The following is a 144,179-nucleotide window of genomic DNA, read 5'->3' as shown; positions in this document are numbered from 1 at the left end:
GCCCTGACTATGTCCAGTAACTTGGAATCCTCCAAGTCCCTAGTAGCCGCAGGCACCACAATAGGTTGGTTCACGTGAAAAGCTGATACCACCTTCGGGAGAAACTGAGGACGAGTCCTCAATTCTGCCCTATCCATATGGAAAATCAGATAAGGGCTTTTACACGACAAAGCCGCCAACTCTGATACACGCCTTAGATAAAGGTAATTTCCTGTGCACCACACCCAGCGCGACAAAGAAACAATAGAGGGCAGCCCTGAGATTGATTAGACCAGTATAGATGCCTCTCCCCAGACACCAAAGTACAATTGAAAATGGATAAATAGGAATAAAATATCACAGGGCGCCACAAATAAGCAGTCTGAAATATATTATACAATACGTCCCTTATGTAGCTCGATTCGATAGCCAGACTTGTCTCCTCATTCACGGAGAAATTCACATGTAAAATATGAAATAGAAAATACCATCATGTGTAGATAGTAAAAGATTTAATAAACATCATGCAAGATGTTAACATATGACAGGTTTTAAAAACAAAACAAAATGACAGCTCCAGTGGAACCACAGAATAGTTACCAGATGGTCTGAGAACCCCAAAAAAGTTCTCAGACAAGCTTTTATGCCTTGAAAAAGACTCCAGGAAGGAGTTGAAACGCGTTGGCTACCCTGCACTACCAGCAGCCAGTTTCCACCACCTAATAAGGACCAGATCCCTGTTCCCAGCTTCCTGATCCGGATGGTCGTTGGTGTTTAAAAGCTTGTCTGAGAACTTTTTTGGGGTTCTCAGACCATCTGGTAACTATTCTGTGGTTCCACTGGAGCTGTCATTTTGTTTTGTTTTTAAAACCTGTCATATGTTAACATCTTGCATGATGTTTATTAAATCTTTTACTATCTACACATGATGGTATTTTCTATTTCATATTTTACATGTGAATTTCTCCGTGAATGAGGAGACAAGTCTGGCTATCGAATCGAGCTACATAAGGGACGTATTGTATAATATATTTCAGACTGCTTATTTGTGGCGCCCTGTGATATTTTATTCCTATTTACCCATTTTCTGATACACGCCTGGCCGAAGCCAGGGCCAACAACATGACCACCTTCCACGTGAGATATTTTAAATCCACGGTTTTAAGTGGCTCAAACCAGTGTGACTTCAGGAATCCCAAAACCACATTGAGATCCCAAGGTGCCACTGAAGGTACGTAGGGAGGCTGAATATGCAGAACTCCCTTGACAAATGTCTGAACTTCAGGCAGTGAAGCCAGTTCTTTCTGGAAGAAAATCGACAGAGCCGAAATCTGGACCTTAATGGACCCCAATTTGAGGCCCATCGTTACTCCTGCTTGCAGGAATCGACCCAGTTGAAATTCCTCCGTTGGGGCCTTCCTGGCCTCACACCAAGCCACATATTTTCGCCAAATGCGGTGATAGTGGTTTGCAGTGACATCCTTCCTGGCCTTGATCAAGGTAAGGATGACTTCCTCCGGAATACCTTTTTCCTTCAGGATCCGGCGTTTACCGCCATGCCATCAAACGCAGCCGCGGTAAGTCTTGGAACAGGCAGGGCCCCTGCTGCAGCAGGTCCCTTCGTAGCGGTAGAGGCCATGGGTCCTCTGAGAGCATCTCTTGAAGTTCCGGGTACCAAGTTCTTCTTGGCCAATCCGGAACCACAAGTATAGTTCTCACTCCTCCTCTTCGTATTATTCTCAGCACCTTGGGAATAAGGGGCAGAGGGGGAAACACGTAAACCGACTGGTACACCCACAATGTCACTAGAGCATCCACAGCTATCGCCTTGAGGGTCCCTTGACCTGGCGCAATATCTTTTTAGCTTTTTGTTGAGGCGGGACGCCATCATATCCACCTGTGGTCTTTCCCACCGGTTTACAATCAATTGGAAGACTTCTGGATGAAGTCCCCACTCTCCCGGGTGAAGGTCGTGTCTGCTGAGGAAGTCTACTTCCCAGTTGTCCACACCCGGAATGAACACTGCTGACAGTGCTAGCACGTGATTTTCCGCCCATCGGAGAATCCTTGTGGCTTCTGCCATTGCCCTCCTGCTTCTTGTACCGCCCTGTCTGTTTACATGGACGACCGCCGTGATGTTGTCTGATTGGATCAGTACCGGTTTGTTTTGAAGCAGGGATCTTGCTTGGCTTAGGGCATTGTAAATGGCTCTTAGCTCCAGGATATTTATGTGTAGTGAAATCTCCTGAGGAGACCACAGCTCTTGGAAATTTCTTCCCTGTGTGACTGCTCCCCAGCCCCGAAGGCTGGCATCCATGGTCACCAGGACCCAGTCCTGTATACCGAATCTGCGGCCCTCTAGAAGATGACGCCTCTGCAGCCACCACAGTAGAGACACCCTGGTCCTTGCTGATAGGGTTATCCGTTGCTGCATCTGGAGATGCGACCCGGACCACTTGTCCAACAGGTCCCACTGGAAAATCCTTGCGTGGAACCTTCCGAACGGGATTGCTTCGTACGAAGCTACCATTTTTCCCAGGACTTGCGTGCATTGATGTACCGACACCTGTCCTGGTTTTAGGAGGTTTCTGACTAGAGATGACAACTCCTCTGCTTTTTCCACTGGAAGAAACACTTTTTTCTGTTCTGTGTCCAGAATCATTCCCAGGAACAGAAGACGTGTCGTCGGGACCAGCTGTGACTTTGGGATATTGAGAATCCAGCCGTGCTGTTGCAGCACTTCCCGAGAAAGTGCTACCCCCACCAACAACTGCTCCTTGGATCTCGCCTTTATCAGGAGATCGTCCAAGTACGGGATAATTAAAACCCCTTCTTCCGAAGGAGTATCATCATTTCGGCCATTACCTTGGTAAAGACCCTCGGTGCCGTGGATAACCCAAACGGCAGCGTCTGGAACTGATAGTGACAGTCCTGTACCACAAACCTGAGGTACTCCTGGTGAGGAGGGTAAATGGGGACATGCAGGTAAGCATCCTTGATGTCCAGGGAGACCATGTAATCCCCCTCGTCCAGGGTCGCAATAACCGCCCTGAGCGATTCCATCTTGAACTTGAATCTGTTGATATATGTGTTCAAGGATTTTAAATTTAAGATGGGTCTCACAGAACCATCCGGTTTCGGCACCACAAACATTGTGGAATAGTAACCCTGTCCTTGTTGAAGGAGGGGTACCTTGATAATCACTTGCTGTGCATACAGCTTTTGGATAGCCACCAACACTGCCTCCCTGGCAGAGGGAGTTGCTGGTAAGGCCGATTTTAGGAAACGGCGGGGGGGAGACGTCTCGAATTCCAGCCTGTACCCCTGAGATCCTACTTGAAGGATCCAGGGATCCACCTGTGAGAAAGCCCACTGTGCGCTGAAATTTCTGAGACGGGCCCCCACCGTACCCGGGTCCACCTGTGAAGCCCCAGCGTCATGCTATGGACTTACCGGACGCGGGGGAGGACTTCTGCTCTTGGGAACTAGCTGTATGCTGCAGCTTTTTCCCTCTACCTTTGCCTCTCGGCAGAAAGGATGCGCCTCTAGCCCTCTTGTTTTTATGGGGCCGAAAGGACTGTACCTGATAATACGGTGCTTTCTTTTGCTGTGGGGTAGCCTGTGGCAAAATGTCGATTTCCCAGCCGTAGCTGTGGAAACAAGGTCTGAAAGACCATCCCCAAACAGTTCCACCCCCTTATAAGGCAAAACTTCCATGTGCCTTTTTGAATCGGCATCGCCTGACCACTGCCGAGTCCATAACCCCCTCCTGGCGGTAATGGACATTGCGCTTATTTTTGATGCCAGCCGGCAAATATCCCTCTGTGCATCACGCATTTATAACACTGCGTCTTTTATATGCTCTATTGTCAGCAAAATATTGTCCCTATCCAGAGTATCAATATTATCCGACAGGGAATCTGACCACGCAGCTGCAGCACTGCACATCCATGCCGATGCAATATGCAATAGCTGGTCGCAGTATAATGCCCGTGTGCGTGTATATAGCTTTAAGGGTAGCCTCCTGCTTTCTATCAGCAGGGTCCTTTAGGGCGGCCGTATCCGGAGACGGTAGTGCTACCTTTTTTGATAAACGTGTAAGCGCTTTATCTACCCTAGGAGGTGTTTCCCAACGTGACCTATCCTCTGGCGGTATAGGGTACACTGCCAATAACCATTTAGAAATTATCAATTTCTTATTGGGGGAAGTCCACGCTTCCTCACACACCTCATTTAATTCCTCAGATGCAGGAAAAACTACTGGTAGTTTTTTCTCACCAACATAATACCCTTTTTTGTGGTACCTGGGGTACTATCCGAAATGTGTAAAACATTTTTCATTGCCTCAATCATGTAACGGGTGGCCCTATTTGTAGGTACACTAGTCTCATCGTCGTCGACACTGGAGTCGGTATCCGTGTCAACATCTGTGTCTGTCACCTGAGGTAGCGGGCGTTTTAAAGCCCCTGATGACATTTGAGACGCTTGGACAGGCACAAGCTGAGTAGCCGGCTGTCCTATGTCGTCAAACCTTTTGTGTAAGGAGTTGACACTGTCACGTAATTCCTTCCATAAGTCCATCCACACAGGTGTCGACCCCGCAGGGGGTGACATCACATTCACAGGCATTTGCTCCGCCTCCACATCATTATCCTCATCATACATGTCGACACAGCAGTACCGACACACAGCACACACACAGGGAATGCTCTGACAGAGGACAGTACCCCACAAAGCCCTTTGGGGAGACAGAGGGAGAGTATGCCAGCACACACCAGAGCGCTATATACCACAGGGATATCACCTATAGAGAGTGTTTTCCCTTATAGCTGCTTATAATAATATACTGCGCCTAAATTTATTGCCCCCCTCTCTTTTTTACCCTTTCTGTAGTGCAGGACTGCAGGGGAGAGCCAGGGAGCGATCCTTTTAGCGGAGCTGTGAGGGAAAATGGCGGCAGTGTGCTGAGGGAGATGGCTCCGCCCCTTTTTTGGTGGGCTTTCTCCCGCTGTTTGTGTAACTCTGGCAGGGGTAATTTACACCTATATAGCCCCTGGGGCTATATATGGTGTCAGTTTGGCCAGCCAGGGTGTAAATATTGCTGCTCAGGGCGCCCCCCCCCCCCCCCCCCCCCCCCAGCGCCCTGCACCCATCAGTGACCGGAGTGTGTGGTGTGCATGAGGAGCAATGGCGCACAGTTGCAGTGCTGTGCGCTACTTGGAGAAGACAGAAGTCTTCAGCCGCCGATTTTCCGGACCTTCTTGCTTCTGGCTCTGTAAGGGGGACGGCGGCGCGGCTCCGGGAATGGACGACGAGGTCGCGTCCTGTGTGCGATCCCTCTGGAGCTAATGGTGTCCAGTAGCCTAAGAAGCCCAAGCTACCACCAGTCAGGTAGGTTCGCTTCTTCTCCCCTTAGTCCCTCGCTGCAGTGAGTCTGTTGCCAGCAGGTCTCACTGTAAAATAAAAAACCTAAACTAAACTTTCTTTCTAGGAGCTCAGGAGAGCCCCTAGTGTGCATCCAGCTCGGCCGGGCACAGAAATCTAACTGAGGTCTGGAGGAGGGTCATAGGGGGAGGAGCCAGTGCACACCAGATAGTCCTGAATCTTTCTTTAGAGTGCCCAGTCTCCTGCGGAGCCAGTCTAGTCCCCAGCATCCACTAGGACGTCAGAGAAATTGTCCCCAAACAGCACATGATGCAAAGAAAAAAAGAGGCACACCAAGGTCGCTGTGTGACTAAGCTAAGTGACACAAGTGGCTGACACAAACACCTGGCCCATCTAGGAGTGGCACTGCAGTGTCAGACAGGATGGCACTTCAAAAAAAATTGTCCCCAAACAGCACCTGATGCAAAGAAAAAAAGAGGCGCACCAAGGTCGCTGTGTGTGTATGTGTGTGTGTGTGTATATATATATATATATATATATATACTGATGGTCACTGTCAGCAAACTGCAAAATTAAAATGCACCACAGGTATAGAATGTAGGTGGATAGTATACTTAATGACGACACAGAGGTAGGCACAGCAAGTGGCCTTCCGTATCGTACTGCTATATATAGTATACTGGTGGTCACTGTGTCAGCAAACTGCAAAACTAAAATGCACCACAGGTATAGAATCTAGATGGATAGTATACTTAATGATGACACAGAGGTAGGTACAGCAGTGGCCTTCCGTATCGTACTGCTATATATAGTATACTGGTGGTCACTGTGTCAGCAAACTGCAAAACTAAAATGCACCACAGGTATAGAATGTAGATGGATAGTATACTTAATAATGACACAGAGGTAGGCACAGCAGTGGCCTTTCGTATCGTACTGCTATATATAGTATACTGGTGGACACTGTGTCGGAAAACTGCAAAATTAAAATGCACCACAGGTATAGAATGTAGATGGATAGTATACTTAATGACGACACAGAGGTAGGCACAGCAAGTGGCCTTCCGTATCGTACTGCTATATATAGTATACTGGTGGTCACTGTGTCGGCAAACTGCAAAACTAAAATGCACCACAGGTATAGAATCTAGATGGATAGTATACTTAATGACGACACAGAGGTAGGCACAGCAGTGGCCTTCTGTATCGTACTGCTATATATAGTATACTGGTGGACACTGTGTCGGCAAACTGCAAAATTAAAATGCACCACAGGTATAGAATGTAGATGGATAGTATACTTAATGACGACACAGAGGTAGGCACAGCAGTGGCCTTCTGTACCGTACTGCTATATATAGTATACTGGTGGTCACTGTGTCAGCAAACTGCAAAACTAAAATGCACCACAGGTATAGAATGTAGATGGATAGTATACTTAATAATGACACAGAGGTAGGTACAGCAGTGGCCTTCCGTATCGTACTGCTATATATAGTATACTGGTGGTCACTGTGTCAGCAAACTGCAAAACTAAAATGCACCACAGGTATAGAATGTAGATGGATAGTATACTTAATGATGACACAGAGGTAGGCACAGCAGTGGCCTTCCGTATCGTACTGCTATATATAGTATACTGGTGGTCACTGTGTCAGCAAACTGCAAAACGTCTAAAATGCACCACAGGTATAGAATGTAGATGGATAGTATACTTAATGATGACACAGAGGTAGGCACAGCAGTGGCCTTCCGTATCGTACTGCTACGGTATATATAGTATACTGGTGGTCACTCTGCACTGTACTCCTATATAATATTAATTATACTGGTGGTCCCCAGTCCCCACAATAAAGCAGCACACTGAGCACAGATATGGAGTGTTTTTCAGGCAGACAACGTATACTGGTGGTCACTGTCAGCAAAACTCTGCACTGTACTCCTGCTATATAATACAGCTGCTCCCCAGTCCCCACAATTAAGCAGTGTGAGCACAGATATATTATGCAGCACACTGAGCACAGATATAGAGCGTTTTTTTCAGGCAGAGAACGGACTGGTGGTCACCGATCAGCAAAACTCTGCACTGTACTCCTCCTATATTATACAGCTGCTCCCAGTCCACAATTAAGCAATCAAGTTCAACAATAAAGTGAATAAACGGAGAGGACGCCAGCCACGTCCTCTCCCTATCATCTCCAATGCAGGAGTGAAAATGGCGGCGACGCGCGGCTGCTTATATAGAATCCGAATCTCGCGAGAATCCGACAGCGGGATGATGATGTTCGGGCGCGCTCGGGTTAGCCGAGCAAGGCGGGAAGGTTCGAACCTGCCTCGTACCCGTGTAAAATGGGTGAAGTTCGGGGGGGGGGGGGGGGGGTCGGTTTCCGAGACCGAACCCGCTCATCACTTATAATAACCAGACAGCTAAAATAGCTCAGTGAGTAAGTGACTGAGCTACAGTGAGAGATGACATCGGTTCAAATCCAACCTAGACTCAATTACTTTATATAGAATTCTATATTGTTCATATGTTTTAATGTTTACTGCCATTTAGAACAGTTGAAGGACACCCCAATAGTTGTTATTGGGGAATACATTTATATTATAGGTTTAATCTATTAGGTATGTATATTGAGAAGAGGCAACAAATAAATCACAAGTTGTGGCAAGATTAAGGTGGAGGAAATACCTACAGCTGTATAAAGTATTTATAACCCACCCAAAGCATATCGGACCAAACCACTGTATTCAAATAGTAGGAGAGAAAATATTCAAATAAATGTTCCTAAGATATACAGATAATAATAATTAAACAGAAAAATCTTTTCTGAATCATCAGTCGTTGTGACAGAGACCATCTGAGTTAGCCATGTGCATCGTCATATTCAGTGTAAAATGGTGAATATATATATATGGATCCCCTTGAAGAAGTCCACACCTTGAAGGACGAAACGCGTTGGGACCGTTTGCTGCTGAAACTCCTATTGATGGACAGATAAGCATTTGAACTACCTTTATCCTGTACGCATAAACTTTGGCTATCCTGTGTCCATGGAACAATTGGTTACTGATTCCCTTGCACATAGAACGGACAGATAAGCTTTTAAGATTTTAGAATCTTGTACGTGTGTTGTCTAGCCGTGTTTTGTATTGTTCATTAAAATCTGTATTTTATGTCGTGAAGCTACAGATTATAATTTTATTGGGAATAGCAAAAATTCCCTAAAATATTGGTACCTTTTTATAGCAAAATTGCTTTATTTTTATCTGTGAACGATACACACTATGTTTTATTGGGAATAGCAAAAATTCCCTAAAATATTGGTACCTTTTTATAGCAAAATTGCTCTATTTTTATTTGTGAACGATACACACTATGTTTGCTGTTTCTTCTTTTACATGATTTCCAAAATTATGAACACCGGATTGAAGTTTTGTTTTTATCAGATAAGTGCCTAAGGCCATTTTTAATAATCTCGTGATCCACCTAATTAATTCCATTTTAACCATCACTATACTCATTAGCGCTTGTACTCTCCACTACCTAATTTTATATATATATATGAGTCTATTGTTGCTCATATCACACTAGACAAAGAATAATCCAGAGATAGATACAAAGTACCATGTGTATAATATACTCCGTAGATATCGCAGAGGATATATATGTATGTATAGACTAAGTTTCTTAACAGAAGGATAAGAAAACAGCCAGGGGGAAAAAGGGGGAGGGAAGAAGAAAAAAATGGAGCTATAGGATAAAATAGAATAGCATACAGATATAGATTCATATATTATTCAGCTCAATGTTTTCGTTGAGACCTAGAGGGAACAAAGTATCTATCATACAAATCCAGTATGCTTCCCTCTTACAGAGGAGGTTATATCTATCCCCACCTCGGAATGTCTGTTTTATATGTTCAACTCCCTGTATGGACAGAACCCCACAATCACCTCCATGGAGTGATGGAAACATGTCTAGGTACACTGTGTTTAGTTGACTTTTTAAGAATGAATCTTCTATGTTCTAAAAACCTAGAGAGCGTATTGTTCTACTGACATATTGGCAACCGCAAATGCAGGAGATTACATAAACCACAAATGTTGTCTGGCAGTTTATATTGCCCACTATATCGAAGTATTCTTTAGTTATATATGATAAGAATTATGATCGTCAGTGAGGTGGATGGGGCATCCCATTCCCAGCCGGAACAGCACACTATATGTAAGAGCCGGAGCGGTGCAGGGCTACTGGCTGACAGCCTAGCATCTCGGTGCAGCAGCAGAAGTCTGTAAATGATGGGAAATAACATCTGGCCCATGGCTACTGTGAGGAAATGAGAGGTCTGTGACAATATAGCTATGCCTCATTTCTCATGTCAGATATGTACTTTTTATCCCCATATCCCTATACATTCATCTGTTTCCTCATTCTCCATAACATGTCCATTACTGCTCACCCAATATTGTGTTTAAATCAACCTTAATATTGTTAATATATCCAATTGTGTTACGTTATCTGCTACCCTTTACATAATGTATTCATGTTAGACCTAGTTTTCTATTGTTTACTACCACCACAGTGGACACTCAAAGGGTGAGTCATATAAGGTACCATTGTCCCTTTTTGTTTACTCCCTATTGTCCAACAGTGAGCTGACCAGACATGGTTGCTCTCTGGCTGATGTAATCACCTTGATTAGAATATGTATTGTATTCCAATGCTGTAAGATCCTTAGACAAAGAAGTCACACACACCCCTGTAATATGAAGCTTCTGAGGAATATAAGTAGAGCTAACCAGAGAGCTGAAAGAGATTCTATGCACCTTGACTAAGAAGTGATGTTCTGGCAGGAGTTTGTGGTGGGAATTGTCATGTGGAATTGGATTACAGAGGTGTGCTGAGCTGTTTATAACCCATTCTGTTCAATAAACCACTGTTGGATTTTCATCTACCACTGTGCCTGATTGATTTGAAAACCTAGTATCTTCACAGCTACTATCGATGGTGGGTAACTACCTGGCTCTCTTCCTTTGATGGTAAAACTAGTTATCATCAGGTATAGACCATCAATGATTCCAGATCATCAATGGTTGATAGCCAATCCTAGACCAGACCCTGAGAGACCACAGCCACCACCAGATCCACAATGTGTACCTAGAAGCTGCCACATCTGGCACTTTGTTACCCGCCATCAGATCTACCTTCCCCTAGACAGCCACTTTTCCACATCTAAGCTGGAACTCTGCAGGTTTCCTTCACCACCAGCTTTGAACTCCTTTGCATCAGCATCCCGGCCAGCCACACACAGGTCCATGGAATCAGCATTGATATAACTTTTGACTCTTTATTTGCTGCAGCTGCTGTATAGTTCCTGTGATTTCATCCAGCTCATTAACCAGCTGCACCAGCTCCTCATTTCATGTAACTCTCCCAGCTGCTGCAACAGTTTTTTCTCCTGCAGGGTCCACAGGTTATCCACAGGATAACATTGGGATATGATGACGCGACAGCAGATTTGCACCAAACGGTCAAAGCTTTTGGCCTCCCAGCATGCAGTGGGCCCGTCCATGTATCCCCACCTCCTGGCTCAGGCAAATCAGTTTTTAGTTTGGTGTGACAGGAGTCAGGCCGTGGTCAAGAGGGCTTCTGGTTTTTAGCAGCCATAAGCTTTCTTATTTTATTTTCTATTTTTCTCGAGTGATCTTTCTAAAAAGTGTCTTAAACGCACCTTAGAAAGAGTCGCTCCAACAATTCCCCGCCGAGTCGTTTACAGCGCTGTTTCGGCGGGCGTCTGTGTTGGATATACTGGCAAGTCCAGGAGAAGAAAGAAAGAAGGCTCTTGTTTGGGCGCACTCAAGCAAAATAAATGATTTATAGTCGTAAACAGATAAAACTCAAATTTTTTATCATTAAATGTTAAAAATATATATTTTTATGTGTGTCATCCACCGATGGAATAATTAAAAGAATGTTCTGGTCATTTGCACCATGCAAAGTAGGATTGGATATAGATGTGACCACTCACAGTGCCACATCCAATCCCCTTAGACCAGTATAGTAAATCTGTATTAATCAGACCTGTTAGTTTGGTCAGAGAAAGTAATGACTAATAAGTGAGAGTAAAATAAACAAGACGGCAACCTTGTCACAAAATAGGTGTTTCTGTGAAAATGTGTAAGAAAGCAATCCTCAAATAATCCTGCTGATATAATATTAGGCACAAATTACCTAATTAAATATTATGTCACACAAATAGCATTGAGAAGCTAATGAAGATTCTTACGTTACACAATGTTGATTATGCGGCATTACAAATCAGTATACCATATATGGGCAGCAAAAAACCGCACTGTAACATAATGTAAGGGGGTAGATACAGAGGTACCTGCCACACCTTTAAATCCACAGGTGTCCGGATCCTTGTTTATAAAACGCGTTTCACCCGTACTCAGGCTTGTTCACTTCCTGAAGGTGTCCTAACTAGTTTCCCTCTGCAGGGTTAAAATACCCGGTGTGATGAGCATGAACCACTCAGTGTTGATACAGAGGTACCTGCCACAGCAATAAATCCACAGGTGTCCGGATCCTTGTTTAGAAAATGCATTTCACCCGTACTCAGGCTTGTTCACTTCCTGAAGGTGTCCTAACTAGTTTCCCTCTGCAGGGTTAAAATACCCTGTGTGATGAGCATGAACCACTCAGTGTTGATACAGAGGTACCTGCCACAGCAATAAATCCACAGGTGTCTGGATCCTTGTTTAGAAAACGCGTTTCACCCGTACTCAGGCTTGTTCACTTCCTGAAGGTGTCCTAACTAATTTCCCTCTGCAGGGTTAAAATACCCTGTGTGATGAGCATGAACCACTCAGTGTTACTGAGGGGTCGGAGGGGGTTCCCGGAAGTGGGAACTTATGGGTGGAAGTAATCATATATCACAGTGTCCGTCCGTTCACTGTGGAGGTGGAAGTAATCATTATTATGGCAGCTAGTGAGGGCAGAAGTGGAAAGGGCCGCTTCATGGGGCCAATACCAGCATAAGTATTAGATAATAAAGGTACTTAATCAAAGTGGAGGTATCACAGGTGGAGACTTGGGGACGTCAATGATGAAACATCCCTGTGTCCAATTGTTAAGTGTATGGGCGGAAGTGGTCATTAAACAGACATCCAGTAAGGGCGGAAATCACTCGGCCACTTCACATCCGTCTATCACAGCGTGCATACTGACCAATAATCTCACAGGGATAATCCCGAGTGCACGCCCACCGAACTATTCAAAGACTGTATAGTCATATAGGGGTGGAGACATGTAAAATCCCCAAGACATTACCCGGCAACGATGTTGACAAGGGAAATAGCATCAATTTACAGGTGATTAGAATAGAAACTTATATTGCAATGCGATGCTTAAAATAAAAAATGCAGTTATGAGCAATAAAGCTGTCACAAAGAATAAGTGCTTATTTATTAATTAAAGATTAAATAAGGTGATGAAGGGATCTGTGATTACATGAAGCTATGATAAATAAAAGTGATGGAATAATAATAAGAGTGCTTGAATCAAAAATAAACTATAATTTGTTAAGTGACACAGGAAAGTGAGAATTGAGTCAGTACTGTGAAGGGTAACCTCATAGGAAGACTCAGTGCTGTAGTGGGCTGAGTCAGTACTGAGAAGGGTAACCTTATAGGATGACTCAGTGCTGTAGTGGGCTGAGTCAGTACTGTGAAGGGTAACCTCATAGGAAGACTCAGTGCTGTAGTGGGCTGAGTCAGTACTGTGAATGGCAACCTCATAAGAAGACTCAGTGCTGTAGTGGGCTGAGTCAGTACTGTGAAGGGTAACCTCATAGGAAGACTCAGTGCTGTAGTGGGCTGAGTCAGTACTGTGAAGGGCAACCTCATAGGAACACTCAGTGCTGTAGTGGGCTGAGTCAGTAATGTAAAGGGCAGCCTCATAGGAACACTCAGTGCTGTAGTGGGCTGAGTCAGTACTGTGAAGGGCAGCCTCATAGGAAGACTCAGTGCTGTAGTGGGCTGAGTCAGTACTGTGAAGGGCAACCTCATAGGAACACTCAGTGCTGTAGTGGGCTGAGTCAGTACTGTGAAGGGCAACCTCATAGGAAGACTCAGTGCTGTAGTGGGCTGAGTCAGTACTGTGAATGGCAACCTCATAGGAAGACTCAGTGCTGTAGTGGGCTGAGTCAGTACTGTGAAGGATAACCTCATAGGAAGACTAAGTGCTGTAGTGGGCTGAGTCAGTAATGTGAAGGGCAGCCTCATAGCAAGACTCAGTGCTGTAGTGGGCTGAGTCAGTACTGTGAATGGCAACCTCATAGGAAGACTCAGTGCTGTAGTGGGCTGAGTCAGTACTGTGAATGGCAACCTCATAGGAAGACTCAGTGCTGTAGTGGGCTGAGTCCGTACTGTGAAAGGCCGCCTCATAGGAAGACTCAGTGCTGTAGTGGGTTGAGTCAGTAATGTGAAGGGCAACCTCATAGGAAGACTCAGTGCTGTAGTGGGCTAAGTCAGTACTATGAATGGCAACCTCATAGGAAGACTCAGTGCGGTAGTGGGCTGAGTCAGTAATGTGAAGGGCAGCCTCATAGGAACACTCAGTGCTGTAGTGGGCTGAGTCAGTACTGTGAATGGCAACCTCATAGGAAGACTGAGTGCTGTAGTGGGCTGAGTCAGTACTGTGAATGGCAACCTCATAGGAAGACTCAGTGCTGTAGTGGGCTGATTCAGTACTGTGAAGGATAACCTCATAGGAAGACTCAGTGCTGTAGTGGGCTGAGTCAGTACTGTGAATGGCAACCTCATAGGAAGACTCAGTGCTGTAGTGGGCTGAGTCAGTACTGTAAAGGGTAACCTCATAGGAAGACTCAGTGCTGTAGTGGGCTGAGTCAGTACTGTGAATGGCAACCTCATAGGAAGACTCAGTGCTGTAGTGGGCTGAGTCAATACTGTGAAGGGCAACCTCATAGGAAGACTCAGTGCTGTAGTGGGCTGAGTCAGTACTGTGAATGGCAACCTCATAGGAAGACTCAGTGCTGTAGTGGGCTGAGTCAGTACTGTGAATGGCAACCTCATAGGAAGACTCAGTGCTGTAGTGGGCTGAGTCAGTACTGTGAAGGGCAACCTCAAATGAAGACTCAGTGCTGTAGTGGGATGAGTCCGTACTGTGAAAGGCAGCCTCATAGGAAGACTCAGTGCTGTAGTGGGTTGAGTCAGTACTGTGAAGGGCAACCTCATAGGAACACTCAGTGCTGTAGTGGGCTGAGTCAGTAATGTGAAGGGCAGCCTCATAGGAAGACTCAGTGCTGTAGTGGGCTGAGTCAGTACTGTGAATGGCAACCTCATAGGAAGACTCAGTGCTGTAGTGGGCTGAGTCAGTACTGTGAAGGGTAACCTCATAGGAAGACTCAGTGCTGTAGTGGGCTGAGTCAGTACTGTGAATGGCAACCTCATAGGAAGACTCAGTGCTGTAGTGGGCTGAGTCAGTACTGTGAATGGCAACCTCATAGGAAGACTCAGTGCTGTAGTGGGCTGATTCAGTACTGTGAAGGATAACCTCATAGGAAGACTCAGTGCTGTAGTGGGCTGAGTCAGTACTGTGAATGGTAACCTCATAGGAAGACTCAGTGCTGTAGTGGGCTGAGTCAGTACTGTAAAGGGTAACCTCATAGGAAGACTCAGTGCTGTAGTGGGCTGATTCAGTACTGTGAAGGATAACCTCATAGGAAGACTCAGTGCTGTAGTGGGCTGAGTCAGTACTGTGAATGGCAACCTCATAGGAAGACTCAGTGCTGTAGTGGGCTGAGTCAGTACTGTAAAGGGTAACCTCATAGGAAGACTCAGTGCTGTAGTGGGCTGAGTCAGTACTGTGAATGGCAACCTCATAGGAAGACTCAGTGCTGTAGTGGGCTGAGTCAATACTGTGAAGGGCAACCTCATAGGAAGACTCAGTGCTGTAGTGGGCTGAGTCAGTACTGTGAATGGCAACCTCATAGGAAGACTCAGTGCTGTAGTGGGCTGAGTCAGTACTGTGAATGGCAACCTCATAGGAAGACTCAGTGCTGTAGTGGGCTGAGTCAGTACTGTGAAGGGCAACCTCAAATGAAGACTCAGTGCTGTAGTGGGATGAGTCCGTACTGTGAAAGGCAGCCTCATAGGAAGACTCAGTGCTGTAGTGGGTTGAGTCAGTACTGTGAAGGGCAACCTCATAGGAACACTCAGTGCTGTAGTGGGCTGAGTCAGTAATGTGAAGGGCAGCCTCATAGGAAGACTCAGTGCTGTAGTGGGCTGAGTCAGTACTGTGAATGGCAACCTCATAGGAAGACTCAGTGCTGTAGTGGGCTGAGTCAGTACTGTGAAGGGTAACCTCATAGGAAGACTCAGTGCTGTAGTGGGCTGAGTCAGTACTGTGAATGGCAACCTCATAGGAAGACTCAGTGCTGTAGTGGGCTGAGTCAGTACTGTGAATGGCAACCTCATAGGAAGACTCAGTGCTGTAGTGGGCTGATTCAGTACTGTGAAGGATAACCTCATAGGAAGACTCAGTGCTGTAGTGGGCTGAGTCAGTACTGTGAATGGCAACCTCATAGGAAGACTCAGTGCTGTAGTGGGCTGAGTCAGTACTGTAAAGGGTAACCTCATAGGAAGACTCAGTGCTGTAGTGGGCTGAGTCAGTACTGTGAAGGGCAACCTCATAGGAAGACTCAGTGCTGTAGTGGGCTGAGTCAGTACTGTGAAGGGCAACCTCATGGGAAGACTCAGTGATGTAAAATTTTGTGTATGAACCCGAGGGCATTAACCTGTTGCAACGCTGACAGCAGCATTACCATCTTTTTTCCCTTCATTTCTTAGTACAAAAATAATGATCTCAGACTAGTATAATAGGTTATATTACTATTAATGGATATATTATCAACAGAAAGGTTTACATTGTCAGGTACCCGCACACGGGATTCCCCCACATAAATTGTGCTCCGGTATCCTAAGTGTCATATTGATTTATTTTACTCTCACTTATTAGTCATTACTTTCTCTGACCAAACTAACAGGTCTGATTAATGCAGATTTACTATACTGGTCTAAGGGGATCGGATGTGGCACTGTGAGTGGTCACATCTATATCCAATCCTAATTTGCATGGTGCAAATGACCAGAACATTCTTTTAATTATTGCTTCAGTGGGTGACGCACATAAAAATATTTTTTTTAACAGTAAATAATAAAAAATTTGAGTTTTATCTGTTTACGACTATAAATCATTTATTTTGCTTAAGAGTGCGCCCAAACAAGAGCTTCTTTCTTCCTTCTCCTGTGCTCACAGAATACTTACTGGCTCCGGGCGCACCACCAAATTACCAAATCACAAAGGGATTTCCCCTGTGGATATGTTTATTTTGGTTACATTATTATGTCTATATGAAAATGTATGAGACTCAACAAACTTCTTATACTAGCAGGTCCAGCAGAAGTTACCCGGCTGTGGCTGGAGCATGGGGAGAAGGTAAGGTATCGGTTCTTCTTAGAGTGGGAACATGGACACAGCCGCACTGTTTTGGAGGAGACTACCAAACAGTTACTGATGCTGCTGCCACCTAGGGTGCACCAGCGCTAGGCCTTTTGGATCATAGGGTTTAGATGTAGTATGAGGCCACAATCCCTGGGATTGATGTCAGCAGTGGGGAGTCAGATGCTCCCCTGGTCACCCCTCCTCCCGGTTCATGACCAGTTTACTCCAAGTCTCTCGCCATGAACCGTTTTCCCACTTCCTTCTGAGACGCTGTGTATCTAAAAGGACCCAGTGGCAGCATAGGCGGCTGTGTGACTGGTGCGTCGGTGCTCACTTGGGCGTCTGAGTTTATTGTAGGTTCACAGGGTGAGTGTGTACACTATTAGTGTCTGGATCCACTTAGCGTTTGCTAATGTATTGTTTGGTCCTGGAAGCAGGGTGAGTCTCCCTGTATCCCACTCTACTGAGCCGGGTAATACAGCACTAAGTCTCTATCTACCTTTTGAGTATGAATAGTTGGATAAGTGCCCGATGCATATGAGTCTAATAATTATTACTGTTGTTTCTTTTGCTATGCGTCTGAATACGGTTAAACTCCTATATATAACATAATTAGTGAGGTTGAAAAGAGGCAAAATGTCCATCGGGTTCAACCTGCATTCTGTGATCAGCTGATCATATTATAATGTACCTGCTGATGTAATGACTTAGTACCAATTGACAACAATGATTCTTACCACTCTCAGTTTAATGTCACTGTGTTAAATGCTATAACCCTGGATACCCTTTCTAGTTAGAAATTTGTCTAATCGGTTTTTAAATGCATTTACAGAGTCTGCCATTACTATCTTCTCCGGCAGGGGTTCCAAATCTTTATTGCCCTTACCGTGAAGAACCCTTTCCTACGTTGTATATGGAATTTTCTCTCCTCTAGCCTCAGCGAGAGCCCACGTGTCCTATACAGAGTTCTTTTAATACACAAATCCGCTGCTAGCTCCTTGTGCTGACCCTTTACATATTTGAAGATATTAATAATGTCTCCTCTTAGTCGCCGCTTTTCTAGTGTATACATATATAACTTAGCAAGCCTTTCCTTGTACTCCAGTATCTCTAACCCTTTAACCAATTTAGTAGCCCGCCTTTGAACCCTTTCTAGTTCTCCTATATCTGTTTTATAATATGGTTCCCAGAACTGAACACAATATTCCAGGTGCAGACATACCAATGATTTGTACAGTGGCAGGATTACATCCTCGTCCTTGGTCTCAATGCCCCGTTTTATGCATGCAAGCACTTTACTTGCCTTTTTTGCAGCATTTTGACATTGTGTACTGTAAGCCTATTATCCATGAGCACCCCCAAATCTATTTCCACCACAGTTACCCCTATAATTTCCCCATTTTGAGTGTACGATATTTGTGTGTTTTTGTCCCAAAATGCATAACTTTGCATTTTTTTATATTGAACCTCATTCCCCATTTAGACACCCAGGCTTCAAGTATAAATAAGTCATTTTGTAGAGACTCCACATCGCTATCTGAATTACCTTACACAGCTTAGTATCATCCACAAAGATTGACACTGTGCTTTCCAAGCGTATTCCTAGATCGTTGATAAATATATTGAATAGTAGCGGGCCAAATACGGACCCTTGTGGTATTCCGCTGACTACTGGTGCCCAGCTGGAGAACATCCCCTTGACCACTACTCATTGTACTCTGTAATCCAGCCAATTACCTAACCATGTACAAATAGTATATCCTAGACCAAGTACCCTTAATTTGATGATCAGTCTCCTGTGAGGCAAAATCTAAATACACCACATCCACTGCTTTTCCCTGATCAAGATTCTCGCTCACTTCCTCGTAGAAGCTAATTAAGTTAGTTTGACATGATCTGTCCCTTGCAAACATTTGCTGACTTTTGCTATTAATCTTATAAACCTCCACTATGCGCCAATCCTTAGGTACCTTGCCTGATCTAATTGAACTGGGGAAAATCAAGTATAGGGGTTTTGCTAGCTATGACCTAAGCTCTGTAATAACCCTTGGATGAAAACCATCTGGGCCTGGTGATTTATTAATCTTTATTTTGCTTAGTCTTTCCAGGACAACAAGTATTCAGCCAAGAGTCATTATCTTCACTATCTTTATGCACTACTTTCTCAGACTGATCCTCCCTGGTGAATACTGAGGAAAAAATTGTTCAGTATTTCCACTTTTATTTTATCATCGTTTATTAAAGCTCCCAATTCTTCTTTTAAAGGGCCTACGTTCTCCTTTAACATTTTACTGTTTATGTTTTTATAATACTTTTTTGGGATTGCTTTTACTCTATAGCGATTTGCTTTTCATTTACAATTTTTGCTGCGATTATTTTTTGCATTTTTTGTTGCATTCTTTGTAATGCTGGAATGACTCCTCCCCTCCATTAGATTTAAATGTTTTTAAAGCACGCCTCTTTTAACCATTGCTTCTTTGACCTCCTTATTAAGCCACATTGGTTTGTTTTTAGTACTCCTGCATTTACTGCTCATGGGAATGAATTTGCAAATATTGCTATCAAGCAACCCTTTTAAAGCATCCCACATTTCCGTTGTGTCTTTACCATGAAACAAAACTTCCCAATCAATCTCGTTTAGTGCCTGTCTCAGCATATTGAAATTAGCTTTTCTAAAGTTAAATGTTTAGTTGTTCCCTTATAGCTATGTTTCTTGATACTGATGTCGAACGTTATTATATAGTGATCACTGTTTCCCAAGATCTACCCAACTTTAGTGTTTGATATAATGTCCACATTATTGTTAATAACTAGGTCCAGAATAGTTTTACCTCTAGTTGGGTCCTAGACTAATTGAGTCAAGTATTGATCCTTTAATGTATTTAAGAACCTGCTGCTCCTAGTTTTTACACATGAATCGTTACTCCAATTTATATCAGGACAGTTAAAATCCCCTAACACTAGGATGTCCCCCATTCCCGCAGCTTTTTCAATTTGGTGTAAGAGTTGTTCCTCATCATGTACACTAATATCTGGTTACTTGTAGCACGTGCCAATGACTAGTTTCTTTGCCTCTGTGCCCCCACTTGTGATCTCAACCCATAGCGACTCCACGTTATCTCCAGCCTCCCTGAAAATACCCTCTATTAAGTTTGGTTTTAGAGATGGTTTAACAAAGAGACATACCCCTCCTCCCCTTTAGGTAGCCCTATCCCTCCTGAAAAGAGAATATCCCTCCAAATTCACAACCCAGTCGTGAGAGTCGTCCCACCATGTTTCCGTAATACCTATAATATCATACTGAGACTTTGATACAAGCCATTCCAATTCCCCCATTTTACCCAATAGGCTTCTTGCGTTCACAAGCATACATCTTAGCTTAGCCTCTCCATTGCCCGTTTGATTTAGTTGTATCTTATCTATATTTACAAGAGCCTTTCTAGACTTACCCTTACTGACTGTTATTCTACTCCCTCCCTTTCCACCCCATCATGCTTAATACAGCTTTCCTCACTACTATCTCTATCTGACCTATTAAGACTTTCTAAACCCCCCTCCCTGATGTTAGTATCCTCCCTTATGCTAAGCACATTATTTTCTATATACCGTATTGCTGAGCCATATTCATCATTAGGTAATACATTGGGAATATCTTGGGCAATACCTGTGTCAGTATTTCCGGTGTCAATACCCATGCAAATATCGTTGCATCTGATCTTATGCTCCCTACTTCTACACCCTCAAATTGTTCACTACCCCCATCCTTACTACTCTCCCTAATTAACCCGCAGCTTCTAACTAAAACCTCACCCCAGGCTCCTAGTCTAAAAGCTCCAACCTTCTGACCATGCAGCACCACAGCCCCCTCCTCACTCAGTTGCTATCCATCGCAACAATGATGGCACCTGACTGAGAAGACCGCCCAGGGTTCCAGGAACACAAACCCCTCCTTCCTACACCAGTCTCTAAGCCACACATTTACCTCCCTAATCTCTCTCTGCCTCCCTGGGCTAGCGAGTGGTACTGGTAATATTTCAGAGAATATTACCCTAGATGTCCTTGCCTTAAGTTTCTTGCCTAAGTCCCTATAGTCTTTCTTAAGGACATCCCACCTACCACTAACTTTGTCATTGGTGCCAACATGCACCAAGTCCGCCGGGTCTTTATCAGCCCCTCCCAATAGTCTACCCTGTCCGCGATGTGCCGTACCCGAGCACCCAGAAGACAACAGATTACGGCGATCACAGTCACGGTAGTAGGTTGCCCTGTCTTCCTGATAATAGAATCCCCTACCACCACAATCTGACTAGGTACTTCACTATCTTTTTCCCATCTGCATCGTAGGGGCCGCTCCTCTGTCTCCTCCGGTTCCATCATTTCCTCACTGCCATCCTCAGAATCTTCATCCAATCAGGTGAATTTATTGGGGTTTGGCAGATCGGAGATGTCCTGTCTTCCCCTCCCCCTCTTCTTCCTTCTAACCATGACCCAGCTGTCTACCTGATCTTCCTAATCTACCAGTGATCCCCCTGCAACTCCTCCACCATTCTATCTAAACATTGCTCGAGATTGTGAATGCTCCTTAGTCGCGTAACGGTCCGCTCTACATCAGTTACCTGGGCTTCCAGGGCGGCCGTACGCTCACATCTCGCACAGATGTACCCACACTCGGACTATTGTGCCAGGTTCTCATGCATCATGCACAACATGCATTGAGAGATTCCCAATTTCGGCCACCCCCATTTTTTAATTAGTGCTAACTCCCTGTTACCTTCAGAAAATAAAAAAGAGGGAGACAATCAATATATAAGGAATATATAAGGAAAAATAACTAAAATAAAGGAATAGGGGACACTAAATAAAAATATAAATAAATGGATAGGATAAGGATAAATTTAGTACAAAGACAGGGACTCAACAATAAAATGCAGTAATGGACAAAGGAAGACAATCAGTTATACAACACAGTGGGAAAAGCTAATAGGGAAAGTTAATACTTATCTGCTCCCTGCTCCATTGATCTGTGAAGTTGTTCTCCCCGGCTGCAGGCTCCCTTCCCCACCGGCTGCTGTCTCCCTTCGGCCGCTGCTTCCTCCTGGCTTCCCCCTTGCTGCCGGCTTCTGGCTCCCCCGGCTCACGGCTCTAGCACCTTGCCGCTCCATCCTTGTGTGCGCCCTCGTGTGTGCGCGCCCAATGTCACTTCCGGTTCCAGTCGCTCGATGCTCTCAGTAATAGGTTTCTCCTACATACTTGAAATGTATTTTTAGTTGATTATGTTCTCATATTGCTTATTATACTAATGTATAACCTGTGACTGCTGCATTTACTATAATTCTGTCAGTTTTTTTCTGACTATTACGATCTTCAATGCTTGTGCAAAGCAAGGTAGGGTCGGATTTTACGTCACTCTAACAAAATTTAAAGTGATTACAGTCATAAATTGTGTAGTACACTGTTCGAGTGTCTGATTATTTATCATGTCTAAGAGCGGCAAGGGTGAGGAAAATATACTCACAGCAGCAGCAATATTCATCATGTTTGTCAAAGCTGGGTTAACCTCTCAGGATCTGGTTCAGAAAAATTGTTTTAGCTTTCATCAAAGTCTCTTGAAAAATCCAAGGAGGACACAGGGGCAAGTTGAACCACCATGGGCTACCTTTGTACAGACATTATCCAGTATAGCTCAGCGGATAATTCCAACTTCTGTACCAGGGATAGGTTACACTATTAACCCTTACATGCAGCATTCCACCTGAGGTTTATCACATCCAGCAGTGGAAGCAGCAGCCTCTCAACAAAAACAGGCTGAAAGTACAGTGGTAAGTAAAGCACATAGACATGAAACAACATCTTCAAAGTCTACACATGCTTCAGATGAGGATTCGTTTGAGAATGAAGACTCATTACACTCCGTTTCTGCATACGAAGCTGAGGAGGAAGGTCTCAGCTCAGTGGACATACCTGAGTTAATTAAGGCAATGAAAGCCATTCTATCCTTACAAGAATCAACAGAGTCTGTGTTAAAATCCAAGTCACCTGTGTTTAAATGTCCCAAAACAGTCAGTACTGAGTTTCCTAGGTCAGAACAGCTGAAGGAAATTATGGAAGAGGCTTGGGCTACTCCCAGTAAGAAATTTAGAATTACAAGGAAATGGAATTCCAATTATCCTCTTCCCCTACAACCACTTTCTGCAACATCACAATGGGATCCCAAAGGGCCTTCAGGCCTTTGGTATGAGACACTTTGTTACGAATATTCGAGGTGGGGATATAGATGGCAGTCTCCTTAGGTTTGAGAGCCAAATGATATTCCTAATGGGATGTCAACATCCAAGAGGTCTGAATGAAAACAACAGTTACTTACCTTTTTTGTGAGATTGAACATACATCAGGAGAAAACATGATCCTGTTGTATACCATTATGAGATCCAGTGTGTATCCAGGAGTTTTCCCTTTTGAGTAAATGATTACCTGTCGGATACGTCCACCTACTCACAAGTTCAAGTGATGATCCCCTGGGATTTGAGAGATCAAATGTAAATGACAGCTACCTATCTTTTTTATAATGGGGGAACTATGATTCTGATATATAACATCATATGACTTATTGTTTTTTTGTCTTTCTAGGATTCTCTCTTGAGAAATTGATTACTTACTTGTTGTGTCCATATAGATACATGGACTCAGTTGAGGGTATTTTGAGATCACACTCATTATTATATATTAATAGACATATGTCTATTTCATATATATTTAGGGGATGATTTGTACTTATAAATACATTGTAGGGGCTAGATTCCTGTACGTGTCCCTTATTTTATGCATATTATCAATACCTGTATTGCTAACTTCAGATCTGATCCATATAGGAGGAGTATATAGTAACATAGTCATTATTAGATGTGGTGTTTTAGGGAAGAGCCCTGGATATACTTTAACATAGAATTTATTCACCTATGCAGGGAATACATGAGTATGTAACCTATTTGAGGCTAGCATTCAAATAAGTCCACACAGACCATTAGGCATTGGGTAGTAGACACTTTGAGGTGAACATCCGAGGTGGGGACACAGATGGAGATCTTCTCAGGTTTGAGGGTCAATGGCATCCTTAATGGGATACCAGTATCCAAAAGGGCTAAAGGAAAATAATAGCCACTTACCTTATTTTTGAAGATTGAACATACATTAGGTAAAAATGTGATTTTGATGCATACCATCATGTGACCCATTGTGTACCCGGAATTCTCCCTACTGAGCAATAGACTACTTACCTGTTACACTCATTTATTCACAAATCCAAGTGATGATACCCTGAGATTTAAGAGATAAAATATAACAATAGCCACTTACCTTTCAATGATGGGGGAATTAAGATCTCGACGCACACCATGATACATTTTATTAATCAATAGCTCTCATGGGATTCCTTCATTTGAGAAATTGATCACTTACCCGATGTGCCCACACATTTATGGATTCAATTGAGGGTACTGTGGGACCAAATTTACTATATGTCGGCAGATATCTGTCTAATTCTATACATATCTAGTAGATGACATACGTTCATTCGATTTTTTCTTGCAGAGGTCAAAATCTTACTTATATGTCTTATATGTTACAAATACTATTAATAACCATATTGATAAAGAAGGACTCAAATCTTTAGATGAGATCTATATAGAAGGAGCATACAGCAATATACAATTCACCAGGCGTGGTAATTTATGCAAGATTTTTGCACATACCTTATCATAAATTCATCCATTTGTGTAGGGAATTTATTGGAAAATAATTAATCTGAGAATACCATCATATTGAGTCTTCACAATCGGTTTAAATACTCTAATATATATATATATATATATATATATATATATTATTTTCACCTTCACTTTTCTGCACGTTTATTTTATATAGCTTTTACTTCATTCATTTCACATGCTTTGTTTGTTTTTTTATTTTTTCTCACATCTGCACATTCACATTAATTTATATAATAATTCTCACCACTCAATTTTGATAATTAATTTAATTAACACGTAAAAATGTATACACTCTAAGGTCATTGACCAATATTTTGTTTTGCACCTATCACGTACATAATTCTTAAACAAATCACCATCACTCATACACATATAATATAAGCATTAAACCGCAGGACCATTAATATATTCATGCTCAGCATTAGCTAATAAATCCCAACACCAGAATTACCAGTCTAGGATTTCTATCAATGTATGATCCCCCTTCCCTCTTAACTTATCTTATGATGAAGAGAGAAATTATCCTAGAGATCATAATATGCAATTAAACGTTTAATAATATATGTAATTATACCCCAAAAAATCCCCCGTTTATGTAGTACAATTTCTCTAAGATTCGATTACGTATAGATTCTCATCTGCTGAATGTGTTATTTAATTTCTCCTTTTATTTAACTCATGTTGATCCCCGGGATCTATTATGATCTGAGAATCATCTACCAGGATTGGACGTTTTAGACACATGACATGTGTGAGACAATCAGCGCTGCAGAAGTAAATAGGAGCCTTGGAGAGGACGATGTGATGCGCGATCACATGCTCACACACCCGTCCGCGATTGGCTTTCGTTTCCTTTATAGTCATTCTAGGTAGGGCAATCGGGTTTATCCTGACGAAGCTGGTGTGAAACGTGCACGTCGAGTGGCATTTCAAAGCGGCATTGATATGCCTGCTTAATTCACTGTGAAAAATGTTTACATTTAATCTAATGATGTAAAGAATTGTGTAACAATACGACCAGAAATATCCAAATGAATGACAACCGCCATATATAGTAAACTTCATGTGGTGGAACTAGCACTGCACAGCGTATCTGTGATTTAATGGCTACTTGAGAACATTTCCTATGATAGGCTCTCTCAGAAATACGGAGTCTCACATATGAGTGTAATTGAATCAATGTAATACGTTATATCAGGGCCATAACTAGGTGTGTGCGGAGGGGGTACCGCACATAGCACTGCAGGCTAGGGGGCGCTCTTGGTGGCACTTGTCAATTATCTGCTTTAATTACTTTCACTTGCAGCTTCCCCTCTTTTTGAAGCCCAGCATCTCCTGACTGCACTTGTCTCCTACCTTGTCGCCTTCTGTCGCTAATACCTAAACAACATTCATAAACTCAACTTGAGATTTCTTTGTTATTCAGTCACACTATCCTTTATTACATTTAAAAATTCTGACATACCCGGAATTCAAGCCTGTGGCACTGCAGTCAGACCGTTTATTCATTGAGCTATCTGCCCTTGCATAGAAAGTTAGATAATTCTAAGCTAGAGAATTCTATTTGAAGCTTACCTTGTACTTTGTGAAAAAATGATCAGCATTGCGGCTGAGCAGATCTATGTGGTGTGTGGCTGCAAGAGATTGCATGTGTGGCTGCACACTACATAGAACTGATCAATTACAATGCTGATTTTGTTTTTATAATCTTACAGTAGCTTCGTATAGTGTACATAGTTTTTATGCAGGATCAAAAAGCTCAATGAGTAGGGTGTTTGATTCGAATTCAACAGGTTATAGGTTTGAATCCTGGGTATGGCAGTATATTGAAATGTGTTAATTAATAAAGGGTATTGTAACTAAATAACAACAAGCTTTCTCTGTCTATTATATATATATATAATGTGGAAAGGATGTCATAGCATTGTCATGCCCCTTTCCAACGAGTCATGCGCCTTATGTCCCAATTGGAAAAATGTAAAGGGGGGGCACCAATTCTCTCTCTGGCACAGGGCACCAAAAAGTCTAGTTACAGCTCTGCGTGATATACCTGTGTTAGCTGGTCTATATGCATATGAATTGGCATGAGACCTAACCAATATATGTATTAGTGCCTCCTTCATTAATATTCCATATCACGGAATTTAATGACTATATAGTGTCAGACATATAAGTAAAATCACATGCGATATAGCATGCCATAAGGACACATATCACATGGGGATGTGATTGCATTTACTTAAATGAATTACCCTGTACAAACATTCCTGCAGCAGCACTTAATCACGTATCTCAGCGGCTTATGTAATAGTGTATGTGTAACCACGTATGTGCACATTAGCAACTTTATGCATATATTCCCCATAACAGGATTTTACAAGTGTATGCTGCTGATTATTTGAGCATATTAACAACATCTACAGCAGGAATAGATGTAATTATAGGGTACAGAACGGGACATAATTTCTCTGTCAAGTAACACCAGCACAAAATATATCATATCTACAATACCTTAAGGGACGATTAAATTAATTCTACTCTATTACAACCTCCTTTAGAAAGGGAAAAGACCAAGCCACATAAAACTATAATAGTGTGGCAGTATCTGATAACAGCACAGTAACATTGTATGATGCAATAAATGACAGCACGGCTCTCCTCAATTAGCCTTTAGCTACAGGCTTTATATGTTATATATACCTGCTATTGTGTTCACACTATAAGGTATATGCAATTGCGGTCGAATTCCGTCTGGAATTCGACCGTTTTTAAATTCGACACAATTCGACAGTCACATACCCTCCCACTGGGACCCGAATTCAACATATTCAATAAAAAACGGATTCGACAGTTCCGCTGTCGAAAAACGGACCAATTGACGGATAGTGTACGTCCTGGATTCGACTTTTTGGATCGCACAAAAATGTTTAAAAAACGTAGAAAAAAATAGCGTGGGGTCCCCCCTCCTAAGCATAATCAGCCTCGGGCTCTTTGAGCCGGTCCTGGTTTTAAAAATACGGGGCAAAAATTGACAGGGGATACCCCATATTTTTACAACCAGCACTGGGCTCTGCATCCGGTCCTGGTGCAAAAAATACGGGGGACAAGTTGTAGGGGTCCCCCATATTTTTAACGCCAGCACCGGGCTCCACTAGCTGGAGAGATAATGCCACAGCCGGGGGACACTTTTATATAGGTCCCTGCGGCCATGGCATTAAATCCCCAACTAGTCACCACTGGCCGGAGTACCCTGGAGGAGTGGGGATCCCTTAAATCAAGGGGTCCCCACCTCCAGCTACTAAAGGGCCAGGGGTAAAACCCGAGGCTGTCCCCCCCATCCATGGGCTGCGGATGGGGGGCTGATAGCCTTGTTAAATAAAAGAATAATGTTTTTTGCAGCAGAACTACAAGTTCCAGCAAGCCTCCCCCGCAAGCTGGTACTTGGAGAACCACAAGTACCAACATGCGGGGGGGAAACGGGTCCACTGGTACCTGAAGTTCTACTGCAAAAAAACACCCAAATAAAAACTGTACACGCACACCGTGACAGTAAAACTTTATTACAAACATGCCGACACACACACATACTTACCTATGTTCACACGAGGCTCATTCCACTTCTCCAAGTAAAATCCATGGTGTACCTGAAAATAAAATTATACTCACCAAAATCCAGTGTAGCATCTCTCCTCTTTTTTGTAATCCACGTACTTGGCAAAAAAACAAACCGCATTACCCGGACCACCACTGAAAGGGGTCCCATGTTTACACATGGGACCCCTTTCCCCGAATGCTGAGACCCCTCGTGACTCCTGTCACAGAGGGTCCCTTCAGCCAATCAGGGAGCGCCACGTCGTGGCACTCTCCTGATTGGCTGTGCGCGTCTGAGCTGTCAGACGGCACATAGCACAGCCGCTCCATTACCTTCAATGGTGGGATCTTTGCGGTCAGCGGTGAGGTTACTCGCGGTCAGCGCGTGGTCCGGGTAAATTCGTGGTCCGGGTAAATGCGGTTTGTTTTTTTGACAAGTACGTGGATTACAAAAAAGAGGAGAGATGCTACACTGGATTTTGGTGAGTATAATTTTATTTTCAGGTACACCATGGATTCTACTTGGAGAAGTGGACCGAGCCTCGTGTGAACATAGGTAAGTATGTGTGTGTTGGCATGTATGTAATAAAGTTTTACTTTCACGGTGTGCGTGTACTGTTTTTATTTGGGTCTTTTTTTGTAGTAGAACTACAGGTACCAGCGGGCCCATTTCCCCCTGCATGCTGGTACTTGTGGTTCTCCAAGTACCAGCTTGCGGGGGAGGCTTGCTGGGACTTGTAGTTCTGCTACAAAAAACAATATTATTTATTTGTGTCAGTTGGCTATCAGCCTTCCATCCATAGCCCATGGATGGGGGGGGACAGCCTCGGGCTTCACCCCTGGCCCTTGGGTGGCTGGAGGGGAGGACCCCTTGATTTAAGGGGTCCCCACTCCTCCAGGGTACCCCGGCCAGGGGTGACTAGTTGGGGATTTAATGCCACGGCCGCAGGGACAGATATAAAAGTGTGCCACGGCTGTGGCATTATCTCTCCAGCTAGTGGAGCCCGGTGCTTGTGTTAAAAATACGGGGGACCCCTACATCTTCTGTCCCCCATATTTTTTGCACAAGGACCGGACGCAGAGCCCTGTTCTGGCTCTAAAAATATGGGGGATTCCCTGTTAATTCCCCCCCCCCGTATTTTTACAACCAGGAACGACTCAAAGAGCCCGAGGCTGGTTATGCTTAGGAGGGGGGACCCCACGCATTTTTTCTTGATTTTAACCCATTCCCACCCCTTCCCACTGAAAACCATGCTCTCTCTATTTTAGTCAGTTAAAAAAAATATATATTCTTTTAAAAAATATATAAATAATACTTGTGGCTCCTAATAGACAAACCAGGTACATAATCCCTTCTAATATAAATAGATATGCTATTAGCAATAAAAAAACAACATGTTTTTACATTTTTTATTAGATTCCGCCAGCAAAGTGAGGCGGAATGAAATTGACGAAATGACTGTCGAAAAGCACTGTTGTCGAATCGACATTCTTCAATTGAATATACTTTTGTCGAAAAGCCGCATTTTTACCACTGCAGACATGTCGAATTTAACAACTGTCGAATTTCAAAAAGTCGAATCTGAAACGTCCGTTTTTTTTTGTGGAAAAGTACTGTATTGCATTGTCGAATTTAAAATGCCCCGTTTTTCGACATTTGCGGCAATTTGACCACAATTACATATACCCCATCATTACAGTACTGCCAGCAGGAGAACTGCATAGCAACACTGTAACAAATGTGTTACACCGCAGCCTGATCTCCCTCTGTGAAGGGAAGGATTTAAGCCGTATCAGCTACAATCAATGTCAGAGTATGTAGCAATTGGATAAGCAACAATGTATAAATAAATCGGCTAGAGTGAGGTTCTTTTCAATCCACCTTTCAATAACAGGCTTTTACATGATATGTGCTTCTACTACTTCATTTATGTTTAAACTATCTCACGATTTGAGTCATCCACAAATGAAATTATATGTTAAGAATGACTTATGAGCTGTTTATTTAAACAGTTCAGACAACCAATTAGGCTGAGAACCCCATAATGAGAAATGGTAATATACCCCAATATTAGGAGACTATAGATAACTCCTTGGCTGGATTAATCACTCAATACTGTAAAACACCATACATGAATGTGACTGTCACCCCTTGGTATATATAAAACAATGACCACAGGTATACCACAAGGGACTAATGATATATTATAATCCAATCCTAAGGGAAGAGATAGAACAGTAAATGTAATATTGTGACACATCCCACAATATTCTATTGAACATAGAACTGCATAGGTGGTACTACTTGTGTCAATTCATATAGTAAGTGTGGGATTGTGGGATCATTACTCAAGGGGTTTGGACTTACAGTACATTAATACGACTAGAGGTTATATAACAATGATTACAGACATACTGTAAGGGATTTAGGACATATTGTTGGATCCGAATAACTTGCTCAATATTGTGATCTATCCCACAGTAATGTGTTGGACCTAGAATTGTATAGGTGGTATTACCTGAGATAGTTGATATACTACGATTGGGGATGATTAACATTAAAAGTTATATTTTATACAAATTAATAATTTTCTCTCTCTCTTAGTGCGCCAACAAAGAGACAATCTTCTCTTTCTTACCTTTCCCTACACCATGAGCCATAATGGCTTAAGGAAAATAACATAAACATATAGTATGTTCCCCACACTGACCATGGCATAGGAAGATATAATGACACTAGGAATATGTACAAAATGATGTTTTGATAAGATACTGATGAATATGTACTTGAGCAGAAGAAGAAATATATCACTTATCAATGGAGACACGCTTACCAAAAGTATCTATTTATATTTCGTGGTCATAGAGCTAAAATACTATGATTTACAATTAATTTACTATAAAAAATACCCTTATTGATATGCCTTTTGGCTTACTATATAGACTTGTGATAGACCTAGGAAGTTTTACTTTTATGGACTAGCTAAAAATATAAAGGCTACAAGCACCTCTATAGGACTCATTAATGAAGAACTGAGAGACATTAGAGAAGGTATGATTCAATATCCAGTAGCCATCCATTAGTTACTGCTCAGAGAAGGTAGCGGATGGGAACAATTTAAAGTATTGTGTTTTATTATCTCAGATAATTACCATCCCATTGAACAGAAGCTTAAATTACTACAAGATTTACAGGAACACATGAACCAATCGGCTGATTGGGATCTTTTTGGATGGATGGGAGCTAGTATTTCTAAGTGGCTATATCAAGTGTTACATTATGTCATGATGATAATTCTTATAATTTTCATAATCTATGTAAGCATAAAATGTCTGCCGGCCCTTGGTCGACAGTGTGGCAAAATACTAACACCCCAAAGAAAGCCAAAAACTAATCTTATGGTGATGACCCCGGTTACCTACACTGCGGTAGCCCACACATGATCACACTAACAGAAATATACACTTAATAGGTGCTTACATGCTTTTGCTTCATACACACACATAGCAAGAAGAACCTCAACCTATAGCCAGGGTAAAGAAACAACATGTTCTGTCGCTACCTCTTCCATTTCTCTTATCTATACAAGTTTTCGGGAGGGTTGAGGCTTTTCGCATCGATACTCAGTGGACTAGTGCCAGCGATTGTATCCAGAGAACGGGTTTTCCTTATTCTATCTCACATCTCACACTACTCCACTCATCACCAGACAAATCATTTACACATGGTGAGTATTTGATTTATTATATGATAGTTGTTTAGAGATTAAACAAAACGGTGGAATGTTGAAGTTATATCAAATATCCTGTATTGTCTCATTAATTGTGCTATGATTCTTGATATTCCAATGTTCCCTTAAACAGTGTTTTCTTTTAGTATAGAGTTAATATGCACAGAGTAATATTCTCCCACAACCCTTGAGCATAATTTGATTAGGTGTTTACGTGGCTAGTAGCAAGGCCTGTGTGTAGATAGCGAGAGCTCAATAGAATTTGTCGGCAGATAAGAACCACTTGGCCCATCTAGTCTGCCCCTTTTTTTTTTTTATCACTAACCTTATTTGATCCTTATTTCTTTGTAAGGATATCCTTATGTCTATCCCATGCATGTTTAAATTGCTCTACTGTCTTAGCCTCTACCACCTCTGATGGGAGGCTATTCCACTTGTCCACTACCCTTTCTGTGAAATAATTTTTCCGCAAATTTCCCCTGAACCTCCCTCCCTCCAGTCTCAGTGATATTGTATGAGACTTTGTGGCAGAAAAAGGACATATCATGGAATATCTGATGGACCTTCACTTTAGACAACACGTTATTATGAACAAGAATGACCTTTATGACAACGAAGCCTATCAGAGAACCTAATTGTTATATATAGGAGATTCAAGATTCATGGACAAGTCTGCCATCTTATGGATAAAACCACTCTCTTTAATTAGCTAATCTGACCATATTTGGCATTTCCCCTTATTGTTCATCAACCAATGTATCTCCATGATTTAATCTATATGTACGCCTTGTGTGTAAATAAGCTCTGAATAATTGTATAATGTTATGGTATAAATAATGTAAAGTCAGTGTTCTAAAGACACAGGCTCATTGATGAATTCTGTCTTGGTCCACGCTCCTCTGCGCAGAATATTGGGTGTGGTTCCCTCTTTGGTAATAAATTCTATATGCTGAATATCATCACAACGGAGAACTCTTAATTATTTTTATAATTAATCTTTAACGCCAGACTTGTTGTATTAGGACTGTTTCCATCTCCTTTTCCTTTTGTTTTCCCTTGAGACGGAAAGGGCTGAAAAGCTGGAATTTTAGGCTTGAATTTGTATGTGGAAGGAAACTTCACATTTTTGGAGTCTGCTTCTGACTCCAAGATACTGATTCATTCTTTACCAAAAAGAATATCTCCAGTAAAAGGTAAAGACTCCAAAACCTTTTTGGATTCTGAATCAGCTTTCCATGTACATAGCCAAACCACTCTGCGAGCGGCTACTGCTGAAGCTGATGCCTGAGAGGCAATAGTACCCATATCCAAGGCTGCTTCTTCCAAAAACATTGCAGCCTGTTTGATATGTGCTACGTGAGATTTCTGCTCTCTAGATTCAATTGAAAGATCCCCTTCCAATGCATCAGCCCAGGCAGCCACTGCTTTTGCCAGCCAGGCTGAAGCCATGACTGGTCTTACGATTGTCCCAGACAGGCAAAAAATGTTTTTTTTTAGATAACCATCCACTCTCCTATCCATGACATTTAATGATGTTGGAGGCAGAGGTAATATAGATATTCCCGCTAATCGAATGACATGCGTATCTACTTTAGGGGACACCTCCCTCTTTAAACAGTCCTCAGCTGGAAGAGGCTAATTGGAATTCCATTTCACTGGAATTCTTAATTTCTTACTGGGAGTAGCCCAAGCCTCTTTCATAATTTCCTTCAGCTGTTCTGACCCAGAAAGCACAGTCCTGTTTTGGGACATTTAAACACAGATGTCTTGGATTTTAACACAGGCTCTGCTGATTCTTCTAAGGATAGAATGGCTTTCATCACATTAATTTACTCAGATATGTCCACTGAGCCGAGACCTTCCTTCCTCATCTTCGTATGCAGAACCAGAGTGTAATGAGTCTTCATTCTCCAACGAATCCTCATCTGAAGCATGTGTAGACTGTGAAGATGTTGTTTCATGTCTATGTGCTTTACTTACCACTAGCCTTTCAGCCTCTTTTTGTTGAGAGGCTGCTGCTTCCCCTGCTGATAAACCTCAGGAGGAATGCTGCATGTAAGGGTTAATACTGTAACCTATCTCTGGTACAGAAGTTGGAAATATCCACTGAGCTATACTGGATAATGTCTGTACAAAGGTAGCCCATGGGGGTTCGACTTGCTCCTATGTCCTCCTTGGATTTTTCAAGAGACTTTGGTGAAAGCTAAAACAATTTTTCTGAACCAGATCCTGAGAGGTTAGCTCAGCTTTGACTAACAGGATATGAGTGTTGGTGCTGCTTTGAGTGTATTTTCCTCACCCTTGTCGCTCTTAGGGGGTAATTCCAAGTTGATTGCAGCAGGAATTTTGTTAGCAGTTGGGCAAAACCATGTGCACTGCAGGGGAGGCAGATATAACATGTGCAGAAAGAGTTAGATTTGGTTGGGTTATTTTGTTTCTGTGCAGGGTAAATACTGGCTGCTTTATTTTTACACTGCAAAAGAGATTGCAGATTTAACACACCCCACCCAAATCTAACTCTCTCTGCACATGTTAAATCTGCCTCCCCTACAGTGCACATGGTTTTGCCCAACTGCTAAAAATTTTCCTGCTGCGATCAACTTGGAATTACCCCCTTAGACATGATAAATAATCAGACACTTGCACAGTGTACTACACAATTTGTGACTGTAATCACTTTAAATTTTGTTAAAGTGACCTAAAATCCGACCCTACCCTGCTTTGCACCAGCATTGAAGATTTAAATAGACAGAAAAAACTGACAGAATTATTATAAATTCATCAGTCACAGGTTATACATTAGTATAATAAGCAATATGAGCACATAATCAACTACAAATACATTTCAAGTATGTAGGAGAAACCTATTACTGAGAACCAGAAGTGACATTTGGCGCACAGACACGAAGGCGCACACAAGGATGGAGCAGCAAGGTGCTAGAGCCAGAAGCCGGCAGCAAGGGGGAAGCCAGCGGTCAGGGAGAGCCAGTGGCCGGAGGAGAATCTTGCACAGACTGAAATGAGGTGGATTTATAATATGGGCACTCTAGCTCCAAAAGGACTACACCTGGACTTTGGACTCAAATGGTTTTTATAATAATTTATTGATATATATATTTTATGAAAATCTATTTATATGTTCCTTTAAGGTTACTTTTCATTTCCACCCCTGCCTTCCTAATGCTGTATTTGTACACATATTATCAATAAGCATGGGGTTACGAAGACATTCTCAAAAATACTTTCCGGCACTATTTATGGTGTTATTTTCATATAACCTTTTTTTGTACCTAAAATTTTTTTTCATACTACTCATGATTATATTGCTATAAGGGGCCATTTTATTTCTTTTTAGCAAGTTTGTTTGTATTACGTCCTAAATGCAGGTCTGTGGAACGCATAATAACCAAAAATGCGTTCCACGATCGGGGCCTCCGTGAATGGAAATCCTAGATGCAGGTACACTACATCACCACGGCCAATAGCACGGGGTCCGCGCGGAAATGGAAATCGTGTGCGTTCCAGACCGCGGGAGGAGTAACACAAACTGACAAGCTCGCGCCACAAATAGGAACGAGTAGCGGACGGAAGCGGAAGTCAGGTGTGCGTTCCACAAGTTGGAACGCACACCCAATTACGGTTCTTTTTAATGTTTTCAAGTATTTAAAAATAATTATTTTATGATTTTACCACCAAAGGGGTTGTGAAATATCTACATAAGACCCTCTAAAATAAGCCCTATGAGGTAACATATAGAGGTAGACGTTTACTTGCACTGCACAGTCTAAACCAATCACACCACAGCACTGGGTTTAAATATCCCCAGTTCTCTATTCCACCATACCTTGATAAAGGCTCCTTGTGAGCAGAAACGCGCTGGTATTGTGGGACAGACTGCAGCAGAATAAAGAATCTGTGAAGGTACCCAGGACTGCCATAGCCAGAGGAGAAACAGTGCTGAGTTCCTGGGAGGTACTTATTCACTATCTCACAAGCGCTATAGGGTAACCATCACTGGGGACCCCACTTATTCTGGCATGCAGATTTGCCCCATCAAATGTTGGTGGAATTGTTTTTAATACTATTTTAAATTGTAGGCAGTTTTTTTTTAATAAAACTGTACTTCACTATATATTCCTTCATTTTCTGTTCTTTTGAGGGAAAAAAGAGGAATTCTGTTCTAATTTTTAAGGAAGGATTAAAGTAATTGACTATTTCCTACGGAGTTAATATTCAAGCATTAATCCCGTATTACCCCGGGGGTTGCGCACATCTGCATCTTGTGCATTGTTTGGTGGTTTTTTGGAAGTGGGGGTGACCACTTCAGCGGACGTTGCAGCACTGCTGGTTTGGAGCGCTGGTTTGAAAAACTTTTCTTTACAACTTCTGTGCACAGATCAGTGGAGCAGATGAGTAGTAAATTTCCCTATTAGCTTTTCCCACTGTGTTGTATAACTGATTGTCTTCCTTTGTCCATTACTGCATTTTATTGTTGAGTCCCTGTCTTTGTACTAAATGTATACTTATCCTATCCCTTTATTTATATATATTTTTATTTATTTATTGTCCCTTATTCCTTTATTTTATTTGTTTATTGTTCCTTATATATTCCTTGTATATTGATTGTCCCCCTCTTTTTGATTTTCTGAAGGTAGCAGGGAGTTAGCACAAATTAAAAAATCGGGGTGGCTGAGATTGGGAATCTCATTCAATGCATGTCGTGCATGATGTATGCACACCTGACACAACAGTCTGAGTGCGGGTACATCTGTGCGCAATGTGAGCTTATGTCCACCCTGAAAGCCCAGGTAACTGATCTAGAACGGACCGTTACGAGACTAAGGAGCATTCACAATCTCAAGCAAAGTTTAGATAGAATGGTGGAGGAGTTGCAGAGGGGATCATTGGTAGATGAGGAAGATCAGGTAGACAGCTGGGTCATGGTTAGAAGGAAGAAGAGGGGGAGGGGAAGATAGGACATCTCCGATCCCCCAAACCCCAATAAATTTGCCCAATTTGATGAAGGTTCTGAGGATGGCAGGGAGGAAATGATGTAACCGGAGGAAAAAAGATAGGTATCTAGTCAGATTGTGGTGGTAGGGGATTCTATTATCAGGACGACAGGGCAATCTGCTACAGGGACCATGATCGTCATAGTCTGTTGTCTTCCGGGTGCTCGGGTACAGTACATCGCGGACAGGGTAGATTGTTGGGAGGGGCTGGTAAAGACCCGGAGATCTTGGTGCATGTTGGCACCAATGACAAAGTTAGTGGTAGGTTGGAAGTCCTTAAGAAAGACTATAGGGACTTAGGCAAGAAACTTAAGGCAAGGATATCTAGGGTAATATTCTCCGAAATATTACCAGTGCCATGCACTAGCCCAGGGAGGCAGAGGGAGATCAGGGAGGTAAATGTGTGGCTTAGAGACTGGTGTAGGAAGGAGGGGTTTGTGTTCCTGGAACCCTGGGAGGACTTCTCAGTCAGGCGGCATCTTTGTCATGATGGATTAGAAGGTTGGAGGAGCTTTTAAACTAGGAGCCTGGGGGGAGGGTTTAGCTAGAATCTGCGGGTTAATTAGTGAGAGCAGTAAGGATAGGGGTAGTGAACAATTTGGGTGTGGAGAAGGGGGGAGCGTAAGATCAGATGCAAGGATATTTGCATGGGTATTGACACCGGAAATACTGACACAGGTATTGCCCAAAATATTCCCAATTTATTACCTAATGACGGATATGGCTCAGCAATACGGTATATAGAAAGTAATGTGCTTAGCATAAGGGAGGATACTAACATCAGGGAGGGGGTTTACAAAGTCTTATAGGTCAGATAGAGATAGTAGTGAGGAAGGCTGTATTAAGCATGATGGGGTGGAAAGGGAGGGAGAAGAATAACAGTCAGTAAGGGTAAGTCTAGAAAGGCTCTTGTAAATATAGATAAGATACCACTAAAACAAACGGGCAATGGAGAGGCTAAGCTAAGATGTATGCTTGTGAACACAAGAAGCCTATCGGGTAAAATGGGGGAATTGGAATGGCTTGTATCAAAGTCTCAGTATGATATTATAGGTATTACGGAAACATGGTGGGACGACTCTCACGACTGGGTTGTGAATTTGGAGGGATATTCTCTTTTCAGGAGGGATAGGGCTACCAAAAGGGGAGGAGGGGTATGTCTCTTTGTTACACCATCTCTAAAACCAAACTTAATAGAGGGTATTTTCAGGGAGGCTGGAGATAACGTGGAGTCACTATGGGTTGAGATCACAAGTGGGGGCACAGAGGCAAAGAAACTAGTCATTGGCACGTGCTACAAGCAACCAGATATTAGTGTACATGATGAGGAACAACTCTTACACCAAATTGAAAAAGCTGCGGGAATGGGGGACATCCTAGTGTTAGGGGATTTTAACTATCCTGATATGAATTGGAGTAACGATTCATGTGTAAAAACTAGGAGCAGCAGGTTCTTAAATACATTAAAGGATCAATACTTAACTCAATTAGTCTAGGACCCAACTAGAGGTAAAACTATTCTGGACCTAGTTATTACCAATATTGTGGACATTATATCAAACACTAAAGTTGGGGAGACTTTGGGAAACAGTGATCACTATATGAACACATTTGACATCAGTTTCAAGAAACAGCTATAAGGGAACAACTAAAACATTTAACTTTAGAAAAGCTAACTTCAATATGCTGAGACAGGCACTAAACGAGATTGATTGGGAAGTTTTGTTTCATGGTAAAGACACAACGGAAATGTGGGATGCTTTAAAAGGGTTGCTTGATAGCAATATTCACAAATTAATTCCTATGAACAGTAAACGCAGGAGTACTAAAAACAAACCAATATGGCTTAATACGGAGGTCAAAGAAGCAATGGCTAAAAAGAGGCGTGCTTTCAAAACATTTAAATCTAATGGAGGGGAGGAGTCATTCCAGCATTACAAGGAATGCAAAAAAAATGCAATAAAGTAATAATCGCAGCAAAAGTTGTAAACGAAAAGCAAATCGCTATAGAGAGTAAAAGCAATCCTAAACAGTTTTATAAATACATAAACAGTAAAAGGTTAAAGAAGGAGAATGTAGGCCCGTTAAAAGATGAATTGGGAGCTTTGATAAACGACAATAAAATAAAAGCGGAAATACTGAACAATTTTTTTCCTCAGTATTCACCAGGGAGGATCAGTCGGAGAAAGTAGTGCATAAAGATAGTGATGGTAATGACTCTTGGCTGAATACTTGTTGTCCTTGAGAGACTAAGCAAAATAAAGATTAATAAATCACCAGGCCCAGATGGTTTTCATCAGAGGGTTATTACGGAGCTTAGGTCATAGCTAGCAAAATCCCTATACTTGATAATCCACAGTTCAAACAGGCAAAGTACCTAAGGATTGGTGCATAGTGGAGGTAGTGCCATTATTAAAAAAGGAAACTAAAAATAATCCTTGTAACTATAGACCAGTTAGCTTAACCTCTATAGTGGGCAAAATATTGGAAGGTTTCTTGAGGGATAGCATAAAGGATTATCTGCAGGTTAATAAGATTATTAGCAAAAGTCAGCATGGGTTTGTAAGGGACAGATCATGTCAAACTAACTTAATTAGCTTCTACGAGGAAGTGAGCGAGAATCTTGATCAGGGAAAAGCAGTGGATGTGGTGTATTTAGATTTTGCAAAAGCCTTCGATACAGTGCCTCACAGGAGACTGATCATCAAATTAATGGATCTTGGTCTAGGATATACTATTTGTACATGGATAAGTAATTGGCTGGATAACAGAGTACAACGAGAAATGGTCAACAGGATGTTCTCCAGCTGGGCACCAGTAGTTAGTGGAATACCACAAGGGTCCGTACTTGGCGTGCAACTGTTCAATATATTTATCAACGATCTAGGAATACGCTTGGAAAGCACAGTGTCAATCTTTGTGGAGGATACTAAGATGTGTAAGGTAATTCAGATAGCGATTTGGAGTCTCTACAAAATGACTTATTTAAACTTGAAGCCTGGGTGTCTAAATGGGGAATGAGGTTCAATATAGAAAAATGCAAACTTATGCATTTTGGGACAAAAAAAACACACAAGCAGCGTACACTCAAAATGGGGAAATAAATAAGAATATACTCACCGGTAATTCTATTTCTCGTAGTCCGTAGTGGATGCTGGGGACTCCGTAAGGACCATGGGGAATAGACGGCTCCGCAGGAGACTGGGCACATCTAAAGAAAGCTTTAGGACTATCTGGTGTGCACTGGCTCCTCCCCCTATGACCCTCCTCCAAGCCTCAGTTAGGACACTGTGCCCGGAAGAGCTGACACAATAAGGAAGGATTTTGAATCCCGGGTAAGACTCATACCAGCCACACCAATCACACCATATAACTCGTGATAGGAACCCCGGTTAACAGTATGATAACAGAGGAACCTCTGAATAGATGGTTCGCAATAACAACCCGATTTGTGTAACAATAACTATTTACGAGTATTGCAGACAATCCGCACTTGGGATGGGTGCCCAGCATCCACTACGGACTACGAGAAATAGAATTACCAGTGAGTAAATTCTTATTTTCTCTAACGTCCTAGTGGATGCTGGGGACTCCGTAAGGACCATGGGGATTATACCAAAGCTCCCAAACGGGCGGGAGAGTGCGGATGACTCTGCAGCACCGAATGAGAGAACTCCAGGTCCTCCTCAGCCAGGGTATCAAATTTATAAAATTTTGCAAACGTGTTTGCCCCTGACCAAGTAGCAGCTCGGCAAAGTTGTAAAGCCGAGACTCCTCGGGCAGCCGCCCAAGATGAGTCCACCTTCCTTGTGGAATGGGCTTTTACAGATTTAGGCTGCGGTAGTCCCACCGCAGAATGCGCCAGCTAAATAGTGCTACAAATCCAGCGCGCGATAGTTTGCTTAGAAGCAGGTGCACCCAGCTTGTTGGGTGCATATAGAATAAATAGCGAGTCGGTTTTCCTGACTCCAGCCGTCCTGGAAATATACATTTTCAGGGCCCTGACTATGTCCAGTAACTTGGAATCCTCCAAATCCCTAGTAGCCGCAGGCACCACAATAGGTTGGTTCAAGTGAAAAGCTGATACCACCTTCGGGAGAAACTGAGGACGAGTCCTCAACTCTGCCCTATCCATATGGAAAATCAGATAAGGGCTTTTACAGGACAAAGCCGCCAATTCTGACACGCGCCTGGCCGAAGCCAGAGCAAACAGCATAACCACTTTCCACGTGAGATATTTCAAATCCACAGTCTTAAGTGGCTCAAACCAATGTGATTTCAGGAACACCAAAACCACATTGAGATCCAAAGGTGCCACTGGGGGCACAAAAGGGGGCTGAATATGCAGAACTCCTTTGACAAATGTCTGAACTTCAGGCAGTGAAGCCAGGTCTTTCTGGAAGAAAATCGACAGGGCCGAAATCTGGACCTTAATGGACCCCAATTTGAAGCCCAACTTCACTCCTGCTTGCAGGAAATGTAGGAATCGACCCAGTTGAAATTCCTTCGTTGGGGCCTTCTTGGCCTCACACCAAGCAACATATTTTCGCCAAATGCGGTGATAATGTTTTGCGGTGACATCCTTCCTGGCTTTGATCAGGGTAGGGATGACTTCTTCCGGAATGCCCTTTTCCTTTAGGATCCCGCGTTCAACCGCCATGCCGTCAAACGCAGCCGCGGTAAGTCTTGGAACAGACAGGGTCCCTACTGCAGCAGGTCTTGTCTGAGCGGCAGAGGCCAAGGGTCCTCTGCAAGCATATCTTGAAGTTCCGGGTACCAAGCTCTTCTTGGCCAATCCGGAAACCACGAGAATAGTTTTCACTCCTCGCCTTATTATTCTCAGTACCTTGGGAATGAGAGGCAGAGGAGGAAACACATAAACCGACTGGTACACCCACGGTGTTACTAGAGCGTCCACAGCGATCGCCTGAGGGTCTCTTGACCTGGTGCAATATCTTTATAGCTTTTTGTTGAGGCGGGACGCCATCAAGTCCACCTGTGGTCTTTCCCAACGGTTTACCAGCATGTGGAAGACTTCTGGATGAAGTCCCCCTTCACCCGGGTGGAGGTCGTGCCTGCTGAGGAAGTCTGCTTCCCAGTTATCCACTCCCGGAATGAACACTGCTGTCAGTGCTAACACATGATTCTCTGCCCAACGGAGAATCTTTGTGGCTTCTGCCATTGCCCTCCTGCTTCTTGTGCCGCCCTGTCTGTTTACATGGGCGACCGCCGTGATGTTGTCTGATTGGATCAGTACCGGCTGGTTCTGAAGCAGGGGCCTTGCTTGGCTTAGGGCATTGTAAATGGCCCTTAGCTCCAGAATATTTATGTGAAGCGAAATCTCCTGATTTGACCACAGCCCTTGGAAATTTCTTCCCTGTGTTACTGCCCCCCAGCCCCGAAGGCTGGCATCCGTGGTCACCAGGACCCAGTCCTGTATTCTGAATCTGCGGCCCTCTAGTAGATGAGCCGTCTGCAGCCACCACAGCAGCGACACCCTGGTTCTTGCCGACAGGGTTATCCGCTGTTGCATCTGGAGATGGGACCCGGACCACTTGTCCAACAGGTCCCACTGGAAAGTCCTTGCGTGGAACCTTCCGAATGGAATTGCTTCGTAGGAAGCTACCATTTTTCCCAGGACTCGAGTGCATTGATGTACCGACACCTGTCCCGGTTTTAGGAGGTTTCTGACTAGAGATGACAACTCCTCGGCTTTTTCCACTGGAAGAAACACTTTTTTCTGGTCTGTGTCCAGAATCATTCCCAGGAACAGAAGACGTGTCGTCGGGACCAGCTGTGATTTTGGAATATTGAGAATCCAGCCGTGCTGTTGCAGCACTTCCTGAGAAAGTGCTGCCCCCACTACCAACTGTTCCTTGGACCTCGCCTTTATCAGGAGATCGTCCAAGTACGGGATAATTAAAACTCCCTTCTTGCGAAGGAGTATCATCATTTCGGCCATTACCTTGGTAAAGACCCTCGGTGCCGTGGATAACCCAAACGGCAGCGTCTGGAACTGATAGTGACAGTCCTGTACCACAAATCTGAGGTACTCCTGGTGAGGAGGGTAAATGGGGACATGTAGGTACGCATCCTTGATGTCCAGGGAGACCATGTAATCCCCCTCGTCCAGGCTCGCGATAATCGCCCTGAGCGATTCCATCTTGAACTTGAACCTTTTGATATAAGTGTTCAAGGATTTTAAATTTAAGATGGGTCTCACCGAAGCGTCCGGTTTCGGTACCACAAACATTGTGGAATAGTAACCTTGCTGAAGGAGGAGTACCTTGACAATCACTTGCTGTGAATGCAGTTTTTGAATAGCCACCAACACCGCCTCCCTGGCAGAGGGAGTTGCCGGTAAGGCAGATTTTAGGAAACGGCAGGGGGGAGACGTCTCGAATTCCAGCCTGTATCCCTGAGATACTACTTGAAGGACCCAGGGATCCACCTGTGAGAGAGCCCACTGTGCGCTGAAATTCCTGAGACGGGCCCCCACCGTACCCGGGTCCGCCTGTGAAGCCCCAGCGTCATGCTGTGGACTTACCGGACGCGGGGGAGGACTTCTGCTCTTGGGAACTGGCTGTGTGCTGCAGCTTTTTCCCTCTACCTTTGCCTCTCGGCAGAAAGGATGAGCCTCTAGCCCTCTTGCTTTTCTGGGGCCGAAAGGACTGTACCTGATAATACGGTGCTTTCTTTTGCTGTGGGGTAGCCTATGGCAAAAAGGTTGATTTCCCAGCAGTAGCTGTGGACACAAGGTCCGAAATACCCTCCCCAAACAGTTATACCCCCTTATAGGGCAAAACTTCCATGTGCCGTTTCGAGTCGGCATCGCCTGACCATTGCCGAGTCCATAACCCCCTTCTGGCGGCAATGGACATAGCGCTTATTTTTGATGCCAGCCGGCAAATATCCCTCTGTGCATCACGCATGTATAAGACAGCGTCTTTTATATGCTCTATTGTCAGCAAAATATTGTCCCTATATTTATAGTATCAATATTATCCAACAGGGAATCTGACCACGCAGCAGCAGCACTGCACATCCAAGCTGATGCAATCGCTGGTCGTAATATAATGCCTGTGTGTGTGTATATAGCTTTAAGGGTAGTTTCCTGCTTTCTATCAGCAGGTTCCTTTAGGGCGGCCGTATCCGGAGACGGTAGTGCCACCTTTTTTGATAAGCGTGTCAGCGCTTTATCTACCCTAGGGGGTATTTCCCAACGTGACTTATCCTCTGGCGGGAAAGGGTACGCTGCCAATAACCGTTTAGAAATTATTAATTTCTTATCGGGGGAAGTCCACGCTTCCTCACACACCTCATTTAATTCCTCAGATGCAGGAAAAACTACAGGTAGTTTTTTCTCACCAAACATAATACCCTTTTTTTTTTGTGGTACCTGGGGTATTATCAGAAATGTGTAATACATTTTTCATTGCCTCAATCATGTAACGGGTGGACCTATTGGAGGGTACACTAGTCTCATCGTCGTCGACACTGGAGTCAGTATCCATGTCGACATCTGTGTCTGTCACCTGAGGTAGCGGGCGTTTTAAAGCCCCTGATGACATTTGAGACGCTGGAAAAGGCACAAGCTGAGTAGCCGGCTGTCCTATGTCGTCAAACCTTTTGTGTAAGGAGTTGACACTGTCACGTAATTCCTTCCATAAGTCCATCCACACAGGTGTCGACCCCGCAGGGGGTGACATCACATTCACAGGCATTTGCTCCGCCTCCACATCATTTTCCTCTTCATACATGTCGACACAGCCGTACCGACACACAGCAGACACGCAGGGAATGCTCTGACAGAGGACAGGACCCCACAAAGCCCTTTGGGGAGACAGAGGGAGAGTATGCTAGCACACACCAGAGCGCTATATACCACAGGGATATCACCTATAAAGAGTGTTTTCCCCTTATAGCTGCATATATATATAATACTGCGCCTAAATTTGTGCCCCCCCCCTCTGTTTTTTACCCTTTCTGTAGTGCAGGACTGCAGGGGAGAGCCAGGGAGCAATCCTTCCAGCGGAGCTGTGAGGGAAAATGGTGCCAGTGTGCTGAGGGAGATGGCTCCGCCCCTTTTTTGGCAGGCTTTCTCCCGCTATTTTAATATATCTGGCAGGGGTTAATATACACCTATATAGCCTCTGGGGTTATATATGGTGTAAGTTTGCCAGCCAAGGTGTTAATATTGCTGCTCAGGGCGCCACCCCCAGCGCCCTGCACCCTCAGTGACCGCAGTGTGTGGTGTGCATGAGGAGCAATGGTGCACAGCTGCAGTGCTGTGCGCTACCTTGGAGAAGACAGAAGTCTTCAGCCGCCGATTTTCCGGACCTTCTTGCTTCTGGCTCTGTAAGGGGGACGGCGGCGCAGCTCCGAGAACGAACGACGAGGTCGGGTCCTGTGTGCGATCCCTCTGGAGCTAATGGTGTCCAGTAGCCTAAGAAGCCCAAGCTAGCTGCAAGCAGGTAGGTTCGCTTCTTCTCCCCTTAGTCCCTCGGTGCAGTGAGCCTGTTGCCAGCAGATCTCACTGTAAAATAAAAACCTATATATACTTTCTTTCTAGGAGCTCAGGAGAGCCCCTAGTGTGCATCCAGCTCGGCCGAGCACAGATTCTAACTGCGGTCTGGAGGAAGGGAATAGAGGGAGGAGCCAGTGCACACCAGGTAGTCCTAAATCTTTCTTTAGATGTGCCCAGTCTCGTCTATTCCCCATGGACGTTAGAGAAATAGGGGTGACTGTGGTGGAAAAAGATTTGGGGGTGCTCATGGATAATAGGCTTACAGTACATAATGTCAAAATGCTGCAAAAAAGGCAAGTAAAGTGCTCGCATGCATAAAACGGGGCATTGAGACCAAGGACAAGGATGTAATCCTGCCACTGTACAAATCATTGGTACGTCTGTATCTGGCATATTGTGTTCAGTTCTGGGCACCATATTATAAAACAGATATAGGAGAACTAGAAAGGGTTCAAAGGCGGGCTACTAAACTGATTAAATGGTTAGAGACACTGGAGTACGAGGAAAGGCTTCCGTATACAGCGTAGGGAAGGTTTCTTCACGGTAAGGGCAATAAAAATTTGGAACTTCCTGCCGGAGAAGATAGTAATGGCAGACTCTGTAAATGCATTTGAAAACCGATTAGACAAATTTCTAACTGGAAAGAGTATCCAGGGTTATAGCATTTAACACAGTGACATTAATCTGGGAGTGGTAAGAGTCATTGTTGTCAATTGGTACTAAGCATTACATCAGCATGTACATTATAATATGATCAGCTGATCACAGAATACAGGTTGAACCCAATGGGCATTTTGCCTCTTTTCAACCTCACTAATTATGTAACTATGTGACTATTACCTTATATAGGAGTTTAGCCATATTCAGACGCATAGCAAAAGAAACAACAGTAATAATTATTAGACTCGTATGCATTAGGCACATATCCAACTATTCATACTCAAAAGGTAGTTAGATACTTAGTGCTGTATTACCCAGCTCAGGAGAGTGGGATACGACAAGACTCACCTCACTTCCAGGACCGATCAATACGTTAGCGAACGCTGAGTGGATCCAGACATAATAGTGTACACACTCGCCCTGTGAACCTACAGTGAACACAGATGCCCAAGTGAACAAAGCCGCACCAGTCACACAGCTGCCTATGCTGCGACTGGGTCCTTTTAGATACACAGTGTCTCAGATGGAAGCCGAAAATGGTTCATGGGAGGGGTGAGCAGGGGAGCGTCTGACTCCCCACAGCTGACATCAATCCCAGGGATGGTGGCCTCATACTACCTCTGGAGCCTAGCACGGTGCACCCTAGGTGGCAGCAGCATCAGTGACTGGTAGTCTCCTCCAAAACAGTGCGGCTGTGTCCGTGTTCCCCCTCTAAGCAGAACCGATGCCTTACCTTCTCCCCCTGCTCCGGTCACAGCCAAGTAACTTCTGCTGGACTTGCTAGTATATCCGATGCAGACTCCCGCCAAAACAGCACTGTACATGTGGGTAAGCGTTGTCATGACTCGGCGGGGCATTGTTGGAGCTACTCTCTCTAAGGTAGGTGTAAGACGCTTTTTAGAAAGATCACTCAAGAAAAAGACTATAAAAAAAAAATAAGAAAGCTTATAGCTGCTAAAAACTAGAAGCCCTCTTGACCATGGACTGGCTCCTGCCACACCAAACAAAAACTGATTTGCCTGAGCCAGGAGGTGGACGGGCCCACTGCATGCTGGGAGGCCAAAAGCTTTGACCATTTGGTGCAAATCCACTGTCGCATCATCATATCCCAATGTTATCCTGTGGATAACCTGTGGACCCTGCAGGAGAAAAAACTGTTACAGCAGCTGGGAGAGTTACATGAAATGAGGAGCTGGTGCAGCTGGTTAATGAGCTCGAGGATATCACAGGAACTATACAGCAGCTGCAGCTTAGATGTGGAAAGCTGTGGAGGTGGCTCTCTAGGAGAAGGTAGATCTGATGGTGGGTGAACAAGTGCCAGATGTGGAAGCTTCTAGGTACACATTGGGGATCTGGTGGTGGCTGTGGTCTCCCAGGGTCTGGTCTAGGATTGGCCATCAACTATTCATGATCAGGAATCATTGATGGTTCATATCTGATGATAACTAGTTTTACCATCAAAGGCAGAGAGCCAGGTAGTTATCCGCCATCGATAGTAGCTGTGAAGATACTGGGTTCCAAATCACTCAAGCACAGTGGTAGATGAAAAACCAACAGTGGTTTATTGAACAGAATGGGCTATAAACCGCTCAGCACACCTCTGTAATCCAATTCCACATGACAATTCCCACCACAAACTCCTGACACAATATAATTTCTTAGTCAAGGAGCATAGAATCTCTTTCAGCTCTCTGGTTAGCTCTACTTATACCCCCAGAAGCTTCATATTACATGGAGTGTGTGTGACTTCTTTGTCTAAGGATCTTACAGCATTGGAATACAATACATATTCTAATCAAGGTGATTACATCAGCCAGAGAGCAACCATGTCTGGTCAGCTCACTGTTGGACAATAGGGAGTAAATAAGAAGGGACAATGGTACCTTATATGACGTATCCTTGAGTGTCCACTGTGGTGGTAGTAAACAATAGAAAACTAGGTCTAACTTGAATACATTATCTAAAGGGTAACAGATAACGTAACACAATTGCATATATTAACAATATTAAGGTTGATTTAAACACAATATTGGGTGAGCAGTAATGGACATGTTATGGAGAATGAGGAAACAGATGAATGTATAGGGATATGGGGATAAAAAGTACATATCTGACATAAGAAATGAGGCATAGCTATATTGTCACAGACCTCTCATTTCCTCACAGTAGCCATGGGCCAGATGTTATTTCCCATCATTTACAGACTTCTGCCGCTGCACCGAGATGCTAGGCTGTCAGCCAGTAGCCCTGCTCCGCTCCGGCTCTTACAAATACTGTGCTGTTCCAGCTGGGAATGGGATGCCCCATCCACCTCACTGACGTGACAGGCTCAGCTGTCAGTCATGCAGCCCCACTGCGCCCACTCTCTCCGTACTCATACATACATGTCTTTCTGGGAGTGTCTCGTCCTGGTTGTCAGTGAGACAGTGTCTCTGGCACAGCTGTGTAATCATGATGTGAGTGTGTGCTGAGTAGTGAGTACTGCTAGCAGCAAGTCTCACAGCTTAACTGCAGTGTAGCAGTGTGGTGGTGGTGGGGAGAAGGGGGTTGCTACACCAATGAGTCAAGGAATGGAGTAGTTGGATGGGACTCACACAGCAGGTGGTGAAAAGCTTAAAAATGAGGAGTGGTTGGAAGGGGAAGGAACTGGTAGGTTCAGAAGGGATTAGTGAGGGTAAGGACTCTCAAGGGAAATTGGAGTGGGATCCCACAGGTACCAAACTGGGTAAAGAGCAGCTTTTAGGAAGGAAATAGGTGAGCCAGACCCCGTGGTTGTCCCTTCTTTACCTCATGCGGGGTGGATCTTTGGACTCTCCAGTTCCTGGGGAGTCTGGGTTCTTCTTGGCCACTGCAAAAGAAAAGAATTACCAGCGCTGGCTGATTATGTATGATTAATAGGTACTATACATCCGAAAGGCTTAGTGAATTAAAAACCACATTTATTCCACATGTAAAAACACATTAAAAAAAATTAAAAAAATTGGGAAATAAATTATTAAAAGTTAGAATATGCCACAATATGCCTGAGTTGATGATTTAGATGTCCACATCAACGGCTAATGACACTCAGAGGACCAATGTCACTGGAAATGTCCACTAGCAGTTCATGTGGACATCTAAATCATCAACACAGGCATATTGTGGCATGTTCTAATTTTTAATAATTTATTTCTCAATGTTATTTTTTTTTTTTTTTGTGTGTGTTTTTACATGTGGAATAACTGTGGTTTTTAATTCACTAAGCCTTTCGGATGTATAGTACCTATTAATCATACATGATCAGCCAGCGCTGGTAATTCTTTTCTTTTGCTGTATATTTATCCACCAGGGGATTTACCACCCCTCTTATCAGCTGCTATTGACAGCGCTGCCCCTCTCTCTCCTTGGCAACTACCTGGTGGTTCTGTGGTCATCTCAGGCCATGAACCTCCCAGATAAACATGACATGGTCATGGAGATGGGCCTGGGCTCTGTGAAGTAGGTGGAACAAGCAAAGTTGTGTCCCTTCTGAAAGGGCAATGGTGGACATTGTGAATGGTGAAGGGAAGGTTTTTGTCGACAAAGAGGGTTATGCCATATATAGCAGAAGCATGGGTCCTCAGCCTATATGATGTGCCACCATTAATGTGGACACTGTCTTGTCCGACCAAGCTTGATTTATGGGCTTTGTCATTTTTTTAAGCAGGATAAAGGCTGAGTTTTTTTATTTCTGCAGTAGACTAGAATAAGCCCAGATAGTCCACTTCCATTATACCACCTGAATGTGACAGTCAGTGACCACCGTGCCATCACTTACCTGTATGCTTACACAAAACAGAATGATGGAACAGTTACAAGGTTTCTTTACATCTTCTGGGGTCCACTCCGAGATTAGACATTATGGCGTAATTGGAAAAAGATAATTTCTGTGCACCACACCCAGCGCAACAAGCAGACAATGGAGGGCGGCCCTAGGGTCAATTACACCAATGTAGATGCCTCTCCCCAGACACCAAAGTTACAAATAAAAAGGATGGATAGGAATAAGATACCACCAGGCGCCACAAATTTGATAAACAGAATAAGATGGGTATACAATACGTCCCTTATGTAGCTGGATTCAATTTCAGATGACCAGACTTGTCTCCTCATTTATTAATATATTCACATGTGAAATATAAAACAGAAAATACCATCATGTGCAGACAGTAAAAAATTTAATAAACATCATGCAAGATGTAAACATGTAATAAGAATAAAAAACGGATGACAGCTACAGTGGAAACACGAAATAATTACCAGATGGTCTGAGAATAACCTCTGCACATCTCACCAGCCAGTCGATCCTGCTTAATAAGGACCAGATTCCTGTTCCCAGCTTCCTGATCCGGGTGGTCGTTGGTGATTTAAGAGCTTGTCTGAGAACTTCTATTGGGTTCTCAGACCATCTGGTAATTATTTCGTGTTTCCACTGTAGCTGTCATCCGTTTTTTATTCTTATTACATGTTTACATCTTGCATGATGTTTATTAAATTTTATACTGTCTGCACATGATGGTATTTTCTGTTTTATATTTCACATGTGAATATATTAATAAATGAGGAGACAAGTCTGGTCATCTGAAATTGAATCCAGCTACATAAGGGACGTATTGTATACCCATCTTATTCTATTTATTAAATTTGTGGCACCCGGTGGTATCTTATTCCTATCCATCCTTTTTATTATGGTGTAATTACTCAGACGGGAATATAAAACAGAATAAAAAATAAAAGCTTTAATGTAATAATTAGATGCAAACAAAAGCTTTTATTATGAAATACAGGGGAGTATCCGCACCATATAGATGTAACATACAACAAACCACCGCAGATGGAACCCGGGTGACTCTAATGCACATGGTAATGTACAGGGTATATATGGACAGGAGCTTGTATCAGAAAACACTCGGCACTCCTGATCAAGATGAGTGTCTGCAACAAGTTAGGCAAACTAGAAGTGAAAACACGTTCCAATGGCCGCCATATTGTCGTGCAGCAATACAGATTGTGCAAACTGGTATTAGACATTCACATTTACACAAAGCACAAGATACAAAATAAACAGCAGAAAAAAGACCTAAGCATTTGGGATGTATTATTTAGGAAGTAAATATACAGACGGGTCCTCCGTTATCTTGGCTGGCTGAGGCATTAGTCGCGATCAGGCATACGCAGCGTACCTGGGCGCAAGGAGGCGCACCTAGTCGTAGGAAGGCACACAGAGCGTTTGGCGTTACCTTTGAGTGTAATACCTAAGATCATCCACCAGATGTCGCTTTTATAAATCACCAATGCCCAAGCGTGTGGTCTCCATTAAAATACAATACTAAACTACAGCGTAAGAACTACTTTACTGGTGCATCTCATTACTCTACATTATGCTACAGTATGTCAAAGTCTATGACAGTATATACAGTACAGGTGCAAATAGTACAGCATATACAGATGCAAATTAACGTGTTACAGATACAGTATGGTCTATTGATGTTAGGGATATGCGAGTGTCCAAATTCCGTAGTATTAAGTATAATGGGGAGAGATAAAAGCTCCTCCCTAAGTTTCTGGATGCCAAATCCCTGTGTGTATAGTTTATACAGATGCAAATGAACGTGTTAAAACACTTGTGTATGCAGACACAACTAATGTGTGAAAGGAATAATGTAGCTCATTGACTTTACAGTATGTACAGTGCACAAAATGAGCGTCCGAGTCCCCTAACGGCATAAACAAACACCAATGGGGAGGAATCGCTCTTGGCAGTACTTTTACACATGAACTTGAGAATCTTCCATGCAGTGCTGTGGGCTAGCGATGAAGGCTCCGGTCTGCCACGCTGAGTACCGGGTTCGATTCCCAAAGTGTCAATTTTTTTTGTGTTCCAGTGACATTCACTTTATTATTTTTTCTGTGTAATCCATTGTAAAACATTCAACAGAAGGGTACACACAGGTTTCACACAAATCGGGGTAAATCTGCAGGAGTGACTCATTCACTATCTAAAATACACAGCGGTAATGAGCACGTATAGGCATACCAGTAAATATAAATTAGTGTATTCTGACGCAACTAACTGTTCGAGCAACACAGTACTGTAGATCGTCGGCGTTAGAGAATCTGTGTTGTACATTATAAGCTGTTCCTGCTAATTAGTACTCTAATAGAAAAAACTGTACAGAGATACTAAGGACAGTGATTTGGCATCCAGGAACTTAGGGAGGAGCTTTTATTTCTCTCCATTATACATAGAAAGATTAAACTTGCCACTCTACGTTACAAGCTGTTCGTGCTATTTAGTACACTACTAGTGTACTAAATAGCACGAAACCCATCACAACAGTTGCCCAGATCAAGAACACTCTCCAGGAGATAGGTGTATATGTGTCAAAGTCAACAATCAAGAGAAGACTTCACAAGAGTGAATATAGAGGGTTCACCACAAGATGTAAACCATTGGTGAGCAATAAAACAGGAAGACCAGATTAGAGTTTGCAAACAACATCTGAAAAAGCCTTTACAGTTCTGGAACAACATCCTGTGGACAGATGAGACAAATATCAACTTGTACCAGAGTGATGGGAAGAAAAGAGTATGGAGAAGGAAAGGAACTGCTCATGATCCAAAACCTACCAGCTCATCAGTGAAGCATGGTGGTGGTAGTGTCATGGCCTGGGCATGTATGGATGCCAATGGAACTGGTTCCCTTGTATTTATTGATAATGTGACTGCTGATAAAAGCAGCAGGATGAATGCTGAAGTGTTTTGGGCAATTTTATCTGCTCATATTCAGTCAAATGCTTCGGAACTCACTGGAAGGTGCTTCACAGTGCAGATGGACAATGACCCGACGCATACTGCGAAAGCAACCAAAGCGGTTTTTTAAGGCAAATAAGTGGAATGTTATGCAATGGCCAAGTCAATCACCTGACCTGAATCCGATTGAGCATGCATTTCACTTCATGAAGACAAAACGGAAGAGAAAATGCCCCAAGAATAAGCAGAAACTGAAGACATTTGCAGTAGAGGCCTGGCATAGCATCACCAGGGATGAAACCCAGCATCTGGTGATGTCTATGCTTTCCAGACTTCAGGCTGTAACTGACAAAAGGATTTGCAACAAAGTATTAAAAAGTAAAAGTTTAATTAAGGATTCTGGAAACAAAGGAAGAAACAAGAGAGCGACTATGGTGTAGTATTTTTCAATCAGTTTTGTCTAGTGATGAGCGGATTCGGTTTTACTCAGATCTCAAAACAGAATCTTATTGGCTATCCAAAACACATGACATCTGTAAGCCAATAAGATGCCGTTTTGAGAACAGAGTAAAACCGAATCCGCTCATCACTAGTTTTGTCACACGCAAGAATATTATAGCGTACGGATTACGGCTTGACACATGGCATATCAGTCCCCCATTCTTTAGTCCAGGTTACTACTGGGATCTAAATGCTGCTAGGAGACACAAAGAATCGCTATATAGCGTAGTATATTTCCGTATCTGGGATTAAATTCAGTTATCACACAAAATTTATATGCGTACCAGATAAATAAATATTTGCATATCAGTATGGATATTGTATCCAGGTCTTCATCTAGGAGATGGTAATCAGATCGCCCTTGGAAAATATGTCAAAGCTCAATTCACGAAACACTGATCCGGGCTGCGACCACATTAAGTAGTAAAGTACTTTTTGTTGAACTGGACGAGCGCACTGATCTACTGATTTACAATATTTGATTTAGGATTGTTTAGTTTGTACCATTACTTTTGGTCCCTTAAAAAGTGGGAGGCACATATAAAAACCTTTTAATTCCTACACCATTCACCTGATTTTGATGTATATACCCTCAAATTAAAGCGGAAAGTCTGCAGTTAAAGCACATCTTGTTTGTTTCATTTCAAATCCATTGTGGTGGTGTATAGAGCCCAAAATATGAGAATTGTGTTGATGTCCCAATATATATGGACCAGACTGTATATTGCATGAAGCATAGGAGATAGGATTGACCCTTGAGGAACATTGCATGACAGTGATAATTATACTCCAGAAGATTTAAATGGTTCCGTGCTTGGGTAATGTCTAATATGTTCAACAAGAGCGGATTTATTTCTCTCACAGCATGAAAACGGCTTCTCACCTGTGAAACCGCTGATGTGTAACAAGACCTGATTTCTGTCTAAAACATTTCACACACTCAGAACATGGAAATGGCTCCTCACCAGTGTGACTTCTCTGATGTGTAACAAGATCTGATTTCTGTGGAAAACATTTCATACACTCAGAACAGGAATACGGCTTCTCACCTGTGTGACTTCTCTGATGTGTAACAAGATCTGATTTCTGTCTAAAACATTTCCAACAGTTAGAACAGGAATACGGCTTCTCACCTGTGTGACTTCTCTGATGTGTAACAAGATTTGATTTCGATGCAAAACATTTCCCACACTCAGAACATGGAAATGGCTCCTCACCAGTGTGACTTCTCTGATGTGTAACAAGATCTGATTTCTGTGGAAAACATTTCATTCACTCAGAACAGGAATACGGCTTCTCACCTGTGTGACTTCTCTGATGTGTAACAAGATATGATTTCGATGCAAAACATTTCCCACACTCAGAACAGGAATACGGCTTCTCACCTGTGTGACTTCTCTGATGTGTAACAAGATTTGATTTATTTGTAAAAAATTTCCCACACTCAGAACATGGAAATGGCTTCTCACCAGTGTGACTTCTCTGATGTCTAACAAGATCTGATTTATATGTAAAACATTTCCCACACTCAGAACAGGAATACGGCTTCTCACCTGTGTGACTTCTCTGATGTTTAACAAGGGCTGATTTCTGTGTGAAACATTTCCCACACTCAGAACAGGAAAATGGCTTCTCACCTGTGTGACTTCTCTGATGTGTAACAAGATCTGATTTCTGTCTAAAACATTTCCAACAGTTAGAACAGGAATACGGCTTCTCACCTGTGTGACTTCTCTGATGTGTAACAAGATTTGATTTCGATGCAAAACATTTCCCACACTCAGAACAGGAATACGGCTTCTCACCTGTGTGACTTCTTTGATGTGTAACAAGATTTGATTTTTTTTTATAAAAATTTCCCACACTCAGAACATGGAAATGGCTCCTCACCAGTGTGACTTCTCTGATGTGTAACAAGATCTGATTTCTGTGGAAAACATTTCATACACTCAGAACAGGAATACGGCTTCTCACCTGTGTGACTTCTCTGATGTGTAACAAGATATGATTTCGATGCAAAACATTTCCCACACTCAGAACAGGAATACGGCTTCTCACCTGTGTGACTTCTCTGATGTATAAAAAGATCCGATTTCTGTGCAAAACATTTCCCACACTCAGAACAGGAATACGGCTTCTCACCTGTGTGACTTCTCTAATGTGTAACAAGATTTGATTTATTTGTAAAAAATTTCCCACACTCAGAACATGGAAATGGCTTCTCACCAGTGTGACTTCTCTGATGTCTAACAAGATTTGATTTATTTGTAAAACATTTCCCACACTCAGAACATGGAAATGGCCTCTCACCTGCCTTAGCTGGCTGATGAGTAATACGGTTTGTGTTCTGTGTAAAACATTTGGCATCTGTAGAACAGGGAAACTCTGTATCTAATCTCAGAGCTGTAATAGAGTGATCAGGAGAACATTTCCCAGGATCAGGGGGATCAGCTGATAGAGCTTGATGTATAATTGGGGTAATGGTATTATCTCCTGGAGAATCCTGTCTACTGTCATTATCTGTTATTTCACAATCCAGGGATAACATTAGATGTACTTCTGAGATATTCCTGCTTGTGGGTCCATCTGCTGGAAATAAAATACATTAATATATAAAATGAGCAGACAAGACCCAGGATGTTACAGGATACAATATATAATTCTATAACTGCCATTTTCTTTTACCTGTAATCATTGCTTTTATGTTTATTAAAAAAACAAAAAAGCTAGGATGCTTAGACTGGATCTTGATCAACATGGAAGGCTCAAGTGGGATTACTAGAGGTGACCTGGACGCTCAAGTGGGATTACTAGAGGTGACACAGACGCTCATATGGGATTACTAGAGGTGACACGGACGCTCATGTGGGATTACTAGAGGTGACGTGGGCGCTCATGTGGGATTACTAGAGGTGACGTGGGCGCTCATGTGGGATAACTAGAGGTGACATGGACGCTCATGTGGGATTATTAGAGGTGACATGGACGCTCATGTGGGATTACTAGGTGGTGACATGGACACTCATGGGGGATTATTAGAGGTGAGATGGACGATCATTTGGGATTACTAGAGGAGACATTGGCGCTCATGTGGGATTATTAGAGGTGACACAGGGACTCATGTGGGATTACTAGAGGTGACATGGATGCTCATGGGGATTATTAGAGGTGACATGGACGCTCATGTGGGATTACTAGGTGACATGGGCACTCATGTGGGATTATTAGAGGTGACATGGACGCTCATGTGGGATTACTAGGAGGTGACATGGACGCTCATGTGGGATTACTAGGTGACATGGGCGCTCATGTGGGATTACTAGAGGTGACACAGGCACTCATGTGGGATTACTAGAGGTGACACGGACGCTCATGTGGGATTACTAGAGGTGACATGGACGCTCATAGGGGATTATTAGAAGTGACATGGACGCTCATGTGGGATTACTAGTAGGTGACATGGACGCTCATGTGGGATTACTAGAGGTGACACGGACGCTCATGTGGGATTACTAGAGGTGACACGGGCGCTCATGTGGGATTACTAGAGGTGACATGGATGCTCTTGGGGGATTACTAGGAGGTGACATGGACGCTCATGGGGGATTATTAGAGGTGACATGGACGCTCATTTGGGATTACTAGAGGTGACATGGGCGCTCATGTGGGATTACTAGAGGTGACGTGGGCGCTCATGTGGGATTGCTAGAGGTGACGTGGGCGCTCATGTGGGATTACTAGGAGGTGACGTGGGCGCTCATGTGGGATTACTAGAGGTGACACGGGCGCTCATGTGGGATTACTAGAGGTGACACGGGCGCTCATGTGGGATTATTAGAGGTGACACGGGCGCTCATGTGAGATTACTAGAGGTGACATGGATGCTCATGTGGGATTACTAGAGGTGACATGGACATTGCTATAAAAAAACACCAAAGAAGAGAAAGTGCTGTCCTGTTTGCGCACTAATAAATAATATATAACCTTTATTAAGTACAGTAAAGTATGTAAGATAAATCGTTGAAATATTAAACACAAAGTTAAGTGTATAAAGAGCTGAATAAAGTAATAAATATAAGATTTTACTCACCGATAAATCTATTTCTCGTAGTCCGTAGTGGATGCTGGGACTCCGTAAGGACCATGGGGTATAGCGGCTCCGCAGGAGACTGGGCACATCTAAAGAAAGCTTTAGGACTACCTGGTGTGCACTGGCTCCTTCCACTATGACCCTCCTCCAGACCTCAGTTAGGATACTGTGCCCTGAAGAGCTGACACAATAAGGAAGGATTTTGAATCCCGGGTAAGACTCATACCAGCCACACCAATCACACCGTATAATTCGTTATATTATACCCAGTTAACAGTATGAAATATTAACGGAGCCTCGTAACAGATGGCTCAACAATAACCCTTTAGTTAACAATAACTATATACAAGTATTGCAGACAATCCGCACTTGGGATGGGCGCCCAGCATCCACTACGGACTACGAGAAATAGATTTACCGGTGAGTAAAATCTTATTTTCTCTGACGTCCTAAGTGGATGCTGGGACTTCGTAAGGACCATGATTATACCAAAGCTCCCAAACGGGTGGGAGAGTGCGGATGACACTACAGCACCGAATGAGAGAACTCAAGGTCCTCCTTAGCCAGGGTATCAAATTTGTAGAATTTTGCAAAAGTGTTAGACCCTGACCAAGTAGCAGCTCGGCAAAGTTGTAAAGCCGAGACCCCTCGGGCAGCCGCCCAAGAAGAGCCCACCTTCCTCGTGGAATGGGCTTTTACAGATTTAGGATGCGGCAGTCCAGCCGCAGAATGCGCAAGCTGAATTGTGCTACAGATCCAGCGAGCAATAGTCTGTTTTGAAGCAGGAGTACCCAGCTTGTTGGGTGCATACAGAATAAACAGTGAGTCAGTTTTCCTGACTCCAGCCATCCTGGAAACATAGATTTTCAAGGCCCTGACTACGTCCAGTAACTTGGAATACTCCAAGTCCCTAGTAGCCGCAGGCACCACATTAGGTTGGTTCAAATGAAAAGCAGATATCACCTTAGGGAGAAACTGAGGACGAGTCCTCAATTCTGCCCTATCCATATGGAAAATCAGATAAGGGCTTCTACATGACAAAGCCGCCAATTCTGACACACGCCTGGCCGAAGCCAAGGCCAACAGCATGACCACTTTCCACGTGAGATATTTCAAATCCACGGTTTTTAGTGGCTCAAACCAATGTGACTTTAGGAAACCCAACACCACGTTGAGATCCCAAGGTGCCACTGGAGGCACAAAAGGGGGCTGAATACGCAGCACTCCTTTAACAAATGACTGAACTTCAGGCAGTGAAGCCAGTTCTTTCTGAAAGAAAATCGACAGAGCCGAGATCTGGACCTTAATGAAACCCATTTTAGGCCCATAGTCACTCCTGACTGTAGAAAGTGCAGAAATCGACCCAGCTGAAATTCCTCTGTTGGGGCCTTCCTGGCCTCACACCAAGCAACATATTTCCACCATATGCGGTGATAATGTTTTGCAGTGACATCTTTCCTGGCTTTAATCAGCGTAGGAATGACTTCCTCCGTAATGCCCTTTTCTTTTAGGATCCGGTGTTCAACCGCCATGCCGTCAAACGCAGACGCGGTAAGTCTTGGAACAGACAGGGCCCCTGCTGCAGCAGGTCCTGTCTGAGCGGCAGAGGCCATGGGTCCTCTGAGATCATTTCTTGAAGTTTCGGATACCAAGCTCTTCTTGGCCAATCCGGAACCACAAGTATAGTCCTTACTCCTCGTCTTCTTATTATTCTCAGTACCCTGGGTATGAGAGGTAGAGGAGGGAACACATAAACCGACTGGTACACTCACGGTGTCACTAGAGCGTCCACAGCTATCGCCTGAGGGTCCCTTGACCTGGCGCAATATCTTTTTAGCTTTTTGTTTAGGCGGGACGCCATCATGTCTACCTGTGGCCTTTCCCAACGGTTTACAATCATTTGGAAAACTTCTGGATGAAGTCCCCACTCTCCCGGGTGGAGGTCGTGCCTGCTGAGGAAGTCTGCTTCCCAGTTGTCCACTCCCGGAATGAACACTGCTGACAGTGCTAACACGTGATTTTCCGCTCATCTGAGAATCTTTGTGGCTTCTGCCATCGCCATCCTGCTTCTTGTGCCGCCCTGTCGGTTTACATGGGTGACCGCCGTGATGTTGTCTGACTGAATCAGTACCGGCTGGTTTTGAAGCAGTGGTCTTGCTTGACTTAGGGCATTGCAAATGGCCCTCAGCTCCAGAACATTTATGTGTAGGGAGATCTCCTGGTTTGACCATAGTCCCTGGAAGTTTCTTCCCTGTGTGACTGCCCCCCAGCCTCGAAGGCTGGCATCCGTGGTCACCAGGACCCAGTCCTGTATGCCGAATCTGCGGCCCTCTTGAAGATGAGCACTCTGCAGCCAACATAATAGAGACACCCTGGTCCTCGGAGACAGGGTTATCAGCCGATGCATCTGAAGATGCGATCCGGACCACTTGTCCAACAGGTCCCACTGAAACGTTCTTGCATGGAACCTGCCGAATGGAATTGCTTCGTATGAAGCTACCATTTTTCCCAGGACTCGCGTGCAGTGATGCACCGACACCTGTTTTGGTTTTAGGAGGCCTCTGACTAGAGATGACAGCTCCTTGGCTTTCTCCTCCGGGAGAAACACTTTTTTCTGGTCTGTGTCCAGAACTATCCCCAAGAACAGTAGGCGTGTGGTAGGAACCAGCTGTGACTTTGGAATGTTTAGAATCCAACCGTGCTGTTGTAGCACTTCCCGAGGTAGTGCTACCCCGACCAACAACTGCACCTTGGACCTCGATTTATCAGGAGATCGTCCAAGTACGGGATAATTAAAACTCCCTTTTTTCGAAGGAGTATCATAATTTCGGCCATTACCTTGGTAAATACCCTCGGTGCTGTGGAGAGACCGAACGGCAGCGTCTGGAATTGGTAATGACAGTCCTGTACCACAAATCTGAGGTACTCCTGGTGAGGATGGTAAATGGGGACATGCAGGTAAGCATCCTTGATGTCCAGAGATACCATGTAATCCCCCACATCCAGGCTTGCAATAACCGCCCTGAGCGATTCCATCTTGAACTTGAATTTTTTTATATATGTGCCCAAGGATTTTAAATTTAAAATGGGTCTCACCGAACCGTCCGGTTTCGGTACCACAAACAGTGTGGAATAGTAACCCCATCCTTGTTGAAGTAGGGGTACCTTGATTATCACCTGCTGAGAATACAGCTTGTGAATTGCCTCTAGCACAGCCTCCCTGCCTGAGGGAGTTGTCGGCAAGGCAGATTTGAGGAAACGGCGGGGGGGATCCACCTGTGAGCGAGCCCGCAGATCGCTGACATTTTTGAGTCGGCCCCCCACCGTACCTGGCTCCGCCTGTGGAGCCCCACCGTCATGCGGTGGACTTGGAGGAAGCGGGGGAGGACTTTTGCTCCTGGGAACTGGCTGTATGCTGCAGCTTTTTTCCCCTACCTCTGCCTCTGGGCAGAAAGGACGCACCTTTTCTGTACCTGATAATACGGTGCTTTCTTTGGCTGAGAGGGAACATGGAGCAAAAACGTTGACTTCCCAGCTGTTGCTGTGGAAACGAGGTCTGAGAGACCATCCCCGAACAACTCCTCACCCTTATAAGGCAAAACTTCCATGTGCCTTTTAGAATCTGCATCCCCTGTCCACTGCCGAGTCCATAACCCTCTCCTGGCAGAAATGGACATTGCACTTATTTTAGATGCCAGCCGGCAAATATCCCTCTGTGCATCTCTCATGTATAAGACTGCGTCTTTAATATGCTCTATGGTTAGCAATATAGTGTCCCTGTCTAGGGTATCAATATTTCCCGACAGGGAATCTGACCATGCAGCTGCAGCACTGCACATCCATGCTGAAGCAATAGCTGGTCTCAGTATAATGCCTGAGTGTGTATACACAAACTTCAGGATAGCCTCCTGCTTTCTATCAGCAGGTTCCTTTAGGGCGGCCGTATCCGGAGACGGTAATACCACCTTTTTTGACAAGCGTGTGAGCGCTTTATCCACCCTAGGGGGTGTTTCCCAACGTGACCTATCCTCTGGCGGGAAAGGGTACGTCATTAGTAACCTTTTAGAAATTACCAGTTTCTTATCGGGGGAAGCCCATGCTTCTTCACACACTTCATTTAATTACTCAGCTGGGGGAAAAACTACTGGTAGTTTTTTCTCCCCAAACATAATACCCCTTTTTGTGGTACCCGGGGTAAGATCAGAAATGTGCAACACATTTTTCATTGCCTCAATCATGTAACGAGTGGCCCTATTGGACATTACATTTGTCTCCTCATCGTCGACACTGGTATCAGTATCCGTGTCGACATCTGTGTCTGCCATCTGAGGTAGCGGGCGTTTCAGAGCCCCTGATGGCCTTTGAGACGGCTGGGCAGGCACGAGCTGAGAAGCCGGCTGTCCCATATTTGGTATGTCGTCAAACCTTTTATGTAAGGAGTTAACACTTTCACGTAATTCCTTCCACAAGTCCATCCACTCAGGTGTCGGCCCCGCAGGGGGTGACATCACATTTATCGGCATCTGCTCCGCCTCCACATAAGCCTCCTCATCAAACATGTCGACACAGCCGTATCGACACACCGCACACACACAGGGAATGCTCTGACTGAGGACAGGACCCCACAAAGCCCTTTGGGGAGACAGAGAGAGAGTATGCCAGCACACACCAGAGTGCTATATAACATAGGGATCCCACTATAACTGAGTGTTTTTTCCCTTATAGCTGCTTACATTATGTATACTGCGCCTAAATTTAGTGCCCCCCCTCTCTTTTTTTTTTTTACGTAAACTGTTTTTTATTGCAACAATGGTTATACAGGTTAAACAACAAAAGAATGACCTTAGAAGACAAAATCCTTGCCAATCAAACAGCAATCAATCACAATTAAGTCCTCTAACATACATGAAAACATTGTCTATTTTTAGTCTCAAACAAACATAGAAATAACCATATGGTAAAACAGCGTAGCATAAGAGGTTAATGTAAGAAAAAAAAAGGGGGGGAAAAGAAGGAAGAGGTGGAGAGAGAGGGGGGGAGGGGGAAGGAAGGTAGCAAGTCGTATGTTTAGAATAGAGGTAATTGTTTAAAAACGTAAAAAACATAAATGAGTCCTAGAATAAGAAAGGCAAGGAGCGTAATCGTCTAGGGGCCTGAGATGAGAGATGAGACGGGAGGATTTCGGGATCACTCCTTTAAGTATATAGTTTAGGTTGATATGTATGTCCTATATACGGATGATTCCTTAAACTCATACCATGGGAACCAAGTGGCTGTGAAGTCTACTGATCTTCCCAATGAGAAGGAAACTAGATCCTCCATGTCTAGAAAATAATCAATCTTATTGAACCATTGTTTAATTGAAGAAGATGAGGATGATCTCCATAGGATTGGTATGACGGCTTTGGCTGCATTATTAAGATGGCGTAATAGTGAACCCTTATAGGAATATGAACCTCTGGGAGTGAGGTTGAGGAGCCAAAACTCCGGGTCTCTGGGGACGGTACCTCCTAGTATCAATTCTGAGCATTTAAAAACTTCCCTCCAAAAGTGCATTATGAGAGGACATTCCCACCATATATGCAGAAAGCTTCCTGGGGCTCCTCTACATCGCCAGCAAAGGCCTGAAAGGGTCGGAAACATCTTATTAAGCGCCAAAGGAGTCCTGTACCACCTATAAATCAGTTTATAAAGAGTTTCCATTGTCGACAAACATAGCGCACTTGCCTGGGTGTTGCGAAATATCAATTCCCAATTAGATTGTGAAGCCAGCATCGGCATTACTTTCTCCCAGGCACTCATGAAAGTAGGGGGTTGAGGAAAGAGGTCCTCTATAATGATCACATAAATCTGGGAAATGGTGTGTGTGGGAGCTTGAGGGGAAACGCACATCTTTTCAAAAGCGGTGAGTTCTCTGGTCATATCAGAGAGATGTTTGGAGGATGTTACAAAGTGATGAACCTGGAGAATTTCCAAAAATCAGATTTCGTTATTGTCCAGAGGGATTGAATATCTGAAAACGAACGTACCCTACTCGAACTCACCAGCTGACCGACCCTGAAAAGCCCCTTCTCTGCCCATGAGGCGAAGGCCGTTCCTTGGAGACCCGGAGTAAACTCAGAATTAGAGATGAAAGAAGTCAATGGTGACCATTTGGAAGATATGTGACCTCTCAACCTAAGTGAGCTCCACACTTTAAGTGTGGGGGATACTGTGGGATGGGACACCTTTGGGAGGACTGGTAGCCATGGCGTGATTTCTATATAGTGTGGGAGGCAGCCTTCCTCTAGGAGCACCCATTGTCTACAGTCTTTTGCCCGTGTCCATTCCAGGACTCTATTCAGGTGTATTGCATGATAATAACTGGGGATGTGTGGAAGTTGTTGTCCTCCCTGATGTTTTCTCCGAAATAATATATCGTGCTTAAATCTAGGTGTATTGCTACCCCAGACAAAAGCTCGAATAAGACCTTGGATGTCCCTAAACCATTGGGGGGGAAATGTATATGGGGAGGGTTTGGAGAAAAAACAATATCCTAGGTAAGGCATTCATTTTAACTACGTTAAATTCTACCAAACCAGGATAGTCGCAATTTCCTCCATTTTTGAAAATCTATGCAGAGTTTTTTCAACAAGGGGTCAAAATTTAGGGAAAAACATTTGGACATGTCATTAGATAATATAACCCCTAAGTATTTCAACTTATGGTCATGCCAAGTGAAGGGGAACGAGCACTTCAAGCCCGTTACCACAGTAGGGGAGGTAGTCAAATGTAGTGCTATAGATTTGGAGTAATTAATCTTGAAATTAGAAAGGGCTCCGAACCTATCAAATTCCATCATCAGGTTAGGGAGCGAGGTAACCGGGTTCGAAATCAAAGCTAATAAATCATCTGCATAGAGGGCCAATTTATATTCCCTCCCTCTCACCAGCAGACCAGAAATATTTTGGTTTGCCCGTATACTTCTAGCTAAAGCTTCCATGCACAAAACAAAAAGTAATGGGGATAGTGGACAGCCCTGTCTTGTGCCATTCGAGATAGTGAAGGAATCTGATAAGGAGCCATTGATCTTTATTCTAGCAGATGGGGTAGTGTATAGTGATAGGATCCTATGAAGACATGCGTTGCCCAGCCCCAGGTGTTTCAAAATACCAAACAAAAAATCCCAGCCCACCCTATCAAATGCCTTTTCTGCATCAGTGGATAACAGGATCGAGGGGGACGCGGACTGGTTAGCGTAGTGTATCATATTTAGTACTTTGGATGTGTTATCCCTGGCTTCACGGCCCAAAACAAAACCCGTCTGGTCTCCATGAATCAACGCCGGCAACAGATGCTTAAGACGGTTAGCTACTAATTTAGCAAAAAGTTTTATATCAATATTCAGCAGCGAAATCGGTCGGTAACTAGCACAAAGACTGGGATCTTTGCCCTCTTTGGGTAGCACTGTAATGTGTGCTTCGAGGGACTGAGAGGAGAAATGGGACGTATCAGAGATAGTGTTGAAGGCTCTCACAAGGAGAGGCACTAGCCTCTCCCTGAAAGCCTTGTAATAGGCAATAGTAAATCCATCTGGGCCTGGGCTTTTACCATTGGGCGAGGAATCAATAGCTTTCATGACCTCCTCTGCCGAAAAGGGCACGTCCAGGTCATCGGCATCTGCCTTGGACAATGTCGGGAAGTCTAGGGATCTCAAATAAGAAGATATGGCTGCCTGATGGGATATCTTATCTGCCCGCCCAGATGGCCCCGAAAGGTTATATAATGTGGAATAGTATTCCTGAAAGGCTTTAGCAATTTTAATAGTCTCATGTTGGGGGCGACCCTTGTTATCCTTAATTAGGTGAATAAAGGTGAGTGCACGTTGCTCGCGGAGGGCCTTAGCTAACAATGTCCCCGGTTTATTGCCCCATTGGTAATATCTGCTGCGGCACTTCCTATAGGAAAATTTAACCCTGTCAGAGAGCAATTTATTCAAGTCGGCTCGGGCGACCTCAAGGTCATAGTAGTGTTGGGGAGTTTGAGATTTTTTATGAAGGAGTTCTAGAGATTTTATCTTGGATAGCAAGTCTTCTCGAAGTTTTTCCCTCTGTTTTTTACGTACTGAGCCTAGTTGGATACACCCCCCCCGCAGGACACATTTGTGTGCCTCCCATACTGAGATTTTAGAGATATCCTCCATGTCGTTAGTGTCAATATAGGAGTCTAGGGCCAATTCCAGTTGCGAACGACATACTACGTCTTGCAACAGAGTATCATTAAAACGCCATAACCATTGACGTCTCGTATATGATGGGAGACGAATAGTAAGATTAACCGGGGCATGGTCTGACCAGACAATTTGTCCTATCGAGGATTCTGAAATCAAATGTAGGTGGCGATGACTTAGAAATAGATAGTCGATTCTGGAATATGTTTGATGGGGATGTGAATAAAAAGAAAAATCTACCTCAGAGGGATGTGTCAGTCTCCATGAGTCAATCAGCTGGTGGTCGAGCAGGGCACGTCGCACTCTCCTATACTCCTTCTCTGGTCGGAGGGCAATCTTCCTAGAGGTGTCATGAAGGGGATCAAGCGTCCAATTTAAATCTCCTCCCATCACCACCACTCCCTCAAGAAGAGGCTCAGCAGTTTCCAACACCGAAGTCAAGAAAGAGGGTTGTTTAGAGTTGGGAGCGTAAACATTTAAAAAGGAAAAGCGTTGGCCATGAATTTCACACTTAACCAACAAACCCCTACCCTCTACCAGTCTATGGGAGGAAACATTTAGGACAGGTAAGTGACGGGCCAAGAGAATAGCTACACCCAACGTCTTCCCATTGGGATTGTTAGCCATGAAAACATGGGGGTAATAGTGACTTTTAAGTGATGGGACGCAACCAATCCTAAAGTGTGTTTCTTGCAGCAGGGCAACATCCAATCTCTCGTCTCTGAGCCACTTAAGGAGTTTAGATCTTTTTTCAGGAATATTCAGGCCCTTTACATTAAGGGTAGTTACCCGTATTGTGTCTGGACCCATTGTGATTGAAGTTGTATCACATTGACAATAAACCTTCCTACCACAGGGATACAGAGGGAATAGGTAAGGGTATTAAGAACGTTTGTTAGTTTGGAAAGGAAACCGTGAAAAGTGGAGAAAAGAGAAGCAATGTGGAAAGATACATTGCGAGATGCATTAGTATTAAACTTTGTGAGTAACATCATGAAAATGAAAAATGCTGCAAATGGGGTGGAAGCGGTAGACCGCCGACTCCCAACCCTGGAGAAAAGGGGATGCAGCATGGTGGGGGTCTTACGGGGGGGCCAAGGGCAGCGACCGCCCTTGAATCACAAATGTATTCTTTAAGGAAGAAAAAAAGAGAAACACAAATACGAATAGACAATAATAATAATCACCTAGGGAAAATTACAAGCATCATTCAAAACACTAAACCGTGAGAGCTAAATGTTGCGAGAAAACGTGACAAAGAACCTATAAGAAGTAATCTGAACACGTTTCCATTGCAGTAGCAATGGTGAAAAGAAAGAAACCACCTAACTGAAGGAACTTTAAACATTAAACATTTCAGGCCGCGCATTTTAGAAACATGGTATATCACGTATTTAAAGAACGACAGATGTGTCAGTAGATATAGGAACTATCATCTCAATGCAGGTAAGGTGTCCTACTCATGGAGGCTTTGAAGAACGTGAACTTGTAGGCGGAGTCTCCCGTCCACGCTGGGATCGTACTTGTTGCCACGCGTCATCTGGAGGAGTCATGATTGGTATAGTGGGCTGGTGATGGTAAGAGTCCCACTCAGGTAATTGGATTGGTGGGACGCCCAGAGTTGCGAAAAAGGCCGGTAGATCAGGTGGTTTGGAGAGCATTGCTATCTTGCCATTGTGGGAGACCTGAAGAGAAAAAGGGAAAACCCATCTGTACTTTAGCTGAAGTTTCCGAAGGGAATCTGTAAGGGGTTTCAGGGTTCTGCGTTGTTGTAGTGTTGACCACGCCAGGTCTGGGAACAACTGAACCTTATCGCCTTGGAAATCTATGTTATCCAGTTGACGGGCCTTTCTCATTATCTCTTCCTTTTGCGCATAGTAATGGAGCCTACAAATCACATCTCTGGGCCTGTCCGATGGTATACTCCGAGGTCGGAGAGCCCGGTGCGCTCTGTCAATCATAATGTCCTCACTCAAATCCAAGTCGATAAGCTCTCCAAATATCTTTGTCAGCGCATTCGCCAGATCAGCCTGTTGGATACTTTCCGAGAGCCCCCTAACCCTGATATTTTTCCGCCTCCCACGATTATCCAAATCTTCGACTCTTGACTTAAGGAAGGCTATATCTCTCCTCTGTTGGGAAATCACCTCCTGAAAACCAATTAAAGAGGATAAGCTAGCTGTCTCATGGCGTTCCAAGACATCGACACGGGTCGCTATCTGCGACATATCTTGTTGCAGCGCGGTCACTTCCCGTTTGATGGTAGACAGTAAACGGGTCTCTAAAGCTGAGAAATCCTGTTTCGTAGGAAGTGACTTAACATGTGAAAGTATCTCACCAATATCAGTTGTCAAGGATGCGGACAGTGGCGGTTGTGGGGTCGAAGGAGTCGACATGACTTCCGTTTGCGTATTAATGATTGGAGAGTCCGGGAGGGCGTGGGTAGAGGTTGGGCTTGTTATGGGTGTAGTCAAGAATTGACGTAGATCTGAGGAACGGCGGGCCGTCGAGTTTGGAGTCTCATCTGGCCTGGTCTTCGCCTTATTTTTCTTCTTGCCTCTCACCATGACATCGGATTAGAAAGAAAGGTGGTATGATGTGTCACATTTACTTATCCCAGGTGATGTAGAATTATTTGGGCCGTCGCCGTGCAGTAGCCCCCCCACATGGCTCTAAGGAAACATCAGGCCAGCAGTCACATCAGCCGAGCAACTATCTGAGGTTTCACATATTTATGCGTGGAGTTGCGACTTATGAGTGCAGCGGCCTCTCGAGGGGAGGTATAGGTTATGTCAACAAGATGGCCGGCTCTAGTCGGAAGCAGCTGGGGGGTTGATTAACAGCACCCGGAGCTGGGTGAAGTATTGCAGTCCCGTAAATACGTTTTATATTTAGGAGCCCGTGAGTCACCAGGGTCCGCTGGGGCCAGTAGCTATGTGTGGGTAGGTATCCGGACTCCAGGTCGACAGCACAAAGGTCGACACACTTTAGGTCGACGCCAATTGGTCGACACACATTAGGTCGACAGGGTCAAAAGGTCGACAGGAACAAGGTCGACATGGAAAAAGGTCGACATGAGTTTTTTCACGATTTTTTTCTTTTTTTGAACCTTTTCATACTTAACGATCCACGTGGACTACGATTGGAACGGTAAAGTGTGCCGAGCGAAGGCACCATGCCCGAAGCATGGCGAGCGAAGCGAGCCATGCGAGGGGACGCGGTGCACTAATTCGGGTTCCCGGTCACTCTACGAAGAAAACGACACCAAAAAAACATAAAAAACTCATGTCGACCTTTTTCCACGTCGACCTTTTTCCATGTCGACCTTTTGACCCTATCGACCTTTTGACCCTGTCGACCTAATGTGTGTCGACCAATTGGTGTCGACCTAAAGTGTGTCGACCCTGAGTCCCAGACCCGTGTGGGTACTAGGGTGCTGAAGCAACGCTCTTGCACAATCTTACCGGGGTGAGCTTCCCAGAGAAGCAGCTCCGACACGCTGACCCCCTGCCCGGTGGTGTAATTCTGCACGATGTGTGCGATCCGCCTCCGGAGGTCCGCGGGCAGCGTGCGTCGTCAAGGTGAGTGCGGGTCTAAGCTCCAAGCCTGGAGCGAGGCTCTCCTCCCGTATGTCTGCCGGGCGCCGCACAGTTCCGGTCCACCGCCGACGGCCCTGGCCGGCCGGATCGCGAGCACAGCCGCCGCTCTTCAGTGTCCACCTCAGGTCAGTTCCGTCTCTCAGAGACAGTGGGGCGATCCGCGGCACAGCCACTCCGGTCCCGGAAGGCCTGAGGTGTAAATTGAGGCCCCGGTCTAATGGGTGCCTGCAGGCCGCAATCCGCGGGAGCTCCGGGAGGTGCTCCCCGATTCCGCGGTTCTGGCAGGGATGTTCCCAGTAGGTATAGAAGGGGCTTTGGATCTGCTTAGCTTACTTAGGAAGTGCAGAAATCGACCCAGGTGAAATTCCTCTGTTGGGGCCTTCCTGGCCTTACACCACGCAACATATTTTCGCCAAATACGGTGATAATTGTTTGCAGTTACTTCTTTCCTGGCTTTTATCAGCGTAGGAATGACTTCATCCGGAATGCCCTTTTCCTTTAGGATCCGGTATTCAACCGCCATGCCGTCAAACGCAGCCGCGGTAAGTCTTGGAACAGACAGGGCCCCTGCTGTAGCAGATCCTGTCTGAGCGGTAGAGGCCATGGGTCCTCTGATATCATTTCTTGAAGTTCTGGGTACCAAGCTCTTCTTGGCCAATCCGGAACCACGAGTATCGTTCTTACTCCTCGTCTTCTTATTATTCTCAGTACCTTTGGTATGAGAGGCAGAGGAGGGAACACATAAACCGACTGGTACACCCACGGTGTCACTAGGGCGTCCACAGCTATTGCCTGAGGGTTCCTTGACCTTGCGCAATATCTCTCTAGTTTTTTGTTTAGGCGAGACGCCATCATGTCCACCTGTGGCCTTTCCCAATGGTTTACCATCAGTTGGAAGACTTCTGGATGAAGTCCCCACTCTCCCGGGTGTAGGTCGTGTCTGCTGAGAAAGTCTGCTTCCCATTTGTCCACTCCCAGAATGAACACTGCTGACAGTGCTAAGACGTGATTTTCCGCCCATCTGAGAATCTTTGTGGCTTCTGCCATCGCCATCCTGCTTCTTGTGCCGCCCTGTCGGTTTACATGGGCGACTGCCGTGATGTTGTCTGATTGGAACAGAACCGGCTGGTTTTGAAGCAGGGGCCTTGCCTGACTTAGGGCATTATAAATGGCCCTCAGTTCCAGAATATTTATGTGTAGGGACGACTCCTGACTTGACCAAAGTCCTTGGAAATTTCTTCCCTGTGTGACTGGCCCCCAGCCTCGTAGGCTGGCATCCGTGGTCACCAGGACCCAGTCCTGTATGCCGAATCTGCGGCCCTCTATAAGATGAGCCGTCTGCAGCCACCACAGCAGAGATACCCTAGTCCTTGGAGACAGGGTTATCAGCCGATGCATCTGAAGATGCGATCCTGATCACTGGTCCAAGAGGTCCCACTGAAAGGTTCTTGCATGGAACCTGCCGAATGGAATTGCTTCGTAGGAAGCTACCATTTTTCCCAGGACTCGTGTGCAGTGATGCACCGATACCTGTTTTGGTTTCAGGAGGACTTTGACTAGAGATGACAGCTCCTTGTCCTTCTCCATCGGGAGAAACACTTTTTTCTGTTCTGTGTCCAGAACCATCCCCAAGAACAGTAGGCGTGTGGTAGGAACCAGCTGTGACTTTGGAATGTTTAGAATCCATCCGTGCTGTTATAGCACTTCCCGAGGTAGTGCTACCCTGACCAACAACTGCTCCTTGGACCTCGCCTTTATAAGGAGATCGTCCAAGTACGGGATAATTAAAACTCCCTTTTTTCGAAGGAGTATCATCATTTCTGCCATTACCTTGGTAAACACCCTCGGTGCCATGGACAGTCCAAACAGCAGCGTCTGGAATTGGTAATGGCAATCCTGTACCACAAATCTGAGGTACTCCTGGTGGAGGATGGTAAATGGGGACATGCAGGTAAGCATCCTTGATGTCCAGAGATACCATGTAATCCCCCACGTCCAGGCTTGCAATAACCGCCCTGAGCGATTCCATCTTGAACTTGAATTTTTTTTATGTATGTGTTCAAGGATTTCAAATTTAAAATGGGTCTCACCGAACCGTCCGGTTTCGGTACCACAAACAGTGTGGAATAGTAACCCCGTCCTTGTTGAAGTAGGGGCACCTTGACTATCACCTGCTGGGAATACAGCTTGTGAATTGCCGCTAGCACAGCCTCCCTGCCTGAGGGAGTAATCGGCAAGGCAGATTTGTGGAAACGGCAGGGGGGAGGCGCCTCGAATTCCAGCTTGTACCCCTGAGATACTACTTGGAGGATCCAGGGATCCACCTGTGAGCGAGCCCACTGATCGCTGAAATTTTTGAGGCGGCCCCCCACCGTACCTGGCTCCGCCTGTGAAGCCCCACCGTCATGCGGCGGACTTGGTAGAAGCGGGGGAGGACTTTTGTTCCAGGGAACCTGCTGTTTGTTGCAGCCTTTTTCCCCTACCCGCCTTTTCCCCGCCAGTTTTTCTGGGGTCGAAAGGACTGTACCTGATAAAACGGCGCTTTCTTAGGCTGTGAGGGAACATGGGGCAAAAAAGCTGACTTCCCAGCTGTTGCTGTGGAAACTAGGTCTGAGAGACCATCCCCGAATAACTCCTCACCCTTATAAGGAAAAACTTCTATGTGCCTTTTCGAATCTGCATCCCCTGTCCACTGCCGAGTCCATAAGTCTCTCCTAGCAGAAATGGACAATGCACTTATCTTAGATGCCAGCCGGCAGATCTCCCTCTGTGCATCTCTCATGTATAAGACTATATGCTCTATGGTTAGCAGAATAGTGTCCCTGTCTAGGGTGTCAATATTTTCCGACAGGGAATCTGACCACGCAGCTGCAGCGCTGCACATCCATGCCGAAGCAATAGCTGGTCTAAGTATAATGCCTGAGTGTGTATATACAGACTTCAGGATCGCCTCCTGCTTTCTATCAGCAGGCTCCTTTAGGGCGGCCGTATCCGGAGATGATAGTGCCACCTTTTTTGACAAACGTGTGAGCGCTTTATCCACCCTAGGGGGTGTTTCCCAATGTGACCTATCCTCTGGCGGGAAAGGGTACGCCATTAGTAACTTTTTAGAAATTACCAATTTTTTATCGGGGGAAGCCCACGCTTCTTTACATTTCATTTAATTCTTCAGATGGGGGAAAAACTATTGGTAGTTTTTTCTCCCGAAACATAATACCCTTTTTTGTGGTACCTGGGTTTATATCAGAAATGTGTAATACCTCTTTCATTGCCTCAATCATGCAATGAATGGCCCTAGTGGACATTAAATTTGACTCCTCATCGTCGACACTGGTATCAGTATCCGTGTCGACATCTGTGTCTGCCATCTGAGGTAGCGGGCGCTTTAGAGCCCCTGATGGCCTTTGAGACGCCTGGGCAGGCACGAGCTGAGAAGCCGGCTGTCCCGCATTTGGCATGTCGTCAAATTTTTTATGTAAGGAGTCTACACTTGCACGTAATTCCTTCCATAAGTCCATCCACTCAGGTGTCTGCCCCGCAGGGGGTGACATCACATTTATAGGCAACTGCTCCGCCTCCACATGTTCCTCATCAAACATGTCGACACAGCCGTACCGACACACCGTACACACACAGGGAATGCTCTAACAGAGGACAGGACCTCACAAAGCCCTTTGGGGAGACAGAGAGAGAGTATGCCAGCACACACCAGAGCGCTATATAATACAGGGACTAACTGAATTATATCCCCTATAGCTGCTATAATCTTTATACTGCGCCTAAATTTAGTGCCCCCCCTATCTTTTTTACCCTTCTGTAGTGCAGACTGCAGGGGAGAGCCAGGGAGCTTCCTTCCAGCGGAGCTGTGAGGGAGAAATGGCGCCAGTGTGCTGAGGGAGATAGCTCCGCCCCTTTTTCGGCAGACTTTTCTCCCGCTTTTTTATGGATTCTGGCAGGGGTAATTATCACATATATAGCCTCTGGGGCTATATATTGTGATTATTTAGCCAGCCAAGGTGTTTTTATTGCTGCTCAGGGCGCCCCCCCCCCCAGCGCCCTGCACCCACCAGTGACCGGAGTGTGAGGTGTGCATGAGGAGCAATGGCTACTTTGGCTACCTTGGTGAAGACTGAAGTCTTCTGCCGCCGATTTTCCGGACCTCTTCTTGCTTCTGGCTCTGTAAGGAGGACGGCGGCGCGGTTCCGGGACCGAACATCAAGGACGGGTCCTGCGGTCGATCCCTCTGGAGCTAATGGTGTCCAGTAGCCTAAGAAGCCCAAGCTAGCTGCAAGCAGGTAGGTTCGCTTCTTCTCCCCTTAGTCCCTCGTTGCAGTGAGCCTGTTGCCAGCAGGTCTCACTGTAAAATAAAAAACCTAAAATATACTTTCTTTCTAGGAGCTCAGGAGAGCCCCATGTGTGCATCCAGCTCGGCCGGGCACAAAAATCTAACTGAGGCTTGGAGGAGGGTCATAGTGGGAGGAGCCAGTGCACACCAGGTAGTCTAAAAGCTTTCTTTTAGTTGTGCCCAGTCTCCTGCGGAGCCGCTATTCCCCATGGTCCTTTCAAAGTTCCCAGCATCCTCTAGGACGTCAGAGAAAAACAGTTACAGCTTATACACTACAGACCTAACATTAATAACTAAACAGAACAACATGAAACAAATATAAACAATAGCGAACGATCGTAAACACAAGTACACAGAGTGAGAATGAATGGCATACACAAAAGGTAACAAAGTGGCTACAGAGAACATACCATACGTGGGAATACTCGCTTGCGCAACCCGGACCCAGACCTCCGATATCAAGCAGATGATCGTTGATGAGAGAGAGTACTGGCCGGTCAGGGAACAGTGGCCTTTATATACACACCCTACAGCACATTACAATGGTCCCTACAATCTCATTGTCCATTGGACACAGGAATGTGTCTCTGCATTATAACAAAAGGTCATAGGTGGATTCGAACAGGTGGACTATTTCAAACTGCTCAGGTGGGAGGTATCCTCAGGATTCCCGCCGCATGGATAATGAACTGTACATACAGTAAATGTCTGTAAACTACTTTTATACATAACTATACGCAGGAGCAAACAATCTCTTCCTAACCAACACCGGAATGTTTCTAATAAAATACTCTGCAGATTGATACTAAACACCATCGTTCAACCTTTGTCTGACCCTTCGTATTATGCAAAGAGGAATCCCCATGTCCACGAAGCATTTACACTATATATACTCGCAGACATTATTAAGGGGAATATTATCTACAAAACACAATATATTGGTTAAATATGTAGCGATCGAGTCGCTCGCTAGACGCTCACAAACTCCGCCGTAAATACACATCTCAATTCGCAGGAGACGTCGGAGCGTCCCTTGCGTAACCTGAGGGGATGCGTACGCACGGGGTAGTGGGTGCACGAGCAGCGGGCATGTGCATTGGGGTTAGTACAAGGCATTGTGAATCATGATATTTTTCGACTTTGACAAGAAATAGATTTACCAGTAGGTTTAAAATCTTATTTTCTCTTACATCCTAGAGGGACTCCGTAAGGACCATGGGGTTTATACCAAAGCATCCAATCGGGCAGGAGAGTGCGTATGACTCTGCAGCACCGACTGAGCAAACGCTAGGTCCTCATCAGCCAGGGTATCAAACTTGTAGAATTTAGCAAAAGTGTTTGACCCCGATCAAGTCGCCGCTCAGCAAAGTTGTAATGCCGAGACGCCTCGGGCAGCCGCCCAAGAAGAGCCCACCTTCCTAGTGGAATGGGCCTTAACCGAATTTGGTACCGGCAATCCAGCCATAGAGTGAGCCTGCTGAATCGTATTACAGATCCAGCGAGCAATAGTCTGCTTCGAAGCAGGTGCGCCAATCTTATTGGCCACATACAGGACAAACAGGGCCTCTGTTTTCCTAATACTAACCGCCCTGGCTACCTAAATCTTTAAGGCCCTGACTACGTCCAGGGATCTGGAATCCTCCAGGTCACTTGTAGCCACAGGCACCACAATAGGTTGATTCACATGGAATGAAAAAACCACCTTAGGCAAAAATTGCGGTCGTGTCCTCAATTCAGCTCGATCCACATGAAAAATCAAGTAGGGGCTTTTGTGTGACAAAGCCGCCAATTCTGATACTCGCCTTGCTGATGCCAAGGCCAACAACATGACCACCTTCCAAGTAAGAAATTTCAACTCAACCTTGTTTAGCGGTTCAAACCAGTGTGATTTTAGGAACTGCAACACTACGTTGAGGTCCCATGGTGGAGGCACAAAAGGGGGCTGGATGTGCAGCACTCCCTTTACAAACGTCTGGACTTCTGGAAGAGAAGCCAATTCCTTCTGAAAGAAAATCGAGAGGGCCAAAATCTGAACCTTAACAGAGCCTAATTTCAGGCCCATATCCACTCCTGTTTGTAGAATGTGGAGAAAATGACCCAGATGAAAATCTTCCGTAGGTGCTTTCTTGGTCTCACACCAAGACACATACTTTCGCCAGATACGGTGATAATGTTTTACCGTCACCTCCTTCCTAGCCTTTATTAAAGTAAGGATGACCTCTTCCGGAATCCCCTTTTTTGCTAGGATTCGGGGTTCAACCGCCATGCCGTCAAACGTAACCGCGGTAAGTCTTGAAATAGACAGGGCCCCTGTTGCAACAGGTCTTCCCTCAGCGGAAGAGGCCAGGGATCTACTGTGAGCATCTCTTGTAGATCTGAGTACCAGGCCCTTCGAGGCCAGTCTGGGACAACGAGTATCGTCTGTACTCTTCTTTGTCTTATGATCCTCAACACTTTTGTGATGAGAGGAAGAGGAGGAAACACGTAGACCAATTTGAACACCCACAGTGTTATCAGAGCGTCTACTGCTACTGCCTGAGGGTCCCGAGACCTGGCACAATACCTCCAAAGTTTTTAGTTGAGGCGTGACGCCATCATGTCTATTTGAGGAGTTTCCCAAAGACGTATTATGTCTGCAAAGACTTCTTGATGAAGTCCCCACTCTCCTGGATGGAGATCGTGTCTGCTGAGGAAGTCTGCTTCCCAGTTGTCCACTCCCGGAATGAAGACAGCCGACAGAGCGCTCATGTGATTTTCCGCCCAGCGAAGAATCCTGGTGGCTTCCGCCATCGCGACTCTGCTTCTTGTCCCGCCTTGGCAGTTCACATGAGCCACTGCTGTGGCATTGTCTGACTGAATCAGAACCGGTAGGTTTTGAAGAAGACTCTCCGCTTGTCGAAGGCCGTTGTATATGGCCCTGAGTTCCAACACATTGATGTGTAGACATGACTCCTGGTCTGACCAAAGTCCCTGAAAATTTCTTCCTTGTGTGACTGCTCCCCATCCTCGGAGGCTCGCGTCCGTGGTAACCAGGATCCAATCCTGAATTCCGAATCTGCGACCCTCCAGTAGGTGAGCACTTTGCAACCACCACAGGAGAGACACCCTGGCCCCTGGTACAGAATAATTTTTCGATGTAAGTGTAGATGAGACCCGGACCACCTGTCCAGAAGGTCCCATTGAAAAGTCCTTGCATGGAACCTTCCGAATGGAATGGCCTCGTTGGCCGCCACCATTTTTCCCAGAACTCGAGTGCACTGGTGAACAAATACCCTTTTCGGTTTCAGCAGGTCTCTGACCATGTTCTGGATGTCCTGGGCTTTCTCTATTGGGAGGAAGACCTTCATTTGTTCCGTATCCAGTATCACACCTAGGAACGGTAGTCGAGTTGTCGGAATCAACTGTGACTTCGGTAGATTTAGAATCCAACCGTGTTGCTGGAGCACTCTCAGAGAGAGCGCCACACTGCTCAGCAATTTGTCCCTTGATCTCGCTTTTATCAGGAGATCGTCCAAGTATGGGATAATTGTGACTCCATGCTTGCGCAGGACCACCATCATTTCCGCCATTATCTTGGTGAAAATCCTCGGGGCCGTGGAAGTCCAAATGGCAACGTCTGAAACTGATAATGACAATCCTGTACAGCGAATCTCAGGTATTCCTGATGGGGGGCATATATGGGGACATGAAGGTACGCATCCTTTATGTCCAGAGACACCATAAACTCCCCCTCCTCCATATTGGCTATTATCACTCTGAGCGATTCCATTTTGAATTTTAATCTTTTTATGTACAGGTTTAGGGATTTCAGATTCAATATAGGTCTGACCGAACCGTCCGGTTTCGAGACCACAAAGAGGGTTGAGTAGTAACCTCTTCCCTGCTGGTTCATGGGAACCCTGATTATCACTTGCTATATACACAGCGTTTGAATTGCAGCTAACACTACATCCCGTTCCGACGTGGAAACTGGTAGGGCCGACTTGAAAAATTGGCGCGGGGGCACCTCTTTGAATTCCAGTTTGTAACTCTGGGAAACTATTTCTAACACCCAGGGATTCAGGCCTGAGCTGACCCAGACCTGTCTGAAAAGTCGAAGACATGCGCCCACCGGCGCGGACTCCCTCAGGGGAGTCCCGGCGTCATGCTGTGGGTTTTGGAGAAGCTGGGGAGGACTTTTGTTCCTGGGCCCCTGCCGAAGCAGGTGCTCTTTTGCCTCTGCCCTTACCTCTGGCAAGGAAGGAGGATCCCGACCTCTTCTGGACTTGTGCGACCGATAGGGACTGCATCTGATAGGGTGGCATTTTCTTTTGCTGTTGGGGAATATATGGTAAAAAATTTGATTTACCTGCTGTAGCTGTGGAAACCAGGTCAGTCAGCCCATCCCCAAACAATATATCACCCTTATAGGGTAGTACTTCCATATGCTTTTTGGAATCCGCATCACCCGTCCATTGGCGAGTCCATAAGGATCGTCTCGCTGAGATCGACATGGCATTGGCCTTAGAAGCCAGCAATCCAATGTCCCTTTGAGCATCCCTCATAAATAAGACTGCATCTTTTATATGGGCTAGAGTTAAGAATATAGTATCCTTATCCATATTTTCAAAATTATCTGTCAGCTCATCTGTCCAAGCTGCAATTGCGCTACCCATATGAGAATAAATACACTTTAAAGGTAGTTTCTTGCCTGCGATCTGCAGGGTCCTTAAGGGCAGCTGTGTCAGGAGATGGTAGCGCCACCTTCTTGGACAAGCACGTCAGGGCCTTGTCCACATTGGGAGGTGATTCCCAAATCTCCCTGTCCTGTTTAGGGAAGGGGTATGCCATATAAATTCTTTTGGGGATCTGCAGCCACTTCTCCGGAGTCTCCCAAGCTTTTATAAAGAATTCATGTGAAATCCGAGGATTGACCCCCTGATGTTCCCCTTAATTCAGCCTTATCAAGCCTTTCATGTAAAGATGTCACACTTGCATTTAACCTATGCCACATGCTCATCCAATCCTGAGTCGGCACCAGCGATGGGGACACACCACTCATTTGCTCCACCTCCTCCTTGGAGAAGCCTACCGCTTCAGACATGTCGACACACTTACCGACACCCCACACACACAGGGGGTTACCTATAAGGGGACAAAACCCCAACCAGGCCCTTAGGGGAGACAGAGAGAGAGAGAATGCCAGCACACACCCAGCGCCCAAACACTGGAATATATGACCAGACAGCGCTTTTATATATTTATAATGTTAATCTCCACTCACTGCGTCGCCAATGTGCCCCCTCCTCTTTTTTCCAGCCTGTGAAGCTCAGCAGGGGAGAGAACAGGGAGCCAGCGTTTTCTCATGCAGCCTCTGCAAAGAAAATGGCGCTGATTAGTGCCGAGGATCAAGCCCCGCCCACCCGACGGCGGGCTTCGGTCCCCTCATGATATTGTAAGAAAATGGAGGGGGTCCGTGGATTTACTGTCCCAGCCTAATCCAACATATTTATGCCCAAATTGAGGTTTATTGCTGCCCAGGGCGCCCCCCCCCCTCCCCCGGCGCCCTACAGTGCCTCTTGTGTGTGTGACTGGGAGCAATGCCACGCAGCTTACCGCTGCGTGCTTACCTCATGAAGATCTGATGTCTTCTGTCGCCTAAAGTCTTTTCCTCAATACTCACCCGGCTTCCATCTTCGGCATCTGTGAGGAGGACGGTGGCGCGGCTCACTCACTGCTTTGTACCCCTTCTCCTCTGGGCACAGAATCTGACTGAGGTCTGGAGGAGGGGCATAGAGGGAGGAGCCAGTGCACACCCACAGTCAAAGTTATTTTAGGTGCCCTATCTCCTGCGGAGCCCGTCTATACCCCATGGTCCTTACGGAGTCCCCAGCATCCTCTAGGACGTAAGAGAAAAGAATATTGTTTTTTGTAGCAGAACTACAAGTCCCAGCAAGCCTCCCCCGCAAGCTGGTACTTGGAGAACCACAAGTACCAGCATGCAGGAGGGGGGGGGGCGCTGGTACCTGTAGTTCTACTGCAAAAAAAAAAAATACCCAAATAAAAACAGTACACACACACCATGACATACATGTACACCGACACACAAATACTTACCTATGTTGACATGAAGCAGTCGGTCCTCTTCACCAGTAGAATCCATGGGGTAAATAAAATTGTACTCACAACAATCCTGTGTAGATTGGTCCTCTTCAGAGTTTGTAATCCACGTACTTGGCAAAATAATAAAACGCAAAACACGGACCACGCACTGAAAGGGGTCCCATGTTTACACATGGGACCCCTTTCCTCGACTGCCGGGACCCCCTGTGACTGCTGTCAAAGAGGGTCCCTTCAGCCAATCAGGGAGCGCCACGTCGTGGCACTCTCCTGATTGGCTGTGCGCTTCTGAGCTGTTCCCCACCCCCCAACAAGCTGGTACTTGTGGTTCTCCAAGTACCAGCCTGCAGGGGAGGCTTGCTAGGACTTGTAGTTCTGCTACAAAAAAAACAATATTTTTTTTTACACTTGGCTATCAGCCTCCCATCTGCCGCCCTTGGATGTGGGAGGGGGGAGACAGCCTCGGGCTTCACCCCTGGCCCTTGGGTGGCTGGAGGGGGGGACCCCTTGATTTAAGGGGTTCCCACTCCTCCAGGGTACCCCGGCCAGGGGTGACTAGTTGGGGATTTAATGCCACGGCCGCAGGGACTGGTATAAAAGTGTCCCCCGGCTGTGGCATTATCTCTCTAGCTAGTGGAGCCCGGTGCTGGTGTGGGGACTCCGTAAGGACCATGGGGAATAGATGGGCTCCGCAGGAGACAGGGCACTTTAGGAAAGAATTTGGATACTGGTGTGCTCTGGCTCCTCCCTCTATGCCCCTCCTCCAGACCTCAGTTAGAGAAACTGTGCCCGGAAGAGCTGACATTACAAGGAAAGGATTTTGGAATCCAGGGCAAGACTCATACCAGTCACACCAATCACACCGTACAACTTGTGATAACCATACCCAATTAACAGTAAGAACAATGGAGCATCAGATCAACCCTGATGCAACCATAACATAACCCTTATTGCAGCAATAACTATATACAAGTATTGCAGAAAGTCCGCACTTGGGACCAGCGCCCAGCATCCACTACTGACTACGAGAAATAGATTTACCGGTAAGTTAAATCTTATTTTCGCTAACGTCCTAGTGGATGCTGAGGACTCCGTAAGGACCATGGGGATTATACCAAAGCTCCCAAACGGGCGGGAGAGTGCGGATGACTCTGCAGCACCGAATGAGAGAACTCCAGGTCCTCCTCAGCCAGGGTATCAAATTGTAAAACCTTGCAAAAGTGTTTGAACCTGACCAAGTAGCTGCTTGGCAAAGCTGTAATGCCGAGACCCCTCGGGCAGCCGCTTAAGAAGAGCCCACCTTCCTTGTGGAGTGGGCTTTTACGGATTTTGGCTGCGGCAATCCAGCCGCAGAATGAGCCTGCTGAATCGTGTTACAGATCCAGCGAGCAATAGTTTGCTTTGAAGCAGGAGCACCCAGCTTGTTGGATGCATACAGGATAAACAGCGACTCAGTTTTCCTGACTCTAGCCGTCCTGGCTACATAAACCTTCAAAGCCCTGACCACATCTAGTAACTCGGAATCCTCCCAAGTCACGAGTAGCCACAGGCACCACAATAGGTTGGTTTATATGGAAAGATGACACCACTTTTGGCAGAAATTGTGGACGGGTCCGCAATTCTGCCCTGTCCATATGGAAAACCAGATAGGGGCTTTTATGTGACAAGGCCGCTAATTCTGACACACGCCTAGCTGAAGCTAAGGCTAATAGCATGAGCACCTTCCACGTGAGAAATTTTTACTCCACGGTTTTAAGTGGCTCAAACCAGTGTGACTTCAGGAAACTCAACACCACGTTAAGATGCCAAGGTGCCAATGGAGGCACAAAAGGGGGCTGAATATGAAGCACTCCCTTTACAAACGTCTGAACTTCAGGCAGGGAAGCCAGTTCTTTTTGAAAGAAAATAGACAGTGCCGAAATCAGGACCTTAATGGAACCCAATTTTAGTCCCAAAGTCACTCCCTCCTGTAGGAAGTGAAGGAAACGGCCCAGCTGGAATTCCTCCGTGGGGCATTCCTGGCCTCACACCAAGCAACATATTTTCGCCATATACGGTGATAATGTTTAGCAGTCACGTCCTTCCTAGCCTTTATCAGGGTAGGAATGACCTCATCCGGAATGCCTTTTTCTGCTAGGATCCAGCGTTCAACCGCCATGCCGTCAAACGCAGCCGCGGTAAGTCTTGGAACAGACAGGGCCCCTGTTGCAACAAGTCCTGTCTTAGAGGCAGAGGCCATGGGTCCTCTGAGAGCATTTCTTGCAGATCTGGATACCAAGTCCTTCTTGGCCAATCCGGAACAATGAGTATTGTTCTCACTCCTCTTTTTCTTATGATTCTCAGCACCTTGGGTATGAGAGGAAGAGGAGGGAATACATAAACCAACTGGAACACCCACGGTGTCACTAGTGCGTCTACAGCTATTGCCTGAGGGTCTCTTGACCTGGCGCAATACCTTTGTAGCTTTTTGTTGAGGCGGGATGCCATCATGTCCATCTGTGGCAGTTCCCACCGACTTGCAATCTGCGTGAAGACTTCTTGATGAAGTCCCCACTCTCCCGGGTGGAGGTCGTGCCTGCTGAGGAAGTCTGCTTCCCAGTTGTCCACCCCCGGAATGAACACTGCTGACAGTGCTCTTACGTGATTCTCCGCCCAGCGAAGGATTCTGGTGGCTTCCGCCATTGCCACCCTGCGCCTTGTGCCACCTTGGCGGTTTACATGAGCCACTGCGGTGATGTTGTCCGACTGAATCAGCACGATTGGTCGCGAAGCAGAGTCTCCGCTTGACGTAGGGCGTTGTATATGGCCCTTATTTCCAGGATATTGATGTGAAGGCAAGTCTCCTGACTTGACCACAGACCTTGGAAATTTCTTCCCTGTGTGACTGGCCCCCACCCTCGGAGGCTTGCATCGGTGGTCACGAGGACCCAGTCCTGAATGCCGAATATGCGGCCCTCGAGAAGGTGAGCACTCTGCAGCCACCACAGGAGAGACACCCTGGCCCTGGGGGATAGGGTGATCAGCCGATGCATCTGTAGATGTGATCTGGACCACTTGTCCAACAGATCCCATTGAAAGGTCCTCGCATGGAACCTACCAAAGGGAATGGCCTCATATGATGCCACCATCTTTCCCAGGACTCGCGTGCAGTGATGTACCGACACCTGTTTTGGTTTTAATAGGTCTCTGACCAGTGTCATGAGCTCCTGAGCCTTCTCCATCGGGAGATAAACCCTCTTCTGGTCTGTGTCCAGAATCATGCCCAGGAAGGGCAGACGAGTCGTAGGAATCAACTGCGACTTTGGAATATTTAGAATCCAGCCATGCTGTTGTAACACTTCCCGAGAGCATGCTACGCTGATCAGCAACTGCTCTCTGGACCTCGCCTTTATAAGGAGATCGTCCAAGTATGGGATACTTGTGACCCCCTTGCTTTCGCAGGAGCACCACCATTTCCGCCATCACCTTGATAAATATTCTCGGTGCCGTGGAGAGACCAAACGGCAACGTCTGGAATTGGTAATGACAATCCTGTACCCAAAATCTGAGGTACGCCTGATGAGGTGGATAAATGGGGACATGAAGGTATGCATCCTTTATGTCCAGAGACACCATAAAATCCCCCCTTCCAGGCTTGCGATGACCGCTCTGAGCGATTACATGTTGAACTTGAACCTTTTCAGGTATATGTTCAGGGATTTTAAATTCAATATGGGTCTGACCGAAACGTCCGGTTTCGGTACCACAAACATGGTCGAATAATAACCCTTCCCTTGTTGAAGGAGGGGAACCTTGACCACCACCTGCTGAAGATACAATTTGTGAATTGCAGCTAACACTATTTCCCTCTCTAAGGGGGAAGCTGGCAGGGCCGATTTGAGGTATCGGTGAGGGGGCATCTCTTCGAATTCCAGCTTGTATCCCTGAGACACAATCTCTATTGCCCATGGATCCACCTGGGAGTAAACCCACTTGTGGCTGAAATTTCGGAGATGCACCCCCACCGGGCCTAGCTCCGCCTGTGGAGCCCCAGCGTCATGCGGTGGATTTAGTGGAAGCCGGGGAGGACTTCTGTTCCTGGGAACTAGCTGTGTTGTGCAGCTTCTTTCCTCTGCCCTTGCCTCTGGCAAGAAAGGACGCACCTCGGACTTTCTTGTGTTTTTGTGATCGAAAGGACTGCATTTGGTAATACGGTGCTTTCTTAGGTTGTGAGGGAACATATGGCAAAAAGTTTGACTTTCCAGCAGTAGCTGTGGAGACCAGGTCTGAGAGACCCTCCCCAAACAACTCCTCACCCTTGTAAGGTAAAACCTCCATGTGCCTTTTTGAGTCAGCATCGCCTGTCCACAGCCGAGTCCACAGGACCCTTCTGGCAGAAATCGACATTGCATTTATTCTAGAGCCCAGAAGGCTAATGTCTCTTTGAGCATCTCTCGTATATAGGACAGCGTCTTTTATATGCCCCAGGGTCATTAATATAGTATCCTTGTCCAAGGTATCAAGTTCCTCAGATAAGGTATCCGTCCATGCTGCTACAGCACTACACACACAGGCCGACGCAATTGCAGGCCTTAGTAAGGTACCTGAATGTGTATAAATGGACTTCAGGGTACCCTCTTGTTTTCTATCCGCAGCATCTTTTAGGGTGGCCGTATCCTGTGACGGCAGGGCTACCCTCTTGGATAAGCGTGTTAGAGCTTTGTCCACCCTAGGGGAGGATTCCCAGCGTAACCTGTCCGTTGGCGGGAAAGGATACGCCATAAGCATCTGTTTGGAAATCTGCAGTTTTTTATCTGGAGATTCCCAAGCCTTTTCACATAACTCTTTTAGCTCATGTGAAGGGGGAAAGGTCACCACCTGCCTTTTTTCCCCATACATATGAACCCTCTTGTCAGGGACTGGGGTTTCCTCTGTGATGTGCAACACATCCTTCATTGCTATAATCATATAACGGATGGCTTTAGCCAATTTAGGCTGTAACTTTGCATCATCGCAATCGACACTGGAGTCAGAATCCATGTCGGTATCTGTGTCAACAATTTGAGATAGTGGGCGCTTCTGAGACCCTGACGGCCTCTGCGACATAGGATCAGGCATGGGCTGCGACCCCGACTGTCCTAAGGTTTCAGCTTTATCCAACCTTTTATGCAAGGAATTAACATTATCATTTAAAACCTTCAACATATCCATCCAATCAGGTGTCGGCGCCGTCGGCGGCGACCCCACATTCATTTGCTCCCGCTCTGCTTCCACATAACTTTCCTCGTCAAACATGTCGAAACAAGCGTACCGACACACCACATACACAGGGGATGCTCTTTTTGAAGACAGTTCCCCCACAAGGCCCTTTGGAGAGACAGAGAGAGAGTATGCCAGCACACACCCCAGCGCTATATGTCCCAGGAATCACACAGTAACTTTGTGTTAACCCAGTAGCTGCTGTATAATATGTTTTTGCGCCTAATTTATGTGCCCCCCCCCCCTCTCTTTTTACCCTCTTCTACCGTGAATCTGCAGGGGAGAGCCTGGGGAGCTTCCTCTCAGCGGAGCTGTGGAGAGAAAATGGCGCTGGTGAGTGCTGAGGAAGAAGCCCCGCCCCCTCAGCGGCGGGCTTCTGTCCCGGGTTTCTGTACACAATTATGGCGGGGGCTCATGCATATACACAGTGCCCAACTGTATATATGCCCAACTTTTGCCAAGAGGTCCTAATTGCTGCCTAGGGCGCCCCTCCCCTGCACCCTACAATGACCGGAGTATGTGGGTGTAGTGTGGGAGCAATGGCGCACAGCTGCAGTGCTGTGCGCTACCTCAGTTTGAAGACTGGAGTCTTCTGCCGTCGATTTTGAAGTCTTCTTGCTTCTTTCACCCGGCTTCTGTCTTCCGGCTCTGCGAAGGGGACGTCGGCGCGGCTTCGGGATCGGACGACAAAGGGTGAGATCCTGTGTACGATCCCTCTGGAGCTAATGGTGTCCAGTAGCCTAAGAAACAAGACCTATCTGCAGAGAGTAGGGCTGCTTCTCTCCCCTAAGTCCCACGATGCAGAGAGTCTGTTGCCAGCAGATCTCCCTGAAAATAAAAAAAAAACCTAACAAAATACTTTCTTATAGCAAGCTCTGGAGAGCTCACTAAACAGCACCCAGCTCGTCTGGGCACAGATTCAAACTGAGGTCTGGAGGAGGGACATAGAGGGAGGAGCCAGAGCACACTAGTATCCAAATTCTTTCTTAAAGTGCCCTGTCTATTCCCCATGGTTCTTTACGGAGTCCCCAGCATCCACTAGGACGTTAGAGAAATACGGGGGACCTACGTCTTTTGTCCCCCGTATTTTTGGCACCAGGACCGGATGCAGAGCCCGGTGCTGGTTGTTAAAATACGGGGGATCCCCTGTCATTTGTCAAAGTCAGAAAAATATCATGATGCACACTGCCATATTTGCACCTCATATGTGTCCCCGCTGCGCATGCGTACGCTCTCCCATGCGTGCGCATACTCGCTGTTGCGTGCACCCGCAGGCGCATGGTATGCGCATTTACGGTAGAGTTTATGTGCGCCTAGCGTGCGACTCAATCGTTACATATTTTTACCATATAATGTATTTTGTAGATTATGGTCCCTTTGATAGAATCTGAAAGTTTAGTTAATGTAGCATGTTCATAGACAAAGAGATCCCTCTTTGTTTGATACGAAGGATCAGACAGGGGTTACGCAGTGGTGTTTAGTATCCATCGGAAGAGTATTTAATTAGCAATATTCCGGTGTTGGTTTGAAGCAGATTAATCGCTCGTGCGAATAGTTATGGACATAAGAAGTTTATGGACTTTTACTATTATTTGCACTTTATTATCCATGCGGCGGGAAACCTAGTTCCCCACCCACCTGAGCAGTTGGAAATAGTCACAGCCCACCTGTATGAATCAACCTATGACCTTTTGTTATAATGCGAAGACTAATTCCTGTGTCCAATGAACAATGAGATTGTAGGGACCATTGTATTGTATTGTGTGTGGTGTATATATAGACGAGCCGATCTGATCCAGCTCCACTCTACTCTCTTAAACGGTTCTCATCACTGATAATCGGGAGCTGGATATTCAGAAAGGCGCATGCGATTGTTCCCCTTGTGCGTAAGTTTCTCCGCAATCATATTGTCTTTATTGTTATTGTGAGCCATATCTCTCTCTCTCTCCTCTCCTCTTTCTCTCCCTTTTTCTCTTAAGTGTTATTGTACTGCTATTGTATTTCATGTGTAGTTATCTGGTTAGGTAGTCTATGTTATATTGGTAGTGTATGACTTGTATTGTATTATTCTTTTGCAAATAGAACGTTCATATAAGGTGTTAGAACCTAAGACCGGTATCTGTGTATTTCTTATATTTCTAAGTCTTCTCAGAGCGTCGGAGACGCTCGTACAGCTTTCAAGTTAATAAGGTTACACTGCGTTACATTTACACCCTATTACTGCACCAAGGTTTACTGCATAAATACATTGTTTATGGTATAGTTATAAAGGTTTAACATTGTGAGCGTTAGCGCCACTTGTGATCTCCTCGTGGTCCCAAGCGTCCGCTACGCTAATAGCATATCATTACGTTAGTCGGCAGCCTATAGCGTGCCTGCCTGTGCTCTCTTGGCCGTGAGCGAACGTGACGCTTGAGCGTCTCGACCACGGCTAAGCGATTGTTACGCAACGTGCGTACCCTTACGGTATTCCATACGCCAATAGCGTACTGTGTTCTTTGACCTTTTAAAGGGTTTTTTAGTTTAGATAAATATTAGGCTTTATCAATTGGCGCTCGTCCGTCCTTCACATATCTGTACTAGGTAATTTCAGCAGACATTATCCATCAGCAAAGGGCGGGAGGTCATATTCTTCGTAGTGCTGCCTGGATAAGCGTCTGCTTCGCTTAGTAAAGGGTGCTGAAGGAATCCGGAACCGGAGGTAAGAACAGCATGCTAGTATCTTTTAAAACTGTTTATTTTTGTCTTGCGTACGCACGCACGCATATACATATCTGCATTTCTTTTCATTCGTGTATTTTCATATCACTCTCATGTTTGCCATTTCACAATTGATAACGGGCTAAGAAAGATTTGTTGCTATTAGTAGTTAAAGAGTAAAAGTAATACATTTAAGGGGTAATTTGTAAAGCACGCACACAGATTTGCCTAAAGATACAAGGAGAGATCTGTGTGGTGCTCGGTAGATGATTGAGAATCATCTACATTGATAAACGTGTAAATTGTGTTCCGGTGGATATCGGCCTTGCGTACACGTGTCTCTAACAAAAGGCTGAGACTCGCGTACGCAACCCAAAGGCCTACGCACGCAGTGTATATTACGCAACGGAGCGTCTGGGTACGCCCACGTAACTCAAATCACACGATAGTATTATTTTAACAGGCGAAAAGGTGGCAACGCGATAAATAGCGCAAGTCAATTTTAGTGTCCGAAATTTAAGCTAATAGATCCTTCTCCAATTTGCGACTCATCTGGTCTAAAGGAAAAAAAATTCTGCGCAGAAATAGAAATAGAAACAAAAGTAAAGTGTACATGTGGTGAGTGAGTGTTTGCATATATAAGTTTCTACAATTTTTGGGATTGAACCACAGGAAATCATCGAGTTCTCGTGAAGTACATACGTGTAAGTGACATGCATGGTGGCTTGGGAGGCATCCCTTGTTAAACATACAAAGAGCATTAGAGTATAGCAGACCAGGAGGTCATACTGTAGCAGGCCAGGAGGTCTTAAAACAGACCAGGAGGTCTAGGTACAGCAGACAAAAAAGTCCGCTATAGAGACAAGTAGCACAACACCAGGGAGGGTTGGTGCGGAACCCATATAGGCCATTAAAGCTCAGGCTGAAGGAATTCGCAGCTGCAAAATTTCGATTCCGTTGGTCGCTCCGTACATAAGATTAGTTGCTTATGTGCTGAACGATTGTACCGCACGTAATTGTGTGCATTAGTTAGTAATCTGACCCAGTGCCATTTGCGTACGAAAAGGGTCATAAACGCTATTTGTACATTCTAACGTGATTTGTGTAATTTTTTATTTTAAGGGAAGTTCGCTGGTCACTCAGGGACTATCCAGCAACCAATAGTTACTGGAAAGAGTAAGTGCTCTTCGGATCACCCTCACATGTTCCAGTAAATAGCGGTTCAGGTCGCAGGGGCCCTGGGTCGAGTACGCCAGCGCTATGGCAGTGTGTGGGCGTATTGGTCGGCGTGGGCGAGTGAGTGGGGTACTCGGTAAACCGCCACCGTCGGCCTATCTCGAACATCTTGGTTTTTGTAAGGGTTCGCTGAAGACCCTGATTAAAGTCAGAGGTAGTGAAAGCAACACCTGCAAGTTATGGGGGCCAGTTGTTCAGGTAGGGGGCGATCAACCTCGGTTCGGGTTGATTCAGTAAACCGACCAATCGGGTCGGTAAGGTATGTAATGTGTGAAAAATACGGTTCACACACAGAGGTTTTATGTGATGAATGGGAAAGAATGACTGTACATGACGGGGAGAAGTTCCCAAGAGTAGGCAGCTTTAGCCCAGATGTGTTACTAAATCTAAGGAGAAGAATATGTCTCATTAAATCAACAAAGAGACGGATCAAACATTATGATTATTTACAGTTATGGCAACAGGAGGGTGAAATACAGAGAGGATTGGCTCAGGCGGCGGGATCTAACCCTATCAGGAAACTGGTAGCCACGGCACCACCGCCACCATATATATCAGGAGAGAAATTGGTTGCGGAGAATGACGCACTAGGGTGTAATAAACAGACATTTAGTAATTGTATAAATGTTAAGGATAATGTTAATAAGTTAACTAATGCAAATATTAACCCGTGCAAGTTGTACCCTGTTTTAAACTTTCCCCAGGAGTGTGATCAAGAGGACGAATCGACAACAATATCGGCGCTCTCTCTAGCAGCCACCATATCAGAAACAGCAGTAGGCACGTCTCAACCCCCGAGATTAGTAACAAAGGCCCCTAGCGGAGGGACAGGTGAGGTCGTATCAACGGGTAAGTACTGCACCATACACTATGCTGAAACCATTTCACCACAGGCTATAGAATCTACGCAGAATGATGTTATTAAACTTAATCCCGTTAGGGTAATAGCAGTGCCAAATGGGAAAACGGACGCTTCAGGAGTCACTCCTGTCAGAAACATCGCCATGCACTGCCCGTTTACCTGAATGGAATTAAGGGCAATAGTGTCTGAATTCCCTGATCCTAGGAAAGATCTAGTTGCTAGTCAGAAATACATCAGAGACCTAGGGAACACTGTAGAGCCCAATAACAAAGACTGGCAGATATTGCTGAGGGCATGTTTACCCTCCAATGTCGACCCAGAAAGGTTTTTAGCCGACTGTAAATTAGATGGAGATGTACCCCTTACGGATGTGTACAACCAAGACAATGTAAAAAGAATTAATTTACAGTTAAAAGAGTATTTTCCAGCTGTAGCCAAATGGAACAGAATTTTCTCCATTAAACAAAAGGAGTCAGAAACAGCTGCTGAGTATTTTCATCAGGCACTACTAGAAATGGCTAAATACACAGGCATAGACGACATTAAAACCAATGTAAATCATAGAGAAGTAGCAGTATCTGTGTTGATGGATGGGTTAAAGGAGGTATTGAAGGCAAGGGTACAGACCACGCAACCATGTTGGCGAGGTCTGTCGGTGGCTACTTTGAGAGAGGCAGCTATTGATCACGATCGAAACATCACCAGACACAGGGAGTCACAAAGTGATAAGTTAATGGCCGTAAGTATACAGGCTTTGACCACAAGGCAACCTCTGTATAAATCTCCGACCCCTGTGGGTAAGTCAAATGTGGTAACTTGTTATTCCTGTCATAGAGAGGGACACTTTGCACGAGACTGTAGAATGAAAAATACACAAAAATCATATCAACCCCCTAGACAACGACATGACACACGAAATTGGGATCAGGGTCCGCAGAAACGGAGTTATGAGCCACATACAGGGGAAACAAAAAGGTATCCCCCAAAAAGAGACTGGCAAGCTTCTGGTAGTTCCCATTTAACCCCTTCTCAAGTAGTTGCTGCCAGCGGGATTCAGGGAGGTCACCATACCCAATAGGGGTGTGGCCACACCTGTAATCTGCAGCCAGTAAAATTGATTGCAAGTCTTGGAAGTGAACCCGAAATTGCAATTGCTGTAGCTGGTAAATCATTGAACTTTCTTGTAGATACGGGGGCGGCCAAATCAGTGATAAATTCGACAGTGGGCATGAGAACCACTGGTAAGACAATTCCAGCCATGGGAGTAACGGGAGTAGTCCAGCACTACCCTGTTAGCAAACCAGCCGAGGTTACAGTAGGGCCTTTGCATTCCAAGCATTCCTTTCTGTTGGCTGCATCGGCACCGACTAATCTCCTGGGAAGAGATTTGTTGTGTAAAATGGGGTGCGTCATTTATTGTACTCCTGAAGGTGTATTCTTAGACATACCTGAGAATAACGCTCAGGAAGTGCGAGACATGTTAGACTCCCCATCAAAATTAATGACACATACTGTTATGATAAATAGGAATCCATCCCAGGTAGAAGAAATGACATCCCAAATACCAGAGTCACTTTTGACTAAAGATGGAGAAGACACTGGATTAATGGCAAACGTAGCTCCAGTAGTTGTACAAGTAAAAGATGGTAGGATAGCTCCAAAAATCCCACAATACCCTCTGAAGCCAGAGGTGGAGTTAGGAGTATATCCCGTAATAGAGCGCTTGCTACAACAGGGCATTCTGGTAAGAACATCCAGCACTGCCAATAGTCCCATCTTCCCTGTGAAAAAGAGTGGGGGGAGGGGTTACAGGCTAGTGCAGGATCTAAGGGGGATTAACAAAATAGTTGAGAGTCAGTTCCCCGTAGTGCCAAATCCAGCTGTCATTGTTATGCAGATCCCTCCCACTGCAAAATTTTTCACTGCTATTGACCTCTGCTCCGCTTTCTTCTCGGTACCTCTGCACCCTGACAGACAATATTTGTTTGCATTGACATACAGAGGAGTCCAATACACATGGACTCGATTACCACAAGGTTTCATAGACAGTCCAAGTATATTTTCCCAGGCTTTGCATGATTGTTTACAGTCTTTCCAACCAGACAGTGGATCAATATTGATACAGTACGTGGATGATTTACTACTGTGTTCAGATTCATTGGAAGCGTCCCTGAGAGATACGAAACAGCTCCTGTTTCATCTTTCAGACACAGGACACAAGGTTTCCAAAGACAAGTTGCAACTATGCCAAACTAAAGTAAAATATTTAGGACACTGTCTAACACAAGGACTGAGACACCTGACCGCTGATAGAATCCAAGCAATTAGAGACATGACTCTGCCACAAACCCAGCGACAGATCAGAACGTTTTTAGGAATGTGTGGGTATTGCCGTAACTGGATCCCAGGGTTTTCCATTCTAGCATTACCTTTGCAGGAGATGGTCTCATCAAACAAACCTGATCGGATTTCGCATACAGACGAATCCGAGATGGCATTTGAGAGACTTAAACAGTGCCTAACGCAGGCGCCAGCATTAGGTATGCCAGACTATGGGAAACCCTTTGAGCTATACGGAACAGAAAGTGCTGGTTGCGCGGCAGGCGTCCTAACCCAGAAGCACGGTGATGCCAGCAGGCCGGTAGCATACTACAGCGCTCAGCTAGATACGGTAGCGCGATCCCTCCCCACATGCTTGCGAAGTGTTGCTGCGATAGCATTGCTAGTAACGAAAAGCGAAGATGTAGTGCTAGGTCACAACCTCACAATTCATACACCGCATGCAGTGTCAGCCTTGCTAAATTCTGCCCAAACCAGGCACGTCTCATCAGCGCGGTTTACAAGATGGGAATTGGCATTAATGGCCCCCGTAAACATCACCATAAGGAGATGCAGTGCATTAAATCCTGCAACATATCTCCCAGGTGTGCCTGGACAGGCACAAAGGGTGGAGGATGAGAGTGATGGGGAAGGAGGATTTAATACAAAAGATGACATGCATGATTGTATGGAATATTTGACCCAAAATTTCACAGCAAGGCCTGACATCAGTGACAACCCACTGGAAGATGTAGATTTAACTTTCTACACTGACGGTAGTTGTCACAGACAGACGGACTCGGGAGACTTGTGTACTGGATACGCAGTCGTAGATGACCAATGCACCATAGAAGCAGAACCGCTAGGCCCACCTCACTCAGCCCAGGTTGCTGAACTGGTTGCCCTAACCAGAGCATGTGAATTGGCTAAGGGCAAGTCAGCCAATATCTACACCGATTCTAGATACGCCTTCGGGGTAGTCCATGATTTCGGAGCCCTATGGCGCCTCAGAAATTTCATGACGGCAGCTGGTACACCGATAGCGCATGCAGCTCACATCAAAAGGCTTCTAACAGCGATACAGGAACCCGACAGAGTGGCTGTTATCAAGTGTAAAGCACACACATATAGCCAGGACCCAGTATCACTTGGTAACAGCCGAGCAGACGAAGCTGCTAAGTTAGCAGCTGGTACCCCCAGACAGACAGATACCACACAACTGATGGTATTTAATACCATCAACACACAGAAGTTGTGTGAAATGCAAAATTTGTGTTCCACACAGGAAAAGGCAGTCTGGAAGGCAAAAGGATATGGCCAGGAGTCCTCAGGACTCTGGACAGATGGACAGGGTAAACCAGTGGCCCCCAGAGCATATCTTCCATGTTTAGCTGAAGCAGCACACGGCTGAAGCAGCACACTCATCTGGGCAAGGAAGGAATGTGCAAGTTGGTAAGAGCATATTGGTGCGCCCCAGGATTTTCATCCCATGCAGGTAAGAGAGCAATGTCATGCCTTACCTGCTTGAGGAAGAATATCGGAAAGGCAATACCAACAGAACCATCTCATATACCACCTACAGGCGGCCCTTTTCAGGTAATACAGATTGACTTTATACAATTACCCCCTTGTCGAAATTTGAAATATGTACTTGTTTGTATAGATGTGTTCTCAAATTGGGTCGAAGCATTTCCTGCGGCCACAAATACCGCTATGTTTACTGCTAAGAAAATTGTGCAGGAATTTGTGTGTAGATACGGTATCCCTAGAATAATTGAAAGTGATAGGGGTACCCATTTTACAGGTGATGTCTTTCAAGGAATGTGTAAGTTGATGGGAATTGATAGTAAGCTGCACACTCCATACCGCCCCCAGGCGAGTGCGAAGGTGGAAAGAGTGAACAGCACTATTAAAAATAAACTGAGCAAAGTTATGGCAGAAACGGGATTGACATGGCCAGAAGCTTTACCCATTGTACTATACAGCATCAGAACCACTCCCAGGTCCCCTCTTAATCTGTCCCCCTTTGAAATCTTGTTTGGTCGACAACTGCATGTTATGATTAACCCTCAGGATGATTTGAAGTGTAACAATGAAGTGACTGTAAAATACCTGGTTAACATGAGTAAACAGCTAAGGAATTAAAATGATAATTTTAAGTTGGTGATTCCAGATTTGCCAGATAGTAATTGTCATGACATTGAACCTGGGGATTATGTAATGATACGGAATTTTCTATGCTCAGGTTGCCTTATTGACAGATGGGAAGGACCATACCAAGTCTTATTGATTAGCACGACAGCATTGAAGGTTGCCGAGAGAGAGACTTGGGTTCATTCGTCCCATTGTAAGAAGGTTGCTGATCCAGAGAGGTCCCGTGATAAAGAACAGACGGTAGAGGAAGTTGTATCACTGGAGTGCCTGTTTCAGGAGGACTGAGGCGGCACCTGAGCATTGAAAATCATAAGATCGGAAGCAGTTGTCGATTCCCTGTTCCCTTTTATTGTTTTCTCCACTTCCCATCCCATCTCCCTCAATTATTTTTTCCCCCTTCTCATTCTTCTCCGTTTCCTCCTATAAGATGGACTTGCCCCAAGAGACTGTGATCCGGATTTTCCTGTTGACCATGATGTTGACCAGAGCAGTCTGTTCCGGCGAGAGTACCATGGAGGTCGAGAGAGGTTCTGGAATGGGTTCTGATGACAGAGATGGAGGCGTAGTTTTCCAAGAACAACTTAATCAACAAGTAAAGGCGAGTATCAGAAAACGATCCGATAGCATTGACAATAGAAGGAATTGTGAAGGATTGTTAGCTGAAGAAAACTGTATCTGTAGACTCTGTGACAATGTAGTTGAGGATGGGTGCATCAAGAAATGTCAGTCCAGTTTTAATATCCACATGGACCGGCATCCATTGAGTGACTATCACTCCTTAGTGGGTAATGTGTTAAATCAGACAGATTGTTGGGTATGCTCCCAAGTACCTCAAGGCCATAGCAAATCAGGATTAGTACCATTCCCTTTAACGGTAGGGGAGGTACTTGAGCTAAAGGGTGGGAGACCGGTGGACAGGAGGTTTAATATCTCCAGCCCTCCTAGTTTGAAGCTCCACCAATATCATGTGGATAGGTCCCTAATAGGTTTTAACATTTCCAATCCCCGAAAGCCGGGAAATTGGGAAGTGTCATGGAGTAACCAAACCATGACCTTTTCATATAGAGCAGATAGAATGCCTACAGATACAGAGCTTATACGCCACATAGCCGGTAAGGAAAAATCTTTCCGATATAGGTATACCCTAGGAAATAGGATCATGAGAGTTGGAGAGGTATCACCAGGATACTGTGCACATATCATACAAACAGATACGTGTACTAGACAGATGGGAGAATTAGGGTTAGGAGGTTTCACATGGAAGATGTGTAATATGGTTATGTCCTACTCCGTCCCATATGTTCTCCCCGATGATGCATATTTCATATGCGGGAGGAAGGCGTATAAGTGGCTTGCCCCAAACTCTGAAGGATTGTGTTATATTGGAAAAGTACTGCCTGAAGTAATGACTGTATCACATGCCAAAATGAAAGATATTCACCGTGGTGCCCAAGCTCCTTATACTCACACGCATTACGAGCACGTAGTTAAAATGCAACTGACAGAAAGGACAGAGCATTCGGCCTCTGACATGATCCACGAATCCACCGGGATTCAGGTTCTACTCGCGTTAGACTTCACTCGCACCGCCAGAGGAGTGTTGAACTATAGATACATATCTGCGCTTGCAAATTTATTAGACAATATCACTGAAATGTATGACGACACTTTTAGGTATACTGGAAGAGAGCTCCAAGCTTATAAAACAGAACTGGTTCAGCATAGGATGGTTCTTAATTATCTCACGGCAGTGACAGGTGGATATTGTGTCACACTGGCAACACAGTACGGCGTGAAATGCTGTACTTATATTACGAATAGTACCGAGGACCCGGTCGAGGTCATAGACCAAAAGATGGATGACATTCTCCAATTAAAGTGGGAATTTCGCAGGAGACACAATCTCACCCTTGCTGCTGTGAGAAATGAGCTGACTGGTTGGGTGTCATGGTTGAACCCGCGAAATTGGTTCTCTGGTTTAGGAGAATGGGCTCAAGGAGTTATAATGGATGTAGGGAAGTTTCTTCTATGTATCCTGGGTGTTGTCATAACGATTGGCTTGATATTTAGATGCGGTCAGGCTTTAACGAAGTGTAAACGTAGTACCAGGGTAATGAGTCTAAGGAGTGAGGAAAATAAGATTTTACTTACCGATAAATCTATTTCTCGGAGTCCGTAGTGGATGCTGGGGTTCCTGAAAGGACCATGGGGAATAGCGGCTCCGCAGGAGACAGGGCACAAAAAGTAAAGCTTTTTCCGATCAGGTGGTGTGTACTGGCTCCTCCCCCTATGACCCTCCTCCAGACTCCAGTTAGGTACTGTGCCCGGACGAGCGTACACAATAAGGGAGGATTTTGAATCCCGGGTAAGACTCATACCAGCCACACCAATCACACCGTACAACTTGTGATCTAACCCCAGTTAACAGTATGATAACAGCGGAGCCTCTGAAAGATGGCTTCCTTCAACAATAACCCGAATTAGTTAACAATAACTATGTACAATTTATGCAGATAATCCGCACTTGGGATGGGCGCCCAGCATCCACTACGGACTCCGAGAAATAGATTTATCGGTAAGTAAAATCTTATTTTCTCTATCGTCCTAGTGGATGCTGGGGTTCCTGAAAGGACCATGGGGATTATACCAAAGCTCCCAAACGGGCGGGAGAGTGCGGATGACTCTGCAGCACCGAATGATAGAACTCCAGGTCCTCCTTAGCCAGAGTATCAAATTTGTAAAATTTTACAAACGTGTTCTCCCCTGACCACGTAGCTGCTCGGCAAAGTTGTAATGCCGAGACCCCTCGGGCAGCCGCCCAAGATGAGCCCACCTTCCTTGTGGAGTGGGCCTTTACAGATTTAGGCTGTGGCAGGCCTGCCACAGAATGTGCAAGTTGGATTGTGCTACAGATCCAACGAGCAATCGTCTGTTTAGACGCAGGAGCACCCATCTTGTTGGGTGCATACAATATAAACAACGAGTCAGATTTTCTGACTCCAGTTGTCCTTGCAATATATATTTTTAATGCTCTGACAACGTCCAGTAACTTGGAGTCCTCCAAGTCACTCGTAGCCGCAGGCACTACAATAGGCTGGTTCAGATGAAATGCTGACACCACCTTAGGGAGAAAATGCGGACGAGTCCGCAGTTCTGCCCTGTCCGAATGGAAAATCAGATATGGGCTTTTGTAAGATAAAGCTGCCAATTCTGACACTCTCCTGGCAGAAGCCAGGGCTAGAAGCATGGTCACTTTCCATGTGAGATATTTCAAATCCACCGTTTTTAGTGGTTCAAACCAATGAGATTTTAGGAAGTCCAAAACCACATTGAGATCCCACGGTGCCACTGGAGGCACCACAGGAGGCTGTATATGCAGCACTCCCTTAACAAAGGTCTGGACTTCAGGGACTGAAGCCAATTCTTTTTGAAAGAAAATCGACAGGGCCGAAATTTGAACCTTAATAGATCCCAATTTGAGACCCATAGACAATCCTGATTGCAGGAAATGTAGGAATCGACCCAGTTGAAATTCCTCCGTCGGAGCACTCCGATCTTCGCACCACGCAACATATTTTCGCCAAATTCGGTGATAATGTTGCACGGTTACTTCCTTCCTTGCTTTAATCAAAGTAGGAATGACTTCTTCCGGCATGCCTTTTTCCTTTAGGATCCGGCGTTCAACCGCCATGCCATCAAACGTAGCCGCGGTAAGTCTTGAAACAGACAGGGACCCTGCTGAAGCAAGTCCCTCCTTAGAGGTAGAGGCCACGGATCTTCCGTGATCATCTCTTGAAGTTCCGGGTACCAAGTCCTTCTTGGCCAATCCGGAACCACTAGTATCGTTCTTACGCCTCTTTGCCGTATAATTCTCAATACTTTTGGTATGAGAGGCAGAGGAGGAAACACATACACCGACTGGTACACCCAAGGCGTTACCAGCGCGTCCACAGCTATTGCCTGCGGATCTCTTGACCTGGCGCAATACCTGTCCAGTTTTTTGTTGAGGCGAGACGCCATCATGTCCACCATTGGTCTTTCCCAACGGGTTACCAGCATGTGGAAGACTTCTGGATGAAGTCCCCACTCTCCCGGGTGAAGATCGTGTCTGCTGAGGAAGTCTGCTTCCCAGTTGTCCACTCCCGGGATGAACACTGCTGACAGTGCTATCACATGATTCTCTGCCCAGCGAAGAATCCTTGCAGCTTCTGCCATTGCACTCCTGCTTCTTGTGCCGCCCTGTCTGTTCACATGGGCGACTGCCGTGATGTTGTCCGACTGGATCAACACCGGCTTTCCCTGAAGTAGAGGTTCTGCCTGGCTTAGAGCATTGTATATTGCTCTTAGTTCCAGAATGTTTATGTGAAGAGACGTTTCCAGGCTCGTCCATACTCCCTGGAAGTTTCTTCCTTGTGTGACTGCTCCCCAGCCTCTCAGGCTGGCGTCCGTGGTCACCAGGATCCAATCCTGTATGCCGAATCTGCGGCCCTCCAATAGATGAGCACTCTGCAACCACCACAGAAGAGACACCCTTGTCCTTGGAGACAGGGTTATCCGCAGGTGCATCTGAAGATGCGACCCGGACCATTTGTCCAACAGATCCCTTTGGAAAATTCTTGCGTGGAATCTGCCGAATGGAATTGCTTCGTAAGAAGCCACCATTTTTCCCAGGACTCTTGTGCATTGATGTACAGACACCTTTCCTGGTTTTAGGAGGTTCCTGACAAGCTCGGATAACTCCTTGGCTTTTTCCTCCGGGAGAAAAACCTTTTTCTGAACCGTGTCCAGAATCATCCCTAGGAACAGCAGACGAGTTGTCGGCATTAACTGGGATTTTGGAATATTCAGAATCCACCCGTGCTGTTTTAGCACTTCTTGAGACAGTGCTAATCCCATCTCTAGCTGTTCTCTGGACCTCGCCCTTATTAGGAGATCGTCCAAGTATGGGATAATTAATACGCCTTTTCTTCGAAGAAGAATCATCATCTCGGCCATTACCTTTGTAAAGATCCGAGGTGCCGTGGACAATCCGAACGGCAGCGTCTGAAACTGATAGTGACAGTTTTGTACAACGAACCTGAGGTACCCCTGGTGTGAGGGGTAAATTGGAACGTGGAGATATGCATCCTTGATGTCCAAGGATACCATAAAGTCCCCCTCTTCCAGGTTCGCTATCACTGCTCTGAGTGACTCCATTTTGAACTTGAACTTCTTTATGTACAGGTTCAAGGACTTCAGATTTAGAATAGGCCTTACCGAGCCATCCGGCTTCGGTACCACAAAAAGAGTGGAATAATACCCCTTCCCTTGTTGCAGAAGAGGTACCTTGACTATCACCTGCTGAGAGTACAGCTTGTGAATGGCTTCCAAAACCGTCTCCCTTTCGGAGGGGGACGTTGGTAACGCAGACTTCAGGAAACGGCGAGGTGGATCTGTCTCTAATTCCAACCTGTATCCCTGAGATATTATCTGCAGGATCCAGGGATCTACTTGCGAGTGAGCCCACTGCGCGCTGTAATTTTTGAGACGACCCCCCACCGTCCCCGAGTCCGCTTGAGAAGCCCCAGCGTCATGCTGAGGCTTTTGTAGAAGCCGGGGAGGGCTTCTGATCCTGGGAAGGAGCTGCGTGTTGCTGTCTCTTCCCTCGACCTTTGCCTCGTGGCAGATATGAATAGCCCTTTGCTCTCTTATTTTTAAAGGAACGAAAGGGCTGCGGTTGAAAAGTCGGTGCCTTTTTCTGTTGGGGAGTGACTTGAGGTAGAAAGGTGGATTTCCCGGCTGTAGCCGTGGCCACCAAATCTGATAGACCGACTCCAAATAACTCCTCCCCTTTATACGGCAAAACTTCCATATGCCGTTTTGAATCCGCATCGCCTGTCCACTGTCGCGTCCATAAAGCTCTTCTGGCCGAAATGGACATAGCACTTACCCGTGATGCCAGTGTGCATATATCCCTCTGTGCATCACGCATATAAAGAAATGCATCCTTTATTTGTTCTAACGACAGTAAAATATTGTCCCTGTCCAGGGTATCAATATTTTCAATCAGGGACTCTGACCAAACTACCCCCGCACTGCCCATCCAGGCAGTCGCTACAGCTGGTCGTAGTATAACACCTGCATGTGTGTATATACTTTTTTGGATATTTTCCATCCTCCTATCTGATGGATCTTTAAGTGCGGCCGTCTCAGGAGAGGGTAACGCCACTTGTTTAGATAAGCGTGTTAGCGCCTTGTCCACCCTAGGAGGTGTTTCCCAGCGCTCCCTAACCTCTGGCGGGAAAGGGTATAATGCCAATAATTTCTTTGAAATTATCAGCATTTTATCAGGGGCAACCCACGCTTCATTACACACGTCATTTAGTTCTTCTGATTCAGGAAAAACTATAGGTAGTTTTTTCATACCCCACATAATACCCTGTTTAGTGGTACCTGTAGTATCAGCTAAATGTAACGCCTCCTTCATTGCCAAAATCATATAACGTGTGGCCCTACTGGAAAATACGGTTGATTCGTCACCGTCACCACTGGAGTCATCGCCTGTGTCTGGGTCTGTGTCGACCGACTGAGGCAAAGGGCGTTTCACAGCCCCTGACGGTGTTTGAGTCGCCTGGACAGGCACTAATTGATTGTCCGGCCGTCTCATGTCGTCAAACGACTGCTTTAGCGTGTTGACACTATCCCGTAGTTCCATAAATAAAGGCATCCATTCTGGTGTCGACTCCCTAGGGGGTGACATCCTCATATTTGGCAATTGCTCCGCCTCCACACCAATATCGTCCTCATACATGTCGACACACACGTACCGACACACAGCAGACACACAGGGAATGCTCCTAACGAAGACAGGACCCACTAGCCCTTTGGGGAGACAGAGGGAGAGTTTGCCAGCACACACCAAAAGCGCTATATATATATCAGGGATAGCCTTATAATAAGTGCTCCCTTATAGCTGCTTTGTTATATCAAAATATCGCCATAAATGTGCCTCCCCCTCTCTGTTTTACCCTGTTTCTGTAGTGCAGTGCAGGGGAGAGACTTGGGAGCCGTCCTGACCAGCGGAGCTGTGAGAGGAAATGGCGCCGTGTGCTGAGGAGATAGGCCCCGCCCCTTTTCTGGCGGGCTCGTCTCCCGCTATTTAGAAAAATTAGGCAGGGGTTAAATATCTCCATATAGCCTCTAGGGCTATATGTGAGGTATTTTTAGCCTTTATAGGTAATCATTTGCCTCCCAGGGCGCCCCCCTCCCAGCGCCCTGCACCCTCAGTGACTGCCGTGTGAAGTGTGCTGAGAGGAAAATGGCGCACAGCTGCAGTGCTGTGCGCTACCTTTAGAAGACTGCAGGAGTCTTCAGCCGCCGATTCTGGACCTCTTCTGATTTCAGCATCTGCAAGGGGGCCGGCGGCGTGGCTCCGGTGACCATCCAGGCTGTACCTGTGATCGTCCCTCTGGAGCTTGATGTCCAGTAGCCAAGAAACCAATCCATCCTGCACGCAGGTGAGTTGACTCCTTCTCCCCTCAGTCCCTCGCTGCAGTGATCCTGTTGCCAGCAGGAATCACTGTAAAATAAAAAACCTAGCTAAACTTTTTCTAAGCAGCTCTTTAGGAGAGCCACCTAGATTGCACCCTTCTCGGCCGGGCACAAAAATCTAACTGGAGTCTGGAGGAGGGTCATAGGGGGAGGAGCCAGTACACACCACCTGATCGGAAAAAGCTTTACTTTTTGTGCCCTGTCTCCTGCGGAGCCGCTATTCCCCATGGTCCTTTCAGGAACCCCAGCATCCACTAGGACGATAGAGAAATTGTAATTCCAATGGATTTGATTTATGACCCAACGATAGAGACAATGATGTAATGAAAATGTGATTCTACGGTCCGTTTCTCCTTTGTTTTTCTCCAAGGTAAAAAGACCCGCTTGGAAGAGGAATTTGATGACCTTGTATACAGACAACAGACGGACTAAAGAAGAAGTTTGACAACCTTGTACACAGACAACAGATGGACTATGCCATAGACCCCCAGTTTCCCTAGAAATTTTAAATTTACGCTAGCCCAACTTTTTTTGTAAGTCTATGGACATTGACAAGGCTTTTTGCATACCGTTAATAGCAAAAGCCCAAAGGAGACTTCAGACAAGACTTAAACCAACAAATGCATATTAACCTCACATAGAATACCACTGCATTTACCATAATTGTTTCTTATCTTCATCTCTACAACCTTCAGGTAATGACACACATAGTCGATAGGGAATACAGGCACAGATATCAGCAATCACATATCCCCCCATTCATGTATCATCAACTAAAATGTGCTCCCCCATTTTGTTGTAACTAAAAGCCGAAAAGAGCTCGGTAAAGTTTGACAGCCCATCCACAGACCCTTAATACGGGATAAGAAGGAATTCGAATGTATACTTCGCAATACCTTGAAGCTTGATTTAAAACACGTACGGCACGATGATACATGACCCCCCAAACATGGATTCATACACACATGCTTCCGCTATCTCACTAGGTCATACCCTTTTCACACCTTCTTCTCTTCTCCCTTACCCAACCATAGAAATGTAGTACACATGACATATATTTTTCTCCTTTTGAAATGTTTTAGGAAGTGGCAGTTATTGATGACTGCCAAAGGGTGGACTGTCAAAGTCAGAAAATATCATGATGCACACTGCCATATTTGCACCTCATATGTGTCCCCGCTGCGCATGCGTACGCTGTCCCGTGCGTGCGCATACTCGCTGTTGCGTGCACCCGCAGGCGCACGGTATGCGCATTTACGGTAGAGTTTATGTGCGCCTAGCGTGCGACTCAATCGTTACATATTTTTACCATATAATGTATTTTGTAGATTATGGTCCCTTTGATAGAATCTGAAAGTTTAGTTAATGTAGCATGTTCATAGACAAAGAGATCCTCTTTGTTTGATATGAAGGGTCAGACAGGGGTAACGCAGTGGTGTTTAGTATCCATCGGAAGAGTATTTAATTAGCAATATTCCGGTGTTGGTTTGAAGCAGATTAATCGCTCGTGCGAATAGTTATGGACATAAGAAGTTTATGGACTTTTACTATTATTTGCACTTTATTATCCATGCGGCGGGAAACCTAGTTCCCCACCCACCTGAGCAGTTGGAAATAGTCACAGCCCACCTGTATGAATCAACCTATGACCTTTTGTTATAATGCGAAGACGAATTCCTGTGTCCAATGAACAATGAGATTGTAGGGACCATTGTATTGTATTGTGTGTGGTGTATATATAGACGAGCCGATCTGATCCAGCTCCACTCTACTCTCTTAAACGGTTCTCATCACTGATAATCGGGAGCTGGATATTCAGAAAGGCGCATGCGATTGTTCCCCTTGTGCGTAAGTTTCTCCGCAATCATATTGTCTTTATTGTTATTGTGAGCCATATCTCTCTCTCTCTCCTCTCCTCTTTCTCTCCCTTTTTCTCTTAAGTGTTATTGTACTGCTATTGTATTTCATGTGTAGTTATCTGGTTAGGTAGTCTATGTTATATTGGTAGTGTATGACTTGTATTGTATTATTCTTTTGCAAATAGAACGTTCATATAAGGTGTTAGAACCTAAGACCGGTATCTGTGTATTTCTTATATTTCTAAGTCTTCTCAGAGCGTCGGTGACGCTCGTACAGCTTTCAAGTTAATAAGGTTACACTGCGTTACATTTACACCCTATTACTGCACCAAGGTTTACTGCATAAATACATTGTTTATGGTATAGTTATAAAGGTTTAACATTGTGAGCGTTAGCGCCGCTTGTGATCTCCTCGTGGTCCCAAGCGTCCGCTACGCTAATAGCATATCATTACGTTAGTCGGCAGCCTATAGCGTGCCTGCCTGTGCTCTCTTGGCCGTGAGCGAACGTGACGCTTGAGTGTCTCGACCACGGCTAAGCGATTGTTACACAACGTGCGTTCCCTTACGGTATTCCATACGCCAATAGCGTACTGTGTTCTTTGACCTTTTAAAGGGTTTTTTAGTAAGATAAATATTAGGCTTTATCACATTCCACCCCCACCCCCACCCCCCGTATTTTTACATCCAGGACCGGCTCAAAGAGCCCGGGGCTTGTTTAAGCTTAGGAGGGGGGACCCCACGCATTTTTATTCAGTATTTTTAACCCATTCCCACAGAAAAACATGCTCAGATCTCTCCATAATATTTTAGTCAGTTTAAAAACTAAAAATATTTAAAAAAATATATTAAATAATACTTGTGGCTCCTAAATAGACAAACCAAGTAGATAATCCCTTCTAATATAAATAGATATGCTATTACCAATAAAAAAAAACCCACCAAAAAAACATGTTTTTAAAATTTGAATATACTTTTGTCGAAAAGCCGTAATTTAACCATTGCAGACATGTCGAATTTGACAAATGTCGAATTGCAAAAAGTCGAATCTGAAACGGACGTTTTTTTGTCGAAAAGTACTGTATTGCAATGTTGAATCAGTTTTTTTTGTCGAAAATGCCCCGTTTTTCGACATTTGCGGCAATTCGACCGCAATTGCATATGGCCCTATATCTATCTCACTGGTGCTCTGCACTCACTATAATAACTAACAATAATAAACAGGGGAGATTTAGTTCACCTACTGACCAATGTATTTAAGCCTGCAGCCCCCGACAAGGGACCCCACTATACTGCAGGCTCTGCTCTATTGCTCAAAATAATTACCAGAAAAACAGCTATCACATTAGTGTTACACTTTAGGTATGCTGCTACCTGGTCTAAAGCTCACAGCAACTTACCTTATATAAATGAGACCGTCACCTACACACCTAATGTAAAGCACCCAGGAGAACAGCGGACACAATCTATACTTACCTTATATAGGTGAGACCGTTACCTACACACTTAATGTAAAGCACCCAGGAGAACAGCGGACACAATCTATACTTACCTTATATAGGTGAGACCGTTACCTACACACCTAATGTAAAGCACCCAGGAGAACAGCGGACACAATCTATAAGTAACTTAAATCAGAGTGCATGAGAGAAGGTGACCACAAAAAGATTAATGAAAAACGAATCTAATAAACAAAAAGGATATATATATATATATATATATATATATATATATATATATATATATATATATACTCCTATGTAACCTGTAGAGCTGCACACACCAGGAGATAGACATTTATGTATGTGGTAAGGCTACTGGGAGACCTTAAATTGAGCAATATTGGATCTGGCCATTACATTCCCTAAAGTCATAACCTCAGAACTGCACAGAGCAGGTACTATTATTCACAAGTAATTAGGAATTTGTTCATCAGGAACAAATCCACAATTACCGTTTAAAGTTTACACAATTATTTGAAGTCTACACAACTGATATTTGAAGATGACGAGACTTACTGTCGACTTACCAGGGTAATTCTTTTTCTTTGAGAAAAAAGGTACTACCACCTATACGCGCTATCCAATACAATACATAAATGATACAGTGAATGATGTACAAACAATGTAATATCAATGATGGATATCCCAAATGATGTGAAAATATATAAAGAAGGACATCTTTTTCTTTGAGGTCCACAGGATCCACAGTCCTTGTATTGGGGTGTAGGTGGTAGGAGTTGACTGGGCACCACACAGTTAAGCTTTTAGCTCCCATGATGCACCGGTCCTCCTCCTCATATACCCCGCCTCCGGCCTAGGGAAGCTAGTTTTGTTAACAAGCCAAAGGCAGGAGCCGGATTTCAGGAGAAAAGGAAGACTTGAACATACTATCCTGCAGAGTAGAAAAAATCAAAGGGGGGAAAAAATTGGATTTTAATTACCTGCCGGTAAATCCTTTTCTTGTAGTCCTTAGAGGATACTTGGGTCCACATTAGTTCCATAGGGTATAGACGGGTCCACTAGGAGCCATGGGCACTTTAAGAAATTAATAGTGTGGGCCGGCTCCTCCCTCTATGCTCCCTCTACCAGACTCAGTCTAGAAACTGTGCCCGAGGAGACGGACATACTTCAAGAGAAGGATTTAACTGAACAGTAGTGAGATTCGAACCAGCACACACAACCAAGAGGAAAGCCATGCTAACCAAACTTGAAAAGGAACAGCAATGGCTGAACCAACTATAATAATACTTAACCAAGTAACAGTGCAGAAAAATGAAGCACCGGGCGGGTGCCCAGCATCCTCTACGCACTACGAGAAAAGGATTTACCGGTAGGCAATTAAAATCCTATTTTCTCTTACATCCTAGAGGATACTGGGGTCCATTTAGTACCATGGGGATGCACCAAAGCTCCCAAAACGGGTGGGAGAGTGCGGAGGTTCCTGCAGAACTGATTGATCAAACTGAAGGTCCACAGCGGCCAAAGTATCGAACTTGTAGAACTTAGCAAACGTGTTCGACCCTGACCAAGTAGCCGCTCGTCAAAGCTGTAAAGCCGAGACACCCCGGGCAGCTGCCCAGGAAGAAACCACCAACCGAGTAGAGTGGGCCTGAACCGATTTTGGAACCGGCAAGCCTGCCGTAGAATAAGCATGCTGGATAGTAAGCCTGATCCAGTGCGCAATAGACTGCTTTGAAGCCGGGCACCCAATTTTATTGGGATCATAGAAAACAAACAGCCAGTCAGATTTTCTGTGACAAGCCGTCCGCTTCACATACATTTTCAAAAACCTCACAACATCTAAGGACTTTGAAGAAGCAGAGGTGTCGGTAATCACCGGAACCACAATAGGTTGGTTGATGTGAAATGCAGACACCGCCTTAGGAAGAAACTGCTGACGAGTTCTGAGCTCAGCGTGATCCTCATGAAAAATCAAGTAGGGGCTCTTGTGAGACAATGCCCCCCCAGTTCCGACACGCGCCTGGCTGAAGCCAGGGCCAACAGTGTAACTGTCTGCCACATAAACTTTACGTCCACTGACTGTAAATGCTCAAACCAATCCGATTGGAAGAACTGCAACACCACGTTGAGATCCCAAGGTGCCATAGGAGGCCCAAAGGGCAGTTGGATGTGCAGAACACCCTTCAAAAAAGTATGAACCTCAGGAAGAGACGCCAATTGCTTCTGGAAGAAAATGGACAAGGCCGAAATCTGGACTTTCAAGGAGCCCAAACGGAGGCCCACATCCACTCCTGCCTGCAGAAAAAGGAGAAACTGACCCAGCTTAAATTCCGTCGCAGGAATTTTCCTGTTCTCACACTAAGGGGTAAATTTACTAAGGTGGGTGATTTTTAGAACTGGTGATGTTGCCCATAGCAACCAATCAGATTATATCTATTATCTGCTAGAAGCAGCTAGATAACTGGTAAGTAGAATCTTATTGGTTGCCATGGGCAACATCACCAGTTCTAAAAATCTCCCACCTTAGTAAATTTTCCCCTAAGACTTATTTCTTCCAAATACGGTGGTAATGTTTAGACGTTACCCCCTTTCTGGCTTGGATCAAGGTTGGAATAACCTTATCCGGAATCCCTTTCTGGGCTAGAATTTGATGCTCAACCTCCATGCCGTCAAACTTAGCCGCGGTAAGTCTTGATAGACGAACGGCCCCTGTTGCAGAAGATCCTCTCAAAGAGGAGGAGGCCACAGGTCCTCCAGGAGCAACTCCAGTAGATCCGCGTATCAGGCCCTTCTTGGCCAGTCCAGAGCAATGAGAAATGCTTGAACCTTTTCCCTTTTTATTCTTTTGAGAATCCTTGGGATTACCGGAAGTGGTGAAAACACGTAGACCATCTGGTAGACCCACAGAGTCACCAGAGAGTCCGCCTCCACTGCTTGCGGGTCTCTCGACCTGGAACAATATGGCTTGAGCTTCTTGTTGAGACGAGAGGCCCTCATGTCGATTTGGGGAAGTCCCGACGTGCCAGGGACTCAAACACCTGCGGGTGAAGGTCCCACTCTCCTGGATGGAGGTCGTGTCTGCCGAGGGAGTTCGCTTCCCAGTTGTCCACTCCCGGAATAAAGATTGCCAACAACGCCACCGCATGTCTTTATGCCCAGAGGAGAATCCTTTTTACCTCCAAAATTGCAGTTCTGCTTTTCGTTCCGCCTTGTCGGGTTATGTACGGTACTGCCGTCACATTGTCCGACTGAACTTGTATGGCCTGATCTTGAAGAAGATGGGATGCCTGTAGAAGGGTGTTGTATATGGCTCTGAGTTCCAGAATGTTGATCGGAAGAATAGATTCTTGACTTGACCATTTTCCTTGGAACTGTTCCCCGTGGGTGACTGCTCCCCAACTGAGGCTTGCGTCTGTGGGTAGCAGAATCCAATTTTGAATCCCGAACCTTCGGCCTTTGGCTAGGTGAGAAGTCTGAAGCCACCACAGAAGAGAAATCCTGGCTCTTGGCGACAGACGTATCCTCTGGTGCATGTGGAGATGCGATCTGGACCATTTGTCCAACAGATCCAGCTGGAAGGGCCTTGCGTGAAACATTTCATATTGCAGAGATCAGTAAGAGGCCACCATCTTCCCCAAGAGGCGAATGCACAGGTGCACCGAAATCCGGGTAGGTCTTAGAATGTCCCGTACCCTCGACTGGATCACCAATGCCTTTTGCATTGGGAGGAATACCCTCCGCGCCTCCGTATCCAGTATCATTCCCAGGAACGGACGCCTCCGTTCACTCCCCGCAAGCGGAGGAGCAACATCAACTCTGTCATCACCTTGGTGAATACCCGTGGAGAGTCCAAATGGCAGGACCTGGAACTGGTAGTGGCAGTCCTGTAACACAAACCTGAGATAAGCCTGATAAGGCGGCCAAATCGGGACATGAAGTTACGCATCCTTGATGTCCAGAGACATCAGGAATTCCCCATCCTCCAGACCTGAGATCACCGCTCTCAGAGATTCCATCTTGAATTTGAACACCTTTAAATATGGGTTCAGAGACTTTAGGATTAAAATGGGTCATACCGAACCATCCGGTTTGGCACTACAAACAGTTTGGAATGATAACACTTGTTTTGTAGGTGAGGTGGAACTGGCACAATGACCTGAGTCTGTACCAGTTTTTTTTTTTTTTTTAACATCAATAATTTTTATTCACATTTTTTTTTTTAAATGCACAACAGTGGTACAGAAAGAAAAGGAGAGGGGGGGGGAAGGGGGAGCAGTAAATACATAGGAGACACATTTTGTATACTTATACATACATTTCAAAATCGATCAAACATGTGTATCAGAAGGCGTACAATGGACATAATGTAGTGAGGGGTACATAATAAAGGAAAAAATAAGAATTTATTTACCGATAATTCTATTTCTCGGAGTCCGTAGTGGATGCTGGGGTTCCTGAAAGGACCATGGGGAATAGCGGCTCCGCAGGAGACAGGGCACAAAAGTAAAGCTTTACGATCAGGTGGTGTGCACTGGCTCCTCCCCCTATGACCCTCCTCCAAGCCTCAGTTAGGTACTGTGCCCGGACGAGCGTACACAATAAGGAAGGATTTATGAATCCCGGGTAAGACTCATACCAGTCACACCAATCACACCGTACAACCTGTGATATAAACCCAGTTAACAGTATGATAACAGAAGAGCCTCTAAAAGATGGCTCCCTACAACAATAACCCGAATTAGTTAACAATAACTATGTACAATTATTGCAGATAATCCGCACTTGGGATGGGCGCCCAGCATCCACTACGGACTCCGAGAAATAGAATTATCGGTAAGTAAATTCTTATTTTCTCTATCGTCCTAGTGGATGCTGGGGTTCCTGAAAGGACCATGGGGATTATACCAAAGCTCCCAAACGGGCGGGAGAGTGCGGATGACTCTGCAGCACCGAATGAGAGAACTCCAGGTCCTCCTTAGCCAGAGTATCAAATTTGTAAAATTTTACAAACGTGTTCTCCCCTGACCACGTAGCTGCTCGGCAAAGTTGTAATGCCGAGACCCCTCGGGCAGCCGCCCAAGATGAGCCCACCTTCCTTGTGGAGTGGGCCTTTACAGATTTAGGCTGTGGCAGGCCTGCCACAGAATGTGCATGTTGGATTGTGCTACAGATCCAACGAGCAATCGTCTGCTTAGACGCAGGAGCACCCATCTTGTTGGGTGCATACAATATAAACAACGAGTCAGATTTTCTGACTCCAGCTGTCCTTGCAATATATATTTTCAATGCTCTGACAACATCCAGTAACTTGGAGTCCTCCAAGTCACTTGTAGCCGCAGGCACTACAATAGGCTGGTTCAGATGAAATGCTGACACCACCTTAGGGAGAAAATGCGGACGAGTCCGCAGTTCTGCCCTGTCCGAATGGAAAATCAGATATGGGCTTTTGTAAGATAAAGCTGCCAGTTCTGACACTCTCCTGGCCGAAGCCAGGGCTAGTAGCATGGTCACTTTCCATGTGAGATATTTCAAATCCACATTATTTAGTGGTTCAAACCAATGAGATTTGAGAAAGTCCAAAACAACATTGAGATCCCACGGTGCCACTGGGGGCACCACAGGAGGCTGTATATGCAGCACTCCCTTAACAAAAGTCTGGACTTCAGGAACTGAAGCCAATTCTTTCTGGAAGAAAATCGACAGGGCCGAAATTTGAACCTTAATAGATCCCAATTTGAGACCCATAGACAATCCTGATTGCAGGAAATGTAGGAATCGACCCAGTTGAAATTCCTCCGTCGGAGCACTCCGATCCTCGCACCACGCAACATATTTTCGCCAAATGCGGTGATAATGTTGCGCGGTTACTTCCTTCCGTGCTTTAATCAAAGTAGGAATGACTTCTTCTGGCATGCCTTTTTCCTTTAGGATCCGGCGTTCAACCGCCATGCCGTCAAACGCAGCCGCGGTAAGTCTTGAAACAGACAGGGACCCTGCTGAAGCAAGTCCCTTCTCAGAGGTAGAGGCCACGGATCTCCCGTGATCATCTCTTGAAGTTCCGGGTACCAAGTTCTTCTTGGCCAATCCGGAACCACTAGTATCGTTCTTACGCCTCTTTGCCGTATAATTCTCAATACTTTTGGTATGAGAGGCAGAGGAGGAAACACATATACCGACTGGTACACCCAAGGCGTTACCAGCGCGTCCACAGCTATTGCCTGCGGATCTCTTGACCTGGCGCAATACCTGTCCAGTTTTTTGTTGCGGCGAGACGCCATCATGTCCACCATTGGTCTTTCCCAACGGGTTACCAGCATGTGGAAAACTTCTGGATGAAGTCCCCACTCTCCCGGGTGAAGGTCGTGTCTGCTGAGGAAGTCTGCTTCCCAGTTGTCCACTCCCGGGATGAACACTGCTGACAGTGCTATCACATGATTTTCCGCCCAGCGAAGAATCCTTGCAGCTTCTGCCATTGCACTCCTGCTTCTTGTGCCGCCCTGTCTGTTCACATGGGCGACTGCCGTGATGTTGTCCGACTGGATCAACACCGGCTTTCCCTGAAGCAGAGGTTCTGCCTGGCTTAGAGCATTGTAGATTGCTCTTAGTTCCAGAATGTTTATGTGAAGAGACGTTTCCAGGCTCGTCCACACTCCCTGGAAGTTTCTTCCTTGTGTGACTGCTCCCCAGCCTCTCAGGCTGGCGTCCGTGGTCACCAGGATCCAATCCTGTATGCCGAATCTGCGGCCCTCCAATAGATGAGCACTCTGTAACCACCACAGAAGAGATACCCTTGTCCTTGGAGACAGGGTTATCCGCTGGTGCATCTGAAGATGCGACCCTGACCATTTGTCCAACAGATCCCTCTGGAAAATTCTTGCGTGGAATCTGCCGAATGGAATTGCTTCGTAAGAAGCCACCATTTTTCCCAGGACTCTTGTGCATTGATGTACAGACACCTTTCCTGGTTTTAGGAGGTTCCTGACAAGCTCGGATAACTCCTTGGCTTTTTCCTCCGGGAGAAAAACCTTTTTCTGAACCGTGTCCAGAATCATCCCTAGGAACAACAGACGTGTTGTCGGAATTAACTGGGATTTTGGAATATTCAGAATCCACCCGTGCTGTTTTAGCACTTCTTGAGACAGTGCTAATCCCATCTCTAGCTGTTCTCTGGACCTTGCCCTTATTAGGAGATCGTCCAAGTATGGGATAATTAATACGCCTTTTCTTCGAAGAAGAATCATCATCTCGGCCATTACCTTGGTAAAGACCCGAGGTGCCGTGGACAATCCGAACGGCAGCGTCTGAAACGGATAGTGACAGTTCTGTACGACGAACCTGAGGTACCCCTGGTGTGAGGGGTAAATTGGAACGTGGAGATACGCATCCTTGATGTCCAAGGATACCATAAAGTCCCCTTCTTCCAGGTTCGCTATCACTGCTCTGAGTGACTCCATCTTGAACTTGAACTTCTTTATGTACAGGTTCAAGGACTTCAGATTTAGAATAGGTCTTACCGAGCCATCCGGCTTCGGTACCACAAATAGAGTGGAATAATACCCCTTTCCTTGTTGTAAAAGAGGTACCTTGACTATCACCTGCTGAGAGTACAGCTTGTGAATGGCTTCCAAGACCGTCACCCTGTCGGAGGGGGACGTTGGTAAAGCAGACTTCAGGAAACGGCGAGGTGGATTCGTCTCTAGTTCTAACCTGTACCCCTGAGATATTATCTGCAGGATCCAGGGATCTACCTGCGAGTGAGCCCACTGCGCGCTGAAATTCTTGAGACGACCCCCCACCGCCCCCGAGTCCGCTTGAGAAGCCCCAGCGTCATGCTGAGGCTTTTGTAGAAGCGGGGGAGGGCTTCTGTTCCTGGGAAGGAGCTGCCTGTTGCTGTCTCTTCCCCCTTCCTCTGCCTCGTGGCAGATATGAATATCCCTTTGCTCTCTTGTTTTTAAAGGAACGAAAGGGCTGCGGTTGAAAAGTCGGTGTCTTTTTCTGTTGGGGAGTGACTTGAGGTAAAAAAGGTGGATTTCCCGGCTGTAGCCGTGGCCACCAAATCCGATAGACCGACTCCAAATAACTCCTCCCCTTTATACGGCAAAACTTCCATATGGCGTTTTGAGTCCGCATCGCCTGACCACTGTCGCGTCCATAAACTTCTTCTGGCCGAAATGGACATAGCACTTACCCGTGATGCCAGTGTGCAGATATCCCTCTGTGCATCACGCATATAAAGAAATGCATCCTTTATTTGCTCTAAAGACAGTAAAACATTGTCCCTATCCAGGGTATCAATATTTTCAATCAGGGACTCTGACCAAGCTACCCCAGCACTGCACATCCAGGCTGTCGCTATAGCTGGTCGTAGTATAACACCTGTATGTGTGTATATACTTTTTTGGATATTTTCCATCCTCCTATCTGCTGGATCTTTAAGTGCGGCCGTCTCAGGAGAGGGTAACGCCACTTGTTTTGATAAGCGTGTGAGCGCCTTGTCCACCCTAGGAGGTGTTTCCCAGCGCGCCCTAACCTCTGGCGGGAAAGGGTATAAAGCCAATAACTTCTTTGAAATTAGCATTTTTTTTATCGGGGGCAACCCACGCTTCATCACACACCTCATTTAATTCTTCTGATTCAGGAAAAACTATAGGTAGTTTTTTCACACCCCACATAATACCCTGTTTAGTGGTACCTGTAGTATCAGCTATATGTAACGCCTCCTTCATTGCCAAAATCATATAACGTGTGGCCCTACTGGAAAATACGGTTGATTCGTCACCGTCACCACTAGAATCAGTGCCTGTGTCTGGGTCTGTGTCGACCGACTGAGGCAAAGGGCGTTTTACAGCCCCTGACGGTGTTTGAGGCGCCTGGACAGGCACTAATTGATTGTCCGGCCGTCTCATGTCGTCAAACGACTGCTTTAGCGTGTTGACACTATCCCGTAATTCCATAAATAAAGGCATCCATTCTGGTGTCGACCCCCTAGGAGGTGACATCCCCATATTTGGCAATTGCTCCGCCTCCACACCAATATCGTCCTCATACATGTCGACACACATGTACCGACACACAGCAGACACACAGGGAATGCTCTTAACGAAGACAGGACCCCACTAGCCCTTTGGGGAGACAGAGGGAGAGTTTGCCAGCACACACCAAAAGCGCTATATATGACAGGGATAGCCTTATAATAAGTGCTCCCTGTATAGCTGCTTTAATAATATATTTTTGCCACAATTTTGCCCCCCCCTCTCTTTTTTACCCTGTTTCTGTAGTGCAGTGCAGGGGAGAGCCTGGGAGCCGTCCTGACCAGCGGAGCTGTGTAAGGAAAATGGCGCTGTGTGCTGAGGAGATAGGCCCCGCCCCTTTTTCGGCGGCCTCGTCTCCCGCTCTTTAGTGGATTCTGGCAGGGGTTAAATATCTCCATATAGCCCCCGGAGGCTATATGTGAGGTATTTTTAGCCAAATTAGGTTTTCATTTGCCTCCCAGGGCGCCCCCCTCCCAGCGCCCTGCACCCTCAGTGACTGCCGTGTGAAGTGTGCTGAGAGGAAATGGCGCACAGCTGCAGTGCTGTGCGCTACCTTTAGAAGACTGAGGAGTCTTCTGCCGCCGATTCTGGACCTCTTCTCGTTTCAGCATCTGCAAGGGGGCCGGCGGCGAGGCTCCGGTGACCATCCAGGCTGTACCTGTGATCGTCCCTCTGGAGCTAATGTCCAGTAGCCAAGAAGCCAATCCATCCTGCACGCAGGTGAGTTCACTTCTTCTCCCCTAAGTCCCTCGTTGCAGTGATCCTGTTGCCAGCAGGACTCACTGTAAAATAAAAAACCTAAGCTAAACTTTTCTAAGCAGCTCTTTAGGAGAGCCACCTAGATTGCACCCTTCTCGGCCGGGCACAAAAATCTAACTGAGGCTTGGAGGAGGGTCATAGGGGGAGGAGCCAGTGCACACCACCTGATCGTAAAGCTTTACTTTTGTGCCCTGTCTCCTGCGGAGCCGCTATTCCCCATGGTCCTTTCAGGAACCCCAGCATCCACTAGGACGATAGAGAAATAAAATAAAAAATGAATGAGTCCACAATAACTCCAAGAACTGCAACCAAGAGCACCGAGCGGCTCCATGCCTAGGAAGGGGAGGCGTCTCCAACTAGGGGAAGGGTGTGAGGGTGAATGTCCGGGGAGGACGATCGCCGTACTAAGTTGGCTCCCTCACCCTCCGTCGTAAAGAGCATCCAAGGCTTCCAACGCACTAGAGGGGACTTGGCAGAGAGGGAGCAAGGCATATACTCAGTCTCCATCAGGAATTGCTTCTGAATTTTATGTAGGACTTTCATTAGGGGGGGGTACGGATTGTTTCCAGTTCTCGGGTAAGGCCGCTCGGGCTGCAAGGCAAATGTGACCCAAACCATATTGTAGATTAGCACCTACGGTGCGCGGGTAGACATTTAGTAAAGCGATGAGTGGGGTGGGGGTCAGGGTGAGTCCCAGTACTTTATTAATCAACCCAAACACCTCGACCCAGTACGACTTAATAGAGGGGCAGGTCCAAAAAATATGAAAAAGATGGCCCACCTCACCGCAGAGACGCCAGCAAAACTTCAAGCATGCAGGCCAAATCGTGTGCAACCTATCGGGTGTGAGATATAACCTATGCAGTAACCTGACGTACATCTCGGAATGGTTTAGGCATTTAGACATAGTGAAGGATGACAGAAAAATGTGTTGCCATTGGGGTTCGGTAAGGGTACAGCCAATATCAACCTCCCACCTGATTTGGGCTCTAGTTTTAAGAACGGGAACTAATGCTAGTAGTGTCTTGTACCAGAAGAAGGAGATCTCACCTGCAGAGTCATCCTTAAGAAGACGACCCAGGGATTGAGACATAGTAGGGTGCAATGGGGAGGGGGTAAGGTGTAGGCTGCTCCACCAATGTTGTATTTGATAGTATCTGAGCCTCTCAGATTCAGGTAAAGCAAAGCGTTCTTGGATGGTAGAGAAGGAGCTGAGCACGGGCTCATTGAGCAGGTCTCCCAGTAGACCGATCCCCCTAGAACGCCAACCTGTCAAATTAAGATTAGGGATTAGGGCGGTTACTGTGCGTAGGGAAATTCGAGGCAAGGTATGAAGGGGAGAATATGAGTCGATGGTCAGTTTATCCCAGACCTGTAAAGTGGCTCGGGTTAAGGGGAGAAGGTGTAGATCAGAGGGTCGCATAGATTTAGGTAGCCAAAAAAGATCCCTCAAGGGGAACCTGGGGCAGGTTAGTCATTCCAAACACGTGCTCTCCGAATGGGCATCACTAGTGAGAGCTTTAATCTGAGCCAAAAGGCAAGCTTCTTGGTGTAGAGGGAGGTTTGGCATGTCGAGGCCACCTACTCTCCTAGGTAATGACATCCTGGCGCGGGACAATTTAGGTGGTCGCAAAGCCCAGACATAATTGGTGAGGATAGTAGTAGCCTTATCTAAATATTTCTTGGGGAAGACAAAGGGGATTGTGCGAAACAGAAACATTAATTTGGGAAGCAACGACATTTTAAAGGCGGCCAGGAGTCCCAGCCATGATATCTCATAGTTAAGCCACGATTTGGTGGACAATTGTAGCGCAGTCAGTAAAGGGGGGAGGTTAACATCAAATACAGAAGAGGAGGATGGGGGATATGGATACCCAAATACTTTATCAAGGTTGTTTGCCAATTGTAGGGGTATTTAGTACGCAGAGGGGCCATGGAATGAGCGAGATTGATAGGCAGAGCGTCAGTTTTAGTTGTGTTTAATTTGTAGTAGGACGCTGCAGAGTATCTATCTATAATATTGTGTAAATGAGGGAGTGAAGTGCAGGGGTCGGTTACAAATAAAAGAACATCATCTGCAAATAAGCATAGTTTATGGGGGACGGTGCCTAGATGGAATCCTGGGAACTGTGAGTCCGCCCGAATCTTAGCAGCCAAGGGTTCAATCGCCAGGACAAAAATGAGAGGGGAGAGGGGGCAGCCCTGACGCGTGCCATTGTAGATTGGGAAAGAGGAAGACAGGAAACCATTACTAAAGGCCCGGGCCAAGGGCGAGCATAGATGACAGGATACGGTCGCGGAAGCCAAATTTCAATAATACTTCCCGTATGTAGGTCCAGTTTATGCGGTCGAAATCCTTCTCCGCATCTAAGGATAACAGGAGGAGGCCCTGATCACGGGCTATGGAGTCTACGAGGTTAAATACCCTACGGGTATTATCAGACGCTTGTCGACCGGGGATGAATCCAACTTGATCAGGGTGTATCAAGGAGGGAAGGAGGGCGTTCAGTTGGTGAGCTATTAATTTAGCATATATTTTAATCTCTCCGTTTAACAACGCGATGGGGCGGTAGTTTTGGCAAGAAGTCAAGTCCTTACCTGGTTTGGGGATCGTGACAATACGAGCCTCCAGCATCTCCATTGGGAGAGTGCCCTGAGAAGTGATTTCATTATAAACGGTTACCAGGGAGGGAGCCAGGAGGTCCTGGAGTAAAGCATAAAAATCATTTATAAAGCCGTCTGGGCCTGGGGCCTTATCTTTAGGGAGGGATTTAATCGCCCTTAACGTGTCCGTGGTGGACCAGGGGGCATTCAGTACTTCTAATTGGTCATCGGTAATGGAAGGAAGTTTCAAGTCAGCGAGGAAGGAATTGATAGAAAGAAGAGTGGGCTGCGGGGTAGAAGGGTCAGTCGAGAGATTATAAAGTTGGGAATAGAAGCCAGAAAACTGATTTGATATCTCCGAAGAGTTAGATATTTTGGCGCCTGTTGGGGATAATAGGATTTTGGTACTTACCAGGTAAATCCTTTTCTTTGAATCCATAGGGGGCACTGGAGTACTCTTGGGATATGGACGGCTTCCACCGGAAGAAGGCACTGAATAAATTAATTTTTGAGACTACTCCTCCCCTCCATATCCTCGAGCACTTCAGTGTTTTTTACTGAGCCGAACAGGATCGATAGAGAGATTGACCAAAGGAGAATTACATATAATCTCACGGACAACAATAAAGTTGACACAAAACGTAACAGACAACTAAACAGTTGACACCATAACTGATTAACCCTTGTTAAATTTAAACCAGTCGTGAAAGTGTGTTACCATAAGAACCACTGAACTTCCTAAAACAGGTAAACTGCTCTGGGTGGGCGTCCAGTGCCCCCTATGGATTCAAAGAAAAGGATTTACCTGGTAAGTACCAAAATCCTATTTTCTTTTTCATCCACTAGGGGTCACTGGAGTACTCTTGGGATGTACCAAAGTCTCCTCCGTGGCGGGAGAGCTGTTTGGCACTTGTAACACTAAACGGCCAAAGCTAGATGCTGATGCCGCGAACGTATCAAACTTGTAAAAGCGCACAAACGTGTGCACTGACGACCAAGTAGCCGCACGGCAAAGCTGTGTCGTAGAAGCCCCACGACTCGCTGCCCATGACGTCCCCACAGAACGTGTGGAATGAGCTGTTACTGAAGTAGGTGGCTGTAACCTAGCATGAAGGTAAGCCTGACGTATGGTCAGTTTGATCCATCTGGATAAGGTCTGCTTAGAGGCTGGCCAACCCCTCTTAGCCGCGTCATAGAGAACAAACAACGTATCCGTCTTACGCACAGTAGACGTTCGGGATACATAGATGCGCAATGCGCGAACCACATCCAACGTTCCAGAATCTCCTGTTAACACAGGAACTACTATTGGTTGATTGATGTGAAAAGACGACACTACCTTTGGTAGAAAAGCGGGATTCGTCCGAAGTTCCGCTCTGTCATCATGAAAAACTAAATACGGTGACTTGCACGACAAGGCACCCAGATCTGAAACACGCCTAGCCGAAGCTAAGGCTAAAAGAAAAATCGTTTTCCAAGTGAGAAATTTAATATCCACTTGTCGTAAGGGTTCAAAGTAATCGGACTGTAAGAAATCTAAAACCAGATTCAAGTCCCATGGTGCTGTAGGTGGAATAAAAGGAGGCTGTATCCTCTTTACACCCTGTAGAAACGTATGTATTGACGGCAACGAGGCCAATTTCCTTTGAAAGTAAATTGACAACGCAGATACCTGCACCTTTAGTGTGGAAAGACGTAGTCCTCCATCTAACCCCATTTGTAAAAATAACAAAAGACGGGATAATTTAAAAGATGATGTCGAAAATTTCCGAGCTTCACACCAACCTATATAAGTACGCCAGATTCTGTAATAATGAGCTGCCGTAACCGGCTTCCTAGCTCGTACCATGGTTGGTATAACAGACTCAGGAATGCCCTCTCTTCTTAAGATGGCCTTTTCAACAGCCACCCCGTCAAACGCAGCCGCGCTAAATCGGGGTAAAGGAACGGACCCTGTTGTAACAGGTCCGGACGTAGTGGGAGTGGCCACGGATCGTCTGCGAGTAAACCGAGGAGATCCGAGAACCAAGCCCTCCGAGGCCAATGAGGCGCTATTAGTATGACTGTGATGGACCCTCTCTTGATCCGTTTTAGCAACAGCGGGAGCAGCGGAAACGGTGGAAACAGATACACAAGGCTGTATGGCCACGTGGCTGTGAGAGCATCCACCGCCACTGCCCTTGGATCTCTTGTTCTGGACACATATCTTGACACCTGATGATTGTGGCGGGATGCCATCAGATCCACCTGAGGGTAACCCCACTTCTGGATCAACATCTGAAATACTTCTGGATTTAATGCCCACTCTCCTGGATGAAAATCCCGACGACTGAGAAAATCTGCCTCCCAGTTGTCCACTCCCGGAATGAACACTGCCGATAATATCACCTGGTGATATTCGGCCCATCTGAGGATCCGAGCTACTTCCCGCATAGCCATGCGGCTTCTCGTTCCTCCTTGTTTGTTTATGTATGCGACTGCCGTCGCATTGTCTGACTGCACCTGAACAGTCTGAAAACGAAACATGTACACTGCTTGTCTTAGAGCATTGTAAATCGCCCTGAGTTCCAGAACATTTATGGATAGCGATCTTTCGTGATCTGCCCAGAGGCCCTGGAGCCGATAACTCTGAACTACAGCTCCCCAACCTCTGAGACTTGCGTCTGTTGTCAGAATTATCCAATTCGCGACGCCGAATCGTCTCCCTGCAGATAGATTGTGTATTTTTAACCACCAGAGAAGAGACACCCTGACTTGTGGTGACAACCTCACCCTGTGGTGCAACTGCAGATGTGATCCCGACCACTGCGCTAACACCTCCAGTTGAAACGGACGTGAGTGAAATCTTCCGAACTGAAGTGCTTCGAAAGCCGCCACCATTGTGCCTAAAAGGCGAATGCACAAATGTACTGAGACTGTGCGTGGCTTGAGCACTAATTGCACCAGATGACGAATGACCTGTACTTTCTGTTGTGGCAGGTAAACCTTTTGTTTTACTGTATCGAGAATCATCCCTAGGAATTGAAGTCGTTGACACGGAATTAGATGTGATTTCTTTAAACTGACTATCCAACCGTGCAGAAACTAGTACATTGTACGTTAGCAAAGCATGTTGGAGAAGCAATTGTTGAGACGGAGCCTTTATGAGTAGATCGTCCAAATACGGAACAATTATTACCCCTAGGGACCTGAGATGAGCTATCATCACGGACATTACCTTGGTGAATACCCGAGGCGCTGATGAGAGGCCAAACGGTAGAGCCTGAAATTGGTAATGGTCTCGCCTTATCGCAAACCTTAAGAAACTCTGGTGAGGTGGCCAAATCGGAATGTGCAAGTACGCATCCTTGAGATCCAGTGCAATCATGAATTCCTGTGGCTCTAACCCTGCAATTACTGACCTGAGAGATTCCATCTTGAATCTGTGGTAAGTGACGTAATGATTGAGACCTTTTAGGTTCAATATTGGCCTGACTGAGCCATCTGGTTTTGGTACCAGAAACAGACTGGAATAATAACCCTGCCCCTGTTCCTGCACGGGGACCGGAATTACCACTGCAGCATTCAGCAGAGACTGAATGGCAACCTGCAGAACTGCTTTCTTGTCGTCCGACACAGGCAGTCCTGTCGTGAAAAATCTTCCTGTCGGAAGATAATCGAACTCTATTTTGTAACCCTCTAATACTAAATTGCGGATCCACCCATCTGTGGATGTCTGCAGCCACGCCCCCTGAAAGCTCTAAAGGCGTGCTCCCACAATTGGAGATCCGAGATGGGCTGGGAGCCCGTCATGCCACTGGTTTGTTAGTGGTCTTGGTGTCTTGACGACGTGCATTGGATTGTCGGGCACTACGTCCCCGACCTCTTCTACCAGGCGTGACTGCTCCTGTGCCCTGCCCACGAAAGGGCTGAGTTCTAAAGGATTTGAACGCCGGACCAGAATATTTCCGTTTAGGTATAGTTGTAGGCGATGGAAGAAACACAGACTTTCCTCCAGTAGCCTCAGAAATCCATTTGTCCAATTCAGGACCAAAAAGCTTCTCGCCATCGTAAGGCAATGCCTCTATACCTTTTTTAACCTCCGCCTCCGCTTGCCAAGAACGTAGCCAAAGTGCTCGTCGTGCTGTGACTAGCGATGAAGAAAGGCGAGAAGTAAGCTGACAGACGTCAGTAGAAGCTGTACATAGATATTCAGCAGCTTCCCAGATTTGATCCGCGAGAAGTATAAGATGGTCATCTTGCAGAGCCGACTTGAGCTCTTTTATCCATACCATTAAAGCTTTAGTAACCCAAATGCCAACCAACCCAGGTCTCAGCAACACTCCTGCTGCTGTATACATGGACTTTAGCATAGCCTCTATTTTACGATCTGCAGGGTCTTTAAGCGTAGTAGCAGTTGGTACTGGTATGGTTAACTTCCTTGTAAGTTTAGATACGGACGAATCCACCAATGGTGGGTTCTCCCATGTAGCTGTCATGGACTCTGGAAACGGGTAACTCGATTTAAATCTACGAGGTATAGAAAACCGTTTATCCGGATTCTTCCGTGTTTCCAGTAACATTTTATTAAGAGATTCCGAAACAGGAAAACACATCGGAGATCTCTGTCGTTTAGTAAAGACTACCTCATCATTCGTCAGGGGCTCCTCAGTTTCCGTAAACTCCAGCGACTGACGTACTGCTCTGATGAGATTGTCAATGCCTGGGCTGTCAAAATCGTCACTATCTGACTGTTGGTCTATTTCGCCCTCCTCATACTCATGTTCAGTGAGGTCTAGCATCGCAGAAACTGGCAAATTATTAGGAAAAGGAACCTTATCCTTTCCACCAAAGGTGGACCTTTGACCAGATTGAGACTCCTCTGGTAACTCAAACGGTCTCATTTTAAACTCAGATCTTGCCGCCTCCCTCTCTTCACGAGAGGCGGCCAACTCTGATTGCAAACCAACTAATATATTTGCAAGCATAGCCCATGGAGGGTCCGGAGACGAACCTGGCTTTAATTCTGGAGTGGAAATCGTATTTGTAGCTGTATTAATAACACATACTGTACATGTGGTGGATCCATCAGGCAACACACTTTTACAGACATGACAGGAAAATTGTTTCTTAGATTTTGCTGGTGTCTTACTCATTATGAAGACAGACAATACAAACTACACACAGACAGTTTGCACGACTCAGTAATAACACTAAGGTTCTTTGTATATTATCAGGCAAGTGCAGTGCACGCCAGCAAAAAGAAAACTGATCCCCAAATTCCCCTAATACCCCTCTTAAGTAGAGATGTAATATAGGAATCCTGGAACAGACAGGAGAAACATTAAGTATGTTAATACCAAATTTTCCTTTAAAGCTTAATACTGCTAATGTGTCTCCCCCCCACCCCCACGACCCCGTGTACAGCAGCGGGTCGGAGGCACCGTGGGACACACCGCATAGAGCCGTGTGAGCGGCCTATACCTGCGTAGCCAAGGCAGCGGGGAACTCATCGGCTGCAGCGGGGAACTCATCGGCTGCAGCGGCGCTGGGAGCGGCGGTCAGCGGGAGCAGAGAGCGTACTGCATAGAGCCGTGGAGCGGCCTATGCACACGCGCTCCAGGTCCAGAACACACACAGCATAGAGCCGTGGAGCGGCCTATTCCTGTGTAGACAGGCAGCGGGGAACCATCGGCTGCTGCGGCGCTGGGAGCGGCGGTGAGCGGGAGCAGAGAGCGTACTGCATAGAGCCGTGGGGCGGCCTATGCATACGCGCTCCGGGCCGTAGGATAACACACAGCATGGAGCCGTAGAGCGGCCTATACCTGTGTAGCCAGGCAGCGGGGAACTCATCGGCTGCTGCGGCGCTGGGAGCGGCGGTCAGCGGGAGCAGAGCGTACTGCATAGAGCTGTGGGGCGGCCTATGCACACGCGCTCCGGACCGCAGGATAACACACAGCATGGAGCCGTAGAGCGGCCTATACCTGTGTAGCCAGGCAGCGGGGAACCATCAGCTGCTGATGTGCTGGGAGCGGCGGTCCGCGGGAGCAGAGAGCGCACTGCATAGAGCCGTGAAGCGGACTATGCACACGTGCTCCGGGCAGCGGCAATGTATCTAGGATGCGGCGCTGGTCCTCCATCTAACCCTAGCGTGATAATGCGCTCAGTCCCCAATACAATCACTCAACAGTGGGGCGGCAGCGTAAGCTGACCGCCCCTCTCAACATACCTGGACAGTAACAAGGTCTATGACGGGGCTTTTCATTCAAGCTCCGTCCAGCTTCTTGCAGGCAGCCAGCACGTGGTGTAAGGGAGCTCTTTACAGAGAGGTCCGACACTCACAGCTGCTCTCAGCAGCTTCCACTATCCCTGACCCACGCCTCTCAGAAGGGGGGAAAGGATGTGGCAATCATTTAAGAAGAAAAAAATAAATAAACTTAGAAAAAAATTCCAAGACTTGTGGACGAACTCCACTATGCCTTCTAACTGTGTCGAGCACAGAAAAAACACTGAGGTGCTCGAGGATATGGAGGGGAGGAGTAGTCTCAAAATTAATTTATTCAGTGCCTTCTTCCGGTGGAAGCCGTCCATATCCCAAGAGTACTCCAGTGACCCCTAGTGGATGAAAAAGAAATGTAGTGACAGAGGCCCATGGGGAGAATGTAGTGACAGAGGCCCATGGGGAGAATGTAGTGACAGAGGCCCATGGGGAGAATGTAGTGACAGAGGCCCATGGGGGAAATGTAGTGATAAAGGCCCATGGGGGGTATAGTGATAGAGGCCCATGGGTGGATGCAGTGACAGAGGCCCATGGGGGGGGGTGTAGTGAGAGAGGCCCATGGGGGAATGTAGTGACAGAGGCCCATGGGGATGGGGGGTGTAGCGACAGAGGCCCATGGGGAGAAAGTAGCGATAGTGGCCTATGGGGAAAATGTAGTGATATGGGCCCATGGGGGATAGTGATAGAGGTCCATGGGGGGGAATTTAGAGGCCCATAGGGGTGAAATGACAGAGGCCCATGGGGGGTTGTGATATAGACCCCACATGATAGAGTGATAGAGGCCCATGGGGGAAAATGTAGTGACAGGGGCCCATGGGGGGGTGTAGTGACAGAGGCCCATGGGGGACATGTAGTGACAGATGCCCATGGGGGACATGCAGTTATAGAGGCCCATGGGGGAAAATGTAGTGACAGGGGCCCATGGGGGGGTTGTAGTGACAGAGGCTCATGGGGGGAAATGTAGTGACAGATGCCCATGGGGGACATGCAGTGATAGAGGCCCATGGGGGACATGCAGTGATAGAGGCCCATGGGGGAATGTAGTGATAGAGGCCCATGGGGGGGTGTAGTAATAGAGGCCCATGGGGGGCTATCACTACAACCCCCCCATGTAGTGATAGAGGCCCATGGGGGGGTTGTAGTGACAGAGGCTCATGGGGGGAAATGTAGTGACAGAGGCCCATGGGGGACATGCAGTGATAGAGGACCATGGGGGGAAATGTAGTGACAGAGGCCCATGGGGAAATGCAGTGATAGAGGCCCATGGGGGGTGTAGTGACAGAGGCCCATGGGGGGTGTAGTGACAGAGGCACATGGGGGGTGTAGTGACAGAGGCCCATGGGGGGATGTAGTGATACAGGCCCATGGTGGGAAATGTAGTGATAGAGGCCCATGGGGGACATGTAGTGATAGAGGGCCATGGGGGGGGGTTGTAGTGACAGAGGCTCATGGGGGAAATGTAGTGACAGAGGCCCATGGGGGACATGCAGTGATAAAGGCCCATGGGGGGGGTTGTAGTGACAGAGGCCCATGGGGGAAATGTAGTGACAGAGGCCCATGGGGAAATGCAGTGACAGAGGCCCAAGGGGGATGCAGTGACAGAGGCCCATGGGGGGGTGTAGTGACAGAGGCCCATGGGGGGAATGTAGTGATACCGGCCCATGGGGGGAAATGTAGTGATAGAGGCCCATGGGGAGAATGTAGTGACAGGCCATGAAGGAATGTAGTGATAGAGGCCCATGGGGGAGGGATGTAGTGATAGAGGCCCATGGGGGGGATGTAGTGATAGAGGCCCATGGGGGGAGGGATGCAGTGATAGAGGCCCATGTGGGAAATGTAGTGACAGGGACCCATGGGGAGAATGTAGGGATAGAGGCCCATGGGGGGTTGCAGTGATAGAGGCCCATGGGGGAATGCAGTGACAGAGGGCCATGAGGGGAATGTAGTGACAGGGACCCATGGGGGGAATGCAGTGATAGAGGCCTATGGGAGGTGTAGCGATATAGGCCCATAGGGGGGGGTGTAGCGATAGAGGCCCATGGGGGGAATGTAGTGACAGAGGCCCATGGGCGGGGAGTTAGTGACAGGTATCCATGGGGGGGAATGTAGTGACAGAGGCCCATGGGGGAAATGTAGTGATAAAGGCCCACGGGGGGAGTGTAGTGATAGAGGCCCATGGGTGGATGCAGTGACAAATGCCCATGGGGGGTAGTGACAGAGGCCCATGGGCGGGTGTAGTGACTGAGGCCCATGGGGGGGTGTAGTGACTGAGGCCCATGGGGAGAAAGTAGCGATAGTGGCCAATGGGGAGAATGTAGTGATATGGGCCCATGGGGGATAGTGATAGAGGCCCATGGAGGGAATGTATTGACAGAGGCCCATGGGGGTGAAATGACAGAGGCCCATGGGGGGTTGTGATATATACACATTACGGCAGACAGCGTCCCCTTTATTATACATTACAGCAGACAGCGTCCCCTTTTTTACACAGTACGGCAGACAGCGTCCTCCTTTTTACACATTGCGGCAGCCAGTCCCCCTTTTTACACATTATGGCAGACAGTGTCCCTTTTTTACACATTACAGCAGACAGCGTCCCCCTTTTTAACACATTACAGCAGACAGTGCCCTCTTTTTACACATTATGGCAGACAGCGTCCTTTTTTACACATTACGGCAGACAGCGTCCCCTTTTTACACATTACGGCACACAGTGTCCCCCTTTTTTACACATTGCGGCAGCTAGTCCCCTTTTTTACACATTACGGCAGACAGCGTCCCCTTTTTTACACATTACAGCAGACAGCGTCCCCTTTTTACACAGTACGGCAGACAGCGTCCCCTTTTTTACATAGTACGGCAGACAGCGTCCTCCTTTTTACACATTGCGGCAGCCAGTCCCCCTTTTTACATATTACGGCAGACAGCGTCCCCCTTTTTTACACATTATGGCAGACAGCATCCCCTTTTTACACATTGCGGCAGCCAGTCCCCCTTTTTACACATTACGGCAGACGGTGTCCCCCTTTTTACACATTGCGGCAGAAAAGATAGAGAGAGGGAGGGCGAGAGAGATACTTACCATCTCCCCGCTGGCAGTCAGGCTCCTCGTGGAGGCAGCTCCCTCGGTGCAGGCAGGGGAGGAGGAGGGAGGGGGACTGGAGCCACAGCAGCGCTATGTAATTGGTAGTAGCGCCGCTGCAGCAGTCCCCTCTCCTTCTGTAATTGCTGCCCAGCGCCGCTTTGAATGCTGGGATGGAGGAACCGCATCCCAGCATTCACAGCAGCGCAGGGCAGCCAATACGGAATACAAAAAACAGGTGTAAATTTGGTGCTTCAAACGGAGTGCTGCAAAAACCTCTAAGCCCACCTGTAGGGCAAAAATGTAGTTTAAGAAGAAAATGTGTGATTTTCGCGCAATCTCTGGTTGTGATAAGGTGAAGTCACTATGTAAGTGGATTCGATGAATATCAAGATAAATTCACAGTTTATAGTTCCAAGAAAATGCCCAAAAACGTAATTCCCTTATTCTTTCTGTTGAGTCATAGATTAAGGAAAAGCATTCGAGTTCAATATCAGGAATTACAAATGTTATAGGAATCAAAATAGTGGAAAAACAATGGAGAAGGAAATCAATAGAAAACAATCTTGCCACTACTGAAATGAGAGCCATATATGAGATGAAAACCCTCCATCCAAAAGGAATTAATACGGATTTTGAAATCAAATGGTTCCTATAGTTTCATTGGTCCGATATCCATACACCTTTTTGTGAAGCTGTTGTCCCATTAGAAGCAATACATCAAATTATTTTTGCATAGGTGGGAAGAAATCATCTCCCAGTACAATTAACCTAATTTCATTTAATAATTGATCCACTCCTATGAGAATTATTAATAACATGAGTGGTTTTAAACAAATCCTTTTTTTCTTCAGAAGTTTCTTTTCATATGGTTTTATTATGATATTGGGTATAATGAGAATGAATTCCCTCTGTTTAATAAGGAAGTGACAGCAGATACCCCTACACCCAGCACTTGCGTTCCATACTGATTTTAACACAAAACAGGAAGTGCGGGCCGTGGTTGGAACGCAAGCGCTGAGGTGGAACGCAAAGCGGAAGTCTGTATACGACACTTCCGCCGGGGATCGTAATAGCCTAGCACACTAAACACCGCAAGAGCGGTGAACCAGTATCAACTCCAAGACTGGGGGAAACTATTATACTGAACACATGGGTTCCTGGACTATATCCGGAGATATACCGGAAGTAGTTGTTTTATCATTTTAGTTAGACTTATTTTTTAGGATATTAAAAAATCGTTTTTGTTGAATAAAAATTTTAATGGAATGTATACCTAATAGAGATCATTTGTATAGCAGTGTTTCTGTATTTTGAAATAATAAGATGCATTAAGGAAATTCACTTCCTGGAGTGAATCCACCAATGAACTTTCAGTAAGGGGTGTATATATATACCCATAGTAATATCAGCCCAAACACCTTGATAAAGGCTCAGGGGAGCCGAAACGCGTTGGTGAACAGCATCTGCCTGGACAGCGACCCAGCTTTGGATTCTGAAGGTGGATTCTTATACCAGGGATTCACCACAGACATTATAAACACGAGACTTGGTGTGCTATATACACCTTATTTTAAGGTACGCTGCCAGCCATATGTTTTAATACCTTTGTTCTTTTATTAAAATTTAGTTACACTATTGCGGTTTCTCCTATTTCTTCTTTTCATACACTGGAGATGAAGAATTAACATCCCTCTGAACCAAAATTGAAGAAAGATTTGGAGAATCTATGACTCAACAGAAAGAATAAGGGAATTACGTTTTTGGGCATTTTCTTGGAACTACAAACTGTGAATTTATCTTGATATTCATCGAATCCACTTACATAGTGACTCCACCCTATCACAACAGGAGATTGCGCGAAAATCACACATTTTCTTCTTAAACGGAAGGAGAGGGGGCTGCTGCAGTGGCACAACTACCAATTACATAGCGCTGCTGCGGCTCCAGTCTCCCTCCCTCCACCTCCTTCTCCACTGCCCGACGCTGCTCTCTCCTCTCCAGTGCGGCGTACGGCACACAGCAGAGGCTTGACTCATTACATGCCGCTGAGCCCTCAGGGCAACTGCGCTGTGTGCCAGGCACACCTGGCACACACGTAATTACACTCCTGCTCCCCAAAACAGCGCTGTACATGTGGGTAAGCGTTGTCACGACCCGGCGGAGAATTGTTGGAGCGACTCTTTCTAAGGTGCGTATAAGACGCTTTTTAGAAAGATCACTCAAGAAAAAATAAGAATTTACCTACCGATAATTCTATTTCTCGTAGTCCGTAGTGGATGCTGGGAACTCCGTAAGGACCATGGGGAATAGCGGCACCGCAGGAGACTGGGCACAAAAGTAAAGCTTTAGGACTACCTGGTGTGCACTGGCTCCTCCCCCTATGACCCTCCTCCAAGCCTCAGTTAGGATACTGTGCCCGGACGAGCGTATACAATAAGGAAGGATTTATGAATCCCGGGTAAGACTCATACCAGCCACACCAATCACACCGTACAACTTGTGATCTGAACCCAGTTTACAGCATGATAACAGAGGAGCCTCTGGATAGATGGCTCACAACAACAATAACCCGATTTAGTTAACAATAACTATGTACAAGTATTGCAGACAATCCGCACTTGGGATGGGCGCCCGGCATCCACTACGGACTACGAGAAATAGAATTACCGGTGAGTAAATTCTTATTTTCTCTAACGTCCTAAGTGGATGCTGGGGACTCCGTAAGGACCATGGGGATTATACCAAAGCTCCCAAACGGGCGGGAGAGTGCGGATGACTCTGCAGCACCGAATGAGAGAACTCCAGGTCCTCCTCAGCAAGGGTATCAAATTTGTAGAATTTTGCAAACGTGTTTGCCCCTGACCAAGTAGCTGCTCGGCAAAGTTGTAAAGCCGAGACCCCTCGGGCAGCCGCCCAAGATGAGCCCACCTTCCTTGTGGAGAGGGCATTTACAGATTTTGGCTGTTGCAGGTCTGCCACAGAATGTGCAAGCTGAATTGTACTACAAATCCAACGAGCAATAGTCTGCTTAGAAGCAGGAGCACCCAGCTTGTTGGGTGTATACAGGATAAACAGCGAGTCAGATTTTCTGACTCCAGCCGTCCTGGAAACTTATATTTTTAGGGCCCTGACAACGTCCAGCAACTTGGAGTCCTCCAAGTCCCTAGTAGCCGCAGGTACCACAATAGGCTGGTTCAGGTGAAACGCTGAAACCACCTTAGGGAGAAATTGAGGACGAGTCCTCAATTCTGCCCTGTCCGTATGAAAAATCAGGTAAGGGCTTTTATAAGATAAAGCCGCCAATTCTGACATGCGCCTGGCCGAAGCCAGGGCCAACAGCATGACCACTTTCCATGCGAGATATTTGAAATCCACAGATTTAAGCGGTTCAAACCAATGTGATTTTAGGAACCCCAAAACTACATTGAGATCCCAAGGTGCAACTGGAGGCACAAAAGGAGGCTGTATATGCAGCACACCCTTGACAAACGTCTGAACTTCAGGTACTGAAGCCAGTTCTTTTTGGAAGAAAATCGACAGGGCCGAAATCTGAACCTTAATGGATCCCAATTTGAGGCCCATAGACACTCCTGTTTGCAGGAAATGCAGGAATCGACCCAGTTGAAATTCCTCCGTCGGGGCCTTCCTGGCCTCACACCATGCAACATATTTTCGCCAAATGCGGTGATAATGCTTTGCGGTTACATCCTTCCTGGCTTTGATCAGGGTAGGGATGACTTCCTCTGGAATACCTTTTTCCTTCAGGATCCGGCGTTCAACCGCCATGCCGTCAAACACAGCCACGGTAAGTCTTGGAACAGACAGGGTCCCTGCTGCAGCAGGTCCCGTCTTAGAGGTAGAGGCCACGGGTCCTCTGTGAGCATCTCTTGAAGTTCCGGGTACCAAGTCCTTCTTGGCCAATCCGGAGCCACGAGTATAGTTCTTACTCCTCTCCGTCTTATAATTCTCAATACCTTGGGTATGAGAGGCAGAGGAGGGAACACATAAACCGACTGGTACACCCACGGCGTCCACAGCTATCGCCTGAGGGTCCCTTGACCTGGCGCAATATCTTTTTAATTTTTTGTTGAGGCGGGACGCCATCATGTCCACCTTTGGTTGTTCCCAACGGTTTACAATCATGTGGAAGACTTCTGGGTGAAGTCCCCACTCTCCCGGGTGGAGGTCGTGCCTGCTGAGGAAGTCTGCTTCCCACTTGTCCACTCCCGGAATAAACACTGCTGACAGTGCTATTACATGATTTTCCGCCCATCGGAGAATCCTTGCAGCTTCTGCCATCGCCCTCCTGCTTCTTGTGCCGCCCTGTCTGTTTACGTGGGTGACCGCCGTGATGTTGTCTGACTGGATCAGCAACGGCTGGTTCTGAAACAGAGGTCTCGCTTGGCTTAGGGCATTGTAAATGGCCCTTAGCTCCAGGATATTTATGTGAAGTGAAGCTTCCAGGTTTGACCATAGTCCCTGGAAATTTCTTCCCTGTGTGACTGACCCCCAGCCTCGAAGGCTGGCATCCGTGGTCACCAGGACCCAGTCCTGAATGCCGAATCTGCGGCCCTCTAAAAGATGAGCACTCTGCAGCCACCACAGCAGAGACACCCTTGCCTGTGGCGACAGGGTTATCCGCTGATGCATATGAAGTTGCGATCCGGACCATTTATCCAGCAGGTCCCACTGGAAAGTTCTTGCGTTGAATCTGCCGAATGGAATTGCTTCGTAAGAAGCCACCATTTTTCCCAGGACTCTTGTGCATTGATGCACTGATACCTGATCTGGTTTTAGGAGGTTTCTGACTAGATCGGATAACTCCCTGGCTTTTTCTTCTGGAAGAAATACCTTTTTCTGGTCTGTGTCCAGAATCATCCCTAGGAACAGGAGACGTGTCGTCGGGATCAGCTGTGACTTTGGAATATTGAGAATCCAACCGTGCTGTTGTAACACTTCTTGAGATAGTGCTACCCCCACTAACAACTGTTCCTTGGATCTCGCCCTTATCAGGCGATCGTCCAAGTATGGGATAATTAAAACTCCCTGTCTTCGAAGGAGTATCATCATTTCGGCCATTACCTTGGTAAAGACCCTCGGTGCCGTGGATAATCCAAATGGCAGCGTCTGGAACTGATAGTGACAGTCCTGTACCACAAACTTGAGGTACCCTTGGTGAGAAGGGTAAATGGGGACATGTAGGTAAGCATCCTTGATGTCCAGTGATACCATATAATCCCCTTCCTCCAGGCTCCAGATAACCGCTCTCAGTGACTCCATTTTGAATTTGAACTTCTTTATGTAAGTGTTCAATGACTTCAGATTTAAAATGGGTCTCGAACCGTCCGGTTTCGGTACCACAAATATTGTGGAATAATACCCCTTTCCTTGTTGCAGGAGGGGTACCTTGGTTATCACCTGCTGGGAATACAGTTTGTGAATAGCCACTAACACCGCCTCCCTGTCGGAGGGAGTTGTCGGTAAGGCAGATTTTAGGAAACGGCAGGGAGGAGACGTCTCGAATTCCAGCCTGTACCCCTGAGATACTACCTGAAGGATCCAGGGATCTATCTGTGAGCGAGCCCACTGTGTGCTGAAATTCTTTAGACGGGCCCCTACCGTACCTGAGTCCGCCTGTAGAGCCCCAGCGTCATGCTGAGGACTTGGCGGAGGCGGGGGAGGACTTCTGTTTCTGGGAACTGGCTGTTTGCTGCAGCTTTTTTCCTCTACCTTTGCCAGGTGGCAGAAAGGAAGCGCCTTTTGCCCGCTTGCCTTTATGGGGCCGAAAGGACTGTGTATGATAATACGGTGCCTTCTTTTGCTGTGAAGTAACCTTGGGTAAAAATGTGGATTTCCCAGCTGTTGCCGTGGAAACCAGGTCCGACAGACCTGCCCCAAATAACTCCTCCCCTTTATAAGGCAATACTTCCATATGCCTTTTAGAATCGGCATCCCCTGACCACTGCCGACTCCATAACCCTCTCCTGGCGGAAATGGACAGCGCACTTACTCTTGATGCCAGCCGGCAAATATCCCTCTGTGCATCACGCATGTATAAAAGTGCATCCTTTATATGTTCTAAAGTCAGTAATATACTGTCCCTATCAAGGGTATCAATACTTTCTGTCAGGGAGTCTGACCATGCCGCCCCAGCACTGCACATCCAGGCTGAGGCGATCGCTGGTCGTAGTATAACACCAGTGTGTGTGTATATACACTTAAGGATAGTCTCCTGCTTTCTGTCAGCAGGTTCCTTAAGGGCGGCCGTATCCGGAGACGGTAGTGCCACCTTCTTGGACAAGCGTGTGAGCGCTTTATCCACCCTAGGGGGTGTTTCCCAACGTGCCCTATCCTCTGGCGGGAAAGGGTACGCTGCCAATAACCTTTTAGAAATTATCAATTTTATATCGGGAGAAGTCCACGCTTCATCACACACTTCATTTAATTCCTCAGATGCAGGAAAAACTACAGGTAGTTTTTTCTCACCAAACATAATACCCTTTTTAGTGGTAGCAGGGGTAATATCAGAAATGTGTAAAACATTTTTCATCGCCTCAATCATGTAACGTGTGGCCCTATTGGAAGTTACATTTGTCTCATCGTCGTCGACACTGGAGTGGGTATCCGTGTCAACGTCTGTATCTGCCATCTGAGGTAGCGGGCGTTTTAGAGCCCCTGATGGCCTTTGAGACGCCTGGACAGGCACAAGCTGAGTAGCCGGCTGTCCTATGTCTTCAAACTTCTTGTGTAAAGAGTTGACACTTTCACGTAATTCCTTCCATAAGTCCATCCACTCAGGTGTCGACCCCGTAGGGGGTGACATCACATTTACAGGCATTTGCTCCGCCTCCACATAATTTTCCTCTTTATACATGTCGACACAGCCGTACCGACACACAGCACACACACAGGGAATGCTCTGATAGAGGACAGGACCCCACCTAGCCCTTTGGAGAGACAGAGGGAGAGTATGCCAGCACACACCAGAGCGCTATATATACACAGGGATATCACTATACAGAGTGTTTTCCCCTATAGCTGCTGTTATATTAAATACTGCGCCTAAATAGTGCCCCCCCTCTCTTTTTTACCCTTTTCTGTAGTGTAGGACCGCAGGGGAGAGTCAGGGAGACGTCCTTCCAGCGGAGCTGTGAGGGAAAATGGCGCCAGTGTGCTGAGGGAGATAGCTCCGCCCCCTTTTCGGCTGACTTTTCTTCCGCTTTTTTAGACAATCTGGCAGGGGTTAATTTACACCCATATAGCCCTGGGGACTATATGTGATGTATTTTTGCCAGCCAAGGTGTTAATATTGCTGCTCAGGGCGCCCCCCCCCCCCCCCCCAGCGCCCTGCACCCTCAGTGACCGGAGTGTGAAGTGTGTATGAGGAGCAATGGCGCACAGCTGCAGTGCTGTGCGCTACCTTTACTGAAGACAGGACGTCTTCTGCCGCCGATTTTCCGGACCTCTTCTTGCTTCTGGCTCTGTAAGGGGGCCGGCGGCGCGGCTCTGGGACCGAGCTCCATGGCTGGGCCTGTGATCGTCCCTCTGGAGCTAATGGTGTCCAGTAGCCTAAGAAGCCCAATCCACTCTGCACGCAGGTGAGTTCGCTTCTTCTCCCCTTAGTCCCTCGATGCAGTGAGCCTGTTGCCAGCAGGACTCACTGAAAATAAAAAACCTAAAACTAACTTTTCTAAGAAGCTCAGGAGAGCCCCTAGTGTGCACCCAGCTCGGTCGTGCACAAAATTCTAACTGAGGCTTGGAGGAGGGTCATAGGCGGAGGAGCCAGTGCACACCAGGTAGTCCTAAAGCTTTACTTTTGTGCCCAGTCTCCTGCGGAGCCGCTATTCCCCATGGTCCTTACGGAGTTCCCAGCATCCACTAGGACGTCAGAGAAATAATAACAGGACACCACAGGATGCTCCTCCTATATAATCATAATATTATTAATAATAATACACCACAGGCTACTCCTCCTGTAAAATAATAATATTAAGAGGACACCACAGGCTGCTCTCCCTGTATATTATTTGTATTATTATACAGGAGGATCTGTGGTGTGCTTTTAATAATAATAACTGGACACCACAGGCTGCTCCCCCTGTATAATAATAATAATAAACCACTGGCTGCTCCCCAAGTATATTATTATTTTTATTATACAGGAGGGCCTATGGTGTCCTGTTAATAAAAAAAACAACAACAACAGTACACCACAGACTGCTCAACCTGTAAAATAATAATAACAACAACAACAGGAAACCACAGGCTTCTCCCCCTGTATCGTAAGACGCCATTACCTGATCTCTACGGACAACGACAAGGTACAGTGACCGGAAGTAAGGAGAAAAGCACAGGCAGGAAGTAGGGCATGATTGGCACGGGCCGCTTCCTGGTGACTGGCCCCTCCCCTGCCACACCACGCTCACAGCCCGTGTTCTGTAATGACTATTACTATACATGTCCTCAGTGCAGGAGGCCGGCGGCCATTTTCTTGTAGACCAGTCCGGTAGCAGCAATAGGTTCCCTGGCCGTGTAGTGACGTCAGGAGCGGCGGCCATTTTCCCCTGGTCTGAGCTCCGCCTTCCTTCTATCATTCCCACAAGGCAGCAGGAGCAGAGAGCAGCCATTGCTGTGTCTGGCAGCAGGTAATGATATTATTATTATTATTCTATAGGCTGAGCAGCTCTGGTGTCAGGTTCTGTACTACAGGGGGAGCAGCCTCTGGTGCCTTGTTATAGTGCAGCTGGAGCAGCCTCTGGTGCTGCATTATCCCTGTACAGGTGGCTGACACTCTAGTGTCCTATTACTGTAATACAGGTGGCACAGATCCTGCCGTTACCGTAATACAAGTGGCGCAGACCGCGCCATTACCGTAATACAGGTGGCGCAGACCCCGCCGTTATCGTAATACAGGTGGCGCAGACCCCGCCGTTACCGTGATACAGGCGGCTCGGACCTCACCGTTACGGTAATGCAGGCGGCGCGGATTACGCCATTACCGTAATACAGGTGGCGCAGCCCCTGCCGTTACCGTAATACAGGGGGACGCAGACCCCGCCGTTACCGTAATACAGGTGGTGCAGATCCCGCCGTTACCGTAATACAGGTGGCGCAGACCCAGCCGTTACCGTAATACAGGTGGCGCAGACCCCGCCGTTACCGGAATACAGGTGGCGCGGACCGCGCCGTTACCGCACACACGAGACATTAATGTGTTCTGTCCTGTGGCATTGTACTATACAGGGGTAGCGACCTGTATTGTCTTGCTATACAGAGATAGGGGCCTGTGTTTTATTACTATACAGAGGGAGTGGACTGTGTTGTTCTAATATACAGAGGAGCTGTTTAATATACAGGGGAGCAGCATGTGTTTTCCTACTCTACAGGGGGAGTGGCCTGTGGCATCCTCCTATACAGGGGTAGTGGATTGTGACGTCCTACTATACAGGGGAAGGGGGCTGTGGTGTCTTGTTACTAATATTATATAGTGTGAGTGGCATGTATTGTCTTTCTATACAGAAGGAGTGGCCTGTGTTGTCATAATAGACAGGAGAAGTGGCCTGTGTTATAATATACAGGGGTAGCATCCTGTGCTGTCATAATATACAGGGGGAGTGGCCTGTGTTTTCATAATATACAGGGGTAGCATCCTGTGTTGTCATAGTATACACAGGGAGCGGCCAGTGTTGTCATAGTATACAGAGCGAGCGGCCTGTGTTGTTATACAGGGGGAGTGTCCTGTACTGTCATAATATACAGGGATAGCATTCTGTGCTGTCATAGTAAACGGGGAGCGGCCTGTGTTGTCATAATATACAGGGGTAGCATCCTGTGCTGTCATAGTATACAGGGGTAGCATCCTGTGTTGTCATAGTATACAGGGGGAGCGGCCTGTATTGTCATAATATACAGGGGGAGTGGCCTGTCTTGTCATAATATACAGGGGTAGCATCTTGTGTTGTCATAGTATACTGGGGTAGCATCCTGTGTTGTCATAATTTACAGGGGTAGCATCCTGTGTTATAGTATACAGGGGGAGTGGCCTGTGTTGTCATAATATACAGGGGGAGCGGCCTGTGTTGTCATAATATACAGGGGTAGCATCCTGTGTTGTCATAATAGAGAAGAGGAGAGGCCTGTGTTGTCATAATAGACAGGAGGAGCGGCCTGTGGCATCCTACTCTACAGGGGCAGCGGCCTGTGTTATAATATTTACTTCCTTTCGTTCCTCACACTCAGTGCTTGACCCATTCCAGTCTGGCTTCCGTCCTCCCCACTCCAGTGAACTGCCCTTACAAAAGTCTGCAATAACCTCCATGCTGCTAAATCCTACTCTCTACTTGTTCTTCTTGACCTCTCTGCTGCTTTTGACACTGTGGACCACCCTCTCCTACTGCAAATCCTTCACTCCATTGGTCTGCGTGATACTGCCCTCTCCTGGCTGTCTTCCTGCCTCTCTGACCGTTCTTTCTCTGTCTCCTCTCATGACTCCAGCTCCTCCCTCTTCCACTAACTGTAGGTGTCCCCCAAGGTTCTGTCCTTGGTCCTCTTCTTTTCTCTCTCTATACATCCTCACTAGGTAAGCTCATTAGCTCTTTTGATTTCCAATATCATCTTTATGCTGATGACACTCAAATCTATCTTTCCTCTCTCCGGACTTCTCTCCTGCTCTCCTTACTCGTATCTCCAACTGTCTCTGGATGTTCCAGCGCTTTATTACACCTAACATGTCTAAGACCGAGCTGATCATCTTCCCTCCCTCCCGCATAACCTCACCTCCTACATTCTCATTATCTATTGATGGCACTACTATCTCCTCTAGCCCCCAAGTGCGCTGTCTTGGAGTAATCCTTCCATCCTCCCTCTCCTTCATACCACACATTCAGCATCTCTCACGGTGCTGCCGTTTTCATCTAAAAAATATTTCCAAGATTAGACCCTTTCTCACCCAGAATTCCACCAAGTCTGTGATCCACTCACTGGTCATATCCAGACTGGACTACTGTAATCTCCTCCTGACTGGCACCCCTAACACATACATAACTCCACTCCAAACTACCCTCAATGCTGCTGCCTGGCTCATCTTCCTCACCAAATGTACTACGTCCACCTCCCCTCTCCTACAAGCCCTTCACTGGCTCCCCTTCAGAATCCAATTCAAACTTCTCACACTCACTTACAAAGCCCTCACCCACTCCTCTCCCATTTACATCTCTGACCTTATCTCCCTTTACACCACCACCTGTCCTCTTCGCTCTTCTAATGCACGCCGCCTCCTCACCTCCTCCCACTCCTACCTACAAGATTTCTCACGAGCTGCTCTCTTTCTCTGGAATTCTCTACCTCTCCCCATCCGACTCTCCACCTTCCTACAAATTTTCAATTGGGCTCTAAAGACCCACTTCTTCACCAACCCCAGCCAACTATCCTCCTAACCGTTTGTCCACGCTCACAGTCTAACCCTTCTATGTCACCCTGGTGTCTTAGCCCTTCACCTTTTAGATTGTAAGCTCACAAGAGTAGGGCCTTCTCCATCATGTGCCTTGCCTTCTCTTACTTACACTATCTTATACTCCATACTCCCTTTGATGGCACCTAACCCCCGGTTTTCTGTATATATCTTGTATTTTTCCTATATTGTCTCAAACTGTAAGTTTATTTTATTTTTGCTCATTTGTTTATGTACTGTGTAATGGGTGCTGTGGATCCCTTATGGCACCATATAAATACAGGATAATACTAAATAGTTTTCTTTAACTGATACAATTCACGATTATTGTTTCTTTTAAATACTTTGTATCCATTTATTGTTGAAACTTTAGTATCCAAGTGACATAACTGGGGAGGTGAGGGGATCTGGGTGTATCACTGTGACGTTGCTTATATCTCTAGTAATAATACAGGGACATGACTGGGGAGGTCAAGGGATCTGGGAATGTCAAAGTGACATCACCTATATCTATAGTAATAATAAAGGGACATGACTGGGGAGGTGAGGGGATCTGGGACCATCACAGTGATGTCACTTATATTTATAATAATAATACAAGGACATGACTGGGGAGGTGAGGGGATCTGGGAATATCACTGTGACATCACTTATATCTATAGTAATAATACAGAGACATGACTGGGGAGGTGAGGGGATCTGGTAATGTCACAGTGACATCACTTATATATGTAATAATAATAATAATAATACTGGGACATGACTGGGGAGGTGAGGGGATCTGGGAGTGCCACAGTGACATCACTTATATCTATATTAATACAGGGACATGACTGGAGAGGTAAAGGGATCTGAGAGCGTCACAATGATGTCACTTATATTTATAGTAATACAAGATCATGACTAGAGAGGTGGGGGAGTCTGGTAGTGTCACAGTGACATCACTTATATCTATAATAATAATACAGAGACATGACTGGGGAGGTGGGGAGGTGAGGGGGTCTAGGAGTGTCACAGTGACATCACTCATATCTATAGTAATAATATAGGGACATGACTGGAGAGGTGAGGGGATCTGGAAGTGTCACAGTGACATCACTAATATCTATAATAATACAGGGACATGATTGGGGTGGTCAGTGGATCTGGCAGCATCACAGTGACATCATTTATATCTATAGTAATAATACAGTGATGTGACTGGATTGGTGAGGGGGTCTGGGAGTGTCACAATAACATCACTTATATCTATAGTAATAATATAGGGACATGACTGGGGAAGTGAGGGGATCTGGTAGTATTTACAATGATATTGATGGGGCATTATACAGTAACACAAGGGGATGTTTCCGGGTGATGACTGGAGAGGTGACTACTGTGACATCACATATCTATAGTAATAATTCGGGGACATGACTGGGGAGGTGAGGGGATCTGGAAGTGTCACAGTGACAGCACTTATATCTATAGTAATAATACAGGGACATGACTGGGGAGGTGAGGGGATCTGGGAGCATCACAGTGACCACTTATATCTATAGTAATAATACAGGGACATGACTGGGGAGGTAAGGGGATCTGTGAGTGTCACAGTGACATCACTTATATTTCTCTGACGTCCTAGTGGATGCTGGGAACTCCGTAAGGACCATGGGGAATAGCGGCTCCGCAGGAGACTGGGCACAAAAGTAAAGCTTTAGGACTACCTGGTGTGCACTGGCTCCTCCCCCTATGACCCTCCTCCAAGCCTCAGTTAGTTAGATTTTTGTGCCCGAACGAGAAGGGTGCACACTAGGGGCTCTCCTGAGCTGCTTAGTGAAAAGTTTAGTTTTAGGTTTTTTATTTTCAGTGAGACCTGCTGGCAACAGGCTCACTGCATCGAGGGACTAAGGGGAGAAGAAGCGAACTCACCTGCTTGCAGAGTGGATTGGGCTTCTTAGGCTACTGGACACCATTAGCTCCAGAGGGATCGAACACAGGCCCAGCCATGGAGTCCGGTCCCAGAGCCGCGCCGCCGGCCCCCTTACAGAGCCAGAAGCAAGAAGAGGTCCGGAAAATCGGCGGCAGAAGACGTCCTGTCTTCACCAAGGTAGCGCACAGCACTGCAGCTGTGCGCCATTGCTCCTCAGCACACTTCACACTTCGGTCACTGAGGGTGCAGGGCGCTAGGGGGGGGGCGCCCTGAGCAGCAATAAAAACACCTTGGCTGGCGAAAATACATCACATATAGCCCCCAGGGCTATATGGATGAATTTTAACCCCTGCCAGATTACACTGAAAAGCGGGAGAAAAGGCCGCCGAGAAGGGGGTGGAGCCTATCTCCTCAGCACACTGGCGCCATTTTCCCTCACAGCTCCGTTGGAGGGAAGCTCCCTGGCTCTCCCCTGCAGTCACTATACTACAGAAAGGGTTAAAAAAGAGAGGGGGGCACTAATTAGGCGCAGTATTAACAATACAGCAGCTATAAGGGGAAAAACACTTATATAAGGTTATCCCTGTGTATATATATATAGCGCTCTGGTGTGTGCTGGCAAACTCTCCCTCTGTCTCCCTAAAGGGCTAGTGGGGTCCTGTCCTCTATCAGAGCATTCCCTGTGTGTGTGCTGTGTGTCGGTACGTTTGTGTCGACATGTATGAGGAGGAAAATGATGTGGAGGCGGAGCAATTGCCTGTAATAGTGATGTCACCCCCTAGGGGGTCGACACCTGAGTGGATGAACTGTTGGAAGGAATTACGTGACAGTGTCAGCTCTTTACAAAAGACAGTGGTTGACATGAGACAGCCGGCTACTCAGCTTGTGCCTGTCCAGACGTCTCATAGGCCGTCAGGGGCTCTAAAGCGCCCGTTACCTCAGATGGCAGATACAGACGCCGACACGGATACTGACTCCAGTGTCGACGGTGAAGAGACAAATGTGACTTCCAGTAGGGCCACACGTTACATGATTGAGGCAATGAAAAATGTTTTACACATTTCTGATAATACGAGTACCACCAAAAAAGGGGTATTATGTTCGGTGAGGAAAAACTACCTGTAGTTTTCCTGAATCTGAGGAATTAAATGAGGTGTGTGATGAAGCGTGGGTTTCCCCCGATAAAAACTGATAATTTCTAAAAAGTTATTGGCATTATATCCTTTCCCGCCAGAGGTTAGGGTGCATTGGGAAACACCCCCTAGGGTGGATAAAGCGCTCACACGCTTGTCAAAACAAGGGGCTCTACCCTCTCCTGAGACGGCCGCCCTTAAGGATCCTGCTGATAGAAAGCAGGAGGGTATCCTAAAATGTATTTACACACATACTGGTGTTATACTGCGACCAGCAATCGCCTCAGCCTGGATGTGCAGTGCTGGGTTGGCGTGGTCGGATTCCCTGACTGAAAATATTGATACCCTAGATAGGGACAGTATATTATTGCCTATAGAGCATTTAAAAGATGCATTTCTATATATGCGTGATGCACAGTGGGATATTTGCCGACTGGCATCAAGAGTAAGTGCGCTGTCCATTTCTGCCAGAAGAGGGTTATGGACACGACAGTGGTCAGGTGATGCGGATTCCAAATGGCATATGGAAGTATTGCCTTATAAAGGGGAGGAGTTATTTGGGGTCGGTCTTTCAGACCTGGTGGCCACGGCAACAGCTGGGAAATCCACGTTTTTACCCCAGGTCGCCTCTCAACATAAGAAGATGCCGTATTATCAGGCGCAGTCCTTTCGTTCCCATAAGGGCAAGCGGGCAAAAGGTTCCTCATTTCTGCCCCGTGACAGAGGGAGAGGAAAAAGACTGCAGCAATCAGCCAGTTCCCAGGAACAGAAGCCCTCTCCCGCCTCTGCCAAGCCCGTAGCATGACGCTGGGGCTTTACAAGCGGACTCAGGCACGGTGGGGGCCCGTCTCAAGAATTTCATCGCGCAGTGGGCTCACTCGCAAGTAGACCCCTGGATCCTTCAGGTGGTATCTCAGGGGTACAAATTGGAATTCGAGACGTCTCCCCCTCGCCGTTTCCTAAAGTCGGCTTTACCGACGTCTCCCTCCGACAGGGAGGCAGTTTTGGAAGCCATTCACAAGCTGTATTCCCAGCAGGTGATAATCAAGGTACCCCTCCTGCAACAGGGAAAGGGGTATTATTCCACACTGTTGTGGTACCGAAGCCGGACGGCTCGGTGAGACCGATTTTAAATCTAAAATCTTTGAACACTTACATACAGAGGTTCAAATTCAAGATGGAGTCACTCAGAGCAGTGATTGCGAACCTGGAAGAAGGGGACTACATGGTGTCTCTGGACATCAAGGATGCTTACCTTCGTGTCCCAATTTACCCTTCTCACCAAGGGTACCTCAGGTTTGTGGTACAGAACTGTCACTATCAGTTTCAGGCGCTGCCGTTTGGATGGTCCACGGCACCCCGGGTCTTTACCAAGGTAATGGCCGAAATGATGATACTCCTTCGAAGGAAGGGAGTTTTAGTTATCCCTTACTTGGACGATCTCCTGATAAGGGCAAGATCCAGGGAACAGTTGGAGGTCGGTGTAGCACTATCTCAGGTAGTGCTGCGGCAGCACGGTTGGATTCTCAATATTCCAAAATCGCAGCTGATTCCGACGACTCGTCTTCTGTTCCTAGGGATGATCCTGGACATAGTACAGAAAAAGGTGTTTCTCCCGGAGGAGAAAGCCAGGGAGTTATCCGAGCTAGTCAGGAACCTCCTAAAACGGAGCCAAGTCTCAGTGCATCAATGCACAAGAGTCCTGGGAAAAATGGTGGCTTCCTACGAAGCAATCCCATTCGGCAGATTCCACGCAAGAACTTTTCAGTGGGACCGGCTGGACAAATGGTCCGGGTCGCATCTTCAGATGCATCAGCGGATAACCCTGTCACCAAGGACAAGGGTGTCTCTTCTGTGGTGGTTGCAGAGTGCTCATCTTCTAGAGGGCCGCAGATTCGGCATTCAGGACTGGGTCCTGGTGACCACGGATGCCAGCCTGTGAGGCTGGGGAGCAGTCACACAGGAAAGAAATTTCTAGGGCTTGTGGTCAAGCCTGGAGACATCACTTCCCATAAATATCTTGGAGCTAAGGGCCATTTACAATGCTCTAAGCTTAGCAAGACCTCTGCTTCAAGGTCAGCCGGTGTTGATCAAGTCGGACAACATCACGGCAGTCGCCCACGTAAACAGACAGGGCGGCACAAGAAGCAGGAGGGCAATGGCAGAAGCTGCAAGGATTCTTCGCTGGGCGGAAAATCACGTGATAGCACTGTCAGCAGTGTTCATTCCGGGAGTGGACAACTGGGAAGCAGACTTCCTCAGCAGGCATGACCTCCACCCGGGAGAGTGGGGACTTCATCCAGAAGTCTTCCACATAATTATAAACCGTTGGGAAAAACCAAAGGTGGACATGTTGGCGTCACGCCTCAACAAAAAACTGGACAGGTATTGCGCCAGGTCAAGGGACCCCTTAGGCAATAGCTGGGGACGCTCTGGTATCACCGTGGGTGTACCAGTCAGTGTATGTGTTCCCTCCTCTGCCTCTCATACCCAAGGTACTGAGAATTATAAAACGGAGAGGAGTAAGAACTATAGTCGTGGTTCCGGATTGGCCAAGAAGGACTTGGTACCCGGAACTTCAAGAGATGCTCACGGAGGATCCGTGACCTCTACCTCTAAGAAGGGACCTGCTCCAGCAAGGACCCTGTCTGTTCCAAGACTTACCGCGGCTGCGTTTGACGCATGGCGGTTGAACGCCGGATCCTGAAGGAAAAGGGCATTCCGGATTAAGTCACCCCTACCCTGATCAAAGCCAGGAAGGATGTAACTGCAAAACATTATCACCGCATTT

General features: G+C 46.1%; 1 pseudogene; it reads right to left on the bottom strand.

Annotated features, from left to right (window-relative positions):
- Window positions 1-50,950: 50,950 nt before the first annotated feature.
- On the bottom strand, window positions 50,951-135,272 carry LOC134983810 (zinc finger protein 84-like; annotated as a pseudogene).
- Window positions 135,273-144,179: the final 8,907 nt, after the last annotated feature.

This window comes from Pseudophryne corroboree (genome assembly GCF_028390025.1).
Source record: "Pseudophryne corroboree isolate aPseCor3 chromosome 3 unlocalized genomic scaffold, aPseCor3.hap2 SUPER_3_unloc_25, whole genome shotgun sequence".
NCBI lineage: Eukaryota > Metazoa > Chordata > Amphibia > Anura > Myobatrachidae > Pseudophryne > Pseudophryne corroboree.
Note: the sequence above shows the minus strand (reverse complement) of the source record. Positions and strands in the feature narration are given on the sequence as shown.